General features: G+C 48.6%; 2 protein-coding genes across 2 annotated transcripts; one reads left to right on the top strand and one right to left on the bottom strand.

The window, feature by feature from the left end:
* The first annotated feature begins 559 nt into the window (after positions 1–559).
* LOC132573468 (uncharacterized) lies at positions 560–71463 on the top strand. The gene is made up of 8 exons (XM_060240957.1): positions 560–697; positions 32744–33540; positions 47105–47266; positions 57327–57513; positions 58242–58381; positions 61271–61297; positions 67899–68017; positions 71343–71463. Exons 1-8 carry the CDS (start codon positions 583–585, stop codon positions 71437–71439), a joined length of 1644 nt encoding a protein of 547 aa, XP_060096940.1. The 5' UTR covers positions 560–582; the 3' UTR covers positions 71440–71463.
* A 9005-nt stretch (positions 71464–80468) lies between these two features.
* On the bottom strand, positions 80469–86342 carry BLOC1S2 (biogenesis of lysosomal organelles complex 1 subunit 2). Its single transcript, XM_060240986.1, has 5 exons — positions 86151–86342; positions 84542–84658; positions 83253–83372; positions 82243–82347; positions 80469–81023 (listed from the first exon to the last, which is right to left on the bottom strand). Exons 1-5 carry the CDS (start codon positions 86209–86211, stop codon positions 80992–80994), a joined length of 435 nt encoding a protein of 144 aa, XP_060096969.1. The 5' UTR covers positions 86212–86342; the 3' UTR covers positions 80469–80991.
* Positions 86343–108796: the final 22454 nt, after the last annotated feature.

The raw sequence follows: 108796 nt of genomic DNA, 5'->3' as shown, positions 1-108796 counted from the left end.
AGTGAACATCTCCTGGTCTTTGACAAGTTCAGTAGGATTATAAAGTGAAGGCTGAGATCAGCAATATTCTTTCCGAAGGAGTCAGGAGAGATAAAGGGGCCGCATTCCATCCCATTTCCTCCCACTTGTAAAGCTAACTGTGCCTGAAAACAACAACAGAGGGGTGGGAAAGAGGGCCTATGATGCAACCTTCTTGGCATTTGCTTCTCTCTCTCCGGAGGGCGCTTTGACAGCTAAGGTGGTTCCAGCCCCTCCAGTCCTCTGGGTTTATCAGCCACAGGAGATGCATTCCAGAGGGCTGCTCCCTTTTTAAGTCACAGCTGGCTGCGGGCCCGCTTGCAATCCTGCAGCCTCCTGAAGAACAGCCCGCCGGCTGCCGCTGGAGCGAGGGTTCGCACAGCCTGCAGGACTCCAGGCTGAGGAAGAAGACGCTTCTCCGCTCCTGGCCCCTGCCCTGCTTGGGAGGCTGAAGATGACAGGCCAGAATACGAGAGCTGGGCTCTGCTGATCTCCCAGGGAAGGGAGCCCCAGCATGATGGACGTGAGTAGCAGGAGGAGCCTCAAGCCCCTCTGCATTCCTCCATGGCACTGAAGGACGCTGTCCCATGGGCCTGCTCTTCCTTTCGCCAGATGTTTAACCCATCTAGGATGTTCAGTTGGCACCGATCCTTCACCATCAGTGCTCCATGGAGAAAAGGTAAGGGGCTGGAGTGTCTGGATGGCTTGCCGCTCTGGAAGATCCACCAGGAATTTTTGGCTAGCATTTTGGGGAGAGCTGCAGCAGAAGTGGGAGGTCCCAGGTGGCCTTTCAGACAATGCAGAAGGTATCTTTGGGTCGTTCAAGGCTGTTAATTTGCTAACACCTATTTTTCTGTGGCGCAGAGTGGTAAAGCTGCAGTACTGTAGTTGGAGCCCTCTGCTCACAACCTGAGCTCGATCCCAGCTGAAGCTGGTTTCAGGTAGCTGGCTCCAGCTTGACTCAGCCTTCCATCCTTCCGAGGTCCGTAAAATGAGTCCCCAGCTTGCTGGAGGGAAAGTGTAGATGACTGGGGAAGGCAATGGCAAACCACCGTGTAAAAAGTCTGCTGTGAAAACGTTGTGAAAGCAACGCCACCCCAGAGTTGAAAACAACTGGTGCTTGCACAGGGGACTACCCTTACCTTTATTTTTCTGTTGCTTTCAAATGTACTCTGTGCTTTCCCTGAAGGCATTTGCAGGACTTAAGCAATATTAGCATCTCCTCTGCTGAGATTCTAATCCATTGCAATATGGAGCCATCCTTTTCCATGGTCTTCTGGACAAGGCAGACGCCCTGTTAACATGTCACTGGTTAACAAAGCACATACAACCAGCAGGCGTATGCACATACCTGTTTGGAAGAAAGAGCCAGCATGTGTTCGCTTTACTAATGAAACCAGGACCAATACCTGGGTAAATGCATAATTTCAGCCACATGTTCAGCTGTACGTGTTTTGAATATAACGTTATAATTACTCAGTGCACATATAAAGAACAATCAAGTGTGCTCTGTGCCCAGACTGCATGACTCGTGAAGAGGGCTCGTATTAGCTAGATATGGGGCTGCAGGCTTTGCTTTCCAGGTTTCTGACACTTGGGGCACCCATTTTATCCTGGACTAGAAGAACTGGAGGAGGCACGTATCACTTTTAGAGTGTGTTCTTGATACAGTCTGTCTTCTGGATGGTCACATTGGAAAGAGCCTCAGAGCTCTGACTTGAGCAGAGATGCAATAAGCAGTTTCTGCAGGAGTGAATTGTTACAATGTGTCTCTGCATAAGAAATTACTGTAATGACTGTCTTTGGTGGAGGCAGATGACCAATGCCTGAATCATACAGAGATGCAGAATGGGGAGGGACACTTTGAACCTCAGTTAGTTAGTTTATTTCTTATGGAGCAGCAGTTCTGTGACAGTTTGAATCTGGTTTGGAAGTTACTTGTTTAAGAGATTGCCCTGTTCTGAAAAGGTGTTTTCTAAATGCAAAAGCCCCACGGGTGAACAAAAAACCTAGACTTAGTTCTCTATTGATGCCTAAACCAGACAATTTTTTTTTTGGGGGGGGGGTAGCACTCCCTAATTTGGAACAGCCCAGCTAAAATATTTAGTGTTATATGCCTCTCCCTTTACAGATAAAACCTGGGTTAAAATTGAAAGTTCTTATGTTTTGTCTTATTACCTTAATGAAATCATTTGGACTTCTTCTAGAGAAAGTAAGGTAAATATTCCTACTAACCCTTTTCTGAAACTTACCTTAAACTTGCGGGATAAATATAGAACTCCGTTAGCTCTATCTTCCTCTCCACTTGCTTTCTTTTTTGGTCAACCATGGTTTCCTGACAGTAACTCTACTTCTAATATCAGAGAATGGAGACTGAGGGGCCTGTTTAGATTTAAAGACATTTGTAACAATGGTCAAATGTTTTTGCAACAACAGCTAAAAAGGAACCACAGTATAGAGGTTTCATGACAGGGTTGCCAGTCCCAGCTGGGGGCAGGGGATCCTCCGGTTTGGAGGCCCTCCCCCTACTTCAGGGTCATCAGAAAGCGGGGGGGGGGGAGGGAAATGTCTGCTGGGCACTCCATTATACTCTATAGAGTAGTTCCTATAGGGTATAATGGAGAATTGAGCTGTGGATATCTAGGACTCTGGAGGGACTGTATTTTGAAGTAGAGGCACCAAATTTTCAGCATAGCATCCAGTGCCTCTTCTCAAAACATCCCCCAAGTTTCAAACAGATTGGATCAGGGAGTGCAATTCTATGAGACCCAAAAGAAGGTGTCCCATCCTTCATTATTTCCAAATGAGGGGAGGCGTTTAAAAGGCATGCGGTCCCTTTAAATTTGATTGCCAAAACTCCCTTCAGAGTTCACACCCTTGTCACACCCTTGCTCCAGGCTCCACAACCCAAAGTCGCCTGGCTCCACCCCCAAAGACCCCAGATATTTCTTGAGTCAGACTTGGCAACCTAGTTTCATGGTTTCAATATCATCATCTTCACCATCTTTTGCATTCTAATGATCTTCCTCTTACTACCTTTGAGAAAGCCTTAACGAAAGGTCCACACTTACAAGGCATCATTACCTTGCTTTATAAGGCCCTCGGTGATCAGATCTGGAAGGAAAAAACCTCACAACAAAAAGCTTGGAATAAAGATTGCACCTTAGCACTCACTGAAAATCATTGGTTACAAATTTGGTCATCACAGCTATTTAGCACCCATGCACTAAATACAGTTGCAAAATTTCAAGCTTTATTCCAGACAGTACATTACTCCATTAAAACTTTCATTCTGGATTTAAAGCAACTCCATTCTATTGGAAGGGATATAACACTGCAGCAACGTTTATACACTGCTGGTGGAGGTGCCCATTAATCTTGGCTGGTTGGGAAAAAGTTTTATTAACTATAGAAAAAATAACACAATTGAAAATCCCTGCAACTCCTGAATCAGTTACCTTAAAAGTTTGGCAACCACATGATATCCCCCCCCTCAAAGGAGAATTAATTTCACTACTATTGTTAGCTGCAAAATATAGCACAAAACTGGAAAACACCTAAATCTCCTTCAATGGAGCAATGGTTTGCTAAAGTGTGAGATATCATTTCTGATAAGTTAGCTTTTCAAATTTTGCAAAAAGAGTTTCCTGCAAAAAAGGAGAATTTTATTGAAAAATAGTTTTTATTTTTTAATATGTTTAAACAACTCAGTCAAATGCCAGTTACCTAAGAAATATACTGATTTCTATGGTACTGATGTGGAATAGCCTTGTTTACTTACAGATTTTATTTATATGATTTTTTGTTATTGTGATTTGTTTGTATTTTTCTTGTTGATCTAATAAAAGTTTTAAAATGAAAAAAACCCCACAAAAAAGGGGGAGGAAAAGCATTTTTTTGAATACTGTTTATGGGTTTTATTTTGCACAGATGGCACTGAGTTACCTACTGGACTATCACTGCAGTCCTAGACAGAGTTATGTCTTTCTAAATCCATGAAGGGTGTAACTCTGCTTAGCAAAGTCAGGTAGATTCGCACAGAACTCAACTCAAAAACCTGCCATCTGATGCTGTCCCTATGATTGACGGGATAAAATGTGTGGGCTAAACAACCCTAAATCTTGCCATGCTGATTTTGGAATTAATGTTTTTTAATTACTTTTTGTAATTTATTCCTGACTTCAGGAATTCAGACCTGGTTCTCCTAGATTCTAGCCCCTGCATTCATTTTTTGTTTGCATCATTTTTCCAGTTTATGTAAATGTAGTCCTACTTCATTATTGGTGATAGATCAAGATGGGTAGCGACGTTCGTCTATCTGCAGCAGTAGAAAAAGGCAGGACTCCAGTAGCACCTTCAAGACCAACAACATTTGTGGCAGCTTTCAAGGGTCACAGCTCTTTATTTGCTTTCTCATTGAATGGTTTTTTATATTTTGTAATCTGCCTCAAATATTAGTGTGAAAAGTGGACTATAAATGAAGCTGTTTATTCATAATAACATTAATAAGTGTGGTTTACTATGCAGGAAATATGGAAACATTTCCAGAGTCCAAGACCTTGCTGCAGGTTTGCTCCATGCCCAGTTATGACTTTTGCTAGGGAAGAATAATGTTTGTTCTGCCTTTCCATGCATGCATAGCTGCGAGGGTTTGTCCCGGTTTCCTGGTTCTTTCCATAGAGATGCAGATGGCTGGATGGGAGGGTAAAAGGAGCCCTTTGTGCATTTCATTGAAGTGATCCATATGTATTTGTGCAGGCAATCTTCACAACAGGGCATTCGGCCTTAATTTTTTCATGCCTCTCCTTGTGTGGTCGTGCACTTATGGGTTCATACACTCCACTACTGTGATTTTTTTAAAAAAAGGTGAAGGAACACCACCTCTCTGCCAGGCTTATTCTTCATCTCAAAATGAAATATATTTGCATAACTTGCCTCATTGTCAGGGCTTCTTTTGAGCAGGAATACACAGCAACACAGTTCCAGCTGGCTTGGTGTCGGGGTGTGGCCTAATATGCAAATATGTTCCCACTGGGCTTTTTCTACCAAAAAAGTCCTGTGTGAAACAATGGTGATGTCAGGGGGTGTGTGGCCTAATATGCAAATGAGTCCCTGCTGGGCTTTTTCTACCAAAAAAGCCGTGCTCATCGTACTACAAATATACAAACAAACCTGACTTCTGAGACATGAAATTGTATTTGTTTATTTAAAACATTTTGTGCCTCCTTTCCACACATTCAAGGTCCACAAGGGGGCAAACATTAAAACATTTAAGAATGCAGTTAAAATGATAATGTTCAATTAAAAACACATAAACATACAGCACTAGAAGGAAGGCCAAGATGGTGCTTGGGGGGTCTGCCAGACGAAACGGAAAGGTCTTCACCTGCTGATGAAAGACATCAACAGAGGGAGACAGCTGGATCTTCCTGTGGGGGGAGTCCCAAGGTTTGGGTGCCACAACTGAGAAGGGGGAAGCCCAGGTGACCATAGAGCTAATGTGGTAGAAGCCTCCCGCCTATAAGCCACCTGTCCATCCACTATTGCCTCATTTCAAATTAAAATAAACATGAGATCCAGGGGTTCATTTCTCCACCCCACCCCAACTCCACTCCATCTGCGGATCCGGCCGAATTGGCAAACTACCGACCGGTCTCTAATTTACCATTTTTAGGTAAAATTATAGAGAGGGCAGTGGCGTCGCAGTTGCAGAGCTTTCTGGATGACGCTTCCATCCTAGACCCTTGCCAGTCCGGCTTTCGCCCGGGTTACGGGACGGAGACAGTACTAGTCGCCCTGGTAGATGATCTCCAACGGCACCTGGATCGGGGCGGTGTGGCGGTGCTGATGTTGTTGGACCTGTCGGCTGCGTTCGACACGGTCGACCATCGGCTACTGACCCGCCGCCTCGCCGATGTAGGGGTGAGGGGGTCTGCCTTACAATGGCTTGCCTCCTTCCTCGAGGATCGGGGACAAAGGGTGGCAATTGGGGGCGAGCTGTCCCAGAGGCGCACACTGGATTGCGGAGTGCCTCAGGGGGCAGTTCTCTCACCAATGTTATTTAATATCTACATGCGCCCCCTTGCCCAGATTGCCAGGAGACATGGACTTGGGTGCCATCAATATGCAGATGACACCCAACTCTATCTGCTAATGGACGGCCGGCCTGACTGCGTCCCAGAGAATTTAGACCGGGCCCTGCAGGACTTGGCAACCTGGTTGAGGAAGAGCGGGCTGAAACTGAATCCAGCGAAGACAGAAGTCCTTTGTCTGGGTCGGGGCGCTCGGGGAGGGGAAATACTTCTCCCGGTCTTCGACGGGGCACTGTTGAAAGCGGCGCACCGAGTTAAGAGCCTGGGAGTTTTACTGGAGCCTGCATTATCAATGGAGGCCCAGATTGCAGCCACTGCCAAGTCAGCCTTCTTCCATCTAAGGCGGGCAAAGCAGTTGGCTCCCTTCCTAGAGCGCCAAGATCTGGCAATGGTGCTTCATGCAACGGTCACCTCGAGACTGGATTACTGTAATGCCCTCTACATGGGGCTGCCTCTGTGCCGAACCCGGAAGCTGCAACTGGTGCAGAACGCAGCGGCTAGACTGTTGCTGGGACTCCCTAAATGGGAGCACATACAGCCTGGGCTGCGCGAACTGCACTGGCTGCCGATTACATACCGGGTTCGTTACAAAGTGCTGGTCATTACCTTTAAAGCCCTATATGGTCGAGGACCTGTCTACCTTAGGGACCGTCTCTCCCCATATGAACCCCAGAGAGCACTGAGGTCAGCCGGGAAAAACCTGCTGACTGTCCCCGGACCGAGAGAGGTGAAGCTGCAAAGCACCCGTAACCGGGCCTTCTCCTCTGTAGCCCCGAGCCTTTGGAACCAACTTCCAGAGGAAATGCGGGCCCTGCGGGACCTAGAACAGTTCCGCAGGGCCTGCAAGACCTTCCTCTTCAGACTGGCTTTCCCTGGTCGAAATGGAAATTGCGAAGGAAACCGCCATCAGAAAAAGTAAACATAGCACTAGCACTTTTAAAAATTAACTTAATTTTAATGTTTAATCAGATTTTAAGTAAATGCTGATAATGTTTAATGTAGTTTTAATCACTTGTATAATTTAACTCCGAACCATGTTGTTAGCCGCCCTGAGCCTGCTCCGGCGGGGAGGGCGGGATACAAATAAAATTTGTTGTTGTTGTTGTTATCTCAGACTTGCCAGTTCAGTGATGTTTTGCTAAGGAAGGAAGGAGGGAGAAGGAAGACAGGCAGGTAACTACTTCATTGTGGCTCGAATTAGGAGACATATGGGATTCCCATATAACCCTCCCATCCAGCCATCTGCATCTCTATGGAAAGAACCAGGAAACCGGGACAAACCCTCGCAGCTATGCATGCATGGAAAGGCAGAACAAACATTATTCTTCCCTAGCAAAAGTCATAACTGGGCATGGAGCAAACCTGCAGCAAGGTCTTGGACTCTGGAAATGTTTCCATATTTCCTGCATAGTAAACCACACTTATTAATGTTATTATGAATAAACAGCTTCATTTATAGTCCACTTTTCACACTAATATTTGAGGCAGATTACAAAATATAAAAAACCATTCAATGAGACAGCAAATAAAGAGCTGTGACCCTTGAAAGCTGCCACAAATGTTGTTGGTCTTGAAGGTGCTACTGGAGTCCTGCCTTTTTCTACTGCTGCAGATAGACGAACGTCGCTACCCATCTTGATCTATCACCAATAATGAAGTAGGACTACATTTACATAAACTGGAAAAATGATGCAAACAAAAAATGAATGCAGGGGCTAGAATCTAGGAGAACCAGGTCTGAATTCCTGAAGTCAGGAATAAATTACAAAAAGTAATTAAAAAACATTAATTCCAAAATCAGCATGGCAAGATTTAGGGTTGTTTAGCCCACACATTTTATCCCGTCAATCATAGGGACAGCATCAGATGGCAGGTTTTTGAGTTGAGTTCTGTGCGAATCTACCTGACTTTGCTAAGCAGAGTTACACCCTTCATGGATTTAGAAAGACATAACTCTGTCTAGGACTGCAGTGATAGTCCAGTAGGTAACTCAGTGCCATCTGTGCAAAATAAAACCCATAAACAGTTTTTCAGCCTCCAGCTCACACATTTTTGTCTTATTTATGCAGTAGTCACTAATTTATGCAGTAGCTCACAAAACTTTTTATTGTTTTAGCTGCTGTAAATTATTCAATGTATTTTAATATTTATTAAGCTTATTGTTTGAATTTTATGTTGTAAGCCGCCCTGAGCCCGCCTCGGTGGGGAGGGCGGGATATAAATCGAATAAATAAATAAATAAATAAATAATAAAAGTAGAATTTTTGCTCACAAGACTCCATTGCTTGGTTGCCGGTTTGTTTCTAAGTCCAAGGTTCTGGTGCTTATGATCTCCAAAGCATTCCGTGGCCTGGGGCTCACATACAGGGTTGCCAGGTCTGTGTTGGAAATTCCTGGGGACTTTGGAGGTGGGGCTGGGAGAGAGTGGAGTTTGGGGAGGGCCCCCAAAAGGGTACAGTGCTATAAAGTCCACCCTTCGAAGCAGCCCTTTCCTCCAGGGGAGCTGATCTCTGCCAGATGGAGAGCAGCTGTAAAAGCGGGAGATCTCCAGACTCCACCTGGAGGCTGGCAAGCCTACATCTCAAGGACCGCCTCCTTTTTTTCCATCCCTGTGCACCAAAAGCTATCTTCAGGCTGTCATTTGCAGGCTATTCTTACATTTATTTACTGACAAAATGCATCAGGGCCACCAAGGCAGCTAACAGGTTGGAAACATACAAAACCAGGGATTGCTTCCTGTGTAGCCTCAGATTTGGAGTGGGGGGGGGGGGGGGGCGCACAGGGCCTCCAAAGGTGACCACAGTGCTCAGGCAGGTTCCTAAGGGGACAGGTGCTCCTTCAGGTATGTTGGTCCGAAGCCTTGAAAGGTCAACCTCCCTTCCCCCCTACTTATGATGACCCATCTGCAACCGGCCAGCCAGGGCCTAGGTCTTTTCTATTGCAGCCCCCACTCTGTGTGTAACAGGCTTCCTTAAAAGGTGAGGGGAGCCCCCAGATGGGAAATCTTTGGCAAAGTGCAAATATTTCAATTAATAAACACACTACAGTTCCTGTCTTGGAACTGGGGGGCAAAATTGGTGGATAGTGGAAGAGTTCAAAACCCTTCATGCCCATAGACACACCACAAGTGCCCTGCCACATATTCAGCCCTGCATTAATGTGATGAGGGAGAGTAAGGGTTATATGGGAATCCCATATGTCTCCTAATTCGAGCCACAATGGGAGGGTAAAAGCTTAATAAATATTAAAATACATTGAATAATTTACAGCAGTTAAAACAATAAAAAGTTTTGTGAGCTAATGGCATTAAAGTTGTGAGCTATTGCATAAATTAGTGACTACTGCATAAATAAGACAAAAATGTGTGAGCTGGAGGCTGAAAAACTGTGAGCTAGCTTGCACTAACTCAGCAGAGAGGGAACACTGCTGGCAGCCACCAGAGTTTATTCACAATGGGCAAGAGATGTTCCTATTGGCCTGCCTGCGTGACCAGTCAAGCTGCTGTACTCTGGACCAGTTGCAGATTCCAGGCTGTCTTCAAGGGCAGCCCAACACAGAGCACATTGCCCTAGTCCAGCTCTGAGTTTACAAAAGCATGGATCAGCGTGGTTAGATCAGCTGAATCTGTGTAGAGTTGGTTTCTGATAGAAAGAGTTCTTGAACACTACCTTAGCCTGCTTTCCAAAGAGCAAGCCTGGCTCCATGGTTGCAGTCCTAGGGGGAAATTCCCGTGAGCCCCAACGGGATTTACTTTTGAGTAGACCTGCTTAGCCCTGACCCAGACAGCCCAGGCGAGTACAGTCTCATCAGAGCATGGAAGCTAAGTAGGCCCTGCGATTGGACTAGCCTGACCTGTATCAAGGTGGGCCTTGTCGGTACTTGGATGGGAGACCACCAAGGAAGTCCAGGGTCGCTGCTCGCAGGCAGGCAGGCAAGGGCAAAGCACCTCTGGACGTCTCCAAACCAGGGGGATCCCCTGCCCACAACTGGGGACTGGCAACCCTAAGTGCCCCCCCTCACCCTCCCTTGATCTTAGCCAGCAGATTGTATCAGCCTGTGTACTAGAGCAATTCCATTGTGTAATTAAAGCTGGGGACTGGGAAGTGATTGATTTAGATTTCAAGCTCGGCAGTTTGTAATTTAAAATAATGGCTGCAATCCACAGTACAAGCTTATTTTTCTTCCCACCATTTGTGATTGACAGTCTTCCAGCGTGTTTTCATTAATGAAAAGAAACAGGAAAAAAGCAAACCACAGAATTAACTGGGGGGGGGGATGACAAATTGAATGCGATTGTGTTGCCTCTTTCTTCCCCCTTGCTGCTGATTTCTTCCCATGACAACCCAGCCACCTCCCAGGTTGTTGCTCGCTGGGGCTGAGTCTGGCACTGCTGGGAGTGGCAGGGACACCAGACTCCAGGTGGAGCCTAGAGATCTCCCAGAATTCCGATGGATTGCCAAACTACAGCTCAGTTCCCCTGGAGGAAATGGCAGCTCCAAGGCATTTTGCCCTGCTCAGGCTCTACCCCCCAATCTCCAGGAATTTCCCAACCTGAAACTGGGAACCTTACTTTGAGGACGAGGCAAAAGCCCAGCTTGACCTTCTGGACGGAGCTGAGACGTCTGCATGCAAAGCAAGGCTTGACCTTCTCAAGGAAGAACCCGGTGCAAGTCCATTGGGTGTGATGCAAGTGTTGACGCAGCCCAGTCCACTGATCAAGGAGGGGATGGATTTGATGCCTGGAGCACATACCTGTGTTAGGAAGGGCAACGGGTTGACCAGACTTGCCTAGCACTCTGTATACATTAGCCCAGTGGCTTGATGAAGGCCAGAAGAAAGGCAGTGCTTATTTAGGACTATCACAATGGACATGGAACTTTTAGTTCTCACAATGTGGCCAGCGTCCAAGTAGCACCTGGAGTCGATCTGGAATGACAACTGATCTCCAGGCTACAGATATCAAAAATAGCTGCCTGTCAAATGGCTGCCTCAGAGGCTGCCTCAAAAATGTCTGCCTGTCAAAAATGGCTGCCTCAGAAGGAGGGAGGGAGGGCTGCTTCAGAGGGCTCTATGGCATTACACCCAGCTGAGCTCCCTGCCCTCCCCAGACTCCACCCCCAGATATCCAGACCGGACTTGGCAGCACCACAAATCATAACAGAGTAGGAAGGAGGAGAGGAGATTGGGTTTCATAGACTCATAGAGTTGGAAGGGACCTCCAGGGTCATCTAGTCCAACCCCCTGCACAATGCAGGAAACTCACAAACACCTCCCCCTAAATTCATTATACCCCATCCTTCACTCAGAATCTCTGAGTGGCTTCCAATCTCCTTTTCCTTCCCCTCCCCACAACAGACACCCTGAGAGGTAGGTGGGGCTGAGAGAGCTCTTTCAAGAACTGCTCTTGAGAAAGCAACTCTGAAAGAGTTATGACTGACCCAAAGTCACCAGCTGGCTGCTTGTGGAGGAGTGGGGAATCAGAGTCGAGCACATAACCACAACACCAAACTGGCTCTCCTCCTCAGCTGCTCTCTGTGGCTGCCCTGGTGTGCCAAGCTGATCTATGGGGTGCTGTAGGTCAGATGAAGGAAGAAGGCCCACAACAGGATCTGAGAGTGAAGAAAGGGGTGCAGCATTCAGGGCACAAGGTCACCCACATCTTGCTGCCAGAGCTACAGCACCCCACAGATCAGCTTGGCACACCAGGGCAGCCACAGAGAGCAGCTGAGGAGGAGAGCCAGTTTGGAAGAGCTCTCTCAGCCCCACCCACCTCACAGGGTGTCTGTTGTGGGGAGGGGAAGGAAAAGGAGATTGGAAGCCACTCTGAGGGAAGGATGGGGTATAATGAATTGAGAGGGAGGTCTTTGTGAGTTTCCTGCATTGTGGAGGGGGGATTGAACTAGATGACCTTTGATCCCCCATTGAGATCCCCTTTAAGAATTGTGCCTGCACAGCACACAAAAGCTTATACCCAGAATAAAACTTAGTCTTAAAGGCGCCACTGGACTCAGACTTAGTTCTACCACACATCTCCATCAGTCTGCTAAAAAGAACTCTTCTGGCTTATACAACCTCCTACAACCTCCGCTGCATTTTGCTCATCAAAACTGGGCTCCCCACTTTGATATTTCCATTTTAAAGAGGGTACGTGTGCTTTGAAAGGGCTTGCCTTCTGTCTTTTAAAATGCAACTGAAAGGAGTAGAGAATTCACGTTACCTGTTTAAGAAGGATTTGCACCAGAAAATGTAGACAGCCAGCATGGTGTAGAGGTGAGAATGTCAAACAAGCACCAGGGAGACCAAGGTTTGAATCCCCACTCTGCCAATGCCGGGTGACCTTGGGCCAGTCACACACTCTCAGGCTAACGTGCTTCACAGGATGTCTTTATTTATTTATTTAGGCCATTTAGATTCTGCACTTTCCCAAAATGGGCTCAGGGCTGATCACAACATTCTAAAAACAGTATAAAACAACAGTTAAAAACCAAATCAATGTGATCAATACAGTTTGATAGATCATAATAAGTTATAATAAGTTATAAATAAATGGGGGCTTAATTGGGCACATGTTATATAAACTGGGAGTCTAAAACAGTAGATAGAGTAAAATTCATATTAAGCGGAGATGGCATAGGACCAGCTGATGGAATAGGACTAGGGTTGCCAAGTCCAATTCAAGAAATATCTGGGGACTTTGGGGGTGGAGCCAGGAGACATTAGGGGCGGAGCCAGAAGCAAGGGTGTGAGGAGCATCAATGAACTCCAAGGGAGTTCCGGCCATCACATTTAAAGGGACGGCACACCTTTTCCATTCCTTCCTTCCATAGGAAATAATGAAGGATAGGGGCACCTTCTTTGGGGGCTCATAGAATTGGACCCCCCTGCTCCAATCTTTTTGAAACTTGGAGGGTATTTTGGGGAGAGGCACTAGATGCTATACTGAAAATTTGGTGCATCTACCCCAAAAAACAGCCCCCGCAGAGCCCCAGATACCTGCGGATCAATTTTTCATGATTTTCTATGGGAATAAATCTCCATAGGGAATAATAAAGAGTTCCCAGCAGACATTTCCCTCCCCTCCCCCCGCTTTCTGACGACCCTGAAATGGGGGGGGGAGGGCCTCCAAACCGGGGGATCCCCTGCCCCCACCTGGGGATTGGCAACCCTAGGTTTGACCCGGTCAGCCTGGGCCCATATCTGCTAGGATCCGTGGCTCACCCATTTGCTCTTGCACGGCCAGCGTGTGTGCGCGCACGCCCATGCCCTTCTCTGCACTCGAATGTGTTGCTCAGATTTACCACATACAATCCCTCCCTGTCTCCTTTTCCCTCCCTCCCTCTCTCCCCCTCATAAAACCAGACAGAACTTGTGACAGGCCATTTCTCACGCATCCCCCCCCCCCAGCGTGGAATGCCTGCTTCTGCCCATCCTGCTCGACTGGCGAGGAAGCTGGGAGGGCCCCCCGTGCCCTCGGAGTGTTCTTTGGGGCTCCAGCAGGCCTGTGAGACCGAGCCGCAGGAGGTCCCGGCAGGCCCCCGGGAAGGAGCAGCGTTCGCATCTGTTCTTCCGAGAAGGCCTCCCAGAGGAGTGAGGCGTGAGTGGGTGGGGAGCGGCGCCGCACACACTTGGTACTCGGCGAACCGCTTCTCTCCACCCAGGAGGTGCAAATGGATCTGGAAAGGTGCCCGGCACATTCTGGCCACCCTTGACATGACCTATCGCTGTGCTCCTTACTGGGTGGATTCTGCCCACAGCACGGCGAGGAGGCGCTCGGTCTGTAGGGAGACACGGGAAATTGCTATGGAGTCCCCGTCCCACCCCACCCCCCACCTGTGGCTGCCACCGTCTCCTCGCTTCCCTTCCGTGCGCTTCTGCTGAAACATTATTTCAAGGCTGGAACATCTGTGCTTTCTCTGGCTTTATCTCTTCCAGCGCAGCCCCTGCCTCCAAAACTGTCGGCTGGGGCCTCCGCAGTTGAGCCAAGATGAAAACGCCGCCCAAGGGAGGCAGAGCGGAGAGCCGTGGCGCGCTCGGGGCCTGCAGGAGCTGGAAGGGCCAGCCCTCCCCTCACGCGCACACCGCGAGAACACTCCTAAAATATTAACCGTGTTCCGACCGTGCCGGGGCAGGAGCGCCTCCTGCAAGAAACAAAAGCCTTCGAAGGGGCTGGGTGGGAATCTGCCCTTTGGGGATACAGGCTCCGCGGGGAGCGCGGCGTTTGGCGCTCGCTAATTATGGCGCGGTTTTATGCAGGGAGAATCCGGTCCCCTCATAAATCAGCCGCGGCTTCTCGTACTGCGAAGCATGAAGGATTTGGGGGTGGGGTGGGGGAGACGCTGGTCTGGCCGGCAAAGAGGGAAGAAGCGCTTTCTGGGAGGCGGGGAGGGCGGAAACAGCGAAGGGCCAGGCGCGGCTGCCGTGTATTTGGGGGTCTTCCTTTGACTGCTCTTCGAGGCTGAGTCATTGCGGGACTCCCCCCGCTTCCGTTTTTTTGGGGAGCGGGGGAAGAGGGTGGAAAACCTGGGGTCCCCTGCCAGGGCGGGAGGGTTGGGAAGCCTAAATAGGACGCCCACTGCCTCGGCCAAAGGCCTGGCAGAATAACTCCATTTTGCAGGCCCTACGGAAAGGTAACAATTCAGTGAGGGCCCAGATCTCTAAAGGGAGCTGATTCCACCAGGCTGGGGCCAAGGCTGAAAAGGCCCTGGCCCTGGCTGAGGCAAGTCGGATGTCCTTCAGGCCAGGGGCGGTCAGCAGAAGCTGTGTGCTGGATTGTACTGATCTCTGGGGCACATATGGGGAGGATTGTTGTGAGGATAAAATAGGGAAGAGGAGAACGATGTCAACCACTTTGGTCCCTGTTGGGGAGAAAGGCAGGGTATAAATGAAGTAAGGAAGGAAGAATGTAAAACGCGCCATGTATTGTGTGCAACAACCAAGTCACGTTTCTTTTAGTCACCAGTTTGGGATGGGTGTGTGACTAGCAGGAAGTTGGCCCCTTTGCAACACAGGACTGAGTTGTGGTGTGTGGGAGCGAATCAAAGAGTTGTGCTTCTCCTCCAAGGCAGCCAAGTAGCCCAGCTTTCTTTCTCACAGCACACAAGGCAGAGGTCACAGGAGAAGGGGGAAATGGCCATTGTTTCAGAAAGGAAATGACTATTTTCTTGGAGATGGTGGAAAATACAGATGTCATCATTTGTTAAAAATAAGTCTCTCTCTCTCTGAGGTGAAAAGGCTGTTTCTGTGGTCACGGAAAGGCTACCTGTTTGGAGATGAAGAGGGTGGATAACAAATAATTCAAGCCAAAAAAACTAGGAATAAAAGGCAGGAAATGGAAATGAGAGGCCTGGAAATAAGGGAGGGAGTCACAAGCTCTACCAGCAAAGGCTTCCAGCACCAGGTCGAGAAATTTCTGAAGATTTGGGAGTCCAGCCAGAGGAGAGCAGGGCTTGGGGAGGTGCAAGAACTCAGCAGGTTGTAATGGCACAGAATCCACCCTCCAAAGCTGCCTTTTTCTCCAGGGGAACTAATCACTATAGTCTAGAGATCAGTGTAATTTCCAGAGAACTCCAGACCCCACCAGGAGATTGGCAACCCTGCTCACAGCTTCCATGGCTGATCTGCACTGGCAGTGTTTGCGTATGGGCCCCAGAAAATAGGTCAAGAGTAGGCTTGCCAATCCCCAGGTCCTAGTGGGGGTTCTCCTGCATTCCCAGGCTCCTTCCCGCTCCCAATCAGCTGATCGGGGGGGAAGCCCCGCCCCCACAGCCCCCATGTGCCTTTCCACCTCAGAAGCTTCAGACTCCACTTGGAAAGGCTTTCTCTTTGGATGGTGTGTCTGCGTCTTTAAGGCTGAAGGTGGGTGGGGTGCGGGGCAGGCAGAACAACATGGCTGTGAAAGCAGCCCAGACCCTCTGTTGGTTGCACAATCTTTTCAGAGGTTGTTTGCATAGGAAAGATAAACTTGAACCTTTGGTTGCTCTGTGTTACTTTGAAGAAGTTGGAAGTTCAGCAACTGGGGAGAGAACTGAGAGTGCCTGCTTTGAGTAATTGACCAATAACACTGTGCTTGTGGCTATAGAGCCCTGGTTCCAGACGAATTACTATCAGCCTGCAGCTATCAGCCACCAATGAGAACTGTTGTCTTGTGAAATTGACCTAGACTTACTTTGAATTGAGCTGCGGTTCCAGAGAAATTAATCTCTTTTGTCGGATGAAGAATCGCATTCCAAACACAGATATTACCAGAAACGTGTCACAAACAATTCGTTTTCTGGATGAGAAACTCTGGCACCTTTATATAAGTTTTCATGTATAAATTATTATTTTTGTACCAGTGGACTATACATGGAATTTATGGTAATTTGAATGCATCTTCAAACATGTAGTGAATATTTCTGTGTATGTACGTTCATGATATAAGTGAAAAGTGATAAATTTTTAGGAGTAAACAAAAATAAGCATTATAGCAAACTAGTATTAATTGTGAGTAACAGTTATGTGTTGGCAGATTTAACACTTTCAGCATGGTTTTCCCCTAGTCTCCAGCTTTCCGTGGTTTTTTCCCTTCTATGAGCTCCAAAAGGAGGTGCCCCTATCCTTCATTATTTCTAATGTAGAGAAGGCATTTAAAAGGTGTGCAGTTCCTTTAAATGTGATGACCAGAGCTCCCTTTGGAGTTCAATTGTGCTTGTCACAACTTTGCTTATGGCTCCACCCCCAATGTCTTCTGGCTCCACCCCCAAAGTCCCCAGATATTTCTTGAATTGGACTTGGCAGCCCAATTCAAGAGGCAGCAGTATTTTTTTCCCTTTCAAGTCAGAGTGATCTCTACTCTCGGCTCTCTCTCTCTCGGCTTGACTTCGCGAACGAAGATTTAAGAAGGGTGCAGTAGTCCACGTCTGCTGCAGGCTCGCTGGTGGCTGACAAGACCAATGCGGGACAGGCAGATCCGGCCACAGTGGCTGCAGGGAAAAGTCTGATTTGGGGTTGGTGCTGTAGCAGTGTGATTCTTCCTCAATCTCCTTTTGTCCTCAAGACCAGCTATGCATGCGTTCTCAAAGGAAGAGACAGCCTGGTGGATGGTGTGCCTCCATGCTTTGCGATCTGAGGCTAGGTCAGACCACTGGTGATGGTTGATGCGACAGATGCCAAGGGATTTCTTCAAGGAGTCCTTGTACCCCTTCTTTGGTGCCCCTCTATTTCGATGGCCAGTGGAAAGTTCGCCATACAGAGCAATCTTGGGAAGGCGGTGGTTTTCCATCCTAGAAATATGCCCTGCCCAGTGCAGCTGCGTCTTCAACAGCAGTGCCTCGATGCTTGTAACCTCCGCCCTCTTGAGGACTTCAGTGTTGGTCACAAAGTCACTCCAGTGGATGTTGAGGATGGTGCGAAGGCAGCGCTGATGAAAGCGCTCAAGGAGTCGCAGGTGATGACGGTATAAAACCCACGATTCGGAGCCGTAGATGAGGGTTGTCATCACAACCGCTTTGTAAACATTGATCTTTGTGCCTTTTTTCAGATGCTTGTTGCTCCACACTCTTTTGTGCAGTCGGCCAAATGCACGGTTTGCCTTTGCCAGCCTGTTGTCAATCTCCTTGTCGATCTTGGCATCTGAGGAGATGATGCACCCCAGGTAGCTGAACTGCTGGACTGTCTTCAGAACTGATTCACCCACAGTGATGCAGGGAGGGTGATAATCTTCCTGGGGTGCAGGCTGGTGGAGAACTTCTGTCTTCTTCAGACTAACTTCTCGGCCGAATAGCTTGGCAGCCTCTGCAAAGCAGGACATCATATGCTGCAGAGCTGATACCGAGTGGGAGACGAGTGCAGCATCATCAGCAAACAGTAGCTCTCGGATAAGTTTTTCCATTGTCTTGGAGTGAGCCTTTAGTCGCCTCAGGTTGAACAGGCTGCCATCGGTGCGATAGCGGATGTAGACACCATCGTCATCATCTAGAACTACTGCGGCTCTTTGAAGCATCATGCTAAAGAAGATTGTGAAGAGAGTTGGCGCGAGAACGCAGCCTTGCTTTACACCTGTGCCTATTGGGAAGGGCTCCGAGAGGTCGTTGCAGTGTCTGACTTGGCCTCGCTGGTCTTCATGTAGCTGGATGATCATGCTGAGGAACCTTGTGTCAGCTTGTGTTCAAACTAATACTAACCAGAATGCCTAAACTGTTGTATGGCTTACTAACCCTGTGACCTGTAACTGTAATTTAGCTGTGAGAGCAAGAGGAGTGGGGGGGGGGGGAGAAGAGGAGCTTGGCGCCAAGAGCTGTAAAGGTGTTTGAAGTGCAAACTATGCGGCCAGCTCTCAGCCGCGGCAAGGCCGCCTGCGGGGGAGAGGGAACGGACGTAGCTAGCTATGCAAGATATCAGTGTGTGAACCCCGCACCTCTCAGAAGTAGAATGTGACTGTATTGTGGGAATGATTTAAACCCCCCAGCTTTGATCCTGGGCCATAAAGGCCAGCTAGTTTGTGTGTACCTTATCACTTTCAAAGAACTCTCATAGCAGTAACATGTATGTATCCAATAAATGAAACTTATTTTCAAACGAAAAGAGTCTGTCCATTGTTGGAGCGTCCATGAACCCTACGCTGACACCTTGGGGGACATCCTAAACGTTCCAAGATTTGCCACAGGCCTTTCCTGCTAACGGTATCCTGCCCCCCCCCCCCAGGGAAAGTGTATGCTCAATACATAGCCTCTCCTCTCCCGGTGTAGTGAACGCTGCGTGGTCACTGTCCGGCTATGCCTGGCAGATGGTCACTGCAATGTCCTCTCCTGCATTACTGCATCCGTGGCAACACCTTCCTGCTGGTCCCCCCCGTTTCTCACAGAGTTTGCCACGTCATGGTGCGACCGAATGTCCGGCGGTATAACCGGATGGGCAGGCTGGGCTCACCAACCTCGCCAGCCAAGAGAAGGAAAACTCTAACATCAAACCCGGGCAGATAGAGCTCGTTGATGTAACACCTACCACCTGGAGGACTCGCTGCCAGCGTCCCGGCTTACTGGGCCATGGCAGATGACCCCAAGGTGAAAGGGTGGAGCCAGTACTGCGCACACTGTGCTTCACCTAAAAATTCCTCTGCGCAGGCCAGAAGGGCATATCCACATCCACAACCCACAACACACCAAGTCCTGCAGCGATGGGCAAGGGGCGAAACGGCAGGTGGAAGATCTCTACTAACTTTACACAAAATTTACACAGTTTGTCTCCCCCTTAAAGCTTATGAGGGCAAGTAAAATTCTGTGTGTTGCTTTGTGTGCTGATGTCAGTAGAGAAGCCTCCCTGGAATGGTCTTTCTGTCATGGAGGATTTACCACCATCATCCCCCTTTCCTCTTTTATTGTCAGCCAGCAAAGTCAATGCAATCCCTTTCCCCTCTAAGACCGGATCAGCTTTCTCGTGTTTATTTGTATTTATTTATTTCTGTTTGTATCCTGCCCTCCCTGCGAAAAGGCTCAGGGCCCAAAGCAGTTTGCAGCATTCTCCCCTCCCCCATTTTAATCCACACAACACCACTGTGAGGCGGGTTAGGCTGGGAGTGTGGGATGGGCCCAAGGTCACCCAGTGAGTTTACACAGTGGAGAGGGCCTGTTGCTCCAACCCCTATACCATGCTGGGGGGATCCAGTACTGCCACACTGCTGATCTGGACGGACAACTGCAGCCCATCCAGGCCCAGTTATGGTGTATATAGAGGGGGTTGTTCCCTTTGAGATAAACAGGAATCTTAGAGCGCAGACAATGGCAAGGGACCTCATCCCAGCATATGTTTGTATGGCCCAGAGGCCCGCTGGGGTCTGTGTCAAGGCTAGGGTTGCCAATCTTCAGGGGGTGACTGGAGATCTTCCACTGTTACAACTGGTCTCCAGGTTGAAGAGATCAGTGTGAGCAAACAGCAAACACTCTCAAGCTGAGCAGGAAATAGCCCTCCCTTCCTTGATTCTGGCTTGCTATTTTTCTCCTTTCCTGGGCAACCATGGAGAAGGAGCCCTGCAAAATGTCAGGCTGGCAATCCTTTTTGTACCCTATCGTGCCCTCTGTCTATTAGGGTTGCCAGTCCCCAGTTGGGGGCAGGAGGTCCCTTGGCTTGGAGGTCCTCCCGCCATTACAGAGTTATGAGAAAACGGGGGGGGGGGGGGGGGGTTGAATGTCCACTGGGCACTCCATTGTACCCTATGGATACTAGTTCTGTTAAAGTATTATGGAGAATTGATATGTGGGTAGTGACAGACTTCACATTTCTGGGATCCAAGATCACTACAGATGGTGATTGTAGCCATGAAATTAAAAGACGTTTGCTCCTTGGGAGGACAGCTATGGTGAACCTGGGTAGTATAATAAAAAGTAGAGTCATCAGCCTGGCAACAAAAGTCCATGTAGTCAAAGCGATGGTATTCCCAGTAGTAATGTATGGCTGTGAGAGCTGGACTATAAGGAAGGCTGAGCGCAGAAGAATAGATGCTTTTGAGCTGTGGTGCTGGAGAAGACTCTTGAGAGTCCCTTGGACTACAAGAAGATCCAGTCAGTCAGTCCTAAGGGAAATCAACCCAGACTGTTCCCTGGAAGGTCAGATGCTGAAGCTGAAGCTCAAATACTCTGGCCACCCAATGAGAAGGGAGCACTCCCTGGAGAAGATCCTGATGCTGGGAAAGACAGAAGGCAAAAGAAGAAGGGGACGGAAAAGATGAGATGGCTGGACAGTGTTACTGATGTAACAAACACAAATTTGAGCAGACTTTGAAGGATGGTGGAAGACGGGAGGACCTGGCATGACTTTGTCCATGGGGTTGCAAACAGTCGGACTTGACTATGCAACTGAACAAAGCAAAGCAAAATCTGGGACTCGCAGGGTGTAGATTGGACCAGGGGGTCCAATTCTATGATCCCCCAAAGAAGGTGCCCCTATCCTTCATTATTTCCTATGGAAGTAAGGCATTTAAAAGGTGTGAAGCCTGTTTAAATGTGATGGCCGGAACTCCCTTTGGAGTTCTATTATGTTTGTCACTCCTTTGCTCCTGGCTTCACCCCCAAAGTCCCCAGATATTTCCTGAGTCGGACCTGGCAACCCTACTACAGATTATGGAGATCAGTTGCCCTGGAAAGGCTGAAGTCTGTAGCATTATGGTCACTCCTCGTTCCAGACCCCACACTCCCCTGGATCCACCACCAATCTCCAGAAATTTCCCACCCCCAAACTGCAACCCTCGTCTTTGGCCATGACCTTCTCTCTTCCTCTGTTGAGCTATCATGGGATGGGCCATGCTGTGACTGAAAGGGGGGCAGCTGCAAGAGGGGAGGAAACCTTGAGGCTGGGCCTGGACTTTGAGGCTGGCTATCTCAGAAGGCCTTTGCCTCCTGTCTCTGGGTGTTTTCCTAAGCATTGCCTCCAGGCACGTAGGCACCTGGCTGTGCTGCCTGGAGAGGAGGCTGCAGAAAGCCCTCTGCTTCTGCTCCTCTCCCTGGTTTGCAGGAGAGTCTATTGACATAATAATGCTTAAGGACTCTGTGCATTAAGAGAGAAATCCCTGCGAGGTGAGATCCCACAGTGTCGTTGTTCCCTAGAAAGGACAGATTTACTCCTCCATGGCACAGAGTGTTAAAGCTGCAGTACTGCAGTCCTAAGCTCTGCTCATGACCTGAGTTCCATCCCAGCAGAAGCTGGTTTCAGGTAGCCGGCTCAGGTTGACTCAGCCTTCCATCCTTCTGAGGTCGGTAAAATGAGTACCCATCTTGCTGGGGGAAAAGTGTAAATGACTAGGGAAGGCAATGGCAAACCACTCCATAAAAAGTCTGCCGTGAAAACATTGTGAAAGCAACGTCACCCCAGAGTCAGAAACGACTGGTGCTTGCACAGGGGAACTTTCCTTTCCTTTTCTTGGCTGTACTGCTTGGGGAGTCAGCAGCCCAGATAAGACGAAAGTGTGGGTCCTGTTTCCTGCATAGCATGCTAGCTTGTGTTAAGAAGCCCATCAAGCAATGAGCTGCAAAGTTATCCAAGACTGGGCTAAAATTAGGGCTGGGAGGCTCCAGGACACAGATCATGGTGTGCAGTGGAGGTCATGGCCCCAGGTCACGATGCTCACTCTTACAAGACAGTAAGAAAAAGTAAACATGAGAAACACAATGTATTGTTGGTCCCTGGGAGCTCCCTGTAGACTGGCCTCTCTTGCTCTTAGCACTTCCCCCAAATCCAGCATGGGCTTTCATGGGGGTGATGGTGGTAGAAAGTGCTCTCCAGTGGCAGCCAAGCTATGGCAGCCCCATCATGGGATTTCCAAGGCATGAGACATTCAGGGGTGGTTTGCCTTTGCCTCCCTCTGAGTAGTAACCCTGGGCTTCCCTGGTGGTCTCCCATCCAAGGACCAAGCAGGGCTGACCCTCCTTAGCAACCAAGGCTGGGTTAGCCTGGGCCAGCCAGGTCAGGGAATGGTCTTCATAGCTCTTTAAAGTATAAAATACGCTTGATGGTTTCTTCAGGTTACCTGGTCCAACTCAAGAAATATCTGGGGACTTTGGAGGTGGAACCAGGAAATTTTGGGTGTGGAGCCAGGAGCAAGAGTGTGACAAGCACAATTGAACTCCAAAGAGAGTTCTGGCCATCACACTGAAAGGGACCATATGTCTTTTAAATGCCTTCCCTCCATTTGGAAATAATGGATACAGGCAACTTCTTTGAGAATTGGACCCCTTTGTCCAATCTTTTTGAAACTTGGAGGGTTTTTTGAGGAGAGGCATTGGATGCTATGCTGAAAATTTAGTGCATCTACCTCAAAAAACAGCCCTTCCAGAGCCCCTGATATTCATTTATACACTATGGGAATTGGTCTCCATAGAGTGCCTAGCAGACATCCCCTCCCCTTTCTCATAACCCTGAAGTGGGGAGAGGGCCTCCAAACCAGGGGATCCCCTGCTCCCAACTGGGGATTGGGAACCCCAATTAGTTTCTTGAGGGGGGAAAAAGAAGAAGAAAGAAGAAGATATTGGATTTATATCCCACCCTATACTCTGAATCTCAGAGTCTCAGAGCGGTCACAATCTCTTCTACCTCCCCCCCCCACACACACACAACAAACACCCTGTGAGGTAGGTGAGGCTGAGAGAGCTTTTTACAGCAGCTGCCCTTTCAAGGACAACTGCTGTGAAAGCTACGGCTGACTGAAGGCCATTCCAGCAGCTGCAAATGGAGGAGTGGGGAATCAAACCCGGTTCTCCCAGATAAGAGTCCACGCACTTAACCACTACATCAAACTGGTTCTCAACATATCCTATGATATGAAGCATATCCTTTGAAGCAACATATCCTCTGATTCCAGCACTGTTCCCATTTCAGACAAATTAGTTCTTGACAAGTCAAGGGAGAAAAGCGGTTAAACAAAAAAGGAGAGAGAATGGGGTGAGGGACTCTGACAGGGTCGTGTGACTGGCTCTGGGGGGCTGCTTCTGCTCCCAGGACGCCTCCTGCCAGACAACAGCAACACCAGGGCACAGACTGGCCCTCCAGTTCACTGGGAAGAGTCCAGGGGGTGGCTGCCTGTGGTTGCCAACTGCAGGCTGGGAAATTCCTGGAGATTTGGGTAGGGAGCCTGAGGATTGGCAGGGTTTGGGGAGGGGCAGGACCTTAGCAGGGTGCATTGCCCCAGGCTCCACCTTTCCTCCAGAAGAGCCGGTCTCGTCTTGGTCATTGAGAGATCAAGTGTAATAGCAGGGGCTGGAGGGGGGGTGGTCCTCCAGGTGCCGTCTGCAGGATGGGAAAGCCTCAGCCTAAACATGCTGGGAGGAACCAGGCTCAGTTGCCCTGCTGGCGAGTGTTGCAGCCCTGCAGCTGCCCTGTTCTTGGGCTGGGATCCTGCAGAGAATTCTCACGGGGTGGCTCTGGGATGGGGTTGCTTGCTGCCAGTCGAGCACTTTGCCTCCCTTGGGCCGCCTTAGCCTGGGCTCTCTGCTATTGCCTTTCCTTCCTGCGGAGCGAGGATGTGGTCCTGGGTTCATGCCCTGCCCTGCAGAGCCCTCATGATTATTTCAGATAGGGTTGCCAATCCCCAGGTGGGGGCAGGGGGTTTGGAGGTCCTCCCCGCACTTCAGGGTCATCAGAAAATGGGGGAGGGAAATGTCTGCTAGGCACTCCATTATTCCCTATGAAGACCGATTCCAATGGGGTATAATGAAGAATTGATCTGTGGGTATCTGGGGCTCTTGGGGGTTTGTTTTTTGAGATAGAGGCACCAAATTTTCAACATAGCATCCAGTGCCTCTCCCCAGAATACCGTCCAGGTTTCAAAACAAGTGGACAAGGGGGTTCAATTCTATGAGCCCCCAAAGTAGGCACCCATCCTTCATTATTTCCAATGGAGGGAAAGCATTTAAAAGGTGTGCGGTCCATTTAAATGTGATGGCCAGAACTTCCTTTGGAGTTCAGTGATGCTTGTCACAACCTTGCTCCTGGCTCCACCCCCAATGTGTCCTGACTCCACCCCAAAGTCTCCTGGCTCCATCCCAAAGTCCCCAGATATTTCTTTATTTGGACTTGGCAACCCTTTCGGGGGGGGGGGGTCAGGCCTCCATTGCAGGAGGGCTTCTGGTGTCAGCAGATGCCTCAGCCATGTCCGACTCTCCCCGGCCCTGCTGGTCTTCCTTGGCTAGTGGCCTTGGCCCCTTGGGCTCTTCCTCTGAGGACTTAGCGGAGTTGCTGAGCTGGCTGGTGGGGCTCATAGTAGCTCATTCATGAGAACAAGGACACTGCCCATTTGGGCGGGGGGGGGGATGCTGAGATTTTTCAGGTGAACAAATTCCGTGGCAGAAATGCAAGGCTGCATAAAGAAGGGAAGCAACCTTTTGTAAGCATTCACCTGCTCAGGGGAGCGGAGGAATGGCATACTTTTCTTAGAAGCAAAACCGAAACCTCTCTCTCTCTCTCTCTCTCTCTCTCGCTCTCTCGCTGACTTGTATTTCAGGTTCTAAAAATTCTTTTCTGTGTTGCTTGGTATTGTGGTGTATTCATTTAGGAGTACTTTTCTCTAGGTTGCCGAATATTGTTCTGTGCTTCAAAAAGTATGATCTGGGCACAGCGACCCACACTCTGATTGTGGGACTGCATTTGGAAAGGCCCAGAAACTTCAACTGGTCCCAAAAAAAGCGTCTCACTATTGGCAGAAGTTGGTTACAGGGTTCGTGTCAACCTTCTGCTGTAAGATCTGCATTCACTGACCATTCATTTCCGTGCATAAGTGCCAGTTCTTCCCTGTTAGGCCCCACATGGCTTGTGGCTTATGGTACTTGAAGGACATCTGAGTCTTCTATTTATATATTTGATTTATTAGATTTATGAATCACCCAATCCCTGAGTGTACAGGGGGCAATGGTATGGACATACACTCATTGCAGGAGGAAAAATGTGTCTTTCAAACCCTTCTAACCAACTTTTTCCTCGCTGACAGGGAACAGCTGCTATAGAGATGGTGGAGAGATAAGACTACAGTCACTCACAAGACCTGCCGACCCTCTTGATTTCTTTTGGCTCTTGTATCGCCCAAGTTTAGTAACTTTGTCACTTCCCTTTCTGTTTTGGAACAGACACGACTTTTATTTTTTAAAAATCTGGCGATCCATCTCTTTGGTGCAGCTGGTGCTTTGATTTTTCCTTTCCTGGTCTGTGAGACAGGACAGGAAAGGGTGTGGTGGGAACAGGCTAGAATGCAGCCGGATGCCAGGTGTCCAGTCTGGATGCATCTCCTGTGACCTTCCCGAGCAATTTTAGCTGGTGCACTGGCACATTTCTTGCTTCTGGGATCAAGTGCAGGGAAGGAGTCTGCAAACCGTCTGGGCTTTGGCCCTTCCCAGCCCCTGTGAGCTGTGAAGTGAGCAAACTCTGCTTCCTGTGTCAGAAGGCAGATGTTCTGGGAGGGAAGGGGCCTCTGTTCCCTTCCAGAGGGACATGATTCAGTGAAGCCCCAAGTTGATAGAAAGATGCTGTGCATGTGGATGTGTGTGTATGTCTGAGTGAATGAGAGAAAATGTTCTTCAAGTGCCACAAAAGATGGACCTGGACTGTTGGCACTTGGAGAAGGGGCCACAGGGCTAGAGGACTTCAGCAGCTTCACATTGTTGTTGTTCAGTCGCACAGTCGGATCCGACTCTTTGTGACCCCGTGGACAAAGTCACACCAGGTCTCCTGTCTTCCACCATCCTCAGAAGTCTGCTCAAATTCGTGTTTGTTACATCAGTAACGCTGTCCAGCCATCTCATCTTTTGCCATCCCCTTCTTCTTTTGCCTTCTGTCTTTCCCAGCATCAGGGTCTTCTCCAGGGAGTGCTCCCTTCCCATTGGGTGGCCAGAGTATTTGAGCTTCAGCTTCAGCATCTGACCTTCCAGGGAACAGTCTGGGTTGATTTCCCTTAGGACTGACTGACTAGATCTTCTTGCAGACCAAGGGACTCTCAAGATTCTTCTCCAGCACCATAGCTCAAAAGCATCTATTCTTCTGCACTCGGCTTTCCCTACGGTCCAGCTCTCACAGCCATACCTTACTACTGGGAATACCATCACTTTGACTATACGGACTTTTGTTGGCAGGCTGATGTCTCTACTTTTTATTATACTGCCCAGGTTCACCATAGCTGTCCTCCCAAGGAGCAAACGTCTTTTAATTTCATGGCTACAGTCACCATCTGCAGTGATCTTGGATCCCAGAAATGTGAAGTCTGTCACTACTTCCACGTCTTCCCCTTCTATTTGCCAAGGTGTGATGGGGCCAGATGCCATGATCTTAGTTTTTTTGATGTTGAGTTTCAAGCCGACTTTTGTGTTCTCCTCTTTCATCCTCAACAAGAGGTTCTTTAGGCCCTCCTCACTTTCTGCCATTAGAGTGGTATCATCTGCATATCTGAGGTTGTTGATGTTTTTCCCGGCAATCTTAATTCTGGCTTCTGCTTCATCCAGGCCAGCATTCTGCAGGATGTACTCTGCATATAAATTAAATAAGCAGGGTGACAATATACATCCTTGTCGAACTCCTTTTCCTATTCTAAACCAATCAGTTGTTCCATATCCCATTCTGACCATTGCTTCTTGATCCTTAAACAGGTTTCTCAGGAGACACGTGAGGTGGTCTGGTATTCCCATCTCTTTAAGGATTTGCCACAGTTTGTTGTGATCCACACAATCAAAGGCTTTAGCATAGTCAATGAAACAAAAATAGATGTTTTTCTGATACTCCCGTGCTTTCTCCATAATCCAGCGAATGTTGGCAATTTGATCTCTAGTTCCTCTACCTCTCTGAAACCCAGCTTGAACTTCTGGTAGTTCCCGATTTACATACTGCTGAAGCCTAGCTTGTAGGATCTTTAACATGACCTTGCTGGCATGTGAAATGAGTGCAATGGTGCGATAGTTTGAACATTCCTTGGCATTACCCTTCTTTGGGATTGGAATATAAACTGACCTTTTCCAATCCTGTGGCCACTGTTGCGTTTTCCAAATTTGTTGACATAATGTGTGTATCAGTTTAACAGCATTATCTTTTAGGACTTTGAATAGCTCAACTGGGATACCATCATCTCTGCTCGCTTTGTTGTTAGTAATGCTTTCTAAGGCCCATTTGACTTCACACTCCAGGATGTATGGCTCAAGGTCAGCGATTTCACTGTCATGGTTGTCAAGGATATTGAGATCCTTCTTGTATAATTCTTCTGTCTATTCTTGCCACCTCTTCCTGATCTCTTCTGCTTCTGTTAGGTCCCTACCGTTTTTGTCCATTATCATGGCCATCTTTACACGAAACGTTCTCTTGATTTCTTCAATTTTCTTGAAGAGATCTCTTGTCCTTCCCATTCTATTATTTTCCTAATTGCTTTGCATTGTTCCTTCAGGAAGGCCTCCTTATCTCTCCTTGCTGTTTTCTGGAAATCTGCATTCAGTTGGGTGAATTTTTCCTTTTCACCTTTGCCTTTTGCTTTCCTTCTTTCCTCAGCTATTTGTAAAACTTCATCAGACAGCCACTTTGCTTTCTTACATTTCTTTTTCTTTTGGGATGGTGCTGATGGTTGCCTTCTGTCACGAACCTCCATCCATAGTTCTTCAGGCACTCTGTCTATCAACTCTAGTTCCTTAAACCTATTCTTCACCTCCACTGTATATTCATAAGGGATATGATTAAGGTCAAACCTGAATGGCCTAATGACTTCCCCAGTTTTCTTCAGTTTAAGCCTGAATTTTGCAATGAGTAGTTCATTATCTGAGCCGCAGTCAGCTCCAGGTCTTGTTTTTGCTGACTATAAGGAGCTTCTCCATCTTTGATTGCAGAGTATATAATCAATCTGATTTCTGTGTTGCCCATCAGGTGATGTCCACATGTAGAGTCGCCTTTTAGGTTGTTGGAAGAGGGTGTTCGCTATGACCAGTTTGTTCTCTTGACAAAACTCTATTAGCCTTTGCCCAGCTTCATTTTGTTCTCTAAGGCCAAACTTGTCAGTTGTTCCGGTTACTTTTTGACTTCCTACTTTGGCATTCCAGTCCCCTATGATGAGGAGGACATCTTTTTTTTGTGCTAATTCTAGAAAGTGTTGTAGGTCTTCACAGAACTGGTCCACTTCAGCCTCTTCTGCGTCAGTGTTGGGGCATAGACTTGGATTACTGTGATATTGAATGGTTTGCCTTGGATACGGACCGAAATCGTTCTATCATTTTTGAGATTGTATCCCATTACTGCCTTCCTCACTCTCTTGTTAACTATAAAGGCAACACCATTTCTTCTACAGGACTCTTGCCCACAATAATAGATGTAGTGATCCTCTGAGTTAAATTCACCCATTCCCGTCCATTTTAGTTCACTGATTCCCAAGATGTCGATGTTCACTTGCCATCTCTTGTTTGACTACAACCAGCTTACCTTGATTCATAGATCTTACATTCCACGTTCCAATGCAGTATTGTCCTTTGCAGCATCGGACCGTTCTTTCACCATCAGACACATCCACAGCTGAGCGTCCTTTCAGCTCTGGCCCAGCCGCTTCACTCTTTCTGTGGTTACTTGGACTTGCCCTCTGTTCTTCCCCAGTAGCATATTGGGCACCTTCTGACCTGAGGGGCTCATCTTCCAGCGCCATATCTTTTAGCCTTTTGTTACTGTCCATGGGGTTTTCTTGGCAAGGATACTGGAGTGGTTTGCCATTTCCTTCTCCAGTGGATCACATTTTGTCTGGGTTCTCAGCTGTGGCCTGTCCATCCTCAGCCCTCTCGCTACGTCAAGGCAGCAATCCATTAGAGGGCATCAAATAAGGGCACTCCCAAGATGGCCGCCTTGGATCTCTTGCCTCCACTCTGCCTGGGTGCTTTCAGGCTGGCCTTGGGCCAGTCACACTTGTTCATCCTGATCTGCCTCACAACTTTGTTAGGAAGACAAGGTAGAAGCACTTATGCTGTTCTGAACCTCTTTGGTCAGGTTGCCACCCTCCAGGTGGAGCTTGTAGTGTAGATCTCCTGAAATTACAACTGATCTCCAAATGACAGAGATCAGTTCCCTTGGAGAAAAGGGCTGCTTTGGAAGGTGGACTCTCTGTGGCATTTTATTCCACTTGAGTTCCTTCCCCTACCCAAACCCAACTCTCTCCAGGCTCTACCCCCAAATCTCCAGGAATCTCTCACCCCAGAGTTGGCAACCCTACTCTTGGAAAGTGAGGAATAAAAATGTGCTGGGTAGATCAAGTCTGGTGAAGTGGCTCAGGCCTCTTTCACTGAAAATACACCTCAAGGACATTTTAGGCATTTCATGATCCTTGCAAATGGGAATTGTGCAATAGTGTATGAAAGAGAATTGTGTGAATTGTATGAGAAAAAGATGCTGTAATGTCCTTTTGGGGGGGGGTACCAGAAATGATTTCACATCACTTTAGGGCTCTGTTTCCAGCAAGTCCTAGTGATGTGATGTCACTTTCAATTTGCCCTAGAAGTGATGTCATACAATGGGACCTCTGGCTCTTCCCCCCCCCCCTTCTGCTGCCACTACAGATGGCTGTGGTCAGCAGAAGTCGCCAACAGGAGGTCTCCTGCCATAGCACAATCCCCTAGGGGACCCAGAGGGTGGGTGGATACACAGCTTCAGGTGAACATAAGACCCATCAATCATTAAGCAGAAGGCTGACAAAATGTCAGGAGCCATGCCTTTACCCCAACATCCCCCCCCCCAAAAAAAAACCTAAGGGTTCTTTGTTGCTGCTGCATTGGATTTGAAATCTGGTTCTAGTTCTGCTGATCCAATCTTTGCAATAAACTGAGGTTCTTATTTTTCTACAGTATGTAAATTTATTTTTCATTGCAATTTTAATTGTTTCAAATTGTTGTTAGCAGCTCTTGAGAACCAGTTCTCTGGATGAGTGGTAGGAAATAAATGAATGCCACCCAGCTAGTGCAGTCGCTATGGTGGGTGCATATATGTGAACGCTGTATGTGTGTAATGTGTAGTGTGAGTTTTTGAATGCTGACAAGGAAGATATGAGAAGTTCAGCTTGGAAGGAAAACAGTTGTGCAGTTAAGAGTTCAAAAATGTGATTGTGCAGAATCCTTTGCTCTGCAATCATCCATTGCCAGAGAGGGAGAGGAGCAGCAAAAACAGAAGTCTCAGCTGCATCAGCTTCCCTTCTTGTTCTACTTGGGCCGGCAAGGTTTGGTTCCCTGTCTGAAGCACCAGGACAATATCCTCCTCTTGGTGATCCAAAGCACACTGTTGTTATGTTGCTGGGAGCCCCAGCAGGGCAGAGCAGTCAACAAACAATGTCGCGTTGTGAATAAGGGCGAGGAGGCTGCGGTTTTGAAAATTAATGCTGGTTCAAGCTGTGCCTAAAAAGCTGTAATCAGTTATCTGAATATCTGAGGTGTCAGCAAATTCTAACAGCAATGCAGATGTACATCAGTTTGGGAACATAATGTGCTTTTTATAACTCTGCTGAATTTTATTCCTACATGACAAAGCTTTATTGTTGTAGATAAATTCTCATAAATATTTATTGCAGCTAAGGTTGCCAGCTTTGGGTTTGAAAATTCTTGGGGATTTGGGGGGGGGGGGGGTTGAGCCTGGGGAGGGCCCAGTTTGGCCAGAAGGAATAACCTCATGGTGGGGGGGGGGGTGCAATGCCAGAGAGTCTACCCTCCAAAGCAGCCATTTCCTCAAGGGGAAATGATCTCTTTTGTCTGAAGATCAAGTGTAATTCTGGGAGATCTTCAGGCCCTGCCTGGGGCTTTGAATGACACCTCTAAGGGCACCGATGCCTCTGCTTCAAACCAGAGTGTTAACCATCTCACCAGAAGGTATATTTATCTCATTCTAATCCTCTTGTGACAGCGCACTTCCCACTTCCTGAGGTAAAGGGAAGTTCCAAGGGCATTATGACCTGGGGCGGTTTCCTTCTGGTGAAGGAGCACTGGAGATTCATCATGATACTTTGGAATAGATCCCAGTAGGCAGCTGTGTTGGTCTGATGAAGTCTGCTTAAGAGCATACGAAAGCTGACATTCTGAATAAAACTTAGTTAGTTTTAAAGGTGCCCTTGTCTACTGCTTTGTGCTGATACTTTGGAATGTTTTCTTTATTTGCAAATGTGCCCTGATGTGCATGACCTTCAGTCTGCTCATAGCCTGTTCTCTCTACATCTCTCCAGCAGCATTCAAACATTGCATCAAGTTGACACCAAGCCTAGCTTGTTCTCAGACAATCATGCCTCACCCTTCCCCCCACGGCTATAAGGATGCCCAAGGGCTGCCACCTCCGGCTTGGGAAATATCTGGTCATTTGCGGCAAAGCCTGGAAAGGGCAAAGTCTGGGGGAAAGGATGGGGCTCAGCAGGGATGTGACATCATATCCAAGTCAAAGATCAGCTGTTCCACTCCCCCCACCAACATTCAAATGTTCATTTCCCACCACAACCCACCCCCTGCCTTGCGTGCCAGCTTCTGTCTGCCTGGCTTGTTCTCTTTTTTGTCCCGCTCACCCTTTGACCGCCAGTGCTGGTGCTGGTACAGCCAGCTGGTCTCCTGTTCCCCTCAACCGCAGAAGAACCCCCCCCCCCCGATCTCTTCAGGCAGAGGCCCACTGGAGAATGCCGGCCAACAGCAGCCCCAGACCCCTCTCAGTCCTCAGCCGGTCTCTGACCTTTCGGCTGCGGTCACAAGAGCAGTTTGATCTGATACCATTGCAGTACCCTGGTGGGAGAAATCCAGGCCCAACCTGGAGGTTGGCAATCCTCTCCCAATTGTATGGATTCCTGGGCATGGGAGAGTATTCAGCTTTGTGGTCCGTTCCCCGCCACCCCCCCCCCCCGCATCCTGAAGTGATTAAACACCCCAGAGGAGACTTCCATGCACCAGCCAGCAGCCCTGTTGCTTCTAAGCACGTGCCAAGCAGAGAGATATCATTTACAGCCAGCCTGCAGGAATGCTACGTAGGTGGGGTGCTGAGCAGGGTTTCATAGAGATGAATCACTGCAGAAGGCAGAGTGAGCCACAAATCGCCTTATCATAAGATAGTCTGCTGCTGAACGTGCCGCATTGCTATGCAATGGATGCTGCCAAATAAGCAGGAAATCAAACACTGCACTTCTCTGAAATAATCGTCTTTTTTTTCATTTTTTGCAGCTGTCAAGAAGACCCCACCATTGGATGGCAAAGTAGTTCTAACAAACCTGAAGATCCTATCCAGTGAAATGGCTCATGTTCAAGCCCTTTCTCGCACCACAGACTCTGTAGAGGAACCCGAATCTCCCAAAGCAAGCATTCTGTTAGGGCATCAGGCTGACGTGGCCATCGTAAGGGATACTCCAGTGGAAACAGTGTACAGTGCCGCCTTCCCTGATCTCAACTCTGTAGAACCCAAGTGCCATCTTCCAAGGTTGGCCAAGTTTGAATCAGAGGATTCTGGCGTGGAGTTGCCTAGCGGGCCCAACTCCCTGTCGACACCCACCAGCTCTGAAAAGAGCTTTGTGCTTCACAGCAGAGACTCTTCCTGTGACTCCGGAGTGCTGAGTGCCTCTTCCTCTCCAGAGGCCGGCCACATGGTCATGAGAACGTGCAAAGATGCTGTAGATGCCTGCTTGTGCATTTCAGACTGCAGGAACCCAGAGGAACTCTGTGAAGGGCAAGGGGGTGCGAGAGCTACCTCCTTGGAGAATGTCCCTGACTGTTCAGAGGGTAGAAATCCTGAGCAGCCTTTTGACGGCATCCCGGGAGAGTGTTTGGGAGACAAACACAGAGAAGGGGTCAACATGTCACCTCTCTCCATCACTACTCTGGGAGAGAAAGGAACTAGAGGTGACCATAGCAAAGACAGCTTGGAGAGCCTTCAAGAGATGCCTCTAGAAGATCATCCTCTAAGAAAATATCCCACAAGTGACAGCTTGGATGAGTACATGGATGAATGCTGCAGGCTAAGTGAGGTAAGCACCCTCACAGCAATGTTGTTGTGGAAGGCATCCACACAACACCCACCTCTGTATGTCCTCCTGATGTGCTTCCCCCCGTTTTGCTCCAGTGTTTCCCAAATCTGATCTGGTATATTATTTGGGCACCACTTTTCTTGCCTCACAATCCCTCTCTGTAGCTACCATTCTCTCTCTCTTTCACACACACACACACACACACACAGAGTGGAGGGCTATTTTGGAGCTTTAAAAAGTTGTAGTTGACACATCACTATAACATTAAAACAATCTATTGCCATGATCTGTTAGTTATCAGCTTTCATTTTTAAAAAGTAAGCCTCTAAACCTTTTCATTGTAGAGTCACAACAGAAAAGGTGCAGTCTACACATTTCCCCTCATAACTCCACAACACAAAGGAATAGATACTTACTTTTGAAAACAGCATAAAACATAGTAGATTGTGGCAATAAAGTTATAATGCTGTAATGATGTAATAATTCCCACTTTTGAAAAATCCTCTGGTGGAGGGATGGGGAAGTGAACACATAAATACTGAATCAAACACATAAATACTGAATCCAACTCTTAGTCCATCAAAGTCAATATTGTCTACTCAGACTGGCAGTGTCTCTCCAGGGTGTCAGGCAGAGGTCTTTCACATTGCCTATGGTCTGATCTTTTTAATGGAGATACTGGGTATTGATCCTGGGACCTTTTGCATGCCAAGCAGTTCGCTGTGCCTCTGAGCCACAGCCCCTCCTGTGATGGCTGTGGGGGGCTGAGGCAAGGAAAGTGGAGTGAATACTGTTGAGAGGACATTCCATTGCCACTGTCAGGGCATCTGCATTCAGACCAGCAATGAGAGCTACTCAAGAATCGTCTCTGGGTGGAAGCTGCCTTATGGAACTTAGTGTGTTTCAAAATGGTTGCTGCCCTAGATTTCATTTCTCTGCTGATGTTCCCTTGAACTGTTTCCTTCTGTGCTTCTAATAATGGAACACAATGGTTCTTTCTATCATTATATATGTGACCACACCCCCCCTGTGTCTTTTTGTCTGCTTTCCCCCAACCTTAATAACAATTAGCACTTCAGGGGAAGTTGTTATTGAAGAACACGATCTCACTTCCAGCATCCAACCCGAGTGGTAAAAGAGCAGAAAGAAGCTAATTTGAACAAGAAAGTCTTCTAAAATCATTCTGATATCTGAGCATCGTAAACCACAGAGAAATTGCATTATTACTCACTGAGGCCATGTTATACTGAGTGGAAATATAAAACGGCGACCTGCGTTCTGATTTGCCCAACCTGTGCTGGAGGATACAAAACAGTGCAGGGAAGAAATTGTGCAATTGCATCACTTAGATTAAATTCCAGTGCCAAGTTAACTGTCAAAATGAAAAAAGGAGACTTCTGCTCCCTGAATCAAGTTTTAAGCCATCTGTGCCTTTCAGTATCAAACGGAGTTTAAATCAGCAGTTGAAGGGACTGCTTTGACCCAGTGGAGGGGCTCCAGTGGTGGGGAGGGCTCTTGGTGTGGCCCTGAGGATTTTGTTTCTGATGTCCAAACTGGCACTTCATTCTAATCCCCAAATCTCAGTCCCATAAACACTCTGAAAGTTAATCATGTTTCTCCAAAATGTCTAAAATGGGAAGGTGTGCTGAGGAAAGTCTGGAAAGCAGTTGAACTGACTTCCCTCCTCTCTTGCCTGTTCTCTGCCCAGAGAGGAAAAAAGACTTTTAAAACTCAGAGTGAAGATTTTGCTGAATTCAAACCTCCAAAGAAAAAAATACATGTCTTCACACCAACATTGGTTTAATTTGTCTCCTGAAACAAGAACCCCAAAGGGTCACAGCACCTAGAATCACAGTATGAAGGGAAAATGCTGTGCTAGCTCAAAAATAGTGCATCTCGCTATATAATCATCAATGCTTATTATAATTTTACAAACTCTCCCGTACACACCTCCATAATATATACGAAATATCCAGAACACCATGCAATATTCATTCCAATTGGCAATAGAAGAAAAGTCCACAAAGGACCAATATATGCAACTCTTTATAGGAATAGTAATCTACAATAATGACTCCAGATGTTCCATGGATTGAATATGTTCTGGATATTTTGTATATATTATGGCGATGTGTATGGGAGAGTTTGTAAAATTATCATACGCAGGGCTTTTTTTAGCAGGAATGCAGCTCTGGCTAGATTGGTGTCAGGGGGTGTGGCCTAATATGCAAATAAGTTCCTGCTGGGCTTTTTTCTAAAACAAAAGCCCTGATCATAAGCATTGATAATTATATAGTGTGATGCATTAATTTGTCTCCTGCCTTTTAAATGGATACATTCAGTCATTTTGGTCATTTCTGCAGTTTGCCAGACTTTTTTCATTCCTTCAATTAAACATTCTTGGAGACCTGCCAGTTTTTGGCTGTTATCATTTTTGTGGTATTTGATAGATCAGTAGTTATTGAGGATGGGAGCAACATTCTGTGAGCTACCAAGCGACTTCAGTTCAGGTTTTTGTTTGTGTGTTTGCCATTGAGTTGCAGCCAACTTTGGGAGACTCCATGGGGTTTTTTGAGGTTAGAGACTAGCAGAGGAGGTTTGTCATTGCTTGCCTCTGCGTAGCAAATAGCAACCCTGGATTTCCTTGGTGGCCTCCCCTTCATGCCATAAGCAAGACCAGCTCTGCTTAGTTTCCAAGACCTGGTGAGCTTGGGTTGGGCTGGGCCTTGCAGGTCAAGGCAAGAGATGAACAGAGGGGGTTTTGCTATTGCCTGTCCCTACATGGGGACGCTGGTATTGCTTGGTGCTCTGGCCAACCTGGCTTAGTTTCCAGGATCTGATGAGACTGGGCCAGCCAGGTCAGGTTTTTTTAGGTAATGATATACCCATTGTTTGTTCTGCTCCAGTTAAAACTCTTACCTGAAGACTGGATGCTACTGGACATGATCACCACATATGGAGATAATCAAAGGATTTCTTCCTGCATTTTCAGCATCTGTGCCCTTTATCTTTACACGCTTTATATAATTTATGTAATGTTAAATACCACATGTATAGATCTTGCTGTGTGATCTGTGGGTTAGAGTGAGATCTGTTTTTCCTTTGTTTTGGGGGGCGGGGGTGTTAAATGTTATTGCCCATGAATCGTGTTCACTAAATTTTAAAAAAGTATGTCATCAGATATGAATTTGCCAAAGTTTTTTGAAAGACCTGTCTGCAACCCAGCTAATGGATCAGGAATGCACTTTATTTCTTTTTTCATCACACCAAAGGTAGGCATGTGCCTCCCTTATAAGGGATTGCATAATGATGAGCTTTTGGATTTGCAAGGTTTCTTTTCCACAGTCGCAAGATTCCTCATGAGAGGAGAGCCAGTTTGGTGTAGTGGTTAAGTGTGTGGACTCTTATCTGGGAGAACCGGGTTTGATTCCCCACTCTTCCACTTGCACCTGCTAGCATGGCCTTGGGTCAGTCGTAGCTCTGGCAGAGGTTGTCCTTTAAAGGGCAGCTGCTGGGAGAGCCCTCTCCAGCCCCACCAACCTCACAGGGTGTCTGTTGTGGGGGAGGAAGGTAAAGGAGATTGTGAGCCGCTCTGAGACTCTTCGGAGTGGAGGGTGGGATATAAATCCAATATCTTCATCTACCTCACATGGTGTCTGTTGTGGGGGAGGAAGGGAAAGGAGATTGTGAGCCGCTCTGAGACTCTTTGGAGTGGAGGGCGGGATATAAATCCAATATCTTCATCTACTTCACAGGATGTCTGTTATGGGGGAGGAAGGGAAAGGAGATTGTAAGCCACTCTGAGACTCTTTGGAGTGGAGGGCGGGATATAAATCCAATATCTTCATCTACCTCACAGGGTGTCTGTTGTGGGGGAGGAAGGGAAAGGAGATTGTGAGCCGCTCTGAGACTCTTCGGAGTGGAGGGCGGGATATAAATCCAATATCTTCTTCTTCTTCTTCTCTTCCATGAGGCTGGGCCCTTGTTAGGGAAAGCCTGGCTGTGCAGGGTCTAGTGAGCTGCAGCCATCTGGCCATCTGCAATAGAATCAGCGAGGGGCCAGCTGAGTAGACCAAACCTGTGGAAGAGGCTGAGTATTCCAGAAGTCTCTGTTATGCCCCCCAGATGTGGTCAACCCACTGAGAGGACGCAGACAGGTACCCAGCAGTGGTGGCCGAGCATCCTAAGACTGGCAGGACTGGTGACATCGTTCACAGCATTATGTGAAACAGAATTCTGACTGTTGGCTTCAGTGGGCTTCGATGGATGTGATGCTGTGTGGGACTTGAGGGCCGTAGCCAGGATTTCATGTCTGGTGGGGCCCACAGCAGGATTTGTTGTTTGGGGGGGGGCACCCAGTTTGGTGGCCCTGGGCTCTCAGCACTGTCAGCTGCCTTGAGTTCCACAAGCTAACCCCCCCTCACCTGGGCAGTCACAGCAGCTCTGCTCCCCCCACCCCTTTCTTATGTGCCCCTCCCTCAGACTCTCCCCACCCCCCCTTGCACTGCACACTGTGTTAGGGAAGGGGCGAGAAAAAAGCAAAAGGCCAGCAGCAATGATGCTACTTGTTCAGAGTGCTGGTGAGCAAAGAGGACAGATCCAATGGAGCAGCCACACAATTGAAAGGGGTTTTGAAAGGATGGGCCCGGCCCCTCGGGCCCCACTGTAACTACAGGCATGAACAATGTTTTTGTTAGCTTTAGGAAGGTGTAGCTCTGTTTGGGGTGCACCGTTGGCTGCTTGCCTGCCATTTTGCCTAGTCCCTTCCCATCTAGCCCCCTTTCACTCCTGCCGATTTGCCTGGTGCCTTCCACTCGCTCCCCCTTCATGCCATGCAGTCCAATGGGGTGGTTCATCCCACTAGCGGGGATGGGGGGAGGGAGCCTTTAGTGCCTTCCCCTCCCCCCGTTCCTCTTGTTGGAGCAAACCCAAAACTGCTTGGAGAAGGGAAGAGCCAGCTAATCTGCAGCACTGCGCACAGCTGGCTCCTCGTGGAAAGTTCTGGAGCCAATTTTGTCTGAGCTTGATCCTTCACAGGAGATTTTGGTGCGTGTGACCCAAATGGTATAACAAAAAGTTCCACAATCTGGATGTCAGCAAACACTCCAAGGGAGTGATATGTCAGACCTTGGTTCTTAGCTGTAGCTGCTGTGTAGCTCCACAGGGAGGGAAATTGCCTCCAGGGTGGCCATAAGAGCTTCACCCCTACTCTTCTGAGGAGCACTGCTTCAGCGAACACTAGCTGTAGGTGAGTGAGTGAGTGAGTGGTGGCATTCCGGTCTAGTAGGAAGGGCCACGGCTCAGTGCTTTGCATGCAGAAAGTGCCAGGCAGGCTCAGTCCCCAGCATTTCCATTTAAAAGGATCACATACCAGGTAGGGTTGCCAAGCCCAACGCAAGAAATATCTGGGGACTTTGCGGGTGGAGCCAGGAAACATTGGGGGCGGAGCCAGGAGATGTTGGGGGTGAAGCCAGGAGCAAGGTTCTGAGAAGCATTATCCAAAGGGGGTTCTGGCCATCACATTTAAAGGGACCACACACCTTTTATATGCCTTCCTTCCACTGGAAATAATGAAGGGGAGGGGCACCTTCTTTGGGAGCTCATAGAATTGAACCCCCTGGCCCAATCCTTTTGAAACTTGGAGGGTGTTTTGAGCGGAGGCACCAGATGCTATGTTGCAAATTTTGGTGCCTCTACTTCAAATAACACCTCCCTGGCCCCAGATACCTGCTGATCAATTCTCCATTATACCCTATGGAAATCAGTCTCCATAGGGAATAATGGAGTGCCCAGCAGACATTTTCTCCCCACCCTGCTTTCTGATGACCCTAAAGCGAGGAAGGGCCTCCAAACTGGGGGATCCCCTGCCTCCACCTGGGGATTGGCAACCCTAATAGCAGGTGATGTGATGGACTTGTCTGAGTAGAGAATATGGACCTTGATGGGCCACTGGTCTGGTTCAGTGTAAGGCAGCTTCATGTGTGAATGGGGCTGTGGTTACTTGTATCTGCCAAACAGAGATCCCCCTTCACACACGAGGAGAAAAGCTGTTGCAACTGATGCTTCATGGGCACCATCACATGCTGAAGAAACATCCTGCATTTACTAATCACAGTGGTTAATGGAAAACAGTTCAAGATAACACACCGGATGAGATAGTGAAATATACGGAACAATCCTGGCCTTTCCTGTTTTTCAAGGTTCTTAGCAAAGCAGTCCACTTCCATGTGCACATTTTATCTATCCCATCATATTCCGTGGGTTGAACCTTTCTGCCATTCAGGTAGTGACAGCCAAACAACCAGGGCTGCTCTATCCAGGGGACAAATGCTAATTTCTGAAAATCAGAAGTTAAAAAGAAGATCACAAGATCTTTCATCCAAAGTTGGGATGACACTTGGTGAGATCAATGAGAATTTGTGATCCACCATGCTGAACATGACTTGTTTTGATGGACAGCATATCTGGGGGCCTGCCAAGGGCTCAATAAGCATCCTGGTTTGAGGTCTGACTGTAAAGAGGGAGCAAGTGAGGCAAGGTCCTGGCAGGTGAGCTATGTACAGCTTATGGAGCTATGAGTGTAAGGTTGCGCTTGGATAGTCCCCTGTGACTGATGCCACATAAAGCTGCGGTCAACAGTGTACCAAGCGAGTGTGTGTGTGTGTGAGAGAGAGAGAGAGGGAGGGAGGGAGAGGGAGCACATATGTGTGTCCATCCACAGGTTTATCTATTGCATTTAAAATCTTATGATTGGGAATGAGAGCATGGAGGTAATACCAGTATTGCAGGACTTCCAGAAGGAACAGAGCTTACTGGGACTGATATTTGGAGAAGAGAGCCCTGGAGACTTACTACATTTTTATAATATTTGTAAATATAAAGGTAGAGCATAGGTGGAGATGCACTCCTCATGAGTGAGTGATTTCCCCAGAGAAAGAGAGGGGAGGGGGAATCCTGCGCTCCAGGACAAAGTCTGCCTGCTTGTCTCTCTTTCAAATTGTGCTTTCCCCAAATTGGGTGGCGTCACTTCCTCCAAGCCCTGGTGGGCACTTGGTCCCGTTAAGGACAACTGAGGCACTATCAGCTGCCATTAAGACACATGATGGCTCCTCTTGGCATCTGGAATGGACTGAGCCACAGTGATTGCAGGCTGAGCCCCTGTTCCCTTTAGGTGACATCAGGATTTGCACATTTTTGCCCCTTTGTTCCCCCCCCCCCCGGTTGCCGAGAGATCCTGCCTAAACCCAATGATAATTGCCTTGTGTCTCCCGTTCTTTGTATTAGTGAAAAAAACAACAATGTTTGTTCAAGATTCAAAGTGGAAATAGTATTTATATCTGCAGGACTTTTTTTTTTTTTTAGAAAAAGTCCAGTAGGAATTAATGTGCATATTAGGCCACACACCCCGACATCACCATTGTTTCACACAGGGCTTTCTTTTGTAGAAAAAGCCCAGCAGGAACTCATTTGCATATTAGGCCACACCCCCTGACACCAAGCCAGTTGGAACTTTGTTCTTGTGCATTCCTGCTCAAAAAAAGCCCTATATATATGCTTCCAAGGTCCTAATCAATATATGAGAACATGAAGAATACTGGAACCCTAATCCCAAGAGAAAATGCCGGAAGTTTACATTATTATTATCATTTGAAATTTCTGTTCATTAACTAAAATGTGACATGGCTGAACACAAAGAGCGGTGCTCCCCCAAAACAGCAGCAGCCTTGCTGGAGATCACAAAAGAATGGCTTCCTTTTTCTCTGACTACAAAGGATCCCTTTCTGCCCCATAATTAGGAAGCAATTTGAGTGACAAAGGTCAGAGATTCCCCATTCAGCTGAAAAGGCAAACTGGAAGCTCACACACAATAGGGTTGCCAACCACTTGGTGAGTTCCTGGAGATTTCCTGCAATTGTGCCCCCCCCCCGGGGAAATGGCTGCTTTGGAGGGTGGTCTCTACCTCATCACATCCTCACTGAGCTCCAAACCCCAAGCTCCACCCCCAAATCTCCAGGAATTTTCCAACCCAGAATTGACAACCCTACAGCATAGCTCCAGTTTGAGTTGGGACTGGGCATGGAGCAGCTTTAACTGATCAGGAACTGCCCCACATGATCCTTTTAACAGCATGTGCTTCCCCTCTGAATCAGAGAGGCGCCCGGTTTCAATTGCTGGCGGCAATTCTCCTTGCCTTCCTGGCCCCAGTCCGAACCAGAGCTTTGCATGCATGCCAGTTGCCTTTTACAAACGTATGGGGATCCATGCCATTCCTTGCTTTGTTTTCAGCAGAATGCTTCCTGAGAACATAAGAGAAGCCCTGTAGGATCAGGCCAATGGCCCATCTAGTCCAACACTCTGTGTCACACAGTGGCCAAAAACCCAGGTGCCATCAGGAGGTCCATCAGTGGGGCCAGGACAGTAGAAGCCCTCCCATTGTGCCCCGCTCCCAAGCATCAAGAATACAGATCATCACTGCCCCAGACATAAGAATATAAGAGAAGCCCTGTTGGATCAGGCCAATGGCCCATCCAGTCCAACACTCTGGACGTTTTTGCACTCACCTTCCACCGGCGCGACCCCCCTCTTCACCGCGCAGGATCTGCGCGGATTTCGCACTAAACGCTGCGGAGCAGCCAGAAAAGCCAGAAGCTCCCGGCGCAAAAGCCGCTCAAACTGAAACCGCCAAAAAGCAGTTTGGCGTTTGTGCGGCTTTTGCGACGGGAGCTTCCGGCTTTTCTGGCTGCTCCCCAGCGTTTAGTGCGAAATCCGCGCAGATCCTGCGCGGTGAAGAGGGGGGTCGCGCCGGCGGAAGGTGAGTGCGAAAACGACCTCTGTCTCACACAGTGGCCAAAAAAACCAGGTGCCATCAGGAGGTCCATCAGATTGTTGTCCTTCAGTATTCCACAGTTTATTATCCAAGAAACCCAGAAAGGGACAGAGGACTGTTTTGTGTGGCATAGGGCACAGCAATACCACAGTCTTCAAGCCCAGAGCTGTACAAAAGCCCTGTTAGAAGCAGAAGAGTGCCTGCTGTCTCCTGCCTCAGTCTTCAGCGGCAGCACCATAGATTTAGGGAGACAGACAGCCTGGGCACAGGGCATGTTTTCCTTCCTGTTCTATGATACTATATTTCAAAGTAGAATGCTATTCTTAGGGACAAGACTTCCTTTCTTCTGGCTTCACACTTCTCTCTCCCGCACACACAAAAGAAAGAGCACACTCTCCATCTTCAGCACCATGGATGCAGTCTCCATCAGCATCCATCCAACTAGTTAGACTAGATCCTATCTCTGTCTCTCATCTGTACGATTTAGAATAGAGTTCCTTGATAAATAACTCTTTAGCTTAAACTGACAATTGGCTCCGTGTGACTTTGTATCACTGCTAGCAGGCACAGTACCAAGCTGCTGCTGCATGAAGCGTTTTAGTGCCCTGGCTGTAGCATACCAGAGAATCCAGCAAGCCTGACACATGGCAGGGTATTCTCTCCTGCCTCCTCAGTTTTCACAGTGTGCTGGAGCCACACAAGACCAACACGGATCCTTTTGTTTGCAAGACACAATGTTTGGGGGACTCAATATATAGAAACAGAAGCCCTGATTGAAGGGAACTATTTTGCAACCATTTAGGTTGTTAGCAGCACAATACTAGTATCAAGAGGGGAAATGGAAAAGTAGCCTCTGATACTTGCCCCATCTTTCCTGAGTTTAAGATTACCCTTAAACTTTGCCTTTTGCTATGAGTTCACTCCTGTTCTCGGCAGATGTTTTGATAAACCACATTCTTCGTATTGACGACACAGTTCTGTCAATCAGGAACAGCTGAGCACAGCAGATTGCCACATGGTGGCAGCTTAGATGGGCCGCAGGGGTAGGGAACGTTGGCTCTCCAGATGTTTTTTGCCTACAACTCCCATCAGCCCCAGCCAGCATGGCCAATGGCTGGGGCTGATGGGAGTTGTAGGGAAAAAACATCTGGAGAGCCAACGTTCCCTAGCCCTGGGCCAGGAGTTCGATTTATTGAAAAGCCTCCTTGGTGGATTGCGACTGGAGAACCATCAGAAGGGCTCAGTCTGGCTTCTTCTGGCTGTATATTTTGGGTTTCTCTACGTGGAAGAACAAAGAGGGGACCCCCCCCCCCGGTCTTTCCCACTGTGGATTGGGATGATTTTGAATGGGCAAATGGCAGGCAGGGTTAAGCAGCCCTTCCAGGAAAAGGTTAACCATAAGACTAAGCAGCCCTGCCCCTTCCTTTCCCCCACTCTTCCTGCAATCTTCCAGTGCTGCTTTTCAGTGGGGATGGGGGGGGGGGAGGCCAGCTGCCCCTTTTCACATCAAACTGGGCTGCATTCTAAAACAGAAGATTCAAAGCCCCATGGGAAAAGTAGGGTTGCCAACTTCCAGGTAGGGCCTGGAGATCTCCCAGAATTACGATATTCACATTGTAGAGCTCAGTTTCTCAGGAGCTCATGGCTTGTTTGGGGGAGGGGTGGACTCTATGGCATTCTACCCCACTGAGACCCCTGCCCTCCCCAGGCTCCATCCCCCAAATCTCCAGGAATTTCCCAACCTGGAGATGGTAACCCTATGGAGAAGATGCACTAGAGAGGATCTTCGAAGAGGGCAACTTTGGCATTTTCCGTATAGGGATAGGAATTCCTGGAAGGATATATTGCTTTAAAGTGATTAGGGAGCGGACTTGTGTGATTACACAAGAGAAACATTCTGTTCTCGACATCAATTACATGTAGCCTCAGGTATGTCAAAAACGAAATTACACACCAGCCTGACTCCCGATAAGGAATACAGCAGTCAGTCAGGACAGACAGCTACAGATTAAACTCAAGGAATGGGCAGTGGAAGAATTGGTGCCTCTTCATCTTCAGCTTTGTGGGAAGGGGGAATCACAGTGGTCAGACGTGGCCAGAGGATGGTGGAACGTACCTTTGGCCAGGTGGCCGTTCCAGGTGCTTCTGGTTTGTTGGCTTGCCTTGGCAGAGCTTTCTTCACACTGTGCATAATTTTAAATACCTCTATGTGCCATGGATTCCTGAGCCTTTCCTCTTAAACTGTTCCAACCCCTTCTTTTTTTTACACCCTTTCCAGCACATTGTTGTTGTTCAGTCGCACAGTCAAATCTGACTCTTTGCGACTGATTCGATCTTCTTGCAGTATATATATATTTTAGATGTGCGCAGGTTTTTTTAAAAAGGCATTTTGGATACCGATCCATTCCAGTCCCTTTCCTAATAACCACTGGCACATATCTTTCCTTTTCACCACAGTCTCAGACTGAGTCATTGTTTTTACAGCCTCAAGATCTCTTTTGTGGTTAGCTGCAGAATTCAGACACCATCAGTTAGGGTTGCCAACCTACCGGTGCGGCCTGGAGATCTCCCAGAAGAATTACAGCTGATCTCCAGACTACAACGATTAGTTCCCCTGGAGGAAAAGGCAGCTTTCGAGGCATTGCACCTTGCTGAGTTGCTTCCTCTCCCCAAAACCCTGCTACCCCAAATCTCCAGGGATTTCCCAACCTGGTGTCTATATGCAAAGTTGACGTTCTTTCCACTCAGGGTCCATCTCTATACTTGAACCACATTTGCCACATTGAACGGGAGCCTTGTGCCCCCTTAAAGCCTCAACACCTATTCATTTTTGATGCATTACCCTGAAGATGGCAACCACTTTGGAATTATTCTCCATGTTTCCCGTCATTTAATTTGCAGAGATTGTTTTGCAGTACTTGGCAAAAGGCTTTGGTTTTCACTGCATGGAATTGCTGGAATTGTTGTTATCAAAGCAGGTACAATTCCTGTCCAAGCAACCCACTTGGGGTGCCACACTGGCAAGGGGAGACAACATGGCATCAGTACAGGGGGGCAGAAGGGTGTGCTGTTCACCAGGCATTGCCTCCCTCCAAGAGATGCTGTAGTCCCACCTGGAGTCAGCAAGAGCATCACAGAGGACTTTGGCTCACACTGGAGGAAGCACATGGCTGCCCACTCCCCTTGCTGTCTTGGTTTGGCTCCAAGACAGTCATTCGAGAGCCAGGGTGGCACAGTGGTTAGAGTGCTGGTTAGGATCTGGGAGACTCAAGGTTGAATCCTCCCACTGTCACGGAAGTTCACTTGGAAACCTTGGGCCAGTTACACTCTCTCAGCCTAATCTACCTTACCGGGTTGTTGTTATTGTGAGGATAAACTGGAGGAGAGGAGAAGAGAAGGATGTCAGCTGCTTTGGGCCCTCATGAGGGAGAAAGGTGGACTATATGAATAAATGAATAGAAATGGTAATATATGTGGAGCCAGTCCTAATTTTTGTAACTATATCACTTAATTAGTTTGATCATGGAATGCAGTTCATTTGTTCTGTTGTTTGGCTTTTCAGTTTGGTCTAGAAACTCTGCTTGTCTCCTGGAGTGCAGATATCATAAGAAGTATAATTCATACTTGAGTGAGAAGTGCCCTTCTGCTGGCTGTCTCCCATGGCACTCTAAGGAAAGGACTGGTTTGCTACAAAGTTTGAGATCCAGAGTTATATTTCAAACAATCTCAACAGTACAAAAGATTTTATAAATACCATGTTAACTTCGAGTGTCTTAATGTTTTGCTTCAAACCCTCCTTTATAATTTAGCTTTTGGGTTTTTTAAGGGCTTCCCTGCCCCTCCAATAGCAGAAAGACAGGAAAAAGCCAACGTGTTGGCATTTCCACAGAAATGCAAACTCTGGTGGGAAAGGAGACCGGGGGAGCTTCCTGCTTTTGTCCTGGTGCAACATGATCTTTAGAGCTGATTTCTTTTGTTTTGAAAGCATTACATTAGCATTACAATGCAATTTGGAAATAATTTTTTTTTAATTACTTGGTTTTGGTCTCACATAAAACTTGACAAAGGCAGCCAGTGAGGAAAAGTGGGTGGCAGCGTTGCCAGCCTCCAGGTGAGGCCTGGAGATCTGAAACTACAACAGGTTTCTAGATGGAGAAAATGGCTGCTTTGGTGGGTGGACTCTGTGGCATTATTCTCTGCTGGGACTGGGTCCCTTCACTCCTCAAACCCTGTTTTCCTGAGGCTTCACCCCCAAACCTCCAGGAATTTCCCAACCTAGAGTTGGCAACTCTGTAAAGAGATATGCAGCACAGAAAGCAGAGGACCTGAACTCTGTAGTCTGTCATTCCAGGAGTCTCTGCTTAGTCCCCAGACTCTCTTCCCCAGCAAGTGGGCAAACTGGGTCAGGTAGATCCACTGCACTAAACACAGACATTGGTGTTGGAAAGTGCATCCAGGCAATTTAAGACAACAACCCCTCTTGGGGTTTCTTTTGTGTAGCAGTCCTGGACTTCCTCGGCAGTCTGCCATCCAAGTACTAAGCAGCAGAGCTTCCCTGTTTAGTTTCTGAGATCTTATGAGTTTGGGTTGGCCTGGGCCCTCAGATATTATGTACACTTTATGAAAAATGTTTGACCTGACCACTTTTGCAAGAGATAGTTCTAACTGGGCCACATTAAGCTGCTCTGATTCCTTCTGCTGTCCTCTAATTCCTGTGGGGTGGGGTTTTCATTGCAGGTGAATCAAGGGAACACCAAGGCTCTGGGCTCAGGCCTGGGATATCTGGAGCACATTTGCCAGCTTATTGAAAAGATTGGACAGCTGCAAGAACACAACCTGCGCTTACAGAAGCAAGTCTGCAGTTTGCAGAAAGAGCAGAAGATGAACCAGCTGAAAGAGGTACTGAAAGATAAGAGCCCCACCCCCTGACCGTTCCATTCTCTCATCCCCCCAGGGCCACCCTCTGAGCCCCGACCTCTCCCCACACATATTGTCTGTATATTGTACTGAGGGCTGCCTGTTCTGCGTTGGGAGATACCTGGAGGTTTTGGGGGTGGAGCCTGAGAGGGCGGGGTTTGGGGAGGGGAGGGACTTCAATGGGTTATAGTGCCTTCAGTCATTTTCTCCAGGAGAACTGATCTCTGTCGCCTGGAGAGCAGTTGCAGACTTCTAGGAGATATCTAGCCACTGCCTGGAAGCTGGCAACCCTAAATGTACCATATTTGCCTTTCAGCTGACATGATGGCCATTTCCTGTGGGCTTTGTGATGGGGGGGGGGTGCCTTTCCTTGCAGGGAAGCTCCTTCAGACGAAAGGTTCCTTGGAAAGAACCTGGAAATTGCTGTGGCCTCTCCAAGAATCCTGCTGAGAATATGTAGACTTCTAGTGCAGTAGACTTCTGCATATGTAGACTTCTAGTGCAGATGTTCCTTCTAGTGCAGTAATAAACCAATACAGAAGTAACAGAGTGTAAACCCTGAAGAATACTTAATGGAAAACTTTGTACGGTCCATATAGTCTAGCATTTAGGGAGAGATTAATTAAGAGAAATATCCCAGAGAAATGTACTAGACTGAACTGGAAGCCAAACAAACGTCTTTATAAAAAGAAAGTTTATTATCAAAGGGGAAAGGGGGTGGTTAGAATGGCAAAGCAAAATATAGGGGAAAGGCACACAGGCTCACAGCACACAGACTTACAAATAAAAGCAATAAAATTGATCTGACTTGATTTGTTTCACTTTACGTAGGCTTGAGTAAATACGTCAGATCATGTGCAGGGCTCCTTGCAGTAACAAGATGCTGGAGGATGGTTCCAATTGGGCAGCCGTGTTGGTCTGAAGGAAGAGAACAAAGTAGGAGTCTAAAACCAACATGGATGGAAGCTTTTGTACGCACGCTTTGTCTGATGAAGTCTGCATACATACGAAAGTTTACATTCTGTTCTTAAAGGTGCTACTAGACTTCTAAGATGTTGGAGGAGGCTTTAACCTCTACCCAATCTGCTGAAGACTGACAATAAGGGGAAACCCCAAATATCCAGATATTTACGGTCAGTGGTATCTGAACTAAACCAGCCCTGTCCCCCCTGTCATAAAACTGATTGGCCGGTCGATCCAGTCGAATGCAAAGCCATGTCTCTGACCTCAGAGGCTCATCTTATCCATTAGAGAATTACTGAAGTGTTGTAGCTGATGATGATTCTGACATCCATGGCAAATAGTGGGTCTCGTCCCAACCTGTTCTCCCATTGTCTAAAAAGGATTAAGTTTGGCAGGATGACCTAATGTGGAATGGAAATAAAAGGGTATTCTAATCTAATGTGAACCCAGGGCGGGAGGGGAGACGGGGTCCAAGATGCTCTTGAGCCCTAGTAAGGCTTTAGGGTCTCTGTCACAGAGTTCTGTTCAGCAATCCTTAGAGGACAAATTCTCCTAAATATGTTTAGTTCTGTCTCCTGAATGTGTTCTGTTTTTTAAACATTGCTTCTATTTTTGACACAGTTTGGACTATTTTCTTCAATGAAAATGCAATTTTGAAATGTTGATAGGTATTTAGTTGAAGTAACTCCTTTCTAGTGCCTGTTTGTAAAACAACACCAACTCAAAACCAGAAGAGCTGGATGAGCCAATACAGTGCAAAGGTCAGACTGCTGGCCTGGGATCTGGAAGGGGGGTCCGTCCGGGTCAGACCCCTGCTTTGCCCTGGAACCTCAAGGGTGACCTTAGGCCAGGGACACACTCTTTGCCTACCCTACCTCACAGGATTTTTGTTGTGATGATACAACGGAGAAGGAGAAATATGCTGTATGCCACCTGGAGCTCCTCGGAGAAAATGTAGGATAAATATGTGCTCAAAATAAGTTAATAAAACAAACTATGCAAGAAATGATATGTAGGAACTGCAGGGCTGTGATGAATTGAGAAAATGGCCGCCTACCTAATGGGATGGGATAGTATATCAAATCAAAACAAGAAAGTATTAATGAAACATGAAGTAAAGCAGCTTTAATTTAATTTCACACTTGGAAGAAGAGAGAAATGTGGCTGTAAATAGGGATGCCAAAAGGTACAGGTGATCCTGTTCACAGATATCTGGCACTAAGCGCTGTAAGATTTATTTCTAATTTAGGATTGTTTCCTTCCTTCACCTTGGGACTGAGAAGTAGCCAAGTTTGCAGATGACACTAAATTGCTCAGGGTGGTGAGAACCAGAGAGGATTGTGAGGAACTCCAAAGGGATCTGTTGAGGCTGGGTGCATGGGCATCAACATGGCAAATGAGGTTCAAAATGGCCAAATGCAAAGTAATGCACATTGGGGGCCAAAAATCCTAACTATAAATACAAGTTGATGGGGTGTGAACTGATGGAGACTGACCAAGAGAGAGATCTTGGGGTCGTGGTAGATAACTCACTGAAAATGTCAAGATAGTGTGCAATTGCAATTAAAAAAAAGGCCAATACCATTGTTGTGTATCATGCTGAAGGAAGCACCACGTGGCACAGGCGACCAGGGGAAGTCCCAGATTGCCGGGCGAAGCGCGCGAAGGCTCTCCGCCAATCACCATCAGTGGCGGGAAGTTTGACTGGCCAGGATTGGGCTGGCCAGTCTGGGGGCCGTTCCGGGATGAAGCATATATTAAGCGGGTCCCGGCCCATGGCAGCCATTCTTCTTGTGATGTACCAACTAATAAAGTACATTGCCTTCAACATGTTTAGTCTCCGAGTACATTACACTGGCGATGAAGGTGGGATCTAGCTAGGAAGGCATCCCCGAGGGGAACCTGACCTGGCTGGAGACGAGGAAGGCACAGCACCGCAGAAACAGAGAAGCCCGCCACCACCATGGCGAACTCTAGTGTAATGACGGGCCATCTGGCGGAATTCAACCCAGACCATCCCGAGCGGTGGGAAACGTATACCGAACGGGTCGACTGCTACCTGCGGGCTAACCTAATAACAGATGACAACAGAATGAGGGACGTCCTGTTGAGCATCTGTGGCGAGGCAACCTTCGAGATCGCACGCGGTCTCTCTGCCCCTGCGAAGCTCACCGAGAGGACCTACGGGGAGGTTGTCAGACTCCTCACGGGGCATTTCTTGCCCCAACCATCCATCGTAGCCCGCAGACTCCTGTTCCACAAGAGGGATCAGAAGCCCGGGGAAACAGCGGCAGTCTACCTGGCCGCGCTCCGCCAGATCGCCGGGAACTGTGAGTTCAACAAACGGGAGGAGGCCCTGAGGGACCGATTCGTCTGGGGCCTCCGAGACGAGCGGCTGCAACAGAAGCTCTTCGCCAAAGAAGAGCTTACCCTCCAACAAGCCTTCAAAGAGGCGACGGCCTTCGAGAGGGCCACGAGAGCTTACAGCCATCCCAGAGGAGAGACAGTCCACTCGGAAGAAATGGCTCCGGAAGATCGAGAGGAGGAAGAGGCTTTCCAAATCCGGCGGCCACAAGGAACGGACTCAAGACACAAAGCAACAGAGAGAGCCTCCACCGTCAAGTGAGCAAGTTGCGGCGACCCCCATGAGAGAAGGGACTGCCCGTACCGCAACATGGACTGCTGAAGTTGCAGGAAGACAGGCCACATCGCTTGGGCATGCCGGGCCAAGAACAGCCGGCGGTGACAGTCAGCACATCAGGACTCCACCGAGGCTCACACGACGGCGTCTACCAGCCTGCAGGTACCGAACTTGCCCGTCTCCGCCCCTGAGAAGGTCAAGTTGACGGTCCTCATCGAGGGCAGCCCATGCATGATGGAAGTGGACTCAGGTTCCTCCATCTCAATAATATCGGAGGAAACCCTAAAGAAACTGTGCCCCCACCGAAGCCTCCAAACGAGGCCAGCCGATTTTGTTCTGAGGGACTTCCAGAAAAACCCGGTGCACATCGTGGGCTGGGCCCGGGTATGGGTGGAGAGAGGGAAGTTCAGGGGGTCTCTGGACGTCTTGGTGGTCAAGCGGCAGCTCACTTCCTTGTTGGGACTGGCCTGGTTCCAACCCCTAGGGATCCAGCTAGTGGGGGTGGATCAAGTGCAGGCGGGTAGTTTTGAAGACGTCTGCCGGGAATTCCCAGCCGTTTTCGATGGGTCCCTAGGGAGTTACAAGGGACCACCCATCACCCTGCCGCTCGACCCCATGGTCAGGCCGATCCGGCTTAAGGCGAGGCGCGTCCCGTTGGCCTTAAAGCCAAAGATCGAGGCGGAGCTGGACCGCCTCACAGCTCAGGGGGTCCTTGAACCGGTGTCATACGCAGCCTGGGAAACCCCCATAGTAACACCAGTCAAACCAAATGGGGACGTGAGGATATGTGCGGATTACAAGTGCACAATCAATAACGCTATCCAAGACAACCCCTACCCCGTTCCAGTGGTCAGCCATGTGCTGGTGGCCCTGGCCGGGTCCAAGATTTTCGGCAAGCTGGATCTAGCGCAGGCGTACCAGCAGTTGCTGGTTGACGCCAAGACCGCCGAAGCCCAGACCATCGTGACCCACAGGGGGGCGTTCAGGGTGTGGAGGCTCCAGTTTGGGGTTAGCGTGGCTCCAGGGATCTTCCAGAGTATAATGGACTCTCTCCTTAAAGGGATCCCCGGTGTGCAGCCGTTCTTTGATGATGTTTTAATCGCCACCCCGGACGCCCAGCAGTTCAGCAGCCGCCTGAGAGAAGTACTCCGTCGTTTCCAAGCGGCGAGGCTTAAAGTCAAAAAGGAAAAGTGTCTACTGGGGGTGCCAAGGGTAGAGTTCCTGGGTTTCGCCGTAGACGCAGCAGGGATTCACCTGACGGAAGACAAGACCAGAGCCATTGTCCAAGCCCCACGTGCAAGGCAGAGCTCCAAAGTTTTTTGGGGTTACTCAATTTCTACCATTCATTCTTGCCCCACAAGGCGGCCATAGCGGAGCCACTCCACCGGCTATTAGACAAACAGGCACTGTGGGTTTGGGGGAAGAGACAAGCAGTGGCGTTTCAGGCGGTAAAAGACCTCCTTGTCTCTAACGCAGTCCTCCACCATTTCGATGAGGCTCTACCGCTAGTCCTGGCCTGCGACGCTTCTCCATACGGGGTGGGCGCAGTCCTGGGGCACCAACTCCCGGACGGGAGGGAGGTACCGGTAGCTTATTATTCTAGAACCCTGTCACCGACTGAGCGCAATTATGCGCAAATAGATAAGGAGGCTTTGGCTATTGTGGCGGGGGTACACAAATTCAATGATTATCTCTACAGTAGGCGCTTCACCATCGCCACTGACCACAAGCCACTCCTGGGTCTCCTTGCTCCGGACAGACAGACCCCACAAATCGTCTCACAGCGGGTCCTGAGGTGGAACCAATTTTTAAATTCATACACCTACACCTTGGTACACCGGCCCGGGAAAGCCATGGGCCACACGGACGCACTCAGCCGCCTACTCCTTCCCTCAACAGAACCCGACCCTGCGCCGGCCCACATGATAATGCTCCTGGAGTCCTTGCCCGAGCAGCCCCTCCACGCCACGAGCAGGGACTGCACACTCGCACGGGTTCTGGACTGGGTGGTAAGGGGTGGCCAGTGGGCAAGCTTGTTCCAGCCCTTCGCATCTCGCAGAGACGAGCTGTCCTCGCATAAGGGGTGCCTGCTGTGGGGAAGTAGGGTGGTGATCCCTCCCCCGCTGCGCAAACAGGTCTTAGACGCATTACACGAAACCCACCCGGGGATCGTAAGGATGAAAGCCCTGTCCCGCAGCTACGTGTGGTGGCCAGGCATGGATGAGGAAATAGAGGGGTGGGTGAGACGGGGCCAACCGTGCCAGGAGTCTAGACCCGATCCGCCCAGCGCACCAGTCCACCGCTGGGAATCCAACCGCCGGCCGTGGTCCCGCCTCCACCTAGATTTCGCCGGGCCGTACCAGGGGCAGATATTCTTTATCCTGGTCGACGCCTACACAAAGTGGCTGGAGGTAATTCCCGTAGCATCCACCTCCACAGCAGCCGTGGTCAGAGCCTGGAGGAGGGCTTTTTGCACCCACGGGATCCCCGACACCCTGGTCACGGACAACGGGACCGCATTCACCTCTAGGGAATTTAGGGAGTTTCTCAGCCGGTACCTTATACACCACATTAGGTCCGCCCCCTTTCATCCGGCCACCAACGGCCAGGCCAAACGCATGATGCGGACCACCAAAGAGGCATTGAGTCGCATCATACAGGGGGACTGGGACCACCGACTGGCAGCCTTCTTGTTCCTCAATAGGGTCACTCCCAACACCGTAACAGGGTCAAGCCCCGCGGAGCTCCTGATGGGACGAAAGCTAATAACCCGGTTGGATAGGCTCCACCCGGACCGGGCCACGGATGTCCGCAGCTCACCAGAAATCAGGGAAGCCACGCGGGGGTTCTTTCCGGGGGACCCAGTGTTCGCAGAGAACTTCGCGAGCGGCCCTGAGTGGGTAGCGGGCAGGGTACTGAGAGTCACAGGGTCTAGGTCATACGAGGTAGCGACCGAGGGGGGTCAGATCCTGCGAAGGCACATTGATCAGATGCGCCACCACACCTTGCCCGAGGAAACCCCCAGCTCAGGGGAAGCGGTGAGCGGAGATGGGCCATCAATGGACACCCCAGCCACGGCATCGCCGACCCTGCCAACATACGATGCCCCAAGACCGGCCGATCCCAATCTGCCAGCCGAACCGGCCAGTACCCCGGCTGAAATGGAACTACAGAGGGAAACCCCCTCCACGGGGGCCACCCTGACACCGCAAGCGGCCCCAAGACGATCGACGCGGGAGCGCAGAGCACCTGCCTACTTACAAGACTATGTACATTAACTAGGGGGGGAGGAGTGTTGTGTATCGTGCTGAAGGAAGCACCGCGTGGCACAGGCGACCAGGGGAAGTCCCAGGTCGCCGGGCGAAGCGCGCGAAGGCTCTCCGCCAATCACCATCAATGGCGGGAAGTTTGACTGGCCAGTCTGGGGGCCGTTCCGGGATGAAGCATATATTAAGCGGGTCCCGGCCCGCGGCAGCCATTCTTCTTGTGATGTACCAACTAATAAAGTACATTGCCTTCAACACGTCTCGTCTCCGAGTACATTACAACCATGCTGAGAATTATTAGGAAGGGAATTGGGGAGGAAAAAATCAGACAATATCATAATGCCCCTGTATAAATCGACGGTGCGGCCTCATTTGGAATACTGTGTACAATTCTGGTTACCACACCTCAAAAAAGATTTTATAGCATTGGAAAAAGTGCAGAAAACGGCAACTAGAATGATTAAAGGGTTAGAACACTTTCCTTATGAAGAAAGGTTGAAACGCTTGGGGCTCTCTAGCTTGGAGAAACGTTGACTGCGGGGTGACATGATAGAGGTTTACAAGATTATGCATGGGACAAGCGGATTTCCTAAGACACAAACACATGGGGCTGCAGCCTAGGGTTGCCAAGTCCAATTCAAGAAATATCTGGGGACTTTGGGGATGGAGCCAGGAGACTTTGGGGGTGGAGCCAGGAGACATTAGGGGTGTGGAGAAGATCAAGGCTGTGACAAGCATAATTGAACTCCTCAAACCACAGCCCCCCCCCAGAGCCCCAGATACCCGCGGATTAATTCTCCATTATTTTCTATGGGAATAAATCTCCATAGGGAATAACGGAGTTCCCAGCAGACATTTCCCTCCCTTCCCCCCGCTCTCTGATAACCCTGAAGCAGGAGGAGGGCCTCCAAACCGGGGGATCCCCTGCCCCCACCTGGGGATTGGCAACCCTACTGCAGCCTGTTGAGTATGGTTTAGGAGGGCTGGACTGGTCAAGCACCTTCACATAGCAGAGTGCTCTTTCTGAGCTTCAGCGCAGCAGTATTGCCTATGGTGCAATGCCAAAGCAGCCATTTTCTCCAGGGGAGCTGATCTCTGCCAGCTGGAGATCAGTTGTAAAAGCGGGAGATCTCCAGGCCCCACCTGCAGGCTGTATGTATGCAACACAACCAAAGGTTATAGGGACCAAACAACTAAGATATATTTCATCAAAATTACAAAACTAACATTCAGAACAAGGCTTAAAGGCACAAGTCCCAATAGATATAATTCCAACAAGGAAGTCAAATTGAATACTCCTGCTTCAATCACTGTTCCAGCACAGGGTGCTCCATTGATAGCATGATCACGAAACTACAATAAAAAGACAAAATCACACCAGCATTTTGACGTCATGATTATAGCTACAAACCTTAATATTATACTTCAACATTCAGAATTAATTTACAGCAATATTTTCACTGCATTCCGCAGCTGCCAAAATGGCAATGAAATGTACAATCCTAGCCACTGCTCACGGTATGCAACAATAAAACTTTCACACCTAATCATACTCACAACTTCCAATAAGTAATAATAGAGATTCAAACTAGTCTCCAATGCAATTTCCAAACCAGCATGACGCTCAAAAAAGGCTCAAGGTGATCCAAGCAAGAGTATTCATGTCAGCTTCCTGTACGTTGGGTCTCCTTTTGATGAGCTATACCTTAGTTTTGGCTGTGTTGCATACACACTCTAGAAGTGACATTTCTCTGGTTCCCCCACCTGAAGGCTGGCAACCCTAGTTTCCTGCTCTGTGTTTTAAATGGACTTTTAGGTGTGTTTCATTTGCATTGTAACTTGGCTTTAATGATGCTTTTTTGTTTGGTTTTTATGATTTTTATGATTTTTAATATATGTTTTTATTACATATATTTTAAATCTGTTAGCTACTTTGCTGGCCCTGATGAAGGCAAAGAGGACAGGTATACATTATGTAAATAGATAAATAAATATATGCATAAATAAGTAAAAAATAAAATTTTGTGAATGAGGCTCATTTTCCAGATGATTTAAAATTTACTCTGGCGCGCCAGTTCCTCTAGAACCTCTTTTGTGAAGCCCATTCCACATTGCTTGGGCAAATAAGTGAAAATTAAAAGCCACCCCCACATCAAGAAGAATTCAAGATTGCATTGTATTCTCTTGTTTTCTGCAGGAGCAGAAAAGTTCTTTCTCTTATTCTGTTTTGTGTTTATTCCACTCAAGGTTGGGACAAAATAGCAGCTCACACAAAAACATGTATCAAGTTCCTTTCAGGAATAATTCCATAATCTGATTAATGCCTTGGGTACTTAAGAACAAACATTCTTGCATTTTCAGTTTATCAACAGGGAGGACATACAAATTAACATTCAGCTGCTTGTGCAAATTTTCAAATGTTCCAAGTCCGACAATGAATGAAGGGGTATTTTATTGGCTGTAGAGATTAATAACAAAGATTCCATGTGACAAGTGACATCCAGAGAAGAATTCAGTTACTTGAGTCTTGGTATGTCTTCATGAAGACATTCTTCAGATATATTAGTTGCAGAAGTACTATTGCAAATGTACAGGGATAGCCCAGGCAAGCCTGAACTCATCAGATCTCAGAAACTAAGCAGGGCTGACCCTGGCAAGTACTTGGATGGGATACAGGGCTGGGATGCAGAGGCAGGCAATAGAAGCCAGTCTGCCTCTCTAAATGTCCAAGCCCCCAGTAGGGGTCACCAGAGGTCAATCATCACGCAAACACACACTCATTTTTTAAAAAGGCAAATGGACAGGGAGTGGATGCAAAAGGTATACGGTTGCCACATCTGGGCTGGGAAATTCCTGGCAATTTGGGGAGGGAGCCTGGGGAGGGAGGGAGCTTCAACCGAGTATAATGCCACAGAGACCACCCTCCAAAGCAGCCAGTTTCTCCAGGGGAACTGATCTCTGTAGTCTGGAGATGAGTTGTAATTGGGGAGTCCTCACCTGGAGGTTGGCAGCTCTACAAGGCTGTGTAAGACAGGTTCACTTTGGCCCAGCGGGTCTTGGGGTTGAGGCTGCCCATCTCTCCCATGGAATGCTATCATCTGTGAAGATAACTGACAGTGCCAGTTTCTCCTTCTGACCAGGGCCCACATCTCTCCTCTCTCTTCTGGCGTAGGAGTACTTTCTGCAACAGTGTTCCTGCAGTGCTGCCAGCGTCTTGCTTGGTTCGCACCAGGAGGTGAAGAATGTCTTTGCTGGGAAGAGCAGGCCCCACAGTCTCTTGGCGCAGAATGGAAACGTGTCCGACCTCTCCAGCATTCCAGAAACAGGAGCCAGCAGAGGAAAAACAGGCTGCTGTAAAGGTGTATTGCTGTCTTTTGGAGAAATGGCCTTAACTGAAAATATGCTGTCTCTATGAAATAGGCCTTTAATTGCCTCACTCACTCAAATGATAGCCTCTCTAAGAATAGCCAGAGAGACACGAAAGCTTCTACCCAGAATAAAACTTTGTTGGCCTTGCAGATGCCACTGGGACTCAAACGTTGTTCTGTTGCTTCAGTCTAACATGGTGACCCACCGGAATCTTTCTTCTGAGCAAACATACTTAAAAGCTTGTCTGAAGCTGTGGTTGTTGCATAACGTTGGGGGGTGGGTGGGTAGAGGGAATAAAGCCCTCTATTTAAAAGCTGTGGGGAACCACAGTTTTTATCCAGTTCCTAGCAGATTGAGAAGGGGCAGTGGTTCTCCAGTAATAAAGGGAAGGTGTGTGAAATTGGTTTATTTTATTCACCAAAAATGGCATTTGTGTTTGAAATGGTCTCCATGTCATTCATTCCTCATCTCTGCCTCCCCTTCCTGTCCTGCCTGCTGACACCAAAGCTGCTTGGCTCTCTGCCTTCCCTGGGATGATATTACCAGGGGTAGCAGTTCCCACCTAGGGTTGCCAACACCGGGTTGGGAAATGCCTGGAGATTTGGGAGCCTTGGCTACATCAGGGGTGGTTGGCCTCATATGCAAAAGAGTTCCTGCTACAAAAGAAGCCCCAGTGGTGGTCTGCTTCTCGCTGCTAACTCTCAGCTTGTGCTTGCAGAGGGAGACCCATGTGTGGATCAGCTGATAATGGGGTCAAAGCTGCCAAATGGAAGGGGAAGTGTTGAAGTGGGGCATCTCGAAGGTTGTAGCACAACTGATGTTCCAGCTGATCTCCCAAAGGAGCCACTCATGAAAAGGGTAAGTGACACACAGAGACACGGCATGAACTTCCATGGAAGTGAGCCCTGTTTGTCAGATGCAAGAAAGTGTTAGCCCCCAGAAACTGCACAGAAAATCGGTTATTTTAAAAAATCTTTGTTTTATGGCATCAATGAATAAGCCATTGCAACAACAATCAAATAATAAAAATGACCAGGCATTTTCACAGGAAAAAAAAATAAAATTCATAATAATCATTTAAATCTCAAAATGAAATCACTTTCCAACTTTGAAATTTAGCCTTATCTGCCAGTAGCAACACTAATCTATTCTGCTCTCTCCTTCCTGGGACATGAGACATACTGGCCTTAGAAATCGTTTATGATCAGCCTCAAATCTAGGGTTGCCAACTCCAATTCAAGAAATATCTGGGGACTTTGGGGGTGGAGTTAGGAGACTTTGGGGGTGGAGCCAGGAGACATTGGGGCAGAGCCAGGAACAAGGGTGTGAAAAGCATAATTGAACTCCAAGGGAGTTCTGGCCATCACAGCTTCACCTCTCTTGGTCCGGGGGTGGTCAGCAAGTTTTTTCCAGCTGACCTCAGTGCTCTCTGGGGTTCATGTGGGGAGAGACGGTCCCTAAGGTAGACAGGTCCTCGACCATATAGGGCTTTAAAGGTAATGACCAGCACTTTGTAACGAACCCGGTATGTAACTGGCAGCCAGTGCAGCTCGCGCAGCCCAGGCTGTATGTGCTCCCATTTAGGGAGCCCCAGCAACAGTCTGGCCGCTGCGTTCTGCACCAGCTGCAGCTTCCGGGTTCGGTACAGAGGCAGCCCCATGTAGAGGGCATTACAGTAATCCAGCCTCGAGGTGACCGTTGCGTGAAGTACCGTTGCCAGATCTTGGCGCTCTACGAAGGGAGCCAACTGCCTTGCCCACCTTAGGTGGAAAAAGGCTGACTTGGCAGTGGCTGCAATCTGAGCCTCCATTGATAATGAAGGCTCCAGTAAGACTCCCAGACTCCTAACCCGGTGCGCCGCTTTCAACGGCGCCCCGTCGAAGACCGGAAGAAGTATTTCCCCTTCCCGGGCGCCCCGACCCAGGCAAAGGACTTCTGTCTTCGCTGGATTCAATTTCAGCCCGCTCCCCCTCAACCATGTTGCCATATCCTGCAAGGCCCGGTCTAAATTCTCAGGGACGCAGTCAGGCCGTCCGTCCATCAGTAAGTAGAGTTGGGTGTCATCCGCATATTGATGGCACCCAAGTCCGTATCTCCTGGCAATCTGGGCAAGGGGGCGCATATAGATATTAAATAACATTGGTGAGAGAACTGCCCCCTGAGGCACTCCACAATCCAGTGTGTGCCTCCGGGACCGCTCGCCACCAATTGCCACCCTTTGTCCCCGATCCTCGAGGAAGGAGGAGAGCCATTGTAAGGCAGACCCCCTCACCCCTATATCGGCGAGGCGGCGGGTCAGTAGCCGATGGTCGACCGTGTCGAACGCGGCCGACAGATCTAACAACATCAGCACCGCCACGCCGCCCCGGTCCAGGTGCCGTTGGAGATCATCCATCAGGGCGACCAGTACTGTCTCCGTCCCATAACCTGGGCGAAAGCCGGACTGGCAAGGGTTGTGGCATGAGGGAATCCTCAACGTACCTACAGTCACAGGGACAAACTCTTGGAATCCCACTGAAGTGACCTTCTAAAACAGCAAGCAGTAGAATATCTAGGTGTGCCTTCAAGAAAGTCTTTCTGTAGTCATAAATGACTATATCAGTGTGCTGGAAGAGTGAGGGGAGAAAGAAGTAGCTGCCCATAAAGGAGGGTTGTTTCAAGATTCCTACTCATCCATCATTGCTTTGGGCACTTTGGGAGGGAAGGAAGGAAGGAAGGAAGGAAGGAAGGAAGGAAGGAAGGAAGGAAGGAAGGAAGGAAGGAAGGAAGGAAGGAAGGAAGGAAGGGAGGGAGGGAGGGAGGGAGGGAAATAGATGGGGGAGGGAGGGAAAGGCGGAAGGAAAGCAACTTAAGAAAGAAAGCAATGTTGGCTGGCTTGGCAAGGTGATTTAAAGAGAGAAAAGCCTTCTCCAAGCCAGCTGATGGGGTGGTGAGGGCTTTGAGAGCCACACAATATATGTGAAAGAGTCACATGTGACTCCTGAGCCACACCCCTGCTGTAGAGCATTCCAAATTTCCACCTGTGAAACCCCAGTCTGAAACCAGCATGGGCTGTCTGTCGAGCCTGCGACCTGATGTGCCCCTGTAGAGAGTCCCTGGCAGAAAGAACTGGCAGATGGGCCAACTGTTGGGGGCAGGTCAGAATCAGAGGTTACCTGCTCGGGATGTGCCAGCATGGATCTCAGACACCTGTGAAGAACGTTTACGGAGCAATCCAAAAGGCAAAAGAAGAGAAAAGGGATATTTCAGGCCAGCATCTCAAGAGCTGTGTTTGCATCCGGAGTGGCCTAGCAGAGTATCAGACAAGGTTCCTGGGTTCAGATTCCCACTTCTACCATGGAAGCTGGTGGGGTAACCTTGGGCCCATCACAAACTCTTGGCCTAGCCCACCTTACAGGGTTGTTCTATGTGGCTTTGAGTCCCAGCTGAGGGGAATAGCGAGATATAAATAAATAAATAAATTCATTTTAAAGAATGCATGCATCCTGTGTAGCATAATAAAGGTGGACTACAGCTGATCTCAGGCTGTGCTTTTGGTATTCTGAGAAGAAGGAACTAGAAATGTAAGAACTGGTGGTCGATCCCAGGTCTCTCTGCTCCTAGGTAGGCCCTTTAAAAGCCAGCAAACACAGACAAACCAGGTAGTCCTTAATCACCTTAAAATAACATGGTATTAACATTTGAAACTGATCCCGGAAATCCATCCTACCCCTTATTAATTATGTTTTTTTCTCTTGCTGTGTCTAGGACTCGGACATCAGCCGAAGTGCCTCCGTAAGTAATTGAAAGAAAAGCTGCTTGTCTCTTGCCTTCTGGATTCCCCACTGTCAGAATTGTAAATGACTTGATTGTAAACTGTTTCGAGTGACACAACCTGTCTTTTCTCCTTCCAAGGGCCAATGCCTCCCTGTAGGAGCTAACGAAAGAGCTCATAGCCCATGAATTGAACCCCAAAGGGCAGTTATCTGTGGGTCACAAGGAGGCACTATCCTACTTTCTAGGGCTGGTGTGATTTCTCTTTAGACAGAAGGCACCATGTGGCAAGTGGGGGCACTCAGCGGTTCCAGCCCCCCGCCCTGCAGCTCCTCTGCAGTTCTCTTTATTGTATCATGATAGCCGTGTTAAGAGCAAAATAGCACTGTAGTGTATGGCGTTCGCAGAGCGCAACCAGTTCATAATGGCCACAACAGCAGAATGACATCAGTCCACCCCAGCCGCGGAGGTAACTGAGAAACATCCAGGTGCCTCCGTGCTGGGCGCAACGATCCGCCAATCACAGCTTGTGGCGGAAAATACGGCTGGTCGGCATTGGACCGGCCAGCAGGAAGAATAGTCCGGCAACTGTATATATGCGGGATCCGGCCCGCGTGCTCGCTCTCTCCATCTTGTATTGTACCATGGAATAAACTATGTTGCCCTACGCTCGTCTCCAAGTCTGGTACTTTACAGTGGCGACGAAGGTGGGATCCTAGCCTCATCGGCTACGACGGAGACCTTTGGCAACGAACGACCCGACACGACCGCCGCCGCCACCATGGCCAACCAGGGCGGAATCACCGGCTACCTCGAGCCCTTCGACCCTGCAAATCCAGAGGGCTGGGAGTCCTACTCGGAACGGGTCGAGTTCTACCTCCGGGCCAACAAGATCACCGACGCCGGAGCAAAGAGGGATGTTCTCCTGAGCGTCTGCGGGCCAGCCACGTTCGAGATCGCCAAGGGTCTCTCGGCGCCCGCCCGCCTGGCGGAGAAATCCTACGAGGAGATCATCAGGCTCCTCACGGCCACTTCTTGCTGCAGCCCTCACGGGTGGCTCGCAGATTCATGTTCCACAAAAGGGACCAGACCGCAGGAGAGTCAGCCGCGGACTACTTGGCAGCCCTCCGCAAACTCGCCGGGAACTGCAACTTTCCCCAGCTGGAGGAAACCCTGGCCGACCGATTCACGTGGGGCCTCCGCGACGAAAGGCTCCAGCAGAAGCTCTTCGCCAAAGAAGAGCTCACCCTCCAGGGCGCCTTCAGCGAGGCGGTAGCGTGGGAGAGGACCGCCAGGACGTTCCCCCGGGCCAAGACCGAGACCGCCCACCACGAGGAGCTGGACCCCGAGCACCAGGACGAGGGAGAAGCCTTCCAGACGCGACGCGCCGCAGGACCCGCCGCCCGAGCTCCACAGCGCCCCTGAGCCCACGAACGGCCGAGTCAGCGCACCAGCGAAAGGGCGAAATGCGCCAGCTGCGGCGACCCCCACGATCGGCGGGACTGCCAGTACCGGACCTGGGACTGCAGAAGCTGCGGGAAGACCGGCCACATAGCGCGGGCTTGCCGAGCCAAGCCCAACCGCCCGCGACCACCCGCACACCACGAGGCCGCAGAGTCCCACTCCACAGCCTCCACCTCACTTCAGGTACTGAATTTGCCCCTGACCACCCCCAACAAGATAACGATGGCGGTCCTCATAGACGGGGCCCCCTGCACCATGGAAGTGGACTCAGGCTCCTCCATCTCCATAATAGCGGAGGAGACCCTGAGAAGGCTACGCCCCGGCCAAGGGCTGCAGCTGCGACCAGCAAATTTCATATTGCGGGACTTCCAGCAAAACCCGGTCCAAATAGCGGGGTGGGCACGGGTGCTGGTGGAGCGGGGGTCCTTCAAAGGCCCCCTAGACATCCTGGTGGTCAGGCGGCCGCTTACCACCCTGTTGGGTCTTGCATGGTTTGGCCCCTTGGGAATCCGAATAGAGGTGGCGCGCACAGCCACAGCAGGAGGGTTCGGGGAGGTGTGCGGAGAGTTCCCCGACGTATTTGATGGGTCGCTGGGTAGTTACAAGGGCCCGGCCATCTCCCTACCGCTCGACCCGACGGTCAGACCGATCCGGCTCAAGGCAAGGAGGGTCCCCTTCGCCTTGAAGCCCAAGATCGAGGCAGAGTTGGACCGCCTAGTAGCCCAAGGGGTCCTGGAGCCGGTCGATTACGCCATGTGGGAGACCCCCATAGTGACTCCGGTCAAACCAAATGGAGACGTGCGGATATGTGTAGATTACAAGTGCACAATTAACAAAGCGCTCCAAGACAACCCATACCCGGTGCCAGTGGTCAGCCACGTGCTGGCAGCCCTGGCGGGGTCTAAGATTTTCGGGAAGTTGGACCTGGCACAAGCCTACCAGCAGCTCCCGGTGGACGCCAAAACGGCGGAGGCACAGACGATAGTTACCCACAGGGGGGCGTTCAGGGTGAACAGGTTACAGTTTGGGGTCAGCGTGGCTCCGGGAATCTTCCAGAGTATAATAATAATAATAATAATAATAATAATAATAATAATAATAATAATAATAATAATAATAATATTTTATTTTTATATCCCGCCCTCCCCGCCGAGGCGGGCTCAGGGCGGCTGACAGGCATGGGAATCCCATGAATCATAAACAACATAAACAATTTTAAATATCAATTACAGTAAAATTATTTAAAAGTTAAATATATAATAAAATAGGTGCTAAATGCTGTAGTCGTGATATCCACAAGATGACTAGTTGTCCATTCATCAAATTAGTCGGGTTCCATCTCAAAGGCCAGCTGAAAGAGACATGTTTTGCAAGCCCTGCGGAATTGGTTCAAGTCCCGCAGGGCTCGCACCATCTCCGGAAGGTCGTTCCACCAACGAGGGGCTATCACCGAGAAGGCCTGCTCCCTAGTGGCCCTCAGCCTGGCTTCTCTTGGCCCAGGGATTGTCAGTAAGTTCTGTGAGCTGGATCTCAGTGCTCTCTGGGGCACATATGGGGAGAGGCGGTCCTTTAGGTAGGCAGGTCCTCAGCCATATAATGGATGGTCTCCTTAAAGGGATCCCCGGAGTCCAGCCGTTTTTCGACGATGTTTTAATCGCCGCCCCGGACCCCGAGGAATTCCGCAACCGCCTCCGGGAGGTGCTCCGCCGTTTTCAAGCCGCTGGACTAAAAGTTAAAAGGGAGAAGTGCATGCTGGGGGTGCCGCGGGTGGAGTTCCTGGGATTCGCAGTGGACGCGGAGGGAATCCACCCGACCGAGGAAAAGACTAGGGCCATTGTTCAAGCCCCTGCCCCCACGTGTAAAGCGGAGCTACAGAGCTTCTTGGGAGTCCTCAATTTCTACCACACGTTCATACCCCACAAGGCGGCCCTCGCCGAACCCCTACACCGGTTACTGGACAAAAAAGCTCCATGGGTGTGGGGGAAGAAGCAAGCCGCCGCCTTCCAGGCAGTTAAGGACGTCCTGGTCTCCAACGCGGTGCTGCACCACTTCGACGAGCGCCTACCGGTCATCCTGGCATGCGATGCATCGCCGTACGGGGTGGGCGCTGTCCTGGGGCACCAGTTACCGGATGGCCGGGAGGTCCCGGTCGCATACTACTCACGCACCCTGACTTCGGCGGAACGGAACTATGCGCAAATCGACAAGGAGGCCCTGGCCATAGTAGCGGGGGTCCATAAATTCAACGATTATTTGTATGGGCGCCGGTTCACAATAGCGACGGACCATAAGCCACTTTTGGGTCTGTTGGCCCCAGACCGCCAAAACCCCCAAATCCTGTCCCAGAGGGTGTTGAGGTGGAATCAATTCCTCAACTCGTACACCTACACGCTGGTACACAGGGCGGGCAAGGCAATGGGTCACGCGGACGCTCTCAGCCGGTTGCCGCTCCCTGACACAGGCCCCGATCCAGCCCCAGCACACCAGGTCATGTCAATCGAGTCACTTCCGGAGCAGCCCCTCCACGCGGCGGAGGTGGCTAGAGCCACCGGAAAAAACAAAACCCTAGCACGGGTGCTCGACTGGGTGGTGAGGGGGTGGCCAGAGGGGGACATGGGGGAAGAGTTCAAACCCTACAAAATGCGAAGGGAGGAACTCGCAGCCCACAAAGGGTGCCTACTATGGGGGAGCAGGGTAGTGGTCCCCCCCCCCCTCTACAGAAACGGGTCTTGGAATCACTCCACGAAACACACCCAGGCATAGTGAGAATGAAGGCCCTGGCCAGGAGCTACGTATGGTGGCCGGGGATGGACGGGGAGATAGAGAACTGGGTCCGGAGATGCAGCACATGCCAGGAGTCGCGGCCGGATCCACCCAGCGCCCCGGCTACACGGTGGGAGACCACAAGGAAACCGTGGTCCCGGCTCCACATTGATTTTGCCGGGCCGTTCCAGGGACAGATCTTCCTAATCATTGTAGATGCATACACAAAATGGTTAGAGGTCATCCCCGTAGGGTCTACCTCGTCAGCAGCAGCCATTAGAGCACTACGCAGGGTCCTGTGCACCCACGGTATTCCGGACACCATAGTCTCGGACAACGGGGCAGCGTTCACCTCGGGGGACTTCCAGGCGTTCCTCCAGAGGTACCTCATTAGACACATCCGGTCAGCTCCCTTCCACCCGGCCACCAACGGCCAGGCCGAGCGGATGGTCCGAACAACAAAAGAGGCCCTGGGCAGAATAGTGCAAGGCGATTGGGACCACCGGCTAGCCGCGTTCCTCTTCGACAACCGGGTCATTCCAAACCCAGTCACCGGGGTCAGCCCAGCCGAGCTCCTCATGGGACGCAAGCTCACCACAAGGCTAGATCGGCTAAACCCCGACAGAGCCCCCGACATGCGAGGGTCCCCGGAGGTCAGAGACGCGGCTAGGGGGTTCTTCGCGGGGGACCCAGTGTTCGCCCGCAACTACGCTTCAGGCCCAGAGTGGGTAGCCGGGCGGGTACTACGGGTCGTGGGTTCCCGCCACTACGAGGTATCCACCGAGGGGGGCCAGATCCTACACCGGCACATCGACCAGTTACGCCGCCGGACTCTCCCAGAGGTACCCACGGAAACGAGGGAGGGGGCAGGGTCCGAGGGGCACCCAACGACCCCTGCACCAGCACCACGGCCACACACACCGGCAGAGGCGGACCAACCCTCGGACCCCGACCCACAACCCACCAACGCTCAAACCCCCGGGGAAACCCCAGATGCGGAAGTAGCCCCGGCACCACAAGCAACTCCTAGGTGTTCAACACGGGAGCGCCGGCCTCCCGCCTACCTCCAGGACTATGTCACTAACTAAGGGGGGAGGAGTGTAGTGTATGGCGTTCGCAGAGCGCAACCAGTTCATAATGGCCACAACAGCAGAATGACATCAGTCCATCCCAGCCGCGGAGGTAACTGAGAAACATCCAGGTGCCTCCGCGCTGGGCGCAACGATCCACCAATCACAGCTTGTGGCGGGAAATACGGCTGGTCGGCATTGGACCGGCCAGCAGGAAGAATAGTCCGGCAACTGTATATATGCGGGATCCGGCCCGCGTGCTCGCTCTCTCCATCTTGTATTGTACCATGGAATAAACTATGTTGCCCTACGCTCGTCTCCAAGTCTGGTACTTTACAAGCACCAAAGTCTAGCACTACCTTGAAAACCTTTATTTCGATATGGGCTTTCAAAAGCTTCTGGGCACTCCAGAATGCTCACAAAAGCTCCTATTGGACTAAATGTGGCTTGCCTTTAAGGTGCTGCTGGACTTTGGTTTGATTGCAGTTCTCTTGAGGCAGAAAAGCTCCAGAAATATAGCTGGTTGAGCTGTTCTCCTTCAGCTTAAAGGTAAAGGTAGTCCCCTGTGCAGTTGTTTCTGACTCTGGGGTGACGTCACATCACGACGTTTTCACAGCAGACTTTTTATGGGGTGGTTTGCCATTGCATTCCCCAGTTATCTATACTTTACCCCCAGCAAGCTGGGTACTAATTTTACTGACCTTGGAAAGATGGAGGGCTGAGTCAACCTCGAGCCGGTTACCTGAACCCAGCTTCCACCGGGATCGAACTCAGGTTGTGAGCAGAGAGTACTGCAGCTTTACCACTCTGAGCTTAGCCAGTGGCAATATCCTTGCTGGGCTGAGAGCTCTTCCAGTTCCTGTGCAGTTCCCCACAATGCTTTGCCAGCACTTTCTCCCCTCCTGGCCTCTGGAAGCAGTTCTGAGTGGGGGGAGGGCTGCCACATTCCCTCCTCCTCACAGCTGCTCTCCTGTCTGAAGAAAGTCGGCTGCTAAGTGTCTGCCTTGAACATTGTTTGAGAAAGGGTAGAATGCCACTTTTCAGGCGGGTGGGACATCTTCTTTAGGAGAGGGGCCACGACGACTCAGTGGTAGAGAATCTGCTTGGCATGCTGAAGGCCCCAGGTTCAATCTCCAGCATCTCCAGCTAAAAGGTTCAGGCAGGAGGTGATGTCAAAGACCTCAAGCAGCCTGAGACCCTGGAGAGTTGCTGCCAGTCTGAGCAGACAAGGCTGACCTTGATGGACCAAAGGTCTGATTTGGTATAAGGCAGCTTCACGTGTTCTCCTCATATTGCAGTACTGTGTCTTTGTGCCTGTCCTGCAGGGCGAGAGTCATGCCTGGGGAAGAATGAGAGATCTTGTGCGAAAGTCCAGGGGACGCAACCAGAGCAGACTGGGGCTCTCCTCGGTGGCCTTGAAGAGGTCCTGCCCTCAGCTCTATAGGTGAGCAGTCTAGGATCTGAGGGCTCTTTTGAGCTGCTGGCAGGTGCGGGGGGGAGGAATTTCAGGAAGACCATCTCAGTGCTGCGCTGTCAGAGAAGCTAGTGAGCTGCAGGAGCTGGGCTTGGGTCTCTTGAGTATACCCAAGTTCAAAGCTGCTCTCCTATCTCTCCATCCACCCAGGAATCAGTAGGCACCTGAGATAATTTCGGTAACTACCTCTCCCATAAAACTGGCCTATTCACTTCTCTTAGAGTTAATTGTAATGTTAAGGAGTACTGGATATTTAGAATTCTAAAAGATGACAGATTTATTTATTTTATGGTTTAAAAACACATGTTAGCTGCCTTTCTACCTTGTGGATCTCAAGGCGGCTTAAAATATAAATAAGACAAAGTTTATTTTTAAAAATGCATAAAAGACCACAATTTAAAATATCCAATGAGGACTGCCAATAAATGAAAACTTTTAGTCAAATGTGGCCCATCATTGGCTGCTTCTTAAAGATCAAAAGTGTGTGTTGGGGGGGGGGGGCAGACATTCCATAATTGTGGGGCTGCCAGGAAAAAGGCCCTGTGTCATGTGCCCCCCAGATGAGCTTCTTTGGTTGGTGGGACATAACTATAAATAAATAAGAACCATAGCAATAATAGGAGATGTGCTGCTAACTCGGTCTGGTCCCCAGAGAGAAGTGTGTTCTGTGACTCAACAATGACCTACAGCTCATGGACTTTTCTCCTGCCTCCCCCAGCACCTTTTCCCAAGAGGGATCTCCGTTTCTGGCTCTGGGGATGGGCAAGGGGGGAACAGCTTGTGTTGTTTGGGGTTTTCAGTGCTGTGAGCCCCACCCAGAGTCTCTGCGGCTGGGGACTGTGCCAGGTAGATTCCAGGAACAGGCTGCAGGTGTCTGTCGGTTTCTGATGGGATGAATCACTTGCTTGCCCTGGCTCCCTTGTGGCATGGGCACATCAATAAGCCAAATATATCTCTCTGCACATGGGAGTCTGCAAAGCGGGCCAGCTGTAGCTGCAGGGATTTTTTAAATTAGTTTTGCAACTGGAAAGAAAATTGGGCCAGCCCAGACCAGCTTCCTGCTATTGTTTTCACAACTGAAAGAAATGCGAAGCCGGAGGAGATCAAAAGAGGCCCTCTCAGCAGCAGCAGCTGGAGATGACATAAACACAGCCCCCCCCCCCCTGCTGAGCTCAGGGCCTCCCCAGCTTCTTGCTGTTGTCTACGACACCCCCCCCTCCTGATTGGGTTTCAGGTTCCTCTGAGCAGCTGGGGGCAGGTGAGGGGGCATACTGGTGACCACCATGAGTAACCCCCTGCCAGCCAGCTGATTGGTGGGGGGCAGGGAAGTGTTTCCAACTCTGGGTTGGGAAATTCCTGGAGATTTGGGGATGGAGCCTGGGTTTTGGGAAGCAAAGAGGGGTTTTATACTGCAAAGCAGCCCTTTTCTCCAGGGGAACTGATTTCCATCATCTGGAGATCAATTGCGATTCTGGGAGATCTCCAGGCCCCACCTTGCTGGCAACTCCAGGCAGAGGCCAGGGATTCCCCCCCCCACACACACACACACTCCTGCAGCTCTAATTTCAGCAGGCAGAGCTGACCCAGCTGCTGCTGGTCCAAATCAGCCCTTTCCCATCATCCCATGGGAAACCATGAGCTTTTCCCACCTTGGATTTTAATGTAGGTTTTTTTTATCATTTCATGGAAGCATTTTACTGTTTTTGGCTTTAAGAGCTTAACTAAAAAGTGTTTTTTTTAAAAAAAAATCAAACAATGAACAAGTGCGGAGAGTTGCGTTTTTGAATGCACTGATGTAGGAATTAAAAGATAGCTCCCTCCACAAAAAAGAAAAGCGTAAACAAGCAGGAGGTGTGCTGAAATGCTTTCCCTGAGAGGCTAGACATTTTTGGAACTTTGAAGAATGCAGTTCCCGCCCCCGCACTCTGAAGTTGTGGTGGGGCCTTCAGTCTCCCCCCCCCTACCCCATAACAAGCTGCACCCTCCTTTGGCATCTGTTGTGGGCATCAGTTGTGTATCTGAGTGAGAACTACATAGCCTCCCTCTGGAGTGGGAAATTCCTGGAGTTCTGGGGACTGAGGGCTGGCAAGGGTGGAGCATGGAGATGTCCTAGAAGGATAGCTGCTAGAGTGGGGCCGTGGCTCAGTTGCAGAGCCTCTGCTTGGCATGCAAAGCCAAAAGCTCCCTGGTTCAGTCCCCAGAAGCATCTCCAGTTAAGAGGATCAGGCAGGAGGTGACGTGAAAGACCTCAGCCTGAGACCCTGGCTGGAGAGCTGCTGCCAGTCTGACTTTGATGGACATCAGAAGAGCCCTGTTGGATCAGACCAAAGGCCCATCTAGAAGAGAATTCTTTTCACACTTGAAAGCCAGTTTGGTGTAGTAGTTAAGTGTGTGGACTCTTATCTGGGAGAACCAAGTTTGATTCCTCACTCCTTCCCATGCAGCTGCTGGAAAGGCATTGAGTTGGTCATAACTCTTTCAGAGGTGTTATCAGAGTTTGAGCTCTCTCAGCCCCACCTACCTGTTGTGGGGAAGGGAGATTGTAAGCCACTCTGAGACTCCTTTGGGTAGTGAAGGGTGGGGTATAAATCCAGTCTCCTCCTCCTCCACACAATGGCCAGCTAGCTTCCACCATGGGTCTGATTCAGTATGAGATGCTCCACGTGTCTAAAGAGATCAGTTCCCCTGGAAAAGATGGCAGCTTTGGAGGGTGGGCTCAATGGCATCACATTTCTGACGAGGTCCTTCCTCTCCTCAAGCCCCGCCCCATCTCCACTCCCAAATCTCCAGAAATCTCCCAACCTGGAGCTGGCAACTCTAGCATGAATGGAACCAAGCTTTGATCCCAGAACCTAGCCTTTCCACTGCTTGAGTTTAAAGGTTGGCAAGGAAGGTTTGGGGTTCAAATCCCTGCTCAGCCACAAGGTTCACTTCAGGGGGGTGCACTGACCATTCAGCACCTCCCAGCTTCACAGGACAAGAGTGAAGGAGAGGGAGGGCTACTCTCTGCTCTGCTCCTGAGCCTTCTGGACAAGGGGGCTGAGCATTAGCAGGACAGATCTCGTGCTCATGCTGGCCTGTTACTTCCCATGCCTCTTTTCAACACTTTTTGTTCCAAACCGAGTTTTGTCTGTGGCTGCTTTGTCCATTCTATTTGTGTTTGCTTGACAGTCACCACAATCTGTTTGGGAATGTTAGTCTGGGTGGAAAATCCCAGGTTGTCGCTGTGTTCTGCTTCGCACCCACAGAGTGTAACGCATGGCATCTCCCCCCCCCCCCCACTCTGTGCATTCAGGCCTGATATTGCAACTTTGGATCTGAGCCAAGCGGAGAGGACCTCCATGATTGCTTTGGGACTGAGCTCAAGGAATGAGAACACCTGGCCTTTCTGAGCAGAGGGGCTGGTGGGAGAGGAGCCCCCCTCCAGGGGCTGTGAGGAGGATGTTCCCCTGCCCTTTGGGCTGCCTCTTGGATGTTGGTCTTAAAGGTCACACTGGACTCAAATTTTGTCGTGTTGCTTTGGATCAACATGGCGACCCAGCTGAAGCAGCCGGGTTAGTTCAAGGGAAGAGGAGAGCCCCTGCTGGAGACCTGAACCTCCACGGACACCTTAGCAGCACTTAATGGACCAAGGAGCTGGAGGTGAGTGAAGGAAGGAAGCCCCTCAGAATCACTTCTTGGCTTGAGTGGAAAAGGGAAGGTGAGAAACAGGATTTCCCAAAGACTCTGAAGAGAGCAGCTCAGATGCGATCTTTCCGCAAATGGTTTTCATCTGCCAAATTAGTAGTTAGTCTGCCCAGTGGCTTACTCAGATGTAATATAATTCTTTTATGATCTGTAGAAATGCTGGCAATGAAAACCCAAACCAAAAACATTTATTGATACCTTTGTATTCTGTGCAGTTCTGCTTCAGGGATGAGGACGTTTTGTGCTTAGAAGGTTTGGTCCTGTTAACAACTCTGCTCCTATTTGGCAAAGGGAGGAAAAGAAATTATGATAACCCCATGTTTCTTCATGAATTTAAAATGTGTATGTCCAAGGCTTTTTTGGTAGGAAAAGCAAGTCCAGCAGGAACTCATTTGTATATTAGGCCACACCCCCTGGAAGTACCATTCAGGAGGTTCCTTTCCACAAATTGACACAGAACAGTACAGTGCCCATAGCTGCATTTCATGGATGTGTGCTCTCACACAGCCTAATGAGAGACCTTCTTTCATCCCCCAGCATGACCAGAGAGAGAGCCATGTGTGGTGGAGCGGTCAGCAGCAGGCCCAGCTTCTCTCAGGAGGGGGCACTGGTGGGCAGCTCCGCATCTCTCACTCTCTTCACAAACCCATTGGAGGCTGGAGGCTGCAGAAAGGATGGAGTGCACGGTCTGGGAGCGCATGGCTACCTAGTGCCTTCCCTCTGCCAGAGACCATTTTTTGTGCCAGAGCCCTGGCCAATCCAGCTGGAACTGCGTTTCTGGGCATTCCTGCTCAAAAAAAGCCCTGTGTATGTAAAAAAATTGTCACAGGCTGGGTGAAGTTGGGAGCAAAGTCCAAGTCCAGTCCAGGGTTGAGCCAGGGAGTTCCAACCAAAGCCAAGTCAGGTAGCCAAGTCAAGTGGTGAAGAGCAAGGTCACTGGGAGCTGAGGGTCAGAAAGCCAGAGAGTTCAAGCAGGAGCACAAGAGCTGGGGTGGGTGCTAGTCCGGATGCAGCTTGTTGCTTCCACGGAGAGCCCAGCCCCAAGCAGGGGCTAAATGGGCCTCCAGCGATCCTTCAATTAGCAAGCAGTGGGGCTTCTGTTAGTACTCAAGGCTCAACAACCACCTTCCCCGCAGGTGTGCGTCCCTCTGGTGGGTCGCTAAGTCTTGGTGGAGTTGCTCCTTCAGCCAAGCTACCTATGGGAGTGAGTCTGGTGGGCTTTCTGCTTGCTGCTGTGCCTCTTCTACTGCTGCTGGGTCAGGTGTAGGGAACGCTGGCTCAGACGGAGGCAAGCTGTCAGCTCCAGGAGTGTTAGAGGGGTCAGCTGCAGGGTCTTCTGTAAACTTGGGCAGGGGTCCTGCATGGTCGTCGCTGCTCATGGCAAAAATATTGATCAACAAAGTTACTTCCCAAGCAATCTCAGAAGGGGAGAAGGGTTAGGCGGTTCTAGAAAAATCCAATGAGAATTCTGTAGCACTTGAAATGCCCGCAAAACTATTGCGGCTTATGCCTTTGTGAACTAGAGGCCACAGTGTCAGGTGAATGACTTCTTACCTGAACAGACAGGTATGCATGAGGATATGCATGCAATCACAGGTACAGACTGAGTGTTGTCATCAGTGGCCACCACTTTTTGGCACTAATCTTTCAGGGCTTGTACTGATTTCCCTTTTTTGGAGCAACAGAAGTAGCTTTCCTCTTAGTCACGCCAGTTCTGATCCTGTGGCTGTATCGTAATGGTGCTTTGAACATAACAGTAAAGGGAAGAAACGTGATGGTGTGTTGGTGGTAGTGAGCTAGCCTGTTTGTTTCTTTAAAGAATCAAAACAGCCAAGTGTGCTGGGCGGAGGTGTAGGGGTAGCGAGGGAGGCAGAGAGAGAAAGAGACAGAAAATTTGAGGTAGAAAAGGTTCTGAAAGGGCCACAGGAGAGGAGCTGCTTGGCTTGAATTTGCCACTTTCCCTGACATCATGAATACTTCCGCACTAGAGAAAGGAAACTGCTGGTCTTGGAAAATAAATCTCCCCCCCCCCCCCAAAGCCCCAAGCTACAATGACAGCACAGGCATTATTCAGTAGGAGCCAGGACAGTCAACAGAGTCATTTTCACACAAGCGTAAAGGAAGCGGAGGGCCTTGTGATGAAAGGGAGACATTGCATACCCCCAGTCGCCTGGAAGGACATGGGAGTGATTTGTACACCTCACATTGGGAGACAACTTGCATGTGATCTATTGTATCCCCTTAAAAAGGAAACAGCTATAATAGCCTTTAGAGCTGCAGTGGACGGAGTCCCTGAATGCTTTTTATTTTGCTGCAAAAGTTTCTGTATCTGAAATAAGCAGAAATGGAGTTCTTGCAACATACAATAATAGTATTTTGACTGAACACTGAACCAAGACGGGAAACAAAGGACAGCGCTTTGCATTCCCTGGGGTGGTGTAAATAGCCATAAGTTATCATTCTAAATAGATTTTTCTGGGGAAATAAATCCCATTTTGTCTTACTTTCTTGCCAGCATGTTTAGGATTGCTTCTATGAAGAGCATCCTCTGAAGTGATCAGAGAAGCCTCAGGCTGGAATTCACTGAATACAAAAACAAAACAAAGAAAACCCTGTAGGGGTCAAAGGTTGATATATCAAACAGGAATTTTGCTTAGCTTTTTGTCAGCTAAGAAATATCAGAAGAGCCCTGCTGGATCAGAGTCCAGCATCACAGTGGTGAGTCAGTTCCTCTGGACAGCCAACAACAGGACATAGACTTAAGCCTCCCCCTTATATGTTGCCTTCTGGCTCTGGGATCCAGGGGCTTAGAGCCCATGAGTGTGGAGGTTCCCCTCAGTCAGCAGGGCTACTAGCCACGGAGAGACCTCTCCATGAATTTTTCAGTTCTGTTTCTAGGTAGGAACAATATTTTGAGCAGGAGATTGCCCAGGACATGTCTCTAATCCAGCATTTGCTCAGCTTTTGATTCCCCGCCCTTTGTCCGAATTTCAGAGAGCTCTGGCACAGGCTGCTCTCTCTCATACCCATCTTCTGTGGCTAGCAGTGTCCTGGCTTTGCACAGAGAAGACCTCCTGTTCCCTTTTCAGCTCCTCCACGTAAAAGGAGGGCCGTGAAAGAATGCTAAGACCCCAAAGATAGGGTTGCCAGCTTTAGCTTGGGAAATTCCTGGGGATTTGAGGGCAGTGTAGGGAAAGTTAGAGATGCGGGAGGGGCTCAGCAAGGATGTGATGCCACTAGGATATTTGAACAAAGTTGGAGTCCAGTGGCACCTTTTATGATCAACCGAGCTTTATTCTGGGTATAAGCTTTCGTGTGCATGCATGTTTCTTCAAATATACTTAAACAGAAGTTCATTAATGATCTGGAGTCCAGTCAGAGATGGGGGGATGGGTGGACACCCAAAACATGGGTGGCTCAGCAGCTCCTGTCACTCCCCCCCCCCTTACTGCTGCTTGTGCAGCTCTTGGGTCTCTCTGCTCCCTGGGGCTGCCCACCTACCCACAATCCCATCATAGCTCAGCTGAGCTTCCTTCCAAATGGAGTGAATGATGAAACAGGTCAGCTGTATTGTTCTGCAGCAGACTGAGAAAGCTGCCCTCAGAAGCTGCTCTCTGCTCTTCTTTGCCATGCATGTCTCCAGCAAAATGGAATTCCTTTGCGAATGACTGAAGGTAAAAATTCAAGCCAGGCTCTGGGTGAGTGTGCATCTGCCCAGGATAAAACACAAAGGGTTGAGATTTTTACCCCCTCACCCCAGCACATGTGGATCCTGGTATGTTATGGGGAATGTCCTATCAAGGCAAAACCACAGACTTGGACAACCTTTGCTACCTTGAAGGATGAAGCCCCTGCAATTGCACATGGAATCACAACACAGCATTTGACTTGCAAAAATGTTCTAAAAGCAATGTAAGCTGATAAAACATTTTGTTAACTCTTATATGCATAGCTTTTACTAAAACGGACTTGCCTCCTTTTTATGTTATATATTCTCATAAATATATTTATATAATACATACTATACTGTATATTAAAATACATGTAAGATGCCTGCTGAATGCAGCGAGATGCCTGTTCTCTTATTGCATGTGTTTGTTCTCACAACCTGAAGTAAGGAAGTGAAATTCCTCTTCCTCCGCACCCTGTATGTATCGCAGAACACCACACACACGGCACTGAGAGATCCCCCCCCCCCAACTGTGCTGAGCTGGGAAGCTTAGCTGCTCGAAAAGGGGGGGGCAGCCTTCTGTGGTGGGGGGTGGGGGGATACTGGCTCTTGCTCCATTATTCACGTTGGTTCCAAATTGTCCAGGAAAGTTCCAGGGGTGTTTTGGAGGGAAACGTGCATGAGGAATTTTTAAATGGAAAAATACTGCGTGGGGGAAATGATTAAGTACCACCAGGACTCTGTTTGTAGAAAAAGCCCAGCAGGAGCTCATTTGCATATTAGGCCACACCCCCAATGCCAAGACAGCCGGAACTGTGTTCCTGCTCAAAAAAAGCCCTGAGTGCCATCTTATGTGCTTTGACTTCCCATTTTCTCAAGTTGCTTTTCTGTTTAAAAGTGATGCTGGGAGTTGCTTTTACTTGTTAAGAGGTCATGTATTTCGCCTCTAAGGTTGAATTTTCAGGGCCCCTTCAAAGCTCTTTTTGGTGCTTCTCCACTTACTGTGCTCAGTTCTAAACGAGCTTCCCGTGAGTTTCTGAACTGATCAGTTGCCATGCAGGGCGGGTGATTCATAATTCCATGTCAAGCTTTATTGAAAAGTGTGTGTGATTTCTGTCTTAAGAACACTCTGTCTTAATGTTCTTCAGATTTTATGACAGGCACATTAAAAAGCTGCCCCCCACCCCCATATCCAGATCTTAAAGGTGCCTGACTGGACTCAAACTTTGTTTTATTGCTTCAGACTAACACAGTGACCCACCTGAATCTATTCTCAAGAATTACTGTGAATCAGCCCTGATTCAGATTCAGAACTAGAATAGGACTACTACAGGCCATCCTACATTGGTTGAGGTGACTGTGGAGACCAATGGCGGGCGGGGGGGGGGGATGACCGGCCTGGGGATTCCAGTACTCCTGGGGAGGGGAAGATATGACGGTGGGAACAGATTGAAATGTAATGAAAGGCGGTGGAGACATGTGGGTGCTTGGCCCGCTTCCAGTCTGTGTCCCATCCCAATGGTGACAGAGTGGGGACAGGCTGAATTACCCACCTCGTCACTGGTGTTATGCAATGCCAGGTCCATAAATAATAAGACCTCAATCCTTCAGAACTTCCTGTGTGAACAGGATATGGACCTGGCATGCGTGACTGAGTCCTGGGTACGCGATGAGGAGACAGTAGCCCTCTCCCAGGTAGCCTCCCCAGGATACTGTCTTTCACCAGTCACAGACTAGCGGGCGGGGGTGGGGGGAGTGGACTTGTGAAAGAGCGAAAAAGTATTGGCAGATGATCCAACAAGAACTTTCTAGGAACTTGGGATATGAATTCAAGAAAGCTGCAGAGACTTTTCTGTTGGGATTACAAGTGGAAGAATTTCCAAAAGAAGATAGAACTATAATTTGGTACTTGCTTTCAGCTGCTAGTACACTATATGCGGTTATGGAAGCAAGAAAAAATACCAGAAAAATGTGATTGGATTGTAAAAGTTATGACATGGAGTGAGATGGACAAATTAACAAGAACTTTAAGATACTATGATTTAGAAGATTTTAAAAGGAAGTGGGAAAAATTTAGAAGTTATGTAGAAGACGAGTGGAAAGTAGAAGGACTTTGGACAATTTTTGATAATGATTAAACTTTAGAAGAAGAATATTAATTTCAGTTCTTAGTAATTAACGGTACCTTTTAATGTTAGTAGTTTGAGTAAATAACACTGGCAGGGGTCAAGTAATGGGGGGAGGGGTGATTAGAAAGAAGCATATGGGATAGATGAAAAGAAGTTATTAACGGAAATTGTTACCATATGTTATCAATAAAATTGTTTAAAACGAAGTGGGATGTGGGAGAGGGTTTGGCGACCGCCCAATGCACCAGCCAGCACCTTATCATCCCTGATGGAGGCCGCAACAGGCTGGGCGTTGGAACAACCAAGATTTTTAATCATGGGCGATTTCAACGCCCATGCCAATGATGCGAACTACAATTGGATGACGGACCTAGTGTCATCCATGGCTACGCTAGGACTCTCTCAATTTGTAGCTACACCCACACATCAGGCCGGGCACATGCTGGATTTGATCTTTGCGTCGGGGGTTACAGTGACCTGAATTACTGCAGATGCAGTGCCATGGTTGGACCACTATGTCCTGAAGGCCCACATTGATGTACCACCCCAAACCCATTTAGGCGACAAGCGTATTTTAGCTTGACCAAGGAACCCCTAATGGACCCAATACAGTTCCAGAGGGAACTGCGGGACTCCTGGCCCCCTGGCAACTCGCTTGATGACATGGTTGAGTTATGGCAAAATCGGCTCACCATGGCCATTGATGAGATTGCTCCTCGGCACCCTCTGCGCCCCCACGCAAAGATGGCACCGTGGTATAATGCGGATTTGCTACTGATGAAATGGGGGCTCAGATGACTAGAGAGGCAATGGCAGCAGACTCACGACGAAGCAACCAGAACATCTTAGAGAGAGTATATGAGATGGCAGTCAAAGCCACAAAGAAAGTCTACTTTGCGGCCAAGATTGCATCCGCGAATTCATGCCGGTGCAATTATTTAGTATTATTCGGACTCTTACAACTCTGCCACAAGGCAGACCAAACCATAGGGCATTGGAAATAGGCTGTGAGGCTTTTGCGACATTTTTCGCGGATAAAGTCTCGTTGCTCTGCCGCAACCTCCCTGCCACAATTGAAACAGTAAGTGAACTTGAGACTCCGTGCCTGTTTTCGGGATCGGCTTTAGACAGTTTTACAACACTCAGCTTGGAGGAAGTTGACAGAATCCTCGCAACTGTACGCCCAACAACATGCAATTTGGACCCTTGCCCATCCTGGCTGATTAAAACATGCCAGATGGAGCTCCAATATACTGTACGGGATATTGTAAATAGGTTCCTCTCGGATGGGCTTTTCCTAAGACCTCTTAGAGGCAATAGTCCATCTTGAAAAAACCAACGTTAGACCCGGCCAAATTGGCACACTACCGGCCAGTCCCAAATTTACCCTTTTTGGGTAAGATTATCGAGAGGGCTGTAAGGAAGAGAGATTTCTGAAGGACGCTTCTGTTCTAGACCCACACCAGTCCGGCTTTTGCCTGGGCCATGGAATGAAAATGGTGCTGGTCGCCTTAGTGGATGATCTCCAGCGACAACTGGATCGAGGCGGGTCAGCAGTACTGTTGTTGTTGGACCTGTCGGCGGCGTTCGACATGGTCAACCATCAGTTGCTGGTTCACCGCCTCACCAACACGGGGATTCAGGGGTTGGCCTTGCAATGGCTTTCCTCCTTTCTCTGTGGTCGGGGACAAGGGGGGCTATCGGGGGATGATCATCCCAGAGGCACCCGCTTAATTGTGGGGTGCCTCAGGGGGCGGTGCTTCCCCCGATGTTCAATATCTCTATGCGCCCCCTTGCCCAGATTGTCTGGAGATTTGGACTGGGTTGCCATCAGTATGTGGATGACGCTCAACTTTATCTGCTGATGGATGGCTGGCCTGCCTCTGCCCCAGAAAATTTGGCCCTGGCGTTACAAGCCATGGCGGAGTGGCTCAGGTTGAGTCGTCTGAAGCTGAATCCAACAAAGACAAAAATCCTCTGTCTGAGTCGCGGTGGCCTGGGAAGGGAAATCCCTCTACCAGCCTTTGATGGGGCGCCACTGATATCGGTGCTCAAAGTCAGGAGCTTGGGGGTGCTACTGGAGCCCACATTAGCTATGGAGGTCAAGATAGCAGCCACTGCGAGATCCGCCTTTTTCCATCTTAGGCGGGCACGACAGTTGGCTCCCTTCCTAGAGCACAGTGACTTAACAACAGTGATTCATGCAACAGTCATCTCGAGACTAGACTACTGTAATGCCCTCTACATGGGGCTGCCCATGTCCCGAATCTGGAAGCTGCAGCTGTTGCAGAATGCGGCAGCCAACTGCTGTTGGGTCTCTCTATTCGGGACCATATACAGCCGGGGCTATGGAGACTGCACTGGCTGCCAATAGTATTCCGGATCCGCTACAAGATGCTGGTTATTACCTTTAAAGCCCTATATGGCTGAGGGCCTGTCTACCTCAGGGACCATCTCTCCCCATATATTCCCCAGAGTACTCAGATCTGGATCACAAAATCTATTAGAAATCCCCGGGCCGAGGGAGGCGAGATTGAAGGCTACCAGAGAAAGAGCCCACTGGTGGAACCAACTCCCAGACGATGTTAGAACCTTGCGGGACCTTGCCCAATTCTACAAGGCCTGCAAAACAACATTATTTCGAATGGCCTTCAACCAAAGTATATAGATGCCTAACATCATGGCATGGAATTTAGCACCAAAACTGTTTTAAAATTGCATTAATTTAAATTGTAAATTGTTTAACTTTAACTTACATTATTGTAATTGTTTTTATTGTTTTACTGTTTTATTGTTGATATTCAATGTTGTTAGCTGCCCTGAGCCTGCTCCGGCAGGGAGGGTGGGATATAAATACGAAAAATAACATAAATTCCTCGCAGAAGAACATTTTCCAGCCCCCCCACACAAAAAATCCACCCAGAAGAGGAACACCTTCCTTTCCAAGTGTTCTTTATTATGCACAAAGAAAAGGACAGCAGGGAGGATGCTCTACTAGCCTACGCTGCTGTTCCCGCAACACTGTGCTTCACTCTGCACTGGAAGCTTCCAGACTCACAAATGGAGTGTGGCTTTCCAGGCCACAGGAATGGCCATGATCCAGCTCAAACAACTTAAGATCAGGCAAGCAGGGATGGCAGCTCTCAGAGTTGCAGAAAAAAGGGCGTTATTGGGGCGGAGGAGCTGAAACCATGGCTGTGAGCGGTGGCTTGTGGATCAGCTCTCAGTCGAACGTGTAAGAAAAGGGTAAAGAGGCCCAGTATCTCCAAGGAGAGGAAGGAAGACATTTCCACTTCAGGAAAGAACAGCTGTCCCTGTTCCAGGAGTTTTGCCACAGTTCTGGTCAGGAGAATGTCACTGTATGCATTCTGTGAAGCCAGGGATGTATTTTCGGACTGCTGGGGCATCCGTGAAGAATTCCAGAATGGGAAAAAAGCCCATTATAGAAAGGGCTTCCCTCATCGTTTCTCCAGTTTTTTGTACTTTGCTTCTGGAAAAAAAAAAAAGCAAACCCCCCCACCCCCGTCAGTGCAAGTCCCAGACACGACAGCATCCTGGTGGCCCTTGGGAAGGAAATCTGAAATGCTGGAAGGTCCTAGTTGGGTCTGCAGCATGGTGTGCTGAGGTGCTCTTGTCCCCTCCCACCCTATCAAGTGCTGAAACTGCAGAGCCCCTACCCTGCCATGGCTGTTCCAGCACTTGAAAAGGTGTGTGTGTTGGGGGGGTGGGGGAATGACACGAGCATCATACTGTGGACCCGAGCAGGACTGGGCCCTCACCGCATGTTTACATGACTTCAAAATGGCAGCAGCATTCTCATGGCAGCCACAATGAAACCTTCACATCTAGTTTGGCCCTCATACCTGGAGTCAGCAAGTGAACCATTTCAGGTACAACTTCAAGGATCTCTACTTGAGCCTCTGGAATTTCCACCACCCTGCTCTGCAGAAATCCCATCAACAGCCTGGCCAGACATTTCAGGTGTGCCTCCCAGGGAGGACAGTGGGAACACTTGCAAGGGTTAGTCAAGCAGGCGGCTCAGAACCCCCTGGGCTCCTGGCAATCCTAAGCTGCTGTGGGAAGGAACGGTTGTCCTTTGGATGACCACAGGTTGAGCTCCCACAGGCAGCACCACTGTGGCAGGAAGCCTGAGGATGCAGACACTGTGATTACAGCAACTGACACACAGCCCAGCCCCTCCTTTCAGAGCAGGTGTCCCCAACGCGGTGCCTGTGGGAGCCTGTCAACGCTGCTCCTGGTGCTTTGAGAAAGTGGGGCAGGGCAGCAGAGCTTGTGATGGGCAGTGCAGATTCAAAAGGCATCCTGTTAAGCAGAGTTTCTGCCTGATATCTTGAAGAGGTGCGATCAGAGTCATTTAGCGCCTGTCTGCCTGATCTCTTCTGGCTGGCTCCACCTCCCACTGGCAGCTGTTTTGTGACTGGGCCCTCCGCCCCACATCGGAATTCCAAAGGTGCTTGCAGGCTCAGAAAGGTCGGGGACCCCAGTTTTCGAGGGGGGCTGACAAGAGCACTGGCAGGCCCCAATACCCTCCGTGTAGGGCCCCTGCCTGGTGTTTCTTTTATAACCCCAGGTGGAGCAAACCGGGAGGCGGGGAGGGCAAAACTCCCCCCTCCTGCATGCTGGCTTGGAGATGGGAAGAGGGGGAGGGGTGGGGTCCCCAGTTGCCCACCCACATCTGAAGGACGTACCAAGCTTCTTTGAATAGGCATCCAGCTTGTAGGCCGCCTGCTCCAAAGCTGCCACTTGCTCCTCAATCAAATTGATTTGATCCAGGTACGGCTGCAAGCCAGCGTCTGGAGGAAAGGGGCACACAAAACAGCAGAGATTGCTTTTCACCTTTAAGAACATGACCAATATGCAGACTTGGCCACAGTTTCAAAACCACAAAAAGTGATGCCTCCCTCACTGGCAGTGGTTCTCCAAGATCTTTCCTAGGCCTGTTCCTAGAGAGCCAGACCCTGCAGATGCCACTTATTGATCACAAGACTTTCTGCAAGCAAAGCTATTATCTCTGTACAATCCTAACTCCTGTGCTGTGAATGCCGATGAGTGTGCAGCGGAGCCATCACCCTACAGAAGCCTCTGGGAGAGCAGGGAGTTTGTGGGTCGGATCCTGCCCAGATTTCTGAGGGTGCAAGGAGGCTTTGCCAGCGTTTGCCTATTTCTCCTTCGTAGGGCAGCCTTAACATCCTCTGAAATGTTGTTCTGGGAAGGCAGGGGACCCGGGAAGGGAAACTGGAGGTCTCCTATGTTGGGGAGGGGGGGAGGGGAGCTGGCAAAAATCAAGCTCCATTCCCTGGACTTCTGGAAACTGAGATAGGACTGAGCCCACAGACATAGCACTGCTAGCTCCTTATAATGCTCCAGTTGCCTTCGCTTGGATAGCCCAGGCTAGCCCAATCCCCTTGTTCCACCGCTTGCCTTGAAAACCCCACTGGGGTCAACATAAGTTGGCTGCAACTTGACAGTCCCCCCAAAAGCTTTAGTCAAAGCCACACGAGCAGCATGCCTAGCAAGAGCTCCCTTTTCAGTGCTTGTCACAGCGGCTCTTCTTCTTGTCTCTCGGGCCCACAGGTCTGGCGCCAGGGCACGAGGCTTCTGTGGCGCATGGCCATGATGCACTAACAGAATCTTGTGAAAGACTGAGGTTGAATGCAAGCCTCAAAACATTCAAATGACTTAGTCTCTCTCATCTTACATTTCTGATTCAAGTCTTTCAGGTTTCTGCTGATGTTTATAGCGATATCTTTCATCTCCAGGTATTTCAAACTCGTGAGCTTGTTCATGTTTTCCAGGAGTCTGTAGTCTTCACTAGTAGCTTCATAAAGGGGGAAGAGGGCAGAAAGGAAGAGAAACAACAATTCAGAGAGACAGGCATTTTGTATGACACAGTAAGCACCAGGGCTGCTGTCTCAGTGGGTTGCTTGCCCAGTCACTCACTACAGCAGGCCTGAAAAACCCACAACAGTTCCAGCAAGCATCTTTTTTTAAATTTAAAAATGTAAAAGTAAAATTTAGCAATTCCAGCATTAGTTTACAATACATTCTTAAGCATTCCTCAAGATAAACTTTGAAACATAACTTTCCTATCATAAAAGACAAACATTAAAACATAATGACAGTCTAAATTACAGCTAGCGATTTTCCTTCTTCACCTTCTTCTACTTCATTTAGGACCTCTTGATATACTACTTGAAAAAATTATTATTACATGCTGTAAACTCAAATATCAGAAACCATTTAGCAATAAAATTAGACATACTGTCTGCAGAACTATTTTGAAGTATTCTTGCTGCTATTTCCCTCCTAATTAATCGCTCCCATATTTTATTACACCATAATTCTACTGTAGGGGAGATTTTTCTTTCCACCTAGTTGCAGTTGCCAATAAAATTAATTAACTCCTCTTTTGGAGTTCTGGTGTATAAGGCACTCGATATCTAGAACCCCCCCCCCCCATCCCCAGTTTGCACTATTCTTGCCAAAGTTTTCTAATCATGTCACAGCTCCACCAACAGTGATGGTAGGGTCCCAAAACACTACACTGTCTCCAACACCTGGGGCTGCGTTTGTTTATATAAGATTCAAACGGGTAAGATAATTACCATCTGTTATTAGTTTAAAGTTTAAATATCTTATATTTATTGTTAATTGTGGATAAGGGGATAAGGGGGGAAAGAGTAGATGACTGGGGAAGGCAATGACAAACCACCCCATTAAAAAAGCCTGCCTTGAAAACGTCGTGATGTGACATCACCCCAGAGTTGGAAACAACTGGTGCTTGCACAGGGGACTACCTTTACCTTTTACTTTAAAACATCCATGGGTCAGTTAACTGGAAAACTCCTCTTTTCTATTAAAAGCGAAGTCACCAGGGAGAGGAGAATACATGCCCAAGGAAGACACCAGATTTTCAGTGAACTCCTATGAGAGTCAGAAGTGCTCCTAGGTAAAGCACACCTTTGTTTAGGCTTCCCATAAGTTTACCTGTCAGTTCACCTGTGAGGTAAATGGCCATTTTGTTGAACATATCCTTACAAAGTTCATTGATATCTGCCTCTGCCGGTTCAGTGGCTTCTTCTGCTGTTTCAATACCAGGATCCTCTGTGCAGATTTGTAAGCATCATATAAAAGAGGGGGGAAGTTACATCACAGAGCCATCAGAGGGGTAAGTTACATCACAGAGCCATTCACCTGTAGCTGCGAGGTTAGATACAGAAAGTGAATGAGGCCATTCCTCAAATGCAAAGAATTTGGGGATGGTTTGAAACTCCTTGTTTTTTTAGCACAGAGGTTCTTTGTATTCTAGAGTTAATATTGCTCAATTATGCTGTTACAATTCCATGCAGAAAATCGGTAATACCCTAACAATTACAAATACTGAATATCAGAATATCAGAACAGCACTGCCCACATTGAGCTATTTCGCTTCACTACAACTGCCTGCAGCATCACATGCATCAGTCTCACTCAGTGGCCATTATGGTATCATTTCACTGTATAACTAAGAATTTGGTTTTGATTTGACCTGCACAGCCAATAAGGTGAATGGATATTGGGATTGTTATATGTATGTGAGTTTTTATTTCCCCTCCCATCACAAATCAACAATGTACTGGCAATGGCCTCCACGCATTGTTATTCTGTACAGAAAAGAGGAATCCACTGAAATGGAAAAAATAAAGCAGTTTCTTTCTTAGAAAACTTTCCATCCCACATCTCTGATTATGATTCTTTGATGGTTATATATATATATGGTTTGATCAATGTATAATGTATTTTCACCTACACGTTTGATGTTGCATGCTGATTTATACAAAAATTGGAAGAACCCCGCCCCCCCCCCCCAAAGAACACCATTATTCCTAAACATTACAAGGTCAGAATTAAGAGACGGATGCTGAGGACTAGATGTTTGAGAACTAGGAACATGTAAGAAACAGAGCATTAAACGGAGCAGTCAAAACACTGTTAATACAAACAAAACTACATTAAAATTCTCTTACGTATACCCACCACAGAAGCTACATTTGTGTATCACTGAGGTTTGTAAGAAAGCAAAGGAGTAAAATGACCTGGGGACAGCCAGGAGGCCCAAACACACTGGGGGGCGGGATCCTAGGGCCAGAGGCTACAGATACACTGGAGAAAGGAATGCATTCTACCAGCTGAGAAGAGAGCCCCCCCCCCCGAAGCAGCCATTTTAACTGGAAGGAGGGAGAACTGATCTCTGCAGTCTGGGAGAGCCCCAGGTCCCGCCTGGAGGCTGGCAACCCTACACTTGAACGAGCCCACTTATACCTTAAATAAGTTAAAAAGTTCGAAATAAAACGGCCGGCTTTGAGAGCCCCACGGGCTGCCCCTGCACCAAAGGGCCCTCCCCTCCCCTCCCCTCCGCAGGCGCCCAAGCGAGGCTTCCGAGGCAGCGCCTGCTTCCCCAGGCCTGTTGGCAACCCCAAGCACTGAGCACGCTTTTAAGGCACGGAGTTCCTAATTTTAAGCGCCCGCCCAGCACCCAAACAGATGCGCGTTGCACTCTTCACGCGTTCCGGGGTTCACACGGGCAGCCTCCCGCCCCCTCGGCGCCCCTCCTTACGCCTGGCGACAGGCGGCGGCCGACTCTCCTCCGGGGCCTCCTCAGGGGGCGCCGTCGCCATGACGACCAGCCCCCACCGCCAGAGAACGACGCTACTTCCGGGTACCCCTCGCCATGGCGGTCCCCTGCCCCGCCGCGCGCCTCTTGAGCACGCGCGCGAGCAGCCTGCTGGGTGATTGGCTGCGGGGTGTGGCTTCCGAGGTTGAAGAGGCTCGAGTGCTCTTTTTGCACCAAAGACTTCCGGGCGTTTTGGGACACCCTCCCTTTGTTGGAGTTGGGGAAAGAGAAGGTGAAAGAAATCATTTCTCTTTCGTTGCCGATGGCCGGAGATGCTGAGAGCCGGCCTCCGCGAACGGGGAGTGGGGTGGTGGGGCTGGGAGAACGGGGCGTAGCCCACGACAGCCTTGCAGAGTCTAAGACCAACAAGAGCTTAAGGCTGGGTATAAGCTTTTGAGTTCAAAGCAGGAGTCAAGCGCCACCTTTAAGACCAGCGAAGTTTTATTCAGAATGTAATTTGTGTTCAGTTACACTTTAAAGAAGTGAAAGCTTATACCCAGAATTAAACTTTGTTGCATGCATATGAAAGTGTACATACCCAGAATTAAACTTTGTTGATCTTAAAGGGGTCAAGCATAGGAATTTCAAAAGAACCAAGCAATGATTTATTCGTTTATTAATAATCCATGTTGTCCGGGGAAGGACTAGTCTGTTAGGGCTATCACGTGCACAAATCTTTTAAGTCTTGAATAAAGTCAATGGAACAAAAAATAAAGATCCGATTATTCTCACCCTCAGTGGTGACGTTAGATCCATGACCTCCTACTTAGCACCTTTCAGTGCAGGCCGTCCTCGTTTTCCGCCAGCTCCTCTTCCCAGGACATTTCACTCAGCTCGTCCAGGATGATGGTTTCCTCCTCGGTGATGGTTGGAGTGGTGGTGCTCCCTTTCGCCGATTCTCTAGCGCGAGCTGGGACCTTCTTCGGAGTCAGGGGGGGCCTCGAGGTCTTTCTGGGCAATTGACAGCCAGGTGATTAGGGTCCCCACATCGGTAGCAATTGCGGGGCCTTCCTCACATCAGTCTTTGCCCCTGACCGAGACTCACGTTCCCCCCTTTCCCCCTTGCTGCTGCTGGCGCTGTAGGGCCACTCTCTTCATATTGGTCTCAACCTCCCCCGCCAGCTGTACCCACCCCACCAACGTGGTGGGGTGCGCCTGCTGGAGGGCCTGATCCAGTATGCTCGCGTTCAGGCCCCTCTGGAACTGCTCTATTTTCATCAGCTCGTTCCAACCCCGGACTTTAGCCGAATTAGCTCTAAACTCAGCAGCATACTCATGCACCGACTTTGATCCCTGCTGCATGTCCTGCGAAGCGGTTAAGGCTCTGTCTCTTGCAGCAGGTCTTCGTATTGGGTGAGTAGGGCTTGCAGGAATGCCGCTACCGTATCCAGTTCTGGGCTTTGGGTCTCGTACATACCATCTCTTGGCAGCCTCTTTGAGCTTGGACCCCAGATAGTCTACCCTGCTAAATTCATCTGGAAACATGTTACCCCAATAGTGCATGTAACTATTGGCCTGGATAGAGAAGTATTCTACTTCTTCCGGGTCCCTGTTGAAGGTTGCATCGAGTTCCCTGCCCCTTCCGTAGTCACGGGGGGCTGGAATCGCCGGCGGTTGGGCCGGTACTACTGGTGGTGTGGGGAGCGGTGGGGCCGGCACTGGGGGTGGTGGTATCGCTGGTTGAGTGGGGAGCTGTGGCACTGGGGGTGGTCTTCCCCCTGGTATCCCTCTCAGGTCCCCTGGCCTCAGCAAGCGATCGATCTGCCTCCGCATCTCTTGGGCCATGAAAGCGACGTTGACCTGGATCTCATCCCTCAAACCTTTCGCCATGGTGGCCATCTCTCCCCTCATCGTCTGGCTCACCCGGGCCCTTGCCCCTGTCTTCACCCTCGGAGTTGGAACCCCCCGGTGCTCCTCCGTCGTCATCGGGAAGGGGCTCCCTCCAGTCATCATCCTCCCTGGGTGGGTTGCCCTCTTGCTCACCTCCCGGGGCTCCATCGCCCCTTCCTCCATGGGTATGCCTCGTCAAAATGGCATCTCGTCGGGCTGGAGCTGCTTCCATCAGGGTGGTTGATGTTCGTGGTTCCCACTTCCTTGGGGTGTTGAACAGCTGCTGTATGTGTAGAGGGGACCCGTGCCCCTCGACTCTCCTCGCGTCTAAAATGTGCCATGGAGGGGGGGCGCATTTCTATCTTGTCTCCCAGTGGATTAAAAGGTTTGCTGTTATCTGGAATTCCTTCAGCCATTCGGTTTGAAAGTTGCCATGTCAGCTGAACCTTAACGTGGATCACTTTCAAAATGCCAAGCATAGGAATTTCAAAAGAACCAAGTGATGATTTAGAAACAAAGTATTGGTTTATTTATAATCCATGTTGTCCGGGGAAGGACCAGATTGAAAGTGATACAGTATAATGTATAGTAGTTGGCTTTAAGGGATACATCAAAGAGATACCATTGTTCGCTAGGAATTCTAACACAGGCATGTAAAACGCTACAATCACAGGTTCGGTTATCTTTTGTGGTTAGCTATATCCTGGGTCCCAGGCGCAAGCCTGGGAATCTTCCCTGGGAGGCACTATCTTCAAAGCTGGCATTCTTGCATTTGTTACAAGAGGTGCGAACTAGAGAATGGGTTGCATGCTTTGATATGCACCAGCAGAGGGAAAGGATAAACAATACAGCTTTATGCTTGACAAAAGGTACCACTGGACTCCAACTTTGTTACATTAAACTTTGTTTGAATTGATCCAGGTGGGCAGCCGTGCAACTCACAACAGAACAAAGTTGGAATCCAGTAGCACCTTTAAGACCAACAAAGTTTTATTCAGGATGAAAGCTTTTGTAGCTACATCATTTGGATGACCACATATGCATGCATACATACATAAATACATACATATAAATTCTATTAACAAGGGTTTTAGAATTTAAATGAGAAATTGTTTATTGATGAGTGTGTGTTGGTGCCTTTAAACATGAGCTATGTGTAACACCCTGTATGTAATTTTAAATCAGCCCTGATAGGATTGAATGTTAGAGCAGTTGCCTGGAAAGATACACAAAGGAATTTTTGTGGAGGTCTTTGGACACCACAGGTAATATGTATTAAATCCAAATGTGAAATTTTTCATTCATGAGTGTGTGTTGAATATTTCTAATGTGTTACGCCCATATTACCTTTAAATCAGCCCTGCCAGGGTGGGATGTTACAGCAATTGCCTGGAAAGATATACAAGACTTTGTGGAGTCTTTGGACATCACAGGTCATGTGCATTATACTAACAAGGGTGTGGAGAAATGCCATTTTAATCCATGTTGGTGCTTCATTGGGAGGGATTGCTAAACTGCCAAGCAGGCTTGGGCCTAGCCTTCCCCTCCTTTCCCCCCCTCCCTTCCAGAGCCAAACCAACAACTCTAGGGGGAAAATCTCCTAGAGAGGCAGGAAGTTCTTTTGTTCTCTGCATGTGAGTTAGGAGGAAGAGTTTTTCAGTTCTCAGCTGCAGCTCGAAGGAAGAGGTTGCCAGTGGGGGAGCTCCTGCCTGTGCATGCGGCCTATTCAAAAGAGAATGAGGCCTCCAGGCAGTAAGACAAAGTAAGTCATCCAAAAGGGCAGGGCATGTTTAGATCAGGGCCAGCAGGATGCGTTTATAATCAACTTTTCTTTGTTATGCTGTGTGCTCTGCGGGTGCTGTGCTAACTTTTTAAATGCAACTGTTTTTGTTTTGTTTTTCTTTCCCTTTCTTTTTCTCTTGTAAATAAATATTTTTTCTGTTTTAAATGCTGGCAGTCAAACTCTGTACCACATAGATCCCCAACCGCTTTAGGCCACGCTGTTTTATAAAGGGGGCCCCGGGCAAGGGGAAAGCATGCAGTTGGATAAGGTGCCAATCCTCCAGGGGTGCCCCAAAGAAGTGCTGAGGTCTCTGTGAAACCCAAGTACAGGGTGGCAGAGGACCTTGAGGCCTGGCCTCATAGCTGGAGAGGGGGATTGGGGGTCCTGTTCCTCTCAATCTGAACCCCTAGACTGAGCAGGTGGTGGCAGCGAGCCCAAGGGGCAGGAGGAGAAATAGCTCCCTCCAGGAGTTGGCGACTCAATAGGGAGCTGACGGGACCGGGTCTGAAGGCAGAATCGGGCCGGTTCCGTCACAAAGGGTTTTAGAATGTAAATGAGAATTTGCTTATTGAAAGCTGTGTACTGTATTTCATTTGTAGCAAGCCTTTGAATTGCTGGCTCATGCCACCGTAATGACCTGGAAAGTAACATCACAATGCATGAAATAACTGAGGCATTGAAAAAACAGAAACCCAATAAGGCTCCCGGACCAGATGGTCTGCCCATTGAAGTCTTCAGGGCTTTCGAGGAGAACTTACTTGCCCCTTACAAGTATTTGATAGAGGAGATCCAGGAAACTGCCAATCTTCCCTCCTCATGGAGTGAGGCTTTGATATCATTAATCTACAAGAAAGATTTGGACCCTATGGACATACGTAATTATAGGCCGATCTCGCTCCTGAATGCGGACTACAAGATCTTTGCAACAATCTTGTCTAATAGACTGAAAAAGATTGTCCATACAGTTATCAATGAAGACCAAACAGGGTTTGTCCCTGACAGAGCAATACGGCAAAATACAAGATTTCTTATAGACATCCTAGAATGCTACCGGTTACACCCAGGGAAGCGGTTCGCCGGAATTGCACTTGATGCCGAAAAAGCGTTTGATAACGTTAATTGGAACTTCATTGTAAAGTCAGACCAGGCCATGGGATGTGGCCCGAATTTTACGAAATTAGTCCGAGCTATCTATTCCAACCAAAGTGCTAGGATCAATATCAATGGAAATCCTACAGACTTGATCAAAATTGAACGGGGGACCAGACAGGGGTGCCCACTGTCCCCCTTACTATTTATCCTCACTCTTGAATCATTATTAACAAAAATAAGAGAGGAAGATGGAATACAAGGGGCCAACATCAAGGGAGAAAAATATAAGGTTCGGGCGTATGCAGACGATCTACTCCTTACACTTGAAGACCCAGTGACCTCAATAGACTGATGAAAGTATTGGAAGAGTATGGGAAAATTGGAAGAGTATGGGAAAATTTCTGGTTTTAAGGTCAATTTTCAGAAAACGAAATTCCTGGCGCAGAACATGACCAAGGAAGAGATAGAATTATTGGAAAAGAAATCAGGATTTAGCTATGAGAAGAAAATTAAATATCTGGGTATCCTCTTCTCCAACGACTTAAAAACTCTTCAAAGGGACAATTACAATAAGATCCTTACAGAAATTATAACAGACCTAAGTAAATGGAAAGATTTACAGATTTCATTGATTGGGAGAATAGCCACTATTAAAATGAATATCTTGCCAAAAGTTCTATATTTGTTCCAAACAATACCGATTATTCTCTCTCGATCCTTCTTTGTCCACCTGAATAAGCTCATCACCACATTCATATGGCAAAATAAAAAGCCCAGAATAAAATTGAAAATATTGCAAGACAGCGTTTCCAGGGGAGGGTTCGCTTTGCCTGACTGGAATCTATATTATAAGGCCTGTTGCCTGGTATGGATGGCAGATTGGTTTTCATTGGAAAACAAGAGATTATTAATACTAGAAGGCACCGGACTAAGTAGAGGCTGGCATCATTATTTGTGGTATTCCCCTCCCACCAGAGATACGAAATCAGGAAATCACTATATAAAGTCTGGATAGAACTTAAAAGTATGATTTACTCTAGAACACCTCTTTGGCTATCTCCAATGGAAGCCTCCAGTCATCCAAATCTATACGACTGGGATGCCAGTTTTAATTATAGAAACTTATTAGATTCGGACTGCAATTTGACTCTGGATAACGTTAAATTGGACGGGTGGCTGAAAAACCAAATTAAATTGAAATTTTGGCGAGATAAAGAAATGGGTTTCACTAAAACAAATCTCAAATTTGACAACATAATTGAGGGGAAACAGAAGCTTATTTCCAAACTATACAAATGGCTATTAGAAATCAAATTAATGGGCGAAGTCGTCAAGGAAAGCTGGATCAAGTGGCTGCAAGACTTTGGGTACAGCGTTGAAATGGAATACTGGGAGAAAATCTGGAGTCAAAATCTAAAGCTAACAAAATCTGCACTCTTTAAAGAAAACATCTATAAGATGATATATAGGTGGTATTTAACACCAGAAAGACTAAGTAAGATCTATCCCAATTATTCTAACTCTTGCTGGAAATGTAAAAAGGTGAAAGGATCTCTTTACCATATTTGGTGGAACTGTGAGATAGCAAAAAAATATTGGGCTTTAGTTAATACTTGGACACAGAAAATATTAAAAATTAACATTTGTCACACCCCTGAAATGTATTTATTAAATGTATGTAAAGAAAATTTATCTAAATATGACAAAAAACTACTGTTACATGTAATTACCACTGCGAGAATCCTTTATGCTAAATATTGGAAAAACTCCCAAATGCCAACCAGAAATGAATTTGTACAGAGACTGCTAGAGGCTGCAGAGATGGATACCCTTACTGTTAGATTAAGAGGAGGCAACTTGCAAGAATGTAGAAAGACTTGGAATAAGTTATATCAATGGATAAACAATTTAGGTAGTTAAGGAAATAAGTACCTCTTTAGAAACTTCCTAGATGCTCCTTGGTGGAGGGGGGTGGTGGGGGGTGATATGGTGTTTGGTGGGGTCAGGTTTTGTTTTTGTTTTTTTTCCTTCCCTTTTTATGTATTACAACACAATATTTATGGAACTATGGAACGTTTAATTGTATATGGATTTATGAAATGTTTAATAAAACCTGCCTTTTACAAAAAAAAATGAATTGCTGGCTCATGAAAAAGCAATTTATTGTGAAACGTGGCTAATATTAGCTAGCTAACATCAGCTAACATCTACATCTCTGAATCAACCTTTTTAGATGAGAACTAGGTCCAACAGAGATGGAAGCATTGGATGCTTGAAAGGGAATTTGAACTTTGAAATTCCATCCATTTTTAGAATTTGGATTTTAGATTCTGTGGACTCTTGGTTCTGTTATCAAACCTGTTCATTCTTCTGAATATTATATTGCATATTTTGGAGCATTCCATGTTCTATAGTTGTTGTATATGAATGAAAATTACTGATTATTACTAATTATTATAAGTTTTATTTGGAATTCATACAGTAGTTTTTGCATTCCATCCAGCCTCCAGGTGGGGCCTGGAGAACACCTGCTTTTCCAACTGATCTCCAGCTGGCAGAGATCAGGTCCCCTGGAGAAAGCTCCCAACACACACCTGGCAACCCTACCTCTGCCTTATATATAGACGGGCAAGTCTGATATGCTCATCCCGTTCCTGCTTGACAAAGTGTGCCTGCACACGAAAGCTCACATCCTGAATAAAACTTGGTTGGTTTTAAAAGTGCTGCTGGATGCCAACTTTATTTGAATTTGTTTGTGTATATATAGAATTTAAGCTACAGATATATTTTATCAAAGGGGGTAGGAACTGATTGTTATTAGAGCATAACATTAACATGGCGTACTTTAAATTTTTATTAAATCTAATCACATACTGTTTGGGTGGCTGGAACTTTTAAATGGAAATTCTTCTGCTTTGTGTTTTTCCAGAAAGCGCTCATTATCACTGGTCTGGTCTTCCATACCCTCCTTGGTGCTTGAGAAGGACGTATATTTTGGACTGAAAAAACTGAAGAAACCTGTGAGGTGGATCAGGTGTACAGGGTTGCCAACCTCCAGGTGGCACCTGGAGACCTCCCACTATTACGGTTGGCCTCCAGAAGACCAAGACCAGTTGCCCTGGAGAAAATGGCTGTTTTGGAAGGGGACTCTGCAGCATTATATCTTGCTGAGGTCCCCCCAAACCCCGCGCTCCCCAGGCTCCACCCCCAAATCTTCAGGTATTTATTTCCCACCATATGAGGGGCTCTGAGAAGACAGTGAGTGGGGTGGGATGCTTAGCTTTAGGAGGTTGGGTTGCCACCCTCCAGGTGGGGTAGTGTCAAGTCGGCTGATTCAATAATGAGTCTTCGTTGAAACAAAGCAGCTAGTTTATTGATACCATGGTTCTCGACTACAGTTAGATTGAAAGACTAAAGATCATACAGTAGAATGCAATCATATAAGGTACACTTCAAAGGGATTCTTGAGGGAGGGGTACTATGCAGGGCACATTCACACAGTGATGTTACAATTTCTTTCTCAGGCCGGGTATGGCCTTGAGCGTCTCTTGGCTCCAACCTCCCCCGATGCCCAGCCTGAGAAGGCCCGATAAACTGCTTCACATATTCCCATTTCAAAGCGGGGCTACATAACAAAGGAAAGGAGGGAGGGAGGGAGGATAGTTCAAGCTAGCAGCAATTGAATATAGTATGGCTTTACCCAGGGTGCTTTTCCCTTGAACCAAAGTTTAGGCATAGACTTGACCAGAGTTTTAAGCAGACTTGACATACTGCTCCCCCTAAGCCCCTTCCACCGCCTGTGGCGCTTGATGGAAGTAGTTGGCTTTAGAGTCCAGGCTCTTGCGGACCTTGCAGTGGCTTTGGGTCCCCACTAGCGCTGGAGGAGAGGCTGGAGCTCGAGGATGCCAATTCGAAGAGCCGAAGTCTCGGCAGAGCAAGCTGCAATGAAATACAGGGTGTATTTTACCAAGAGCCGCTGCCAATTCTAACTCCACAGTCACCGGGTTGATGACCCTCTTGATCTTAAAGGGTCCCAAGAATTTATAAGCCAGCTTTCTGGAAGGTTGGGAGAGAGGTAGGTTCTTGGTTGACAGAATCACAGAATCCCCCACTTTGAAATCCCAGGCGGGGACATGGGATTTATCATAGTACTTCTTGTAGGTTTCCTTAGCAGCCTCCAGGTTTTCCTGGATGGCTGGCCAGCTCCCACTCGGTCCCTGCCACCATTGTTCGAAAGAGGAAGGTTCCTTATCGGGCTCCCCCCCCCTCCCGGTAACAGGGAAATGGGCTTCCCTTCATACCCAAATACTGTGGAAAACGGGGATACCTTGGTGGAACTATGCACGCTGTTGTTGTACCCATACTGGGCGAACGGGAGTAGATCTACCCAGTCTGATTGGCGGTGGTTGATAAAGCACCTCAGATACTGTTCCAGAATCCCGTTCACTCTCTCTCTCTGTCTGTCTGGGGGTGATAGGCTGAACTTAAGCCTTGCTCTATTCCCATCAGTTTTCAAAACTCCCGCCAGAAGGTGGCAACGAACTGCGGCCCGCTGTTGCTAATGACCTTATCGGGGAACGAGTGGAGTTTCACCACGTGATCAAAGAATAAAGTGGCCAGTTTTTTAGCCGTGGGCAACTGAGTGCACGGGATGAAGTGGGCTTGCTTCGAAAAGGTGTCTACTACCACCAAAATCACTGTCTTCCCCTGCGAGGGGGGTAGCTCCACTATGAAATCCATAGACACTACCGACCAGGGCCTCTTGGCGGTTTCTAGGGGCTGCAGGAGCCCTGGTGGCTTTCCCCCCCTCCGTTTAGCCATAATGCAAATGGGGCAGCCCGCCACATACTCTGACACATCCTTCTTGAGGGAGGGCCACCAGAACTGCCTGTTGACCAAATGAAGGGTCTTAACGTACCCAAAGTGGCCCGCTAGTTTGGAGGAATGACACAGCTGTAGGATTTCCCCCCTCAGCGCTTTGGGCACATACAGTTTCTCCCCTCTGTACCATAAACCGTCTTTTCCCTTCAGCACCTCCTCTGGCCGCTCCCTTCCTTCCCTTTCTGTTTCTATGGCCAGTGTTTCTCGGCTGAGCCCTTCCAGTTCTCTTTTCTTTTGCGAGCAGGTCGTGACCATGGCCGCCACCTGGGAGGGCGGAATTAGGGAGTCTACAACCTCTTCTCGCTGACTCTTGTGCTGTGGGAGTCGGGACAGGTCATCCGCTAGAAAGTTTCTCGTTCCGGGGATGTGCCTCAGCGTAAAGTCAAATTTGGAGAAGAAACCCGCTCACCGGATCTGTTTTTCACTCAATTTTCTTTTCCCGGTTAGGGCTTCCAGGTTTTTATGGTCCGTCCATACTTCGAACGGTACCTTATTTTAAATAAATATTTTATGTTTTATTGACTCTTATACAACTGGCCATTACAGCATATGAATGTTGGAATTACAAATAACCCTTCCCCCCCCCAACCCTCCCCATCTTCTTTTAGTCTTTTCCCCTCAGCCAAGGGCACAAAGTCTTGATCTTCCACTGAATGTCCTTCCTTGTTTCTCCTGAGATCCACTCTAAATAAGGGTTCCATCTGGTCTCGATTTCCTTGACTTTATCTTCCCACGTGGAATCCTTGTTGATTGTTGCCACGATGTCAGACTGTATGTAATCAAACAAATAGCTGTGCCAGATTTCTATTGACCATTTACTTTTATCTTTCCATCCCAAAGCGATGACTGCCTTCCCTGCTAGTATCATTGCCTTGACAAGGTTTTGAGTGGGTCTACTTAGTGCCGGACTTCCTATTGTGCTTAACAACATCATATTAAAGCCAATGGTTAATGGTACATTGCAGACTTTTCTAATAAATTGAATAATTTCCCCCCAAAAGGGTTTAACCTCTTCACACTCCCACCACATATGTGCAAACCAACCCTTAGATTGTTTGCAATGCCAGCACTTGGAACTCATTCCTGGGAATATATTGGCTATTTGTGCGGGAGTTTTGTACCATTTTGTGAAAAATTTATATTCCAGTTCTTTAAATTTGATTACTTTAATCCTTTCTAGTCCTTCCAAGATTTTCCCAGCCAACCTCTCTGTTAACTGACCTTCATGACTCCAAATCTTTTGTAAATGTACTATTATTTTATCTTTATTTGAAATCATTTTCCTGTATAGTAACCCCACTAGACCCTTCCTTTGTTTGGCCATTATTTTATATATCTCTTCCATTGGAGCATCTAACCAAAGCTCTCCCTTTTCACTAATCTTCTTAACTCTCTTATGCAAGCCTGCTATATTTAACCAGTATTGATTACCTAAATCTTCTGTAATTTCCTGTAAGGGTTTTAGTTTACCACCCCTAAACATATCGTCCACTCTAAAATAGCCTTTGTTTTTAAGCCTTTCCCACCATTTTATAGCATGCACCTCCTTAACAATAGCTTCTAGGGGGCTTGTGATGGAAAGCTAGGGGTTAACCAGAAACTGAAGACGCACAGGGCCTGCGTCAGGTGACCTGAGGGTGGGGGCAAAGTGCTCGGAGCTCTCAGGGAGAAAAAAATGGTTGAGTGACAGAAACTGCTGAGGCAGTCATTCAGTGAGAAGTCTGTCAGTGTTGGGGCCTGACAGAGACTGAGTGGGTCAGTTCGTGCTTGACCGAGGCTGGGAGGGCAGCTGATCCTGTGAAGGAGCTTGAGAGAGTGACGGGAAAGTCTTCCAGAGACTGCAAGCTCGACAAAACCAGCCAAGAGGGCTGTGTGTGTGTGAGTCAGTCAAGACCTGAACAGTCACAGACACCTATAGACAACTCTGAAGACCTAGTGAGGTGGTTGAGGGAGTGGATGTGGGTCTGAGACACCAGAAGGACTGGCAATAGTGGCTCCAGTCGAGGGGTGAGACTTGGCACATCATTCCCAAGAGGCCAAGCCTTTGCTAGAGGTGGAGAGAGCAAGTTATAGGGAAACTGTGAACTGTGTAACTGAGAGACTCAAAGAAGGAAGAAAAAGTGATTGTAAAGCCTGAAACAACTGAGCAACGTGTTAGCCTGTGTAAATATCTCCCATATCCCCAGTTTAAAGACTTTGTGTTATAATAAATCTGTGGTTTGAGTTAAAGTTCTCGAGAGCCTATATTTTTGGGAAGAACAACCAAAGCTGCTGTGGTCCCCTAAGAAGTAAATTCTATTTCCATCAGATAATAACCAAGTAAAATACCCCGAAGAGACTGAGTTAAAGAAATCCAGTGAGGCCGTGAGGCGGGCGCTGCCTTGAAACCTTTCCTAGCCACTGTGGGTACCATTTCATCCAGGTTTCTAATGCTGCTCTTCTGGGCCCTATAGCTAATTTTAGATCTTTTGTCGACACTGTGGAAAAAATTCCAAATCTTCCAATACCACTGTTGACTGCATTCTCGAAATTAATCCACTTCTGTACCTTATCCTCACTCAGATCTAGTAACGCTCTTAGTTGGAAGGCCTCATAATATTTACTTAAATCTGGGATCCCCCAGCCTAATTCTGATTTAAGGTTGTATAGAATTCTCTTATGAAACCTACAGTTTTTATTATTAAAAATCCACACTTTGATTGCTTTATTCCATTGTTCAATTTGATTTTTCCTCAAACCTAAAGGCAACGTTTGGAATAAATACATTAACTTTGGTATCAAGAACATTTTAAGAGATCTTATTCTAGTTGATATCCCTAGTATTTTATGATTCCATTTATTCATATCTCTCTTTATTTTCTTCCATTTTGTCCATATTTTTTTGCAGGACTATCCCTAGATATTTAAGTCTCTTGGCTCCCATTCCTATGTTCGTAATCCTATTTATTTCCTGTTTTTCCTCTCTATTAACATTAAGGTATAGAATTTCTGATTTTGCCAAATTCACTCCGAGCCCTGAACACTTTTCAAAATCATCTAAAATTATCTTAATCTCTTTAACTCCGTCTTTTGGGTTAGACATAATTACAAGGATATCATCCGCAAATAAATTAATTTTCATTTCTTCATTACCTGACTTATACCCCTCTATTCTCCCCGCATTCCTAATTCGCACTGCTAATTGCTCTATAGCTATTATAAATATGAGCGGGGATAGTGGACAGCCTTGTCTTACCCCCCCTTGAATTGGAAACGCTTGTGAGTGGTCAGTGTTGACTCTAACTTTGGCCTTACCTCCGTTGTATATTTCCTGTATAGCGTGTAAGAACCGTTCCTCTAAACCTATCTTCTTTAATATTTGCCACAAGAATTCATGTGAGAGAGTATCAAAGGCTTTATAAACATCCAACTTTAACAGAGCTATTTTTTTCTTTTGGCCATGGTGCAATACATTTAAGATGTTTCTAATAGGATGGGCAATAGATCTACCCTCAATAAAACCGTATTGGTCCCCTTTTATGATTAATGGGATAACTCTCTTAAGTCTATTTGCTAAAACCTTAGCAAAGATCTTATAATCTTGATTTAGTAAACTAATGGGCCTATACGAACCTACTTCTTCCGGATCTTTCTGGGGCTTTAATATCAAAATTATTTCTGTTTCCTTCCATGAGTCCGGGGCTTTCTTTCCTTCCAAGACTTCGTTAAAAACTACCTGCAATTCCGGTGCTATAATTTCTACCATTTCTTTATAAAAGTCAGAAGTAAAGCCATCCAGCCCTGGTGGTTTACCTTTTTTGAGCGCTTTTATTACTTCCTTTATCTCTTGGAGTGTAATCTCAGCACCCAGTGAGGCTTTTGCTTCCTCCTCTATGATTAGCTTAGGTGCGTCCCACACCTCCGTTATATTCTTTTTCATATATAATTTTTTATAGAAGTCTTCAAATGCCTTAGTGATTTCCTTAGAGTTTTGAGTTGTATTATTATTAATTTTAATACTTCTAATTGATTGTTTTGCCTTTTTAACTTTCAAATAATTAGCTAATCTTTTTGCTGTATTAATGCTATTCCTCTGGAAGTCATTCCTAACCATTATTTCCTTTTTCCACATTGTTGCCATATCTAGGGCCTCCAACTGTTTTTGAATCTCCTTAATTCTAATCTTTAAACTAGGATTACCCTTTCCCATTATTTCTTTTTGTAACACCTCCAATTCATTAAATTTTGTTTGCCTTTTTTATACCATTCTCTTTTTATGTCTTTTTCCTTCCTAACCAAATGGCCCCTTATTACCGCTTTAGCGGCGTCCCATAATATATTAGTTGACACAGTTCCTCTATTTTCCTTAAAATATAATTTTAACTGTGTCATTAAGTATTCCCTATCCTCTTCTTTTGCCATTACCAGGTTATTATACCTCCAAGGTCTATTTGTCGAGGGAAAATTTAGTTCTAATTCAATACTTAGAGGGGCATGGTCAGAAATCAAAATTGGATGGGTCTTAATCTCTTTAACCACCATATTATTATTTTTTCCCAAAATTATATAATCTAAGCGGGATGCTGTTTTATGTCTACAAGAAATATGTGTCGGGCTGGGTCTCGTGTTGGTAAACTCATGAGCGTCCTTCAAGCCCCAATCTCTTAGCTTAATACTATTATTCTTGGTTATGTCCGTATTTAAATCGCCCACTACAATTAGTTCGCCCTCTGAAAACTGTTGTATCTTCTTAAAAACCAAGTTTAAGAATTTCCTTTGTCTTTTATTTGGTGCATAAACATTTACTATAGTGATTTTTATGGCTTCCAGCTTAAACTTAACTAACAGGTATCTACCTTCCTTATCTACTAATTTTTCCATGTTCTCCACCTTAATATCCTTACGAATCAATGTAGAGGTGCCTCTAGCTTTGGAAGACCCTCTTGCTTCTGCTAAAACCTGCCACCTCAAATCTTTTATCAATGGTTTTCTATCATTTATTTGTTTGTGAGTTTCCTGTAGGCACAACAGATCTATTCTTTGTTCTTTAGCCATTTTAATTACTCTGAATCTCTTAAGATTTGATGTTAGACCATTCACATTCAGTGAAAGGATTCTTAAAGATCTATCCATTCTCTTTATTTGTAACAAACTTGGGCCCTAATGGCTGAGGGTATTTTACTATACTTCTAACTGAAAACCCACCCCCCATTCCCTTCCCCTGTGGCACAGACAACTTTCTGGATGAGACCATCATCCTGTCTTCCACCTTCCAGGGGGTACGCACCCCGCCCTCCCCTTCTAACTTCTAGCTAAATTTACCTCAAAATGTTTTGTACTTCCCTTTAGTAGTCCGTTCTTGGCCTTTTCTCTTGTCTACTTGAGCTTCCTTCTCCCACATCGAGCTCCACATCGAGCTCTGTTTCTTTTTCTTCTTCCTCTCTCGGGTCTCTCAGGTCGTCTGTGGCAATGCCCAGGCGAGTGAGGAGATCTCTTGCTTCCTTAGGGTTGTGGGCCACCAGCCTTTTTTCGTCTTTAAAAATAATTATAGAGGAGGGGTACCCCCAAGAGAATTTAATCTTATTGTCATATAGTTTTTGCCCAAAGGGTCTCATTAGCCTTCTCTTTCTGATGGTTTCCTGGCAGAAGTCTTCTCTCACCCAAACTTTCCTTCCTCTAAAAGAAAGGTCTTTCCTTTTTTTCAAAGTCTTGAAAACTATCTGCTGAGTCTTTTCCCTTGAAAATTTAATTATGACTTCCCTTGGGGCACCCCCATCTTGTCTCCTTTGCAGTCTATGAGCTCTCTCAATATCCTGAGATTGCAGAGTAACTCCTTGCTCACCCATCCAGTCTATAAGAGTTCCTTCCAGGAGTTTATTATTTATTTCCTCTGAAATTCCACCCAGGATCAAATTCGCTCTTCTGTTACGGTCAGAGAGCTCTGTAAGCTGTGAGTTCAGCTGGAGTATTTTCTGTTTGTTAGATAAGGCAAGCTCATTAGCCGAAATTGCAACGTTCCATGTGTCCTTAAGCTCTGCAGTCAACTCTGAAACAGCATCTCTGACTGATTTAATTTCAGATCTTATCTGGTCCTGGGACGACATTATTAAAGCCTGGAAGGCAGTAATTTGCTCAGATAACTCTTTAATCGTCTTAGCCATTTTTTTCAGGAGTTACGCGCGACCACTGAGTAATTAACCTGGGCGTTGCCTCGTTAATTTGATAGTAAAAGTTGTTTTCTTACCCTCTGGGACCCCAGAAAGGAATTCTTATGTTCTTCAGACCTTCGTAAGTAAGCTCCTTCTTCAAATAGTCTTGCCAAAAGGCTATTTACATTCTTTTGAGCTATTTAAAATTCCAATCCGAAGGGGAGGACGAGCAAACAGCCGGCTTGGTTAATGCATGCGTACAGACCCACTTCGAACGGTACCTTAGCCCCTTCCAACCACGACCGCCAGGTCTTCAGGGCGAACATGACCGCAAAGGCTTCTTTATCCCACACTGACCAGTTCCTTTGCTCCCCCGAGAATTTCCGGGAGATGTAGGCGCATGGCCGCAGTTTCCCACCCCCATCTTTCTGCATGAGTATGGCTTCGACGGCTACATCGGAGGCGTTGCACTGGTCCACGAAGGCCCTCTGTTCGTCGGGGTGGCTCAGGACCAGTTCGCTCGTAAAGAGGCGCTTTAGCTCATCAAAGGCCGCTTGGCACTTCGGGGTCCAATGTAATCGGGTGCCCGGCTTCTTTGCCTCGGGCCCTTTCCCTTTGGTCTTTAGGAGCTCAGTCAAGGGCAGGGCTATCTGGGCGAACCCCTCAATGAAGGTTCTGTAAAAATTTGCGAACCCGAAGAACGATTGGAGCTGTCTATGTGTCCTCGGGGGGGGGGGGGATTCTAGTACTGTCTGCACCTTCGCTGGGTCCATGGCCAACCCACTTTCCGACACTCGGAATCCCAGGTAGTCTAGTTCCGTGCGGTGGAACTCGCACTTAGAGAGTTTAGCATATAGCTGGTGCTCCAGCAAAGTGCTGAGCACCTCCCGCACTAACTTCACATGCGATTGCTCGTCTTGGGAATAAATAATGATGTCATCCAGCTACACCACCACCCCCTTATACAAAAACTTTCTCAGTACATCATTGATAAAGTTCATAAACACTCCCGGAGCCCCCTGCAGCCCGAAGAGCATGACTAGGTACTCAAACTGTCCCATGGGGGTGTTGAAAACCATCTTCCACTCATCCCTCTCTTTGATGCGCACTCGGAAGTATGCATCTCTTAGGTCCAGCTTGGTGAAGATCTTCCCCTCCGATACTGTGTTTAGCAAGTCCCGGATGAGGGGGATGGGGTAGGCATTGGACATGATCGCGTTAATCCCGCAAAAGTCCGTGCAAAGTCTAAGCGAGCTGTCCTTCTTCTTGCGGAATAGTACCGGGGCGGCGTGGGGGGCCGTTGCTGGCCTAATGAAGCCCCGTTCCAAATTTAAGTCCAAGAACTTGCGCAGTTCCTTCTTTTCCACCCACCCCATCGGATATAGTTTGGCCTTCGGTAGGTTCTCCCCCGGGATCAGTTCTATGGCACAGTCCGTGCTTCTGTGGGGGGGTAGTTGGTTGGCTTCGCGCTCACTAAACACCCCCATCAGGTCGCGGTAGGCGCTCGGCACGGGGTGGGCTTCCTCTATTAACATGCACGCACACTCCTCAGCTGCGGGAGCGCGCGGGCCCCAGGCCGGGTCCCACAAGTGATCTCTACACAGGGGGTCTAGGAACCTGATGGTCTGGGCCCTCCAGTGGATGCTGGGCTCATGCTTTTCCAACCAGCCCACCCCCAACACCACCGGGTAGGAACAAGACGGGGCAATGACGAAAGCCTCTTGGTCCCAGTGTTCCTCAGTCCCCACCGGGCAGGGTTGGGTTACTCGGGTGCACGGCTCTCCGCGCATCACGGGCCCGTCCATTTGCTCAAACAGCATAGGGTGAGGTAGCTGCGAGCTCTCCAACCCCAACGTCTCCACCACTTTGGGAGATATTAGCTCCCGGTTACACCCTGAGTCCACTAGGGCCCGGATCTGGAGGAACCTTTTCAGCACAGGGTTCAGCAACTTTACTGTGACAAAGCACAAACGTCCCGTAACTCTCACCGTCACTGGTGCCTCTTCCGGCACAACCTGCTGGTTGGCACCCTTTAGAGCAGGCCGGTCTCGTTTCCTGCCGATTCATCCGCCCAGGCCAGGTCGGCCAACTCCGCCGACAGCAGTACTTCCTCGTCCAAGGGCTCCTCAGATGCCGCCACACTGCTTTTTGCCGCTTCCTTAGGGCGGCCGGCCGGCTTCTTGGGTCCTGGGGTGCTGGGTTTCGACCCCGCTGGGGCGGCTCGCGGGGCCGGCGGGTGCGGGCAGCTGGAAGCCAAGTGGCTCGGGTCCCCACATCGGTAGCATTTGCGGGGCCCCGCTGGCGCCCCCCCCCAGGGCTTCTTGGCCTCCGCCTTTGCAGGGGCTGGCTTGTGTTGGCCCTTCCCCGACTGGTGTTGGCGTTGCATCGCCACCCGCTTCAGGTAGGTCTCTACTTCCCCTGCCAGCTGTATCCACCCCACCAGGGTGTCCGGACACGCTTGCATAAGGGCCTGATCCAGGATACTGGCGTTGAGGCCCCGGGTGAAATGCTTGATTTTTATTAGCTCGCTCCACCTTTGCCACGTTAGCCCTAAACTCGGCAGCATACTTGCGGATCGATCGGGCCCCTTGCTGCATGTCGCGCAGCGCCGCCAGCGCGCGCGCCTCTTGGAGCAGGTCTTCATACTGGGTTAGTAGGGCCTGCAGGAAGGTTTGCACATAGTCCAGGTCGGGGCTCATAGCCACCTCTTGGCAGCCCCTTTCATCTTCGACCCCAGATAGTCCACCCGACTGAACTCATCGGAGAAGGTGTTCCCCCAGTAATACATGTAGCTATTCACCTGGATGGCGAAATAGTCCACCTCCTTGGGTCCCTGTCGAAGGTGGCGTCTAGCTCTCGCCCTCTCCCCATCGGCGGGAGCGGCTGGGCAGCCTGGGCCGGAGCCTTCGCCGGTGGAGCCGCTGGCGCTGGCGGGGCCGGGTGAGCTCGGGCTTGCGGGGCTAGTTGGGGTCTTCGAGAACCGGCCACACCGAGGGTGCATCCCAGTTGGGTGGTCAGGGTTCGCACCTCTTCCCTCAGCCCCTGGACCGCTCCGTCCACCTCCCAGCGCACCATCGAGCGGAACATCTGGTAGTCCTCCTCGTGCATGTCTTTGGGCATCGGCTCCCCTCCGCTGGCCCCCGCGCACTCTGCGCACTCAGCCTCGTCTTCCAACACCTGGACGACGACGATGCTGTCCACTTCCCCAGGCACGGTGGTGCCTGGGTTGGTGGCCTCGGCCATCCGGGTGTGACGGGTCATGATGGTCTCCCGGCGGATCGGTGCCTCGTCTATGGTTGTGGTTGAGGTCCTCGGTTGATACTGCCGGGGTGTGATTACCAGCTGGAACTGGGGAGGGGATGCCGCCGCTCTCCTGGAGTCTAGGATATGCCAGAGCGTCTCGGCCTCTCCGTCTTCGCTGGGAAACTCTCCGTTGTCCGGAATCTTTTCGGCCATCGGGTTATAAAGTTGCCGGTACGGTTGCGTCTCGAAGGAGAGTCTTTCAAAATGTCAAGTCGGCTGATTCAATAACGAGTCTTCGTTGAAACAAAGTAGCTAGTTTATTGATACCATGGTTCTTGACTACAGTTAGATTGAAAGACTAAAGATCATACAGTAGAATGCAATCATATAAGGTACACTTCAAAGGGATTCTTGAGGGAGGGGTACTATGCAGGGCACATTCACACAGTGATGTTACAATTTCTTTCTCAGGCCAGGTATGGCCTTGAGCGTCTCTTGGCTCCAACCTCCCCCGATGCCCAGCCTGAGGAGGCCCGATAAACTGCTTCACATATTCCCATTTCAAAGCGGGGCTACATAACAAAGGAAAGGAGGGAGGGAGGATAGTTCAAGCTAGCAGCAATTGAATACAGTATGGCTTTACCCAGGGTGCTTTTCCCCTGAACCAAAGTTTAGGCATAGACTTGACCAGAGTTTTAAGCAGACTTGACAGGTAGGGCTTCTAAATCCCCCTCTCCAGCAGCAAGTGATGTGGCCTGTAATTCTGACTGATATCCAGAATGAAGAGGGCAGGCCACCTGGGGACTGGGTTGCCCGCTGGCAGGGCTGGCCCTGTCAGTAGGCAAACTAGGTGATTGCCTAGGGTGCTGGCCCTTTGGCACCCCGATGTGACTGGGACGCTATCAGTGTGTGTGTGGGTGTGCCAGAACTTAGCCTTGCCTAGGGTACCTGGCAGTCTAGGGCCAGCCTGGGCATCTGGCAACAGGTGGGACATCACCAGTTTCTAGTGACTGCCAGGGCTCCCCTTGTCTCTCCTGGGTAGCTCCAGAAATGTCAGGCAGTGTATGGTCAGAACTTCCTGTAAGTAGGTGAAGCCTTACTTTTCTTTTTAATCTTCTCCCTAGGACAGTGAAGAGGCTGCAATTGCCTGAAGGTTTTCTGCCATAAGCAGGCGAATGGGAACCTTCCCTGCCTAGAGGAAATGGAAGCTTCTGAGTGTGAATTCTTGGACATCACGTGCCTGCTGAGCCCTCCTCTCCCAAAGTCCACACTCTCCAAGCACCATCCCCACCCCATAGGGTTGCCAAGTCCAATTAAAGAAAAATCTGGGGACTTTGGGGGTGGAGCCAGGAGACATTGGGGGTGGAGCCAGGAACAAGGATGTGACAAGCATAATTGAACTCCAAGGGAGTTCTGGCCATCACATTTAAAGGGACAGCATGCCCTTTTAAATGCCTTTCTTCCATAGAAAATAATTAAGGATAGGGGCACCATCTTTTGGGGCTCATAGAATTGGACCCTCTGGTCCAATATTTTTGAAACTTGGGGGGTATTTTGGGGAGAGGCACTAGCTGCTATACTAAAAATCTGGTGCCTCTACGTCAAAAAATAGCCCCCCCAGAGCCCCCAATACCCATGGATCAATTCCCTATTATTCTCTATGGGAATCGTTCTCCATAGGAAATAATAGAGTGCCTAGTAGACATTTCCCTCCCCCCCCGACGCTTTCTAAAGGGGGGGGAGGGCCTCCATACCAGGGAATCCCCCCTCCCTGCCCCCTCCCTCTCTCTCACACACACACACAAATACTTACGGTACTTGGTCTTCTTCCAGCAGAATTTGCTCGCTGTGAAAACGAAAGTAAGGCTGCACAGGAAATGAAAGGGAGGGGCCGTTCCTGTTTCCTGTGCAGCCTTAAAGGGACACATTTTATAAACGGATCCCAAGCTGTAAAACAACATGATGCCTACAGGTATGTTCTCTCTCCCCCCAGATTTTTTAAGAGCGGGGGAGGAGGCTGAAAATTCAGGGGTCCCCCGCCAGGGCAGGAGGGTTGGGAAGCCTACCACCCCAGGAAATTACCTGAGCCAGACTTGGCAACCCTAGGTCAGTCAGCAGTAGTTGTTCACTTGGCATGTTGATCCCTGGCATCCCCAGGGTAAACTATCAGGGAGCAGGGAATCAGAAGGACCTCTGCCCGAGGCCCTCCCCACCCACCCCCACAATAAAGCTACTGAAAAATGGAGTAGAGACCTTGATAGTGTAGGGGTCTGAGTGCGTTGCCAGCTTCATCCTGGACAATACCTGGAATTTTTAGGGATGCCAGCAGCCTCCAGGTAGATCTCCTGGCATTATAGCTCATCTCTGCATGACACAGATCAATTCCCCTGGAGAAAGTGGATGCTTTGGAGGGTGAACTCTGTGACACTGTTCCCCATTGAGGTCTCTGCCCTCCCCTGGCTCCATCCCCAAATCTCCAGGAGTTTCCCAACCTAGATCTTGCAACTTTATTCCCCCTTCCCCCCCCCAGTGGCTGGTGGGGGGAGACCAGCAACTCTAGGGGTGGTGCTTGTGGGGAGGGATTTCAGGTAGAATCTGTGGTATACCAATGTCTCCAGGGGAACTGATCTTTGTAGTCTGGAGATCAGCTGCAATTCCAAGAGAACTCCAGCCCTCACCTGGAGGCTGGCAACCTTGGGGTCTGAGTCAGGTAGGGAGCTGACTCTCCAGCTTCAGGGAGACACCTGCCACTTCTCAGTGCTTTTAAAAATCATGCCAGTGACATTATAGCACTTCCTGCAAAGGCTCAGAACTCATGTTGCAACGCCATATGGGCACTCTATGGCAAATACTGGAAGTGACATCGTGCCACACCATTCCCATGCCTCCCCCACTGGTTGCAATCCTAAGAAAAGCAAAAAACTATAAAAATAACGAGGATATAACTCAAACTGGAGAGCCAGTATGGTGTAGTGGTTAAGTGCGTGGACTCTTATCTGGGAGAACCGGGTTTGATTCCCCACTCCTCCACTTGCAGCTGCTGGAATGGCCTTGGGTCAGCCATAGCTCTCGCAGGACTTGTCCTTGAAAGGGCAGCTTCTGGGAGGGCTCTCTCAGCCCCACCCACCACACAGGGTGTTTGTTGCAGGGGCAGAAGATATAGGAGATTGTAAGCCGCTCTGATTCAGGAAGAAGGATGGGGTATAAATCTGCAATTCTTCTTCTCTTCTTGCTACTCTATATTTTGAAACAAACAATTTATTATCAATATTATTGACAAAAAACACCACACTAGATGCTAGATTTTAACAACATTGGCAAAATTACAAGAGGGTTGATGTTACAGCAACAGCAATGGATTGCCTAGGTAACTGTGCTTAGCACAGACATTTTGAATCTGACAAACGGTAACCCCTAATGGAAGACTGTTGATCTCTGAGGCTCCAACTGCGGCTGGCTATACAACAATTGTAAAAACTGGAGAGTATCTAAATATAACTATGAAGGAAATACTGGGTATTCCATGATTGAATTCAAGGCTTTACCTAGTGTACTGCAGCCTCAAGGTGAATGAAATGGGTAGTTCCCTAGGCAATCCATTGCAGCTGCTGCTGTTGCTGTAACACCAATCC

The sequence above is a fragment of the Heteronotia binoei genome, chromosome 6 (genome assembly GCF_032191835.1).
Source record: "Heteronotia binoei isolate CCM8104 ecotype False Entrance Well chromosome 6, APGP_CSIRO_Hbin_v1, whole genome shotgun sequence".
Taxonomy (NCBI): domain Eukaryota; kingdom Metazoa; phylum Chordata; class Lepidosauria; order Squamata; family Gekkonidae; genus Heteronotia; species Heteronotia binoei.
The sequence above is the reverse complement of the archived record's forward strand: the minus strand, read 5'-3'. Positions and strand labels throughout refer to the sequence as shown.

What these genes read in the sequence shown, in the direction of transcription:
- LOC132573468 (XM_060240957.1), top strand. Translation starts at nt 583, where the DNA reads ATGGCACTGAAGGACGCTGTCCCATGGGCCTGCTCTTCCTTTCGCCAG. An exon ending in AATGCTGCAGGCTAAGTGAG is followed by an intron (nt 33,541 to 47,104) that starts GTAAGCACCCTC and finishes TTTTCATTGCAG; the next exon opens with GTGAATCAAGGGAACACCAA. An exon ending in AAAAACAGGCTGCTGTAAAG is followed by an intron (nt 57,514 to 58,241) that starts GTGTATTGCTGT and finishes TTGTGCTTGCAG; the next exon opens with AGGGAGACCCATGTGTGGAT.
- BLOC1S2 (XM_060240986.1), bottom strand. Translation starts at nt 86,211, where the DNA reads ATGGCGACGGCGCCCCCTGAGGAGGCCCCGGAGGAGAGTCGGCCGCCG. An exon ending in GCCGCCGCCTGTCGCCAGGC is followed by an intron (nt 84,659 to 86,150) that starts GTAAGGAGGGGC and finishes AAATCTGCACAG; the next exon opens with AGGATCCTGGTATTGAAACA. An exon ending in TGCCTATTCAAAGAAGCTTG is followed by an intron (nt 81,024 to 82,242) that starts GTACGTCCTTCA and finishes TTTTTTTTCCAG; the next exon opens with AAGCAAAGTACAAAAAACTG.